Genomic DNA, 144,179 nt, shown 5'->3' on the forward strand with positions numbered 1-144,179 from the left:
CTCCCTACTCTGTGATCCAAGCTTTGCATCCTTGCTTTCTCAAACAAGACAGTCCATTTCCTTTGACAATGGACATTTTCACTGGCTAGCTCCCAATACTTAAAAGACTTTCCTTCTTCATCTTTATCTTCTGGCTTTTCTGGATTCCTTCAAGTCTCAGCTAAATTTTTATTTTCACTGTATGTGCCAAAATGTTTGTGGCAACCCTTTTCATAGTGGCTAGAAGCTGGAAAATGAATGGATGTCCATCAATTGGAGAATGGTTGGGTAAATTGTGGTATATGGATGTTATGGAATATTATTGCTCTGTAAGAAATGACCAGCAGGATGAATACAGAGAGGCTTGGAGAGATGTACATCAACTGATGTTGAGTGAAACGAGCAGAACTAGGGGATCATTATACACTTCAACAATGATACTGTATGAGGATGTATTCTGATGGAAGTGGATATCTTCAACATAGAGAAGAGCTAATCCAATTCCAATTGATCAATGATGGACAGAATTAGCTATGCCTAGAAAAGGAACACTAGGAAATGAGTGTAAGCTGTGAGCATTGTTTTTTTTTTTTTGTTTTTTTGTTTTGTTTTGTTTTGTTTTGTTTTGTTTTGTTTCTCTTCCCAGATTATTTTTACCTTGTGAATACAATCCTTCCTTTGCAACAACAACAACAACAAAATTCGGTTCTGCACATATATATTGTACTTAAGATATACTATAAGATATTTAATATGTATGGGAATGCCCGCCATCCAGGGGAGGGGGTGGAAGGAAGGAGGGGAAAAACTCAGAACAGAAGGGAGTACAAGGGATAATGTTGTAAAATAAATTACCTATGCATATGTACTGCCAAAGAAAATGTTATAATTATAAAAATTAATAAAAAAAAGGAAAAATATTTTCAGACCTTTCCCAATCCTTCTTAATTCTAGTATCTTCCTTTTCTTGATGATGCCCAATTAGCCTTTTATACAGATTATTTGTATGAAGTTGTTTACTTGTCTTCCCTATCAAACTGAAAACTCCTGACAATAGGGACTATCTTGATTTTCTTCATATTCTTAGTACTTAATAGATGCTTAATAATTTTTTATGGACTGAGTATCCCAATATTTGTCATTGGAATAGTCATGGATGAATCATTTATTATTTTTGGATTTAGTTTCTTGATCTATAAAATAGAATATTTATACTACTTTATAAAATTATTGAGAGGGAAATGTTTCACTGTTAGAAATGTGAAGTGCTATCCTTCTGAAGAAAAAGGCTAAAAGGGAATAAGAATTAGCTAAGAAAGTCATTAAGAGTATAGAAATTCATCAAAAAAGTGATATAGCCTGGAAAAAATGAACAGGTTTGAGGAGGGTTAACCAAATTAAGGGTGGAAAGACAAATAAATAGGTGATTATTTCAGGAAAAGCCAGTTATTTGAAGAAGATCCCAAACCTTTTGAGTTTGCACTATAATGTTAATTTTTTGTTATTTTGAATTTGAAAAATATCCACAGACGTGAATATTTCCATGTATACAAAGAACAAAAAAATGATTGCACACAAATCACAAATCTCTTTAAGACAAATTTGCATTTCTTTTCAAAACCATGTAAGAAATTACAAATGTTTGTTTCAAAGCTTTCCAGCTTGTTTTAGTCTCTCCCTCCAAATCCTATTATTTTCTGTCCACTAAAAGTACTGAAATGGCTATCTTTTCTTACCTGTGTCTCTGTTTTTCTGTTGGTCTTTCTTTGTCTCTGGCTTTGTTTTTTTCTTCCTATCTCTGTTTCTCTCTCTTCTTCACTGTCGTCACTCTTGTGATTATTATTTTTTTTTTTTTCTTTCCTTATTCCCCGTCACTCACTTTTTCAAGCTCTCTCTGGAAAGGTGACAAGGTCTCCTATACAGTGTTCTTGCTGGACCTTTCAGAGACACAATAAAAAAGTAATTATTATGCCCTACAGGGACAGGTGACATGGTGGAAAAAGTCCCACACTTGGTATTAAACAATTTGGGTTTGAGTCTTGCCTCTGTCAGGTACCAGCTGTATGACCATGAGTTACTAGTTTTCCTTTCTAAGAACATTTTCTAAAAATTTAGATGTATAAGGGCTTCAGTATAGTGTTTGAGGTTGATAAAATACAACTTTCAAAAATGAATTCTGTTTCTAGAAGATCACTTCCAGTTTAATTCTGGGCTGCTTTTTTGTTATTTGGTAAATAGATTTTTAGAAAAATTATCATTGGTCCTTGATATGTGACTTGAAGCTAAAAATGTGATTGCTTCTCTAAAGTCAAAATGCTTTTATCAAATAGATCTTTTTTTTTTTTTTTTTTTTTTTGGCAATACCTCTCTTGAGACCAGGACAAAAAAAAAAAAAGACAAACAATAGCAAAACAAGCCAACAGATAAACTAACACACACATTTCTTCCTTGGTCACAAGTATCAATTGAAATAAACCAGATTGTAGTAATGAATTATACGCTTATCAAATGATCTGGTAGCTCATTCACATACCAATATCTAGGAATATAGAGAAGTCAGATTAGTGGAAATCAGAGAAATTTGTTGTATAATTCCAAAAGTGGTAGGAGATGATTTTTCTGCAATTCAGTTACCCTTCAGTCACTTGAGAGTATATTCATATGAAAGCAATCTCAGTCATTCTCCATCTCTCTCAGAATGTAGCTCATTCTGCTTTTCAAGGTGGGCAGGAAAGACTGAAGGGGCTGGAGTACAGTAGTAAAATGTTCATCTTAAATGTATCTTACTCCCTTAGGCTAAAGATAGTCACAGTCTCAGAATCTGGCTCCATTATTCCAAGCCTTCACATGCCTATTCTTAAAAGACAGAAACATGTCTGGTTATATAATTCTGTTGTAGTGGAAAGATGAGCTAAATTTAAATGTGCTTGCAAAGAAACCATTGTCAGATGCAGATACATATTTAATTAGCGTGACAAAAAATTCCAAAAATTCTGAATAGGGAATGAAGTTGAGATTATCCAAGTAGAGTTTTAATTCAGCCTCTATGCAGCTGAGAAATATTGTTCTAGTGAATGCCTATTAAAACAACCAATAAGCCTGTCTTATTTAAAAGACTGTTTCACAAGAGATGGAGAGGCATAAGTGAGGGGGGGTGTGAATTATTTAATTATAACCTATTTAAAATGCCCCAGCTTGCAGAGGTTTATTAGAGTCTTCAGTGCATGTTGGACATGATATTGCTTCTGAATTATCTTCTTTTTACCTGTCTAGAAACAAGGTCAATATTGACTGTAGCAAGTTCAATTATGTTCATGAAGTTTTTAATTTTTCTTCCTCCTTTTTTTCTTTTTCTTTTCTTTTTTTTTTTTTTTTTTAAGAATGAATGAATATAAGATTCTAGCACTAATGTTTAGTTTTAAGGTAATTTATAAAATGAAAATTTTATGTTCTCTGGTCTCTTCAAGTTTTGAGAATAATGTTTCTTATATTTAAACTTTTTTTATAACTCCAAAATCTTATATTCTAAGGTTTCTTCCAGTGCTAACCTTTTAACATTTTTTATCCTAATGTTTGTAGCAGATCTAACACTTTGTTTTCTGGAGTCTACCTTCCCTTCCTGCCATTCTTCAGTTCTAATGAATGGTAATGAACAATACTAGATAATGTTCTTTGAAAAAGGGGGCTACTTCTGGATCTTGCTTTCTTAGTAAATGTTGATGGTTACCATCTGAGTTCAAGCAAAAAATTCATGCTATATCCACATATTACTGAACTGTTTTCAAATACAGTCTGCAGGTTATTTATAGTAGGTCTAATTATGAATGTCCTTGTCCCTGAATGGAATTTCTTTGCCCGTCTTTGGAACTTGGCTATCTAACTCTTTATAGCTCAAGTAGAGAAATTGTTTTCAGTCTCGATGTCTTTGGTTACATTTCTTCAGTCCCAGACAGTCAGGTGACCATGATTTGCAAGAGTATTTCAGAGTCAGATGAAAGTAATAACTAAAAGAACCCTCTTTGTGATCAGTGCATTTGCTTTGTCTACCTAGAATCATAGAAATATTGAAACTATAATGAAGCTTGGAAGTCATCAATTTCCTCTTAATTTTTCATCTAAAGAAATTGAAGCTCAGAGAACAAAGGCATTGTGATTAGCTAGGATATCAAATTTATTAGCAAAAACAAGACAAAATTTCGGTATCTTGCCCCCACTGGTGCTCTTTTAACTATATTATGATTTCACGTCTGAAATAACATCACAATGTAGAAACAACATACATAATGGAATGATGGTTAGGGAAAGGTGTTTTAATCTGGAAGTAACAGAAATTGTGAGTGAGTTCAATCAAGTAGTTGATTTTAAAGTCTTTTCTAATAGCAATGGTAATACTGATGTTAGTTCTTTTCCTAATATAGGGAGAACATCAATATCAAATCAATCAATATCAATCAATAGAAAGAAGAGAATATCAAAGCTGGAAGGGTCTTAGGAGATTCTAGAATCCAACACTTTACAAAAATTTTAATGTATTTCATTTTTTTTCCCAAGCATATGCAAAGATAGTTTTCAACATTCACCTTTGCAAAACTTGTGTCCCAAATTTTTCTCCCTCCCTCCCCACTCCTCTAGGCAGCAAGCAACCCAATATAGATTAAACATGTGCAATTCTTCTAAATATATTTCTACATTCATCATGCTGTGTGAGAAAAATCATATAAAAAGGGAAAAAACACCAGAAACAAAACCAAGAAAATAAGCAAGCAAACAAACAACAACAACATGAAAGGTGAAAAAACTGTTTTGATCCATATTCAATCTCCATAGTTCTCTCTCTCCCTCTTTGGATGTAAATGGTTCTTTCCATCACAAATCTATTAGAATTGCTTCTAATCACCTCAGTGTTGAAAAGAGTGTCCATTACAGTTGATCATCACATAATCTTGTTCCAACACTTTATTTTAAAGAATCAGATTAGAATAATGAGAAGAGCAAGGGCCCTTGAATGAGAAGACCTGAATTTGGTTCTGGCTTTTAATTATTTGACATTTATTAACTATTATATGTCTCAGTGTGTTCAAGTAATACTGCATCTCAGGGCTCTAGGCTATAAGTGTCAAGAAAACATTATATAGATTCAGATTAAAATATAAGTGGGGAATATTTAACAAAATAAAAAAAAATAGAACATGATGTTAATATGTGGTTTTCTAAGTCAATATGTGGCCTTAAAAGGATATATACATATATACGTACATATGATTTACTGGCACCTGTTTCTATTTAGGTTTGATACCACTGTTCTAGACAATTTTCTAATAATGTAAATAACTAAGAAGGTGCTAAGTTTCATTAATAGAGGGAGTTCCCTCACATGCTATCAGCAAAATCACAGATTTTATTACCTAAAAGTGCTATGAATAGAAAGGAGATTGGGAACATAGCAGTGGTGAAGAATATATACAGGAGAGATGGCAAAATAGAATACATTCTAGTACTAAATTCTAGGTGTTTATGATCATGTTTCAGGACCTGATTTTTTTAAAAGATGGGGTAAAATTCATTGGGAAGGTTAGAGAAGATATTCTTTTAGCAGTATAGCCCAAACTCTAAGATCTTTGTGGTTCCTTCCACTTTGGAGATTCAGGAATTATTCACTATATGACCAAGGGCAAATCAATTTTTAAAAATCTCAGTTTCCTTATCTATAAAACAGAATGGATACATCACTTATCTCATATTTTTGTAAATAAATTTTTTAAAATTTTCTTTTAAATTCTTTTAATTATTATTATTTAATTGTTAATTAAATAAATTCTTTTAAAAGTGCTATATAAATATAAGTTATTTTATGTACAAAGCTAACCAAGGAAGGAGAAAGGGATAACAGTTTCAGATGCTCAAAAGAACAGATGATAGATTTAAATGTCCTTAGTGTTTATCTAGTGGGAAAGACTCTGGTGAGTTTTATCCTGTGGCTATATAAATGGGAACCATTTTTATCTCTCACTGCTATTCCCATAGTCCCTTAGAAGATTCAGTGTTGTTCAAGTGGGGAGGTTTATACCTTTTACCTGATAATACTGTGTAGCTATTCTTTAGAAAATGGATCCATGTAATAATGATGTTTTCTAATTGTGTGCTCAATTTGTTTGGAAGATCAGATCTACAACTTTCAAGCCAAATAAGGATAAACTAATTTCCTTTATTGTATAAATGTGCAATTGGGAGTGTGGAATATCTTTGTTGACATTCCAGTGTGTTGCTCATTTTACTTATATGTCCTTTCAATGACTGAAAGAACTAAAAGAATATCAAAACTGGAAGGGACCTGGGAGATTATCAAATCCACTGTTTTATTTTAATGTGCCAGGTCACTGTAGTGAAAAGAGCTTGAATGAGAAGAGCTGAAATTGGTTTGGATTTTGACATTTATTAATTATTACGTCTCAGTGCCTTCATCTATGAAATAATATTTGCATGAATTACTGCTCAGAGAAGAGTAGCTATGTGGTACAGTGGGTAGAGTGCTGGTCTGGGAATCATATAGACTCATCTTTCTGAGTTCAAATTCATTCTCAGACACTTACTAACTGAGTGACACTAGACAAGTCACTTACCTCATTTGCCTCAGTTTACTCATTTGTACAAATGAGTTGGAGAAGCAAATGATAGACTATTATAGTATCTTTGCTAAGAAAATCCCAAATTGGGGTCCTGAAGAGTCAGACATGACTGAAAGGATTGGACAAACAACAAACCTTTCAAGGAATGCTTTCAAAATGCTTTATATATATATATATATATATATATATATTACTTTACAGGAAACTGAGGGCTGGGGACAGTAAGTGGCATATCTAAGGTTTCATAAGGGGAGGTAGAGAATAGAAAGAGGAAATGCAAACTCATACCTGAGGGAGAGGAAAAGTGGAGGATGGGTCCATCTTGGAGTCCAGCATTTACTTATTTTCCTTTGTTCCTTCTACCCTGCAAATCTTATTTCAACAAATCTATTGACCATGAGAATTATAGGGAAAACTGACCTTCAGGGAAATCACGCTTAATTCACCAAGTGTAAATTCAATTTAAGTTAACAAGAATGATCTAGGGTTCTGTCTTTTACTTAAAGAAAAATAGGAAGTTGGGCTTGTGGTAGATTACAGTGGTAGATGTGAATCTGACCTTATTTTCACTATTTCATCTATCTTTGTCTTGTCTTTGGACATTGTGGTGCTCATATTATGAGATCAACACAATTAATATTAATAGCCCTATATTTCCCTGCAAGAACTGCAAGACAGAATAATTGTGGAGCTCTTAGACAAGTAGAGGCTCATAAAATTCAAAATACATTGGTCTTTCATCTCAAGTAACAATTATTTAAAGGAAAAAATCACAGTTTACAATAAGAGCATAGTGTAGCATATAGAATATTTAATAGTGTAGCAAAAAAAAGTATAGCATCAAATCACATAGTATAATACAGTATGGCAGAATATAGAGTTAGCATAACAGCATAGCATAATAATAGAGCTTTTAACTTAAATCTAAGTTCTTTGATATCAAATCTAGTTTTCTTCACACTACTATATATAGTTTTAATGAAAATAAATACACGTATACATTGGATATACCTTTATACACCATACTATATTATATTATACTACACTAAATTAACTATACTCATGTAAATGACCTTCTTGTAAATTCATAAAAATAAGATTGTTAAACTAGATCAGAGGTTTTTAATATAGGAATTTCAAGTCTGTAAATTTGGAGGTGAGATACATCTTTATTTAACTAACCCTTAACTCAATTAGTGGTTCTTTCAATTATTTAAAAACATTATCCTGAAAAGAATTTCATAGGCCTCACCTGATTGACAAAGGGGTTTATGACTCACAAAAATATTAAGAATCTGGATGCTTTCTTATGGTCCCTTCCAGCTTCAAATCCTAGCATCCATTCCTCCTATTTTTCTAAGATTAAAATTATTCTCTCCTTTGGAGGAGATTCTTATTCAGATAGAAAAAGGACTAGATGACTTCAGAACTGCTTTCCAAATCAGTGCTTTACTAATCAATCAATAAATTAGCATTTATTTGGCACCTACTATGTTCCAGGCACTGAGCTAAGTGCTGATGATGCAAAAAGCATCAAAAGACAGTTGCTCCTCTTAAGAAATTCACAGTCATATGAGGGAGAAAATATGTAAAGAAACATATCTATATTTTTCTAGTAAGCTAAATGCAGGATTAATAGGACATAATTAAAAGAAGAAACACATTGGAATTGAAGGGATGGGGAAAGCTTCCTATAGAAGGTAGGGACTTAAAGGAAGTCAAAGAAGTCAGTAGGGAACAGAAGAAAAAAAGCATTTCAAGCATGGGCAATAACCAGAGACAATGCCTGGAGCTGAGAGATATAATCTCAAGTTTCTGAAACAGCTAAAAGCTGTTTCAGATAGAAGAGTAAGCATTAAGGAGTAAGGTATGAGAAGACTGAAAAGGTAAAAGGGAGCTAGGTTATGAAAGGCTTTAATGGCAAATAGAGCATTTTTATTTGCTACAAAAAACACTGGAGTTTATTGAATAGTATTGGGTGATATGATCAGACCCATGTTTTTGGAAAATCATTTTAGTTGATAAATGGAAAATGAATTAGAGTGAAGAGAGATTTTAGGCAGGCAGATCCACCAACTAGTTAGTGCAATAACTCAGGTATAAGCTTAGGAGAACCTGTAGTCTTAGAGGAGAGAAGAAGGCATATTTGGGAAATATTGCAAAATGTCAGGCTTTCTGTAGTGCTTGGATATGGGAGATGAGAGAGTGAGGAGTCTAGGATGACTTCTAGGTTGTACATCTCAAGGACTGGGAGAATAATGTGTTCCTCTATAGAATTAGGAAAGATAGGAGTTGGGGAACGATTTAGGGAAAAGAATGAGTTCTGTTTTAGACACACTATATTAAGTTTTAAAAGTCTACTGGAAATCCAGTTAGAGATGACAGATTGGAGGTCAGCAGAAAGATTAGCATTCTAAATTGGATTCAGGAGTGTGTCTCCATTTCTATTATTTGTGTCTTTTAAAAACTCTTGTCAATAACTAGCTCCTAGAGCTGCTTTCTTACTGCACTTTCTTCAGTGGATGACTCCTTAGAAGATAGCCAGTCAGTCTGTTTAAAGGAAACTTCAGAGGAAGGTTAGCTTTTGATTGTATAGTTAAGACTTGGTCCCTAAAGCTTGAGAAACAGACTGAGTGGTGCCATAATTAATTTGGAGTACCAACTTTTGAATATTCAGGGAACTAATGCATTTATCACTTTGATCTGAAGCTAGTGGTGGATGCTTAGCCTGGCAAATAAAATGAAACTTTAGGTCTGACAGAGAAGTTAGAAATAATGAGTGACACCTCAGAATAGCCACTTTTTGGAAGCTTGCCTATTGGTGTGGTTCAAAAAAAGGGAAAACAAGGCTTTTGAATAATTAGAACACAGAAAATCTCGAACAGTTCCATGTTTTCTAGACCAGGGCTTCTAGAACGTTTTCCATTTGTGACCTCTTCACCTGAGAAATTCTTATATAATCTTGTATATATATATATATATATATATATATATATATATATATATATATATGTATATATATATATATATACATATATATATATATATATATAATAGTTGTACAATTCAAACATTTACAAGAATAAATCATAATTTCAAAAATTCAATTCAATTATGAGACCTTATAAAGGGTTAAGAACCACAGTTTAAGAAGCTAGGTTCTAGGCCATATAATTTAGATTAAAACCTGACGTCTTCAGCATACTGGGCTTCCTCCTTCCCTACCCTTACCACAAACTCATTTGAAACCCTCACCTTCTCCCTTTCCCAAACAAAAAGATAGAATGATGAAAATATAGGAAAAATCTCATTTTATGAATGTTTTGGGAATATTCTCACAAGCAAAACATTTCATCTGGTTACATGAATTGAAGAAGAGATATATCTAGCATATTGTTCTGCACAGACTAGGAATTTCACAAATAGTTGTTAAGCTGAACAAAATTACCCCATGGTTTTGGTAAGATACTAAAAATAATTGTCTTTTTCTCTGAGCAGAGGAAGTTATAATGTAATGGGGAATCAGTCTCAGAACCAGTAAAACTTGGCTTCAGGTACCTCCTCTGACACATAATGGCTGGATGACTGGGAAAGTCACTTCACCTTTCACTGACCCCCAAAAACAGTATAAAAATTTAAAATTGTAAAACTGTATAAATGTTCTAAAACTGTATAAGTGTAGAATAGTGATCATAATAATTGTCAATTCATGTTTTTCTCATCAGACATTCCCCTAGAGGCATCAAAGTGGTTCAGAGGGCTGGGCCTGATAGCAGGAAGATTTGAATTCAAATCTCACTTCAGATACTTCCTATCTGTGTAATTTTGTACAAGTCATGGAACCAATGTTTGCCTCAGTTTCATCAAAAAGTGAAATAAAGATAATATTAACTTCTTCATAACAATCCTGGTAGATAATTAGCTTCTATCTCCCAGGATTGTTATGAGATCAAATGAAAAAGAATTTTTAAATCAATTTAATGCAACACATGGGACAGATTGGGTACTTAAATGCTTGTAATTTTCTTCCTTCTTAGACCCAAGGGAATTACTTGTCCAAAAATAGTTTTCAAATCATCTCTAATAAATGATTTGGAATGATTTTGGAATTTCCTGAAGTTCCTATGTATTTTCAGCCCACTTGCTGGGTTGCTACTCCCTTATTGCTTCCAAGAAACAATCCTCTCTTTACCTACTTCTTCCCTTCCATATGTTATGATGGCACCTGTGTCTGAATTTGAATACAGGACAGAGTAATAGGGCTCTGGTGTGCTGGATGGTGTATGTGTCAGTAAACTTAATTCCAGAAGAACATGGTATTGGAACATTATAGGGGGATGCTTAGCTCATTCATTGGGCTTTCTGCTGTTTTGACAAATGAAGGCAGGTAACAAAGTGAAACTGACCAAAGGTCCACAGAGACAGATAACCAAGTGGAAATTGCATTTTTGAAAAACAAGAGGACACATCTCTGTTTCAACAGCAGCCACAGTAACAAGATCAATTCATTTTTTTATTATAACTTTTTATTTACAGATATATGCATGGGTAATTTTTCAGCATTGACAGTTGCAAAACCTTTTCTTCCAACTTTTCTTCTCCTTCCCCTCACCCTTTCCCCCAGATGGCAGGTTGACCAATACATGTTAAATATGTTAAAGTATAAATTAAATACAATATATGTATACATGCCTAAGCAGTTACTTTGATGTACAAAAAGAATCAGACTTTGAAACAGTGAACAATTAGCCTGTGAAGGAAATCTAAAATGCAGGTGGACAAAAATAGAGGGATTGGGAATTCTATGTAGTGGTTCATAGTCATCTCCCAGAGTTCTTTCACTGGGTGTAGCTAGTTCAGTTCATTATTGGAACTGATTTGGTTCATCTCAGATCAATTCATTTCCATAGTATATTTTCAAGTTTAAAATTCTTTCCTCTTGATAGACCTAGAAGGGAAGCAGTATTGACTAACAGAAGGAACAGCTTTTCTCTAGGATTTGGAATTGGAAGATGTATATTTATATTCTATCACTAAGTTCCTGTCTAGTTTGATCCAGCTCTACCATGTTTCTCTTTCCAGACCACCCTCACATAATGCTCCTAAACCCCAGCTAGCTTCCACTTCCAACTTTAAGATCTATCAATCACTCTGAGTTAGTGGGTTTCTGATTTGGTGGAACTTGAGAGTTTTGGAACTGATTCTTCCCTAACATTCTAGAGTTCCCTGATCACATTTAAACAATGTCTTTTCCTCACCCTTTACTTTTCAATTCCAACTTTGTGAACAATATTCCAATGATTATTTTCATTCCTTATGTGTACTTAATCAAGTGCTCCATGAGCAATTCATTATTCTTGTAACTTCCTTGATCAATATAGCCCCCCATAGTCCCCTACATATTTTCACTTTCCCTGTTGATATGTAAGCTTCTGAAAGACTACAAAAATTTAACTTTTTGTGTTTTTATCCCTAGGGTTTGGCACAGTGGCTGGTATAAAATAAACAATAAATAATTTTCATTCATTTGTTCATTCATTCATTCATATCTTTACAAATAATGACTCATTGAATCCTTACAATTATTCCCAGAGAGAAGTGATTTTATTATCTCCATTTTATAGATGAAAAAACCGAGGTTATTCACCTAGATCACATAGCTGGCAAATGTCTGAGACCATATTTGAACTGTTTTCCCTTATTACAAGTGCAGAACTCTATATATACTTAGCTGCCTCATCTATCACAACTCTAACTATTCATAAGGTCTTCAGTTACCTCATCTCTCTTAAGTTCTATTTCCCCATATGTTTTCCTCATAAGACTAGCTAACTTCTACATCTTATTTTTAAATAGGCAATACAAGTATTATTATTCTTGTTATAGAGATAAAGGAACTGAGGCTCAGAAGTTATCCAGGATTACCTAAGGTTCAAAACTGGAACTCACTCCCTTTTTTGACTTCAAGTATAGTGTTTCTTTTATTAGATCAAACTTCAAGCATTCTTAGCTATGACAATCTGATGGGAAGATATTTTACAAACTGCTAGTTTTGTACTTGTTCTGGTGGCTCCAGTAGTGGATTTCTCTTTCCATCTTTGAACTAATTCATGGTCAATATTCCCAATGTGGGCACTGAAAAACTGTTACATTCTGATCAGTTGCTGAAGAGTCAGAGGGAAAACACATAAGCTGTAAAGAGAAAGTTGATCATCCATAGTTAAACACATATTCAAACTAAGTCTATTCACATTCACAGTTAAAATTACTAACTCTATATTTTCAGCCATTTTATTTTCCCCAAGTTATATTTTTCTTTCTTTTTCCCCTTATCCTTCTCCCCAATATGTTACTTAAGACTATCACCTCTCTCATACAGCCCTCCCCTTTTACAGTTTTTCCTCCTTTCTTATACCTTTCCCTTCCTACTTCTGTCTTCCCTTCTAGTAGTCTCCCCTTTTCCTTTCCCTTTTCTTCTCCTACTTCCTATAGGGTTAGACAAGTTTCTCTATGAAGCTAAATTAATCCGATATTCAGATTTGCTCACTACCCCCTTCTTTTCCTCAATATTAATTCATCTTTTTTTGCCTTTTCATGAGATGTAATTTATCCCCTTTTAACTCCATTTTCCTCTTCTTCAATAAAATTCCCTTTCTACCTCTAGTTTTTATATTATCATAATAAAATCAAATTATACCTGTACTCTCTAAGTATACTCATAACAGAGATACAGATCTCATGAGTTAAATATATCATCTTCCTATATAGGGATGTAAATTTTTTAACTTTTAAAAGAAAGTTATTTTTCTTTCTTTCCTTTTTACCTTTTTATGCTTCTCTTGAATTCTGTATTTGAAGATCAAATTTTCTTTTCAACTCTGGTCTTTTCATCAGAAATAAATAAAATTCACCTGTTTCATTGAATGTCCATTTTTTTTCTTGAAAGATAATGCTTAATTTTGTTACATAGTTGATACTTGACTGCAATCTCAATTCCTTTGCCTTTTAAAATATCAGATTCCCTTCAGTCCTTTAAAGTGAAAACTGTTAAATCCTGGGTAATTCTGATTGTAAAATATGTTTTTTTCCATTTCACTAATTCAATTTTAAAGGAGTTTTTTTTCAGATAATTTCTGTATTTCTTTTCCAAACTCTCTTGAAAAGTTCTCATTTCCTTTCCCTATTTTTTCTCCTAACTCTCTTTTAATATCTTTTTTTGAATTCTTCTAAGAGAGCCTTGTGAGACTGGGACCAATTCATTTCACCCCTTGGGGCTTCAGCTTGAAACAATTTGCCTTTAGGATTCTCAGGGTTTGAGATCTGTTCTCTGTCTCCATAAAAGCTATCTAAGGTCAGAGTTATTTTCTGCATTTTTGCTTATTTTTTTAAGGTTGAGGTCTGTTCTTAGGGCATAGGGGAGATTGTCCCAACCTTCCTCTATGGTGACTATGTACATTGCCCTGGGCTGGTACTACTGACCTCCTTCTGTTGCTGGGTGAGTGAGGCCACGTCCTGTGTTATTCTGGGATTCAGAGACTTACTATTTGTCTTATGTTTTGCGTTGAATGTCTCATAGCTAACTTGCTGATGCACTTACTTCTGAACTAATACAGAGTAGCTGGTGCTGCTATATTTTGGCTAAGAACTTCCTAGCAGATTCCCAGTGTGAGGATGTCACATATGCTCTGGGACCTGCCCTATACTTGCACTCAGCCACCTCCCCCATACCTGATTGATAGACATTTTCTTATGTTCTTCCAAAATATTTTCTGCTGGAAATTTGCTACACTCCAAATATTTGTGGGTTCTGTCACTCCAAAACTAGTTTAGAGACTTGATCTGGTGATGATCTGAGGGATGCCAGGAGGAGCTCAGATAAAGACCTGGCTACTCTCCACCATCTTGACCCCACCCTCAATATTATCACTGTTAATAAGCATTTATATAGTATCTGACATATGCCAAAAACTTTACAAATAGTGATGTGTTTACTAAGTTCAAGAATCTGTGGGAGAAAGAAGGATAAATAAGATGAAGACTTAGCACAGACTTTGTATCATATTATGCACTAGTGAGAATAAGGCACACATACATATGTTGAAGAGTGGAACATAAATGCATGAGAGAAGTGCAAACTTCTGTGAGAGTTTCCACATCTATAACTTGGAGAATTATGATACATGATGAAGGGTATAGCTTTTGAGTTGGATCTTGAGGAATCAATACAGTTTCAAAAGGTGAATATGAGGGTTCTCTACATAGTATAAAATTCATTTAGGAAAATATTTTAATTTATTATAAATCAGATTAGGAATAATATTATCAGATATGTAAGAGAAATAGAAACTTGGTCTCAGAGGGCCAAACCAAAGGAATACAATTGATGATTTTAAAAAGATTTCCAGGGGAGCAGAGTCAAATAAAATTGTTTTGTGAAATTTTGTGACTTTTCATATTGGTTTTCCTAGGATGAAGAGATCACATTTTTAAATGATTAGTGAATTAGCCTTTTCTGATTCTTTCTGCCAATTTCTTATTTGTTGTAGCAAAATAATTGGACTTGAACTTGAACTTGGTGGGATGGGGTTGGAGACTTCTAAAGGACAACTGTCACCTCAAAATCTAGGTTAACTATGGAGGACTTCACTGCTAACACTATAGCTCTTGAGCTTTCACTGGTATGCATCTGTCAACACTCAACAGACCTAAATAAATTTTGCCAGAGTTATTGACTAAGATGACACAATTATAATAGTAGTTAGAAAATGTTTCTTCCTCGTTCCTCTGCCCCCATCTCCCACCCCAACTTGAGGTGGGATTTAGTATACATATACAAAGTATCTGTGAGAAAAACACAGATGAAGGAAACTTATGTGTCAAGGTTACAAATGTGACAAATTTGGTCTTGCAGAACCTGGAAGTCTTTTATTTTCTGGAAAGGTTATATTCGTAGCTCAACTTTTGATAGGGCTAGCTGTTTTATGAGGAAAAAACTGGCTTCTCAGCTGTTTGAATGTTCTTTCAGGCTGTCTTTTCATATCCCTATGTGTTTGGAATATGTGAGACATTCAGCTCCCATAACTTTACCTTCCACTCTCTTCTCCCTTCTACTTCTGGATGAAAGGGGAATCTTTTAGAGTAAAATAGATCCACTGCTAGGTTAGATATTGTGGTAGATTTGTGGATGGGAGAAGAGAGTTATCCTTATCAGTGGGTCTCCTTTTCATAGAAATATTCCTCCAAATTCCCCAATTTTCTCTCGATTTTGTTATTTAAAATCCCAATGGGCATTACCCATTTTTAGTCAAGCCAATATATTGCCCCTTCTGATTTATTCAGAGAAAGGCACTCACATTTATTAAAGGAATCATCATGTGAAAACATTTTGTTAAGACATTGACATCTCATTAGTTTTGTTGTCTACTCTGCTTTATATATGTTCTACAACTGTAGTAGGGGGATCAAATCTCTGCTCTCTTGCATGTAAAATGGAGATAAAGGCGTTTGCATTATTAATACCACAACTTCTTTACAAGGAAAGCTATATACTAATACAAGCTACTGTTACTGTGTAGAGTCATCCCTTGCTAAATACACCATAGAGGGGATTCATTCATATGTTCAGTAAACATTTATTTACCTATGTATTAGAAACTGTGCTGAGTGCTGGAGGTTAAGGCAAATCATCTAATGTCTCTTTCTGCTTTTTTTCTCCTTCCTCATATATTAGTATTAGTGAAATTTGGTATGTCTTGTGTCTGATATGATCAGTCAGGACTGTTATAAATGTACATGTGAAAAGCTGGCTAAAATGAGCACTAGAGAGGAAAACTGGAAAGGATCCAACTGCTTGAATCAGATGGGAATGTAAGAGATAGCTAGAAGGTTTTTCTCTGGATTATATGTGTATAAGCCCTTCAGGTGTTTCCATCTTAACTGGCATAGCCCCATTTGAAAGGAATTCTCTGATTCCCTTTCCCCACAAATACTCAACAATTAGCCTTACCTTGTATTAAAGAGACAGTGCTGAATAAAGCCAACTGACACAGCAAACTTTTCTGACAGCACATATTGCATATTTGTAATTTCTCACTTCTCCAACAAAGAACGTGGCATATTTCCTCATTTATTATCTGGAGCTAACATTTGTCACCAGAAATATCTTTTTATTTTATTGTACTTTTCATTTATACCATCTTAGTCATTGTATATATTATTTTTCTGGTGCTGGGTTACTTCACTCTATATTGGTTCATACAAATATTGCTACATTCCTTATAATTCTTCATATTTATTCTTTCTTACACTACAATAATATTTCATTCCATGCCCATTCCACAGTTTTCTTAGCATTTCCCCATTCAATGTATGATCACTTTGTTTCCAGTTCTTTACTACCACAAAAAAGTATTGTTTTAAATGATACACAAAGAATCTTTGTGTTTTATAATACAGGTCCAGTGACAGATAAAGGATATAGATAGGTTAGTGATCTTTGTCACAAAGTTCCACATTGTTTTCCAGAAATTTTAGACCAAGATAGTACTACCAACACTGATTCATATAATGGCATAAGCCTTGAATGTTTGATAATTTCATTATACAAAGGCCAAGATCTCCCATTTCATCCAGGATAATCTCCAGTTTTTTTTTAATCTTTATCTTTTCACTGGACCCAGATAGCTCTGAAGGAGAAAGTGAGACTGGTGACCTTATGCAGTCCTTTCTCACTTCAATCCAATTCACTTGAATGTCACAGCATTACCTCCCTGATGTCATGGGTCTCTTTATGAAGGAGAAACAACAATAATGATACATGGAACATCAGTATTTATCTTGTGATGGTAAGTATATTATGATATAATGATGGTTCAATGTGGTATAGTGATGGTTCAATGTCTCTAGTGGATAGCAACACCTATACAACACAATTTAAAAACGCTACTCAAGGTACTATACTGATCTGTCATTGTACACCTTCTAATAACCATTCACTGCCATCTGACTACAATCATTTTTTGTTGCTTTTTGAAAATATCATCCTTGCTCAACATCCATATCTCTGTGTGGTAAAATATATATTATTTGTGTCTAAGAATGTCAAAATATCTTGCTATTTTATACAAAGATGTCAATCAGCATCATTCTTATCATTTTATCATTTCCCTACACTTAAATGTTTATATAGCATTTTCACATTTATTTTGTCAGTAAATAGCTCATTAGCTATTTGGGTTAAGTTAGTTAGAAGGGAGCTTTTATTATACTCTATTCCAAATAAAGAAATTGAAATACAGATGGGAAATTATTTGATAAAAGACATACTGTTTCAAAATAGAAAACAAAATAAAACAAAACTCAAACATAGGTCTTCTTATTTCTTGCATAGTATTCTTTTTATTACACAAGAATACAAAAATTCTTGCTAATGTTATATACTAGGGTAGGGAAAAGACGTCTGGATTTGTAATCAGAGGGACTGAGTTTAAATTCCAGCATTTTTCACTTGTGAGGTCTATGACATTGTATAAATCATCTCTCATCTTGAATATGAGAAAATTAGGTTAATTGGCTTCTAAATTCCACAGGGCTCTAAATCTATGGTTTTTAATTCTATGGCTATCAGTGATTTAAATAAACATTCCTGAATTTTTGTTGTACATCATAAAACTCCCATTTAAAGTCTGGGAAAATTAAAATTGATTTAATAATAAGGCAATATTTTGATTTATAATAACTTTTTTATATAAATGGCAGTCAAAAATTATTTAAGCTTTTTCTTTCTTTAACATTTTCTGTGAAAACCCACCTATGGAATTGCATATAGAAAGTATCTTAAAGATCATCTAGTCCAACCATATATTTTATAAATAAACAAATAGTCTTCCAGTGGGCAAATAACATATTCAAAGACACACAAATGGCATGTAGTAGAACTGGCATTTGAACCAATGTTTCTGATTTGTTTCTGACTTCTGATGAGATTTTTTTGTACCTTATATGTCCTCACATTTCTGGTTATATGAAATGAATCAGGTGTGCTCAATCATCCTCTAAAATATTAGCAACACTTTTCCTTTGCCAGATATCTGGGATCCATAGCCTACAGAGAATTAAGGTGGGTTTCCCAATTTCTAGGACTCTTTCTTGCTACTTATTTTCCTTTCTTTGCTATTCCACTTCTTTTCTGATATCTCTGGGGAAAAGAAATAGGGACATTTAGTGACTGAATCATGCTTTATTCTAGTGCCCTTTGGCAGCCCTCTCCAAGTCCCATTTAGTTTCTTCCTTGTTTGTTGTGATGGAGTTTCTGGTTCCTCATGGGATCATGTAGATCTCAGTAGTAGTTTCTGCCAGGAGACTTACACCATTGGCTGTGGGAATAGGGAAAAATCAACTAGACTTTTTTTTTCCCTTTTATTTATTTGCTCTGCTTTCCATAGTACAATCATGAGTAGGTGGTCTGGAGACTGATTGACATGGACAAGGAAAGCAAGAAAGATAAAACTTTAAAATTTCAAACTATTGCATATTTTGTTAATAGCCCTCAAAATTTCATCACTGACCCTTCATGGAAATCTGTGGAATAGAAGAGCAGGATTAAGTTGGAAAGATGTCTTTTAAACCCACATAATGATTGAAAAAGGTTGAATTGTATTTTTATGGTAAGAAAATATGTTTTGACTTAAAAGGAGTCTTTTGAAAAGTATAATTATTAATAAAGTTTAGATGCTAATTTAAAAAATAAGTTAACTTTTATTTTCTTTAATTGATTCTTCAGTGTATTCTCTCTAGTACAAATATCTTGCTATTTGATTTTATCTGGCTCCTTTTTTTTTTTTTTTTTCAAAGTCATTTCTATTTCATCTGCAAAAACCTCAGAAGCTTTGTCACTGGGTCCAATTGTGATGGATTTAGTATGCTTGATAGAGAAATTGTTGTTGTAACAGGGTTTCTTTTTTGCAAATATTTTCTTCTAGTTGTCTTCTGTTTCTTATAACTTTCAAAGCTTTCTTTAAACTGGTTTTATCCTCAGTTGCTTTTGTCTGTTTTATGAGATGATACTACTTTTACTTATCTTTTCATAAGATTGTATGGATGAAAATTTGTCTAACCTATTATTAGCTATGGCAGCCACCTTTGGCTGTTTGACCAGTTAAATCAAATGATTACTCACTTAGCTATTTTCTGGTTTCTTTTGATTTATTTATTGAAGCAATTAATTTATATGAATTTAACTCCTAGATGCTATTATTGTAATTGGTATTAGTGTCATTTCTATTATATTACTCATCTAAATTTTTTTTCAGTAGCTTATTTAAATAATTAGGACTTAAGTCTTCTTAACTGTCTCTCAGATTATTAGTATTTCTTCTAATTGATTAAAAATATAAATTTTATATCTTATGAGGCAGTGATCAGACAGTTGACTCAGGGATAAATCCTTTGTCCACAAAAAAGCATTTTCCTACTTGATTTCACAGTTTTGTTATGTTGTTATTCACTATTTACAGAGCCTATCTTTATTTTTTAATGAATATCACACAGAGGTGAGAAGTTTCTGTACAGTCTACATGTTTTGGGCCTATATCTTTTCTTGGTGCATAAGCTGAAATTATTTGTCATTAATATCACAATGTGTGATGACCACACAACTTATGAAATCATATTTTTGTAGATTTTGTTTGTGTGAGTAAACCTACTTTATCAACCTTTTTGACTCTCAGGACTACTTATGTGACATTCTTCAATTTAGCTGCAAATTCTTTCTTAGTTTTGGTTACAGACAAAATTTGTCTAACTGATTGTTAGCTATGGCAGCCACCTTTGGCTGTTTGACCAGTATATCAAATGATTACTCACTTAGTCTATTTCCAATGACACAATGAATATACTGACAGATGACTTAATCTCATTAATTTTGCCATTTGTGCTATAAATGTAACCAAACTAAGGGCTGCAAGGAATAGAGAGGAGTTAAGAGATGGCTCTTGAATAATTGAATTATGGTGACTGGATAAAAGAATGCTTTGGAGCAGTAAGTCACTACTACTTGAAGTTATCCTCACAATGTTTATAGGATCAGAAATGGGTATGGACTATAGGAAAGAGGAAGTGATCCATTGGTTTAATTAAAATAGACCTTCATAAGGAATTACAACAACAAATGTGGATATACTATCCTTTTAAATATGGATACTAGGACCTAATTATCAAACTAGAGAGCATTGCATAACTTAAGAAATCAATACTTCTTTAAACACAGATAATAACCTAAGTACTCTCATGTATTGACCATTGTATCTTTAAGACTAATTTCTCCTGGATATGAAATGTGGCACATTAAAAAAGAAATAGCATATAGTAGTAATAAACTTCCTCTGGGTATTTCTAAAGCATTGAAAAAGCTACTTTTTATGTATTTAGCCTTATGGATAATTATCAAATTTTCTCTCTACTATATTGTTTTCTCATTTCTGTGAATGGAGAAAGTAATTCCTTATCCATTGTGCAATCTTTCCATAATTAATCATGAAATAGCTTCACCTTCCCCTCCCAATAAAAACTTGATTAAAATATGGCTATTCTCTGAGTGCATGGTGAATCTGAGAAACATGCTTTGTTTCTTCAGCAGAAAGTTTTATTTTAAGAAAGAAAGTGGATTTTTAAGAGGTGTAAGAGGCAGCTATATAGTATGATTTCTAGAATTCTAAGAAGGCCTTTGATCACTAAATTATCTTTCCTACGCGTTCATTAGTTGCTGACATTTCATTAGAGAGTAATTACTTTGTTTCCAGTTCTTTCTCCCCACCCCCCATATCTCTTCAATAAAATTCACATTACCCTGTTGAAATAAAGCACATTAAATCTTGTCAGTCATTTGTTTCTCAGTAAAATTAATTCATCATATGTTTCCCAGGGATCATATTTCTTCTGCATTGCAGTCACAATAAAAGGGCATTTCTTCCTTCCCTTCCCAATTTCTCATTTCTTTTTTTACCCTTCCTTCCTTTCTCTTCTTCTCTTTAAAAACTGTTTTTCCCAAAGTTCTGTTTTTGTTTTCTCGAACTTTGGTAGCTCTTTACTAAGCCTTCAAAAGTGTAATTTCTAATTCTGTTGTAGAAATCATTTGTTGACTTGCTGCTAAAGTGAGAAAATTCCAAGTAAATAAATTCTTGATAGGTTCAGCTGTTACTTGGCACTAGAAAAATTTGTAAACCTTCCAGATGATTCTTTTTCAAGGAAAGCAGCCAAAAGGCAGGATTTTGATGTCAAGTAAAGCAGTTCTTAAAGGTTATAAAATATATTTTTAATGGAGAATAGAATGATTTTTGGTAGGTTGATGAACTGGATCAGAGGATGTAGTATACCTAGAAATCAAAACTGAAGTATATCTTAAAATCATTGATAATCTAGTGTCAAGCCATCAAAATTTTTATTCCTAGGTGTTGTTTTAGTCTTTGCTGTGTTAAAAGTAAGAGAGAGGGGGTAGTTGGAAATCATATGATATAAAACATATATTTGCTTTTCTTTTCTTTTTAGGGTTAGATTTGAATGCTACTTTTGTTAATTGACTGATGAAACTAAGATTTATAGGTGAATAAATTGATATTTCAACTTGATTTTTTTTGTGTTACTGCCTACAGTTGGTGGTACTGAATTTGGTCATTGAAGATTGGTTACCCTTTCATCTAATCCTCTAACTAGGCTTTGAAAGTATTTATGAAATCTTAGGACTCCAGACATTTTAAATGCTCCATTTCCATTCAATTTTCTTACACGAGACTAAATAATAAAGTCAGTTCAGGATCTCACAAACTGCTAGTTTAGAACCTCAGAATTTGGATGTAAAAGGCACTTAATTCAGAGATTGTTACATTATTTGTAAAATGGAAGGGAGGAAATCGACTAAACAATCTCAGAAATTGGAAGAGACTTGCCCATTAGTATCACAGAACCCAGATTCATTTCCATGTGTTCTGTCTTTGCAGGATGTTAGATTTAGGATTGAAAAAGATTTTAAAGATCTTAGAACTTAACTCCATTATTTTATCAATTAGGAAAAACAAAATAAAACTTAAAGCCATGAATTGTTAAACAGGTCTACTGATTTTAAAATGTCCTTTTTTGGTTTTCATATTCAATTATTTTGCCATTAACTTTGAATCTAGTGCTTATTTTTAATAGAATCATGTTTGTTCATATCCAGTATGCTGTCTACTACACTATGCTACTTCTACTTATTCCAAAACATTCATTGTACAGGTTGAGCTCTTGCCTGTGCTACATTGTCACTTGTATGGTATGACTTCTTTTGCCTTATCATTGATTTGAATATAAGGAAAATACTAATGTAAGCAGATTAAGATCCTTCTTAATATGCAGAAGTTTGCCAGGGAATTTTCAGTTAAAAATTAGCTTTAAAATGACTTTTTAATTCAATCCAGATTCTAGTCTCAGATCTAATACTTACTAATTGTCTTTTCTCAGGCAAATCTCTAGCTTTATGAGTCTCATTCAGAAATTTGTAAAATGAAAGTTGGTAGATAAAAATATTTATAATTTTATGTCCAATTCTAAATCTTATAATCTTTAAGGTTTTCTTCAATGACTAAAACATATCTTACTTTGGTAGCTTTTTTTTTTCCTTTTTTGCTTGCCCTTTCTTTGATGTGTTTATGCTACAATTGCCTAGCTTCATCAATGTTGCAGTATAACTCAGTTTTGATTGACTTTATCAAAACTGGAATAGTGTTATTGGTACTTAAATTTATTATCCATGATAAAAGATGTGAGGCACCATTCATTCTAAATGTGTTCTTTCCTGAGCAAATACCATAATGTAATGGAGAGAACACTCAATTTGAATCCAAAAGACCTGGGTTACAATTTCCATCCTGTTATTTCCTCCTAAAATTTGGTCAAGTCATTTCTTCTTTCTGAACCTCAGTATGCCTCCTTTTTAAAATAAGGGGTTATTTTTTCTACTTCTAGTCTTTTATTTTAAAGAGGAGACATAATGAAGTCTCTTGCAGATCTAAACTAAATTAATTACTTATTTTATTTTAATCATTGTAACTTGTGGGGTGATTCCTTAAAATGAAACTTAGAAACTTTAATAATTTATGAATCTCCTCATGACTTTTTTCTTCTAGTTTTCTTGTAATGAAAAGAAAATGATTTGTTAGCACATGGCACTGGAAAGATTACCCTAAGTAAGCAGCAAGAATTAAATTACTGACTTAATTTGTGCTGGCAAATTCTCAGAATAGTATTTCACACAATGCTATTCTAAAATGATCTCTGGACAGTCTGGTGTTGTTTGTTGGGCAGAATGCTATAAGTATTCCCAGATGGACAGTATGTCATGATCACAGAATTAATTTGTGCCTTTCTTAAATATGAAACAGAATTAAGGGGAAACTTTTATTAGTTGGAGATTTGGAGGGTAGAAATGATCCTACCACACCCTCCTGTTGATTATGAATAACACAACTGAAAAATAGAAATTCTGGTTTTAGTTTTTAATTTAAAACAATTGAAACATTATATTTTATGTATTTTGGATATATTGAAACAATTGTAATTTACATGCTAAGCTTCTGATATTGAAAAGGATTTGAACTCTGCTTCACTGGTTCCTTTTGATTTATTCCCTCTCCTGCTCTGGGAATATTCTAGGATTATGGAAGGGGATGATTATCATGCAGTAGATATGAATCTACAGGATTAGATAGGGAAAGGACCTTAGAGATGTTCTGTCTATTCAAATAGGTTCATTTTACAAATGATCAAACTAAATCTCAAAGAGAGGAAGGAACTCACCCATGGTAACAGAGCTAGTAAGTCAGAATCAATATTTAAACTTATTTCTTCTGACTTCAAATTCTTCTTCCTCATGCCATATGTCTATTAAGTAGCAAGCATGAGATTATCATTGAGTAAACCTCCATATGCATTACTTTCTTTTTGTCTTTTATTTCCATTCCCATTATAACATGGAGTGGAGAGTATCATTACATTCTTTTTCTTCATCATCATCATCTTTGCCACCACAACCACCATCATGGATAGTGTGACAGAATTTAAATCAGGGAAAACTGGGTTCAAATCTTTTCTTTGAAATGTATTAACTATGTGTCCCTAGGCACATAACTTCTCATGTCTCATGCAACTCTCTGAGACTTCTCTGTTAAATCATAGACAGGTTACTTTATGATACTCCTTGGCAAAGGTTATCTCAAACTTGTTTCCCATAATTTAAAAATTGCAGACTTTTCATGAATTCATATAATAAAAACATAAAATAGACACCCATATGCATATGAAACATTGTTGTTTAGTTGTTTCAATTATGTCCAACTATTTCTGAATCCACTTGGGATATTCTTGGCAAAGATTTCTTCTCCAGATCATTTTATAGATGAGAAAATAGAAATCAACAGGGTTAAGTGACTTATCTATAGTCCATACAGCCAGTGTCTAAGGTCTAATTTGAACTCAGGTCCTTCTAACCACAAGGCCAGCACTTTATCCACTGCATCACTTAGCTTCCCATCCATATTCCAATACTTTCATGCATTAAAATGGGTTGACACTGCTTTCAAGAAAGAAGAATTCGGTCTATCCATGCCTTTAAACACATTTCTCAAAATAACCCTGTGAGGTATTATACTTCAATAAGACTGAATCCAATTAGACTAAGATTTCTGTATATTTTAAGTAGATAAATAAAATAATCGTTGTTAATCACATCTAAAATGGGAATAAGGATTCTTCCATTGAAGTTATTATAAGGAAGGTCATTAACAATTATAACCTTTTACATAACATTATTATTATTATTTGAAACTTTCCATGATTTACAGTAAAGAAGAATTGGATTTATGTCCTACTTTTGACACATATTAGCTATGTCATCCCGAGCAGATCATCTCTTTTAGCATTCTAGGCAATTTTCTAGGAATATAAATTGCAGATGAGTTGCTGATGCATTGGTATAAAAAGTTTCTATACCAAAGAAATCTTTCCCCCATGTATAAGTGCATGTGTGTGCAGGGTGAATGTGTAGACATACATATATTGATAGTATCCTTTAAAATATAAGATTATTTAATATTATCTTGTATTTGTGACATTTGAGTTGTTTATAATAAAGGGACTTATGATGACTCATTCTAAATTATTACTAATAATTTCCCTTTTTTTGTTTTCACATAAGTTTCTTTTCAACTTATTGAAAGTTTTTCTTTCCTAGCAATGTGAAGAAATTGGACAATTCTGCCTCTAAAACATTTTTTTAGTGTGCAGGCTACTGAATTTTATTTATGTCTATGTGAATAGAGATAAATTTAACACAGAAAATAATTTAATGCAAATGCCATTAATGGTGATATTAGTTGAAGTGCCTAACTCTTGTCTTTATTTCCAGATTTATCAAAGATGCTGGCTAGTGTTCAAGAAAGCTTCAAGCAAAGGTCCAAAAAGATTGGAGAAATTTTCAGATGAGCGGGCAGCATATTTTAGGTGTTACCACAAGGTAAAGTTTGATTTGCTTCAATAAACTTAGAGTTTAGAACTTCAAACTAACCTCCTGGCTAATGTCAAAAAACAACAGAAGCAATGATTTTAATAGATGTTTGGGTTAATGAGACTGAAGACAACAAATCAATAAGCATTTATTTGGCACTCATCATCATATTCTAGGGACTGTACTTCTGAGAATACAAAAAAAATAAAGCTGTCTGTGCCCTCAGTGAGTTTACATTCATTTGAAAGGAAGCAACACGTACAAAGAAAATTAAATATAACATATTCTGTATATTTGTATATTAATTCCTGGGAAATCCTGGTAACTACTTTTTAAGGTGGCTAGTGGCTTAGTGGGTTGAACACTGGGCCTGAAGTAAGAAAGGTATGTTAGAATTTAATCTCAGATACTAATTGTGTAACTCTAGACAAGTAACTTCACCTTTGTCTAAAAATGGGGATAATACTAATACCTACTTCACAGAGTTCCTATAAGGATCAAATACGTTAATAATCTTTAAGTTTGATATTGTTACCCATCATTGTCATTATTATCATCATCATATTATTATTATATAGCATTATAGTAACATAAGGTCATTCTGCTAGCAACAGATATCCATTCTATTCAGAGAGATATAGTAGAAAGGTAGGGTAGAGAGATCACAATACCAGGAAGATGGGCTTGAGATAAATGGAGGAAAGCTGGGCACAAAACAAAACCAGCAAGCAGTTCAGAATCACAGGAATTCTGAGTGGAATTATGGCAAAATAGCAATGATAAAATTGATATGTTAGATATCTGTATGTTGGGGATGGGGTGAGAAGGAGAACCAAGATGAGGATACATTCAACAACAGGACACATGAATCTTCAAAGCTAGACTCAGTAGAATCTTAGACTATATTTGAAGTAGCTCTCAGGTCAATTTTGCCCTATGTCTTATTTTGATATTAAATAGATTACATGGAAGGAACAAGGGGGAAAAAGGAACCAGGAGAGTCTTTAATCCACATCTCATAGCTGTAGTACAAGTGGAAGGGAATTGTGGAGTCCCTGATTAAGCCAAATGGTCTAGGAATGTGTTGGTGAATATCTGGGGTCTCGTGTTAGAATTATGTTTTTCAAGTGAATGTGGCTATTAAGGATAACCTGTAAGCTTTAAGAATAACTTGAGATTGAAATCATCTTCCCAAACTCATTTCTACAGATTGATACATGAAGATAGATTTTCTGACTCAAAATTAGAGCTTGAGTTTTCCTAATAATATGAATAAAAATTTTAGATAGGCTTATATGCATAAGATTGTTCTATTTTCTTTAACTATGGAACCATGGTGTACAATTAAACACATGGAATCACCATGGGATCAACTTACCATTTAGAACCATCAAATGGTAATTAGATTATACTGTGCACTCTATGAGTGAATCATAGAATCCAAGATTTGCCTCCAAGAGAATGTGCAAATTCCTTAGTGTGACAATTAAAAGCCTTTGCAATCTGGCTCCAACCAACCTTTCCAGATTTAGTTCCTTTTTATACTCCCTGTTGTCTCCAAACTGATTGACTGGCTATTCCTGGAACTCAAAATTCCATTCTGTGTCTCCATGCTTTGCATAATTTGTTTCTCATGCTTGGAATGCAAACACACCCATGTCTCACCCATCAGAAAAAAGCCAACAATATATTTCTATTAGATATCAATTTATATTTCTTCTCTCCTTCTTAGCACAACTCCTTGAGAAAAATGGCTGTGCTAGTAGTTATCTCTGACTTCTCTCCTCTTATTCTTGCCTAATTCCTCTGACTTTAATATCGTCATTCAACTGAAACTGCTTTCTCCTTGATTACCAATGATGTCTTAATTAACCAATCTAATAGTCTTTTCTCAATCTTCCCAATCTCTCTGCAGCAGTTGGCAATGGTGATTGCATTCTTCTTCTGGGTATTCTCTCTGACACTGCTGTTTCCTTGTTCTTCCCTTTCCTGTCTCATAGCTTCTTCTCAGTCTCTTCCATGGATTCTTTATCTGTGCCCTCATAATTTGGCATAGGTCCTCTTCCTAGTTCCATCTCTACTATTTCACAAATATCTATATCTCACAAATTTCTATAGATTAAGTTAAAATCTTTATGCAGATGATTCTCAGATACAAAAATCCCACTCTCCACTCTCTCTTCTGAGCTGCTGTTTGAAATCAGCAACTGCCTTTTGTCCATCTTAAATTGGCTATCTAGCAGAAATTCAAAATTGAACATATCCAAAACATAACTCAATATCTTTCCCCTAAAATCATCCCCTCTCCTCTTTTTTTTCCTTTTATTGTTGATTGCACCATCATTCTCCCAGCCAAATAGGCTTACAACCATGATGTTATCCTTATATGTTCATTCTCATATGACTTTTCTAATCTAGTGACAAATCTTATTTCTACCTTCACAACATCTTTTATATATACCCTTGTCTCTCTGTATACAGCCACTGTTCATGCTTTCATCACTTTTCACCTAAATTGCTGTAAAAGTTGTGTTGCTTCAGTTCTCTCCACAATTGTCTCCCCTCCACTCTGTGCCAAAGTGATTGTTCTAAAATGAATATCTATAATAACATTTCCCTACTATATAAATTCTAGTGGTCTTCTATTCCATGTGGGATGAAATAAAAATTCCTTTGAATGGCTATTAAGATCTTTTTAACTTAAACTGTTCCATCTTTGCAAGAATCTTATTTCTTGGTACTCTCCACATATTTAATGATCTAGCTGCACTGTCTTACTTGCTGTTCCTCACGCATGATGTATGTATCATTCCCAACCTCAGGCCCTTTGCACTGGCTGGTTTCCCACACCTGGAATCTTCTTCTCTTCTTCATCTCTTTATTTGCCTGGCTTCCTTTGTTATTTAGTTCAAATCCCATCTTCTTCCAGGATACTTTCCAAGCCCTCATGTTGTTGCTTCTAAGATCACTCTTTATCAATTTGTATATATGTTGTATGTGCATAATTATCCACAATTATCCAGATAATAATCCATATAATTATTGCCTCCTCCATTAGAATAAGAACTCCTGGAATATTGGAACTTTTTTGTCTATCTAATTTCAATGCTGAACATAGTAACTGGCACATAGTAAATACTTGATAAATTTTTGTTGATGGATTCCTTCTTTGTTGATACATCTTTGAAACATCCCATGGGGAATCTTTTTAACTTTGAAAAGTTTGTTGAAGAACTACTAGCCAGAATGTTGGGGAGGTTTGATTTCTGAGAGCCCTTTCTATTTTTGAAACATTTGGCTTTTATAATTGTTTGTGTACTTTTTTCATATCTTATATTTGATTAAATGTGTACATCTTATTTTCTCAAGCTCTTTGCATAACAGATATTTTTAAAATTGCATTTGAAACTCTAGTTTCTGAGGTAGCCAGATGGCTCAGTGCAATGGACAGAGCTAGATCTAAAGTCAGGAAGCCCTCTATTTAAATATGACCTCAGATACATAAATGCTATATAAATTTTGTGCAATTTACTTATTTTCTATTTGTGTTAGTTTTGCTTTGAAATTTTTAAAGTTCATTATTATTAATAATTATTATTGTTCTTATTTTAGTGTACTTATATTGTGTACTTAATGAATATTTGTTTAGATGAAAAGATAACATTGGTGGATATCTTGTCTAAATCTTACTCAGAATCTTATGTTGCAGTCCCTATAAATAGTAACTTGGCTCTGCTCGAGGTAATTGAGTTACATAATGTATACAGCCCTTTACAGCTATAAATGTATGATCCTAAATAACTCCAGTGATGGGAGTTACTCATGAGGCATCCCTTACCCAAGATGCCTCCCATTTCCTTGTGAAATTGCACTAATTATAAGTCAGAGTATGCCTCATTATTTTTATTCAGTGATTTGAATTCTGCTCTCTGGAGCTATAGAGAATGAATATAATTCCTTTTGCACATGACAATTCATCAGATATTTGAAGACTGTGGGCATGATTTCCCATTAGCTTAATTATCTTTTCTCCAAATGTCCAATCCCTAGTTTTTATATTATGCCTAAGTCTATCTTAAGTTAGCTGCATCTATTTTCTTTCATTTTAGGAAAATGTATAAAATTAATAAGATAAAGCACTTTTCTTCAAGTCTCTGGTTTTATCAAGGAGAAAAAACTGGGCTCATATTGTGTTTTTAGGTCTTTGATAAGTAATATTGGGTAGTTAATCTTTAGTATTTAGAAAGACCAGCATAAATCCTATCTCTGACATTACTGAACTGGAGGGTTATGATCAAGTCACTTTTAGTGACTCTGGTGACTCTTCATAGACCAAAATTTACAGATTATGTTCACTTTTGCATTAGTAGAGGGCATTTCTTTGATAGAAATTCCATTATTCCTGCTATGGAAATCAAGATAGAAGATCACTATTTCCTCCACTCTTTCTTCACTTTAAGATAACATGCTTGTCTTGTTCTCTTAGTAATCACTGTGAATCTCCATTTTGTTCATAACAGACAGGATAAAACCTTTAAACTATGTGATTTTTGAATGAACAATTTGAGAGTACAATAAAATGCTGAGCCTGGAGTCAATAAAACAAGTTCAAATATACTCTCAGATACTAATATGCTATATAACCCTAAGCAGACCATTCAATCCTACTTGCCTCAGTTTTCTCATCTGTTAAATGAATTGGAGAAGAATATGGCAAATCTCTCCAGGATCTTGGGCAAGAAAGCCCCAAATCGAGTTACAAAGAGTCAGAGACATTTTGAAGGAGTACTGAGAGAATCACCAACCCAGGACATTCTTTTACTTCCCTGCTCTTCACCCTAGGTCCCTCCAGGAATTTGCCATAAGGTTGGATTTTTCTGGCACTTAGCATTCACGCATTTTGTCTAGAATATGTCCCTATCTTTAAATTTATGCATGTAAATCTTTGGGGAATGTAGACAGGCACATTTTCTTTCATGTGTAATCTCCATTAACGAAAGTTCAAAGGCATTAGGAAGCAGAAATTATCTACATTAAACCTCAAAGCCCTTCATGAACCTCAACAGCAGATTCATCCTATTTAGTTTTGCCAGTGTGATGCATTTAGTATTAATCTCTTGAGGGCATAGCAGGAATTTGAAGACCTTCTAGAAATACATTTTTTAACCATAGTCTAATAATTTATAAAGCTTGTTCATAAAATACAGAGGTTATTTGTAGCACACCAGAGCAAGATGTCAGAATTTATTCTAATTTGTATTTTTATCTAGTTTATATAATTCTCATTTTCCAAAAAAATAAAATGAGAAATCAGTACTAGATAGATAGATAGAGGGAAAATTTTGTCCATCAAAGATACAGCATTCACCTTTTATAAATCACTAAGACCAAATGCCTATGAATCCATTATATTTTTAAAGCATTAAAATATAAAAGATAAACCAAAAAGTTACAAAATTTGTGAACTCTCTAAGAAATATCTTTTAAGATGCTTCATAGTATTGTATTAATTAATTTTACTTTTCTTAAGCTGTCTTGCCAATTTTCATGGCCTTCTCATAGAAATGACTCATAGAGTTATGGCATATGCTGTGAAAAGATTACTAGACTGTTTTTTAATCCTTTTTCTAATATTTACTCAAGGCCAGTTGCAGAATATTACTTTTCTCTTCTGTAAAATAGCTATAATTATTTACTCCTATTACATTGTTATGAGTATCTTATGAGCTAAAGTTTGAAAATCTGAAACTAGTATGAAAATATGTCAATTATTTTTTAGGATTATGGGATTTAGAACAGGAAACCAAGCCTAGGAAAACGAAGTGACTTGCTCAAAATCACATACCTAGTCATTGAAGTGGATAAAATATGTAGTAACAGTGATTTTAATCACTTTTAAGATACTAATGCTTAGACAGATACCTACTACTTATCAAGAGCTTAACAAAAGCTATTTTCTTCTCTCTCTCCTCTCTCCTTTCCTTTGTTCCTCTTTTCCTCCCTCCTTTCTTCTTTCCCTTCCTTCTTCTCTTCCTTTGTTCATTCCTTCCTTCCTTTCTTCCTTTGTTCATTCCTTCCTTCTTACCTCTTTTCCTTTCTATCTTCCTTCCTCCCTCCTTTCTTTCTTCCCTCCCTTGCTCCATTTCTTCTTCTTCCCTTCCTTCTTTTCTTCCTTTTTCCTTTCCTTTCCTTCTTTTTTTCCTTCTTCTCTCCCTCCTTCCTTCCCTTCAGGGAACTTTAAGAGGTTATCAAGTCCAATTTGTCCACTGTATAAATGAAGTATTTTGTGTGGGATCATCTGGGTTGCTTTAGATTTTGTAATTTTTATTATTTAAGCTTACATTTTTTATTCTCAAAATGGCTGATGACTGAAAATCAAATCATACTGATTAGCTATGATGGACTTGGCACTTTTCAACAATGTAGTGATTCAAGGCAATTCCAATAGACTTGGAATGGAAAATGCCATCCTCATGCAGAGGGAGAGAACTATGGAGACTGAATATTGATTGAAGCATAGTATTTTCACCTTTGATTGTTGTTTTGCTTGGTTGTTTTTTTTTCTCATTTTTTCCCCTTTTGATCTTATTTTTCTTGTACAATATAATGTAATTATGTTTAAAAGATTGAATATATTTAACGTATATTAGATTGCTTGCTGTCTTGGGAAGGAGGAAGAGAGAAGGGAGGAAGAAATATTTGGACCACAAAATTTTACAAAAATGAATGTTGAAAACTATCTTTACATGTATTTGGAAAAATAAAATACTATTTAAAAAACCCAGATAATGAAATCACATTAAAATCAAAGCCAACTATTTAAATTAAAGTAAAACCAAACTGATGAGAGAGTTACTGGGATTTCTTTTCTGCTTAAATATAGAAGAGATATAATGATGGGTCTTCTTATACACATCCTCATTTCTCAAATGGGAATTGGGATAACCAATTCATCATTTAATGGGAATAATCATCCTTCTCTTCTTCCTACCTTCAAGGTTTGTTGCAAAATTCTAATGAATTAATAAATATGAAAATTTCTTGAAAAAGTGAAAAGGGAGAAATAAGCATTTATTAAGTGCCTGTCATATGTCAGGAACTATGGAAAGAGCTATACAAATATGATTTCATTTGTTCCTCACAATAACCCTGGGTGGTAAATATTATTAATACTCCTATTTTACAGTTAAGAAAATTGAGGCAGACAGAGATTAAGTGTATTGCCCAGGATCACACATAGTAAGAGTATGAAGTTGGTTTTGAACTTAGGGCTTACAGAGTCCAGGCTCAGAACTTTATCCACTGCTACACATAACTGCCATTTAAAGAAAAAAAATTGCTGTGTAGATTTATGGTATTGTTGCTATTTTTGAAATTATTATTAATGGCAGTAATAACAAGCATAAGTTACAATATAAATTGGAAGAGAAATAACAATTGCTTCATGCTTGCTTTCTGGGTTCTTGGCTATTTTTATTTTGTTTTTAGGGACAAAGAAAATTGAAAATATTACCAAATCCTTATAGATTAATTGTATATTATTAAGGTGCTGGTATGAATATGGATCACTGGTTCACTGAACATTAAAAATTAAATTTTAATTAAATTTAAGCTTGTTTTAATTTAAATTTTAATTTAAACTTAAAAAAAATTTAGTGATACTTTAACATATCTTGGGTGCCCCCACTGTACGACAGAATTTCTGAAAACTAGGCATTGAGGTAATTCAGTTCTTTGCTTGGCTTTACTTAATGACTTATTCGGAATCATCACCAGTGCACTACCTGGGAAGGACAAAGTGATCATTTAGGAAAGCACAAGTATCTATTTAATTTCATCATCTCATTCTTTTGATATTAGTCATCACAACTTTTAATTGTCAACTTTTCCCTAAAAGAAAGGTATAAAGCCTAGGATATGAAGGGAAGGTAGTACAGAGAATACTGAATTTTTGAGCCAGAACACCTGTATCTACATTCTGACTTTGTTCTTACTGTTACTATTATCTATGTTTCCTATTTTTAAGGTGATTTTTCAGCTCCCATATAGCACCTGATCTGTGATTCTTTAATGATATTTGATGATATATGTCATAGTCTAGAGACTCTCTCTTCCTGCCTATCCCTTTCCTTTCTTCCATGCCTCAATTGCATCTTTCCCTGTAGTCTAGAATCTTTTCCTAAAAGCACAGCAGGATGTTGGCTTGATAGAAGACTTTTTGATCAGCACACAGCAGGTGTTACAGAGTACTTTGGCCCATCTGATGAACAGTCTGTGTCAAGTCTAATCTGTTGCCATGCTAACTTCAATATCCCTGTTAAGCAACTGAAAAATCATGTTAGAAGGAAACAACTTGCACGAAGAGCATGCTGGATCAGAATCTGTCACATCTGAATTACTAATGTATGGTATGCTTCCAAATTCTTTCTAGATATAGTCAAGACTTAAGATAGAAATACTATATTATGTATTCATTTTATGAGAATACTACATTATAGTGTGTCTGCAAGCATTGTTATTTTTGTTAGATATACTATTTATTGAATAATATTCCTAGTTTCTAATTTTTTTTCTGTTCATTTCATACATTATAGTAGATAGATGTATTTTGAGGTTAACTTAAAGAAATCCAGGGATTATAAGAGCTGGAAGGAATAGAGCAAGCATTCCACTCATGGAATCAAAGAGATGGGAAATGGAGCTTTTGTGAGGAAAAACAAGATCATTAAGGATGGATTATGGAATGTGTGGAGGGCAGTGATTTTTTCCCCCTTTTCTGCCAGCTGTTTCATCTTGAACCATTTTGATTCAATCTTGTGTTGTTTTTAAAAATATTTATTTATTTATTCTTTCTGCACTTTAAGAAATAAAACAAACATTTCCATAACATGGTAGAATAGAAAAAAGAGATGGTTACACATGAAACTGTAAATCTGTTATGTACAACTTATTATTGCTTTTAAATATATAATAAAACTATCATAAAACTTTTTTTCCCTTTTTTTTTACTTCTCCCTCCCATCCCAGAGATGGCTACTATTAGACACAAATGTGTGTGTATATGCAAATCTACTTACCTACACACATACTTATATATATGTGTGTGTGGTGTGTGTGTGTGTGTGTGTGTGTGTGTGTGTGTGTGTGTGTGTGTAAAATCATTCTCTCTATTTCTATTTATCAGTTATTTCTCTAAATGTAGATAACATTTTCCTTCATAGGTCCTTTTTAGTCAACTTAGGTGTTTATAGTAGTCAACATTACTTCTTTGTTCTTAAAACAATATTGCTGTCAGTGTATAACATTTTCTTGGTTCTCATTTCACTCTATTATATTTTTTTCAGGTCTATCCATGCTTTTTAAGATCATCGAGCTCATCATTTCTTATAGCACAGTAGTATTCTGTCATGATCATATCCCACAACTTATTCAGTCATTCCAAAATTGATAGACATGACCTCAGTTTAGGTGTTTTCTACCACAAAGAGAGAGCTGCTATAAATATTTTGGAACATATCGGTTCTTTTCCTTTCCCCCTAATTATCTTGGAAAACAGACTTTGTAATGTGTTGAAAAGAAAGAAAGCTGGAAAAGGCAAAGTTGTGAAGAGCTTTAAATACCAAATAGTGGAATTAGTTGGGCAGGACCAGAGAGAATATCTAATTCAACATGTACTTGAAAGAGAATCCTCTCTAAGACAGTTGACAAAATGGCAATACAGCTTTCCTTGAAGGCCTCTACAAAGAGGAAATCTACTACCTCTCAGTTTCCTAAGCTGTGTTTTTTGACCCCATGTGGTATCACATAATGTGAATATATATGAATGTGAATCAATGTATGGTCACAAAATTATGATTTATTATCAATGAATGTTTGATTTGTATACCTATTTTATATAATTATATACCTTAGATCATGTAAAAATTTCTTAAGTGAAAAGGGGTCATAAATGGAAAAGGTTTAAGAAATCCTGCTCTACCTCATCAAGCACCATTTTGATTACTTCTAATTATTAAGCATTTCTTCATACTTTGGTTCTTTGAAACTTCCACAAATTGTTCCTAGTTCTGCCCTTTGCAGCCAAGCAGAAAAGTCCAATTACCCTTTTCTTCATAAAAATGTTATGAGGTTCCTTGTTAAAATATCCACTGCTGCATAATACACCTAGCTTGAAATTTATATCAATTCAATCTCAGCTTGGAAGATTATTTCAAAGCAAAGCCCATTGTAGTTGATGTTTTGGTTTTTGTTTTTAACCTAGAGCAGGGATATTTGAAGAATTCCAAGAGACATGGTTGATATAATTAAAAGCATATTGGAACTGGGCTACAAAAATCTATAGAAATGTAAATTAAAGGCTTATCATTATTCTTGTTATACTTCAATTTATAAACATTTAGAATTGAGACATTTTGCCACACAAATTGAAACCATATAAGGCTAATTGATTGATCATTTTGACCATAATGACCAGTCAATTTATTCAAACAAAAATCAATATATGTAAATAGGATAAGTGATTTTCACCTACAATGCTCACCTCCAAAACTCAAGCCCATTAAAGGACTTGAATGAGGCAATTATATTTGTGTCATTGATACATCAGTTTGCATGATATTTACTTAATGTGAAGTTATGGAAATTAGTTATCACTGTTAGTCTTGGTTTGAGTAATCACAATCTTCTGTGGATTTGTATTATTATCTAGATGAGAAATATTTTAGTCCCTTGAAATCTTCTCTTCTCGTTTGATTCTTGTCTATTTTTTCCTGTAAAGCTTCTGTAGAAAAACTACCCAACTAGCTGGGATGACTTCCTTAAGTTGCTTTACTATTTCAGCCGTACCAGTAGTGTTTGCATTCTTACTACCTGACTGGCTCACTTCCTTTTTCTGTCTTTTACGTCTTTATTTTATTTTATTTTATTTTATTTTTTTATGGATTGAATGATAGTACTGGAGCCAGAAAACATGAGTTCAAATTCATCCTCAGATTCTAATGATCATTGTGACCATAATAAAATCACTTATCTCACTCTACTTCAGTTTTTCTACCATCAATACCAGGATAACAATAGTCCTATCTCCTAGGGTTGTTTTAAGGATAAAATGAAATGTTTGTGAATCATTTTACAAAATTTAAAGCATTATATAAATGTAACTTCTTATTCTTATATTGTCTCACATATCATCCTAAATATAATATGCTTCCATGAATTTACCCTCATCATGAATATCTTCATTTCTTTTTAGTGATCTGTAATTTTGATTTTCTTTTGAAATAATTTCATTTTTTGCATTTGTTTAAAAATGAGTTCAAAGTTCTCTCCCTCCATTCTGCTTTTCCCTATTGGGAAGGAAAGAAATTTGATAATTATAAATATTTGTGAAATCATGCAAACTATGTTTCTATGTTATTCTCTTACTATGTGTAATATTCTTCTGGTCCTTCTCACTTCACTGTGTGTGAATTTTTATAAGTTTTTCAGGGTTTTCTGAAACTATTATAACACAGTAGCATTCCATTGCTAATCATATACCATAACTTGTTCAACTATTTCCCAATTGATGAAGTTCCTCTCGATTTCCAATTCTTTGCCAATACAAAAAGAGCTACTATAACTATTTTTGTACATTTAGATCCTCTTTTTTTCCTTGTTTTTAAAAATCTCTTTGAGATCCATACCTAGTAGAGGTATTACTAGATCAAAGAGTATGCACAATATTTATTTATTTATTTTTGGTTGCTTTTGTGAGGCAGTCAGGTTATGTGACTTGCCCAGGGTCACAAAGTAGTAAATGTGAAGTATTTGAGGTTGAAAAAATTTTTTTTAAACACAGGTTATTCTGTCACCAGGGCAAGTGCTCTATCTACTGTGCCACCTAGATGCCCCTCTGCAGTTTTATAGTCCATTGGGCATAATTTTAAATTGCCCTCTAGAAAGGTTGAATCACATTAGAACTACACCAACAATCCATTGTCCCAATTTTTCCACGTTCTCTCTAACATTTATCATTCTCCTTTTCTGTTTTATTCACCAATCTCACAAATGTGAGTTGCAACCTCAGAGCTGTTTCAATCTGCATTTTTCTAATCAATAGTGATTTAGGGCATTTTTTCATATAAACATAGATCTGATTTCTTTTTTGAATAATTCCTGCCTGTTCATGTACTTTGACCATTTATCAATTGAGGAATATCTTGTTGTTTTATAAATTTGACTCAGTTTTCTATATCTTTGAGAAATGAAGCCTTTATTAGAAAAACTAGCTGTAAATTTCCCCCTCCCCAACTTTCCTGCTTTCCTTCTAATATGGCTGCATTGAATTTTCATTTTTCTAAGACTGGTTTCCTCAAATCTATAATTGTTTAATATCACAGAGAGAATTTTATGGCAAAACTTGTTTTTCTGTTTTCAAACAAAATTTTTCATGATGTTTTTCTTTTCAAACATATATATTTTTCAAAAAAATCTCTTCTTTCTCTCTTCAAAAACAAATAAACCAACCAACCAACAAACAAACAAAAAAACCCAAGCAGAACTCCCCTATAAAGTATTTTCTCCTGACACAGAGAAAACTACCCCACGGTGTATTTATTATTATTATTATGTCACATTTCAACACCTAATTTTGTAGTTTACTGATTGTTAATAGAAAGCAAGTACTTTACCTTGATAAAATGGTACCAGTTTCTTCTATTGTGATTGAGCAAACATTTTGTTGCCTCTGAGTTTTGTCCTTATTTATACTGCTATAATTATTTTTATAATCTTTTGTTATGCCACATGACAAGATAGAACCTAATTTACATTTATATCCCAGCTAGGTAGCAAAGTAGAAAGAATCTTAGTCTTGGAGTCAGAAAAACCTGAGTCTTTCAGACCAGCTTCAAATAATAATTAGCTGTAAAAATCTGGACAAATCAATAAACTTTCTTAGCTTCATCTTCCCCATTTATATATAGCCTAGACTTCCAAGCAAGCTGTTTTGTCAGAGTTAATTGTGACTATAGATTGGCAGAAAAAGTGCTCAGCTCACTGTAATTTTTTGAACCGAATGTAATTCACTAAGGAATGGATTCCAGAGCTTCTTGGGTGAATGATATGTATGGTTCTAGAAATATACTTTGGAAGGGACCCATGGAAAGCAAAGCACTAAACATACAAAGAGGTGAAGAATTTAATTTGTGCTTTGTTCTGGCTTTTCTTTCTAGAATACACCTAGAAAAGACTATGTTAAATATTATCTGCCTACTTTGCATGGTTTAATCTGCCATATTATTTCACTTTCAGTTAAGAAACTAATCCACTTATGTATATTTTCTGGCATATTCTAATCTGTTTCACTTTTTTACTTTTTTTTTTTTCTGAATAAGTGAATTTACTTGCTATTTGTAGTAACCTTTTATATTTCCAGCACATGGTCAAAAGAAGTTTAATTGCTAAGGTTAAACTAAGGGGAACCCACTTGTTAAAAGTGACCCTCAATTGTAGCTGCCATGTAGTCAAGATCTTTGGATTTTCTCCTTTTAGAAGAGATAAGAAATTATATATTTTTTCCTTAGATTTATAGTTTGTGAAAAGTGTTTTGTAACTCTGTTCATATAGTTACTGAGTTTGTCTTGGCAAGTAAATTTTTTTAACAACCATTTAAAAATTTTTTTAAGTTCTACTTTTTTTTTTTTCATACCCACCTGTTCCACTTTCCTGAGAGAGCAAATGAATTAATTTCATTTATGCATATGAGGTTATGCAAAACATTTCTTTACTAGTCATGTTGTAAAATAAAGCACAAACAAAATAAAACAAACAAAAATATATAATGTTCATCTGTTTTTTTCTCGGAGAGAAGGTTAACATTTTTCATTATAGGTCCTATGAAATTGTCTTGAATCATTGTCTTGATTAGAGTAGCCGAGTCTATCTATCATATTTGATTGTCCATTGCAATATTGCTGTTACTGAACATAGTTATTTCTGTTTTTGGTTCCACTTACTTTAGTTTATATCAGTTCATATAAATCGATCCAGTGGTTTCTGAAATTATCTTTCATATGATTTATTATGATTATTGTAGCCTGATAGTATTTCATCACAATCATATATCCCAACTTGTTTAACCATTTCCCAATTGATGGGTATCTCTTTAATTTTCAGTTCTTCCCCACTGTCAAGAGAACTATTAGAAATATTTTTGTGCAAATAGATAATTCTCCATTTTTTGTCTCTTTGGAATGCAAACCTAGGAGAGATATTGCTGGGTCAAAGAGTATGTACACTTTTTTCTGACCATTTTTTGACTGGGGAATTGCTTATTTTTGGAAAAAAATAAATTTGCCTCAGTTCCCCATATATCTGACAAATGAGATCTTTAGAAAAACTCACTGCAAAATTCTCAGTGCATTGTACACATACTTTATTTCATTGATCCACCATTTATTCGATTTCTTAACCAGCACCTGATTTTAATAATTATCACTGTGTAATATAATTTAAGATCTGCAACTGCTAGGCTGTCTTCCTTAACATTTTTCATTTGACACTAAGAATAAACACCTGAAAGTTTATTTGAAATCACTAATAACCTAAGAAATTCACATTTAAACAACCCTGAAATATCATCAACCACCAACTATGTTAACAAGGATGAGAACATATTTAAAAAAAAAAACACACAAAAAAACTTCCTTGCTGGAAGGGATTCAGAAAAAGAAAGATTAATTCACTTCTGAGGGGGGACAGGGAAAAAAAAGGAAAGGGGAGAATAAAAAGAAAAAATAGGATAATAAAAATACATAGTTAGTAACCATAATTGTGAATGTGAGTAGGATGAGCTCACCCATAAAATAAAAGTGTATAGCAGAAAGGATTAGAAACCAGACTGCAATAATATGTTGTTTACAAGAAACAAATTCACTTTGTTTTCCCCTCATAAAACCACTTTCTAGTTTTATTTATTAGTTCAGTGGGTTTTTTAACTTTCAATTTTATTAATCTCTCCTTTGATATTGGATACCTTTCACAAATTCTGGAATGTTGTCTCATTATTATTATTCTTTTTGATGAAATTATTCATTGTTTCTGTGATGTGGTTTGTTTTTTTTTATCCTGTTCATTCTTTAATATTAAATTATTTAGTTTCCAATTAGCTTTTAATTTATGCTTCCATGAACCTTTCTAAAGTGTAATTTTTTTATTACATTATTTTCTGAAAAGGATGAATTTAATACTTCAGCATTTGGTTGTGAGATTGACCACAACCATGGTCAATTTTGTGCCCAGTGTAGTTGAGAAAAGGCATATTCTTTTCTATTCTGATTCAGTTTTATTCAAAGATCTGTCAAATCTGACCTTTCTAAAATTCTATTTATCTCCTTGAGTTATTTATTTTATGGTTAGATTTGTCTAGCTCTGAGAATAGAAATGTGAGTTCTTTTTTCCTTTTGTAATTAACTTTTCCTTTAAAAATGTGGATGCTTATATGTAATGAGGATAAATTAGAACCATTCCCAATAAGATCGTGGGTGAAACAAGGTTGCCTACTATAACCATTACTAGTCAATATTTTATTAGAAATGTTAGCTTTGGTGATAAGAAAAGAAAAATATATTAAAGGAATTAGAGTAGGTATTGAGGAAACCAAATTATCACTCTTTGCAGATTACATAGTGGTATACTTACAGAATCCCAGAGAATCAACTAAAAAGCTATTAGAAATAATCCATAACTTTAGCAAAGTTGCAGGATACAAAATAAATTCACATAAAACATCAGCATTCTTGTACATCACTAACAAAATTCAATAACAAGAGATACAAAAAAGAAATTCCATTAAAATACCTGTTGATAGTTTAAAATATTTGGGAATTTATCTGCCAAGGAAAAGTCAGGAACTATATAAGCAAAACTACAAAACACTTTCCACACAAATAAAGTCAGATCTAAGCAACTGGATAGGTCAAGTGAATATAATAAAGATGACAATATTCACTAAATTAATCTATTTATTTAGTGCTATACCAATGAAACTCTCAAGAAACTATTTTACTGACCTAGAAAAAAATAACAACAAAATTCATTTGGAAGAACAAAAGGTCAAGAATTTCAAAGGAATTAACAAAGAGAAAAGCAAATGAAGGTGGCCTAGCTGTACTAGATCTAAAACTATATTATAAAGCAGTGGTCATCAAAAACATTTGGTACTGACTAAGAAATAGAGAAGTTGATCAGTGGAAAGGGTTAGGTTTACAGAACAAAATAGTCAATGACTTTAACAATTTAGCATTTGACAAATCCAAAGGCCCCAACTTTGGGGATAAGAATTCACTATTTGCCAAAAAACTACTGGGAAAATTGGAAACTAGTATGGCAGAAAGTAGGCATAGATCCAGACCTACCACCATATAGCAAGATAAGGTCAAAATGTATTAATGATCTAGACATAAAGAATGATATTATAAACAAATTAGAAGAACATAGGATAGTTTACCTCTCAGATTTGTAGAGGAGGAAGAAATTTATGACCAAAGAAGTACTAGAGATCATTATTGATCACAAAATAGATAATTTTGATTATATTAAGTTAAAAAGGTTTTGTATAAACAAAACTAATGCAGACAAGATTAGAAGGGAGGCAATAAAATAGGAAAAATAATTTTACATTCAAGGGCTCTGATAACGACCTCATTTCTAAAATATATAGAGAATTGACTCAAATTTATAATAATTCAAGCCATTCTCCAATTGATAAATGGTCAAAGGATATGAACAGATAATTTTCAGATGAAGAAATTGAAACTATTTGTAGCCACATGAAAAAGTGCTCCAAATCACTATTAATCAGAATAATACAAATTAAGACTACTCTGAGATACCACTCCATACCTGTTAGATTGGCTAAGATGACAGGAAAAGATAATGAGAAATCTTGGAGGGGATGTGGGAAAACTGGGACACTGATATAATGTTGGTGGAATTGTGAATGAATCCAACCATTCTGAAGTGCAATTTTGAGCTATGCTCAAAAAACTTATCAAACTTTGCATACCCTTTGATCCAGCAATGTTTCAACTGGGATTATATACCAAAGAGATCTTAATGAAGGGAAAGGGACACACATGTGCAAAAATGTGTGTGGCAGCCTTCTTTGTAGTGTCAAGAAACTGGAACTGAGTGGATGCCCATCAATTAGAGAATGACTGAATAAATTGTGATATACGAATTCTATGGAGTACTATTGTTATGTAAGAAATGACCAGCAGGATGATTTCAAAGTTAAGCTTGGAGAGACCTACATATACTGATACTAAGTGAAATGAGCAGAACCAGGAGATTATACATGACAACAACAAAACTATATAATGACCAATTTTGATTGATGTGACTCTCTTCAACAATGAGATGATTCAAACCAATTCCACTTGTCCAATGATGAAGAGTGCCAGTTACACCCAGAGAAAGAACCATGGGAACAGAATGTAGAACACAACATACCATTCTCACTCCCTCTGTTGTTATTTACTTACATTTTCTTTTCTTTCTTAGTTTTTCTTTTTCTTCCTCCTTTATCTGATATTTCTTGTGCAACAAGATAAATATGTATACATATATTGGATTTAACATGTATTTCAACATATTTAACATGTATTGGACTACCTGCCAGCTTGGGGAAAGGGTGGTGGGAAAGAGCAGAACATTTGGAACAAAAGGTTTTGTAAGGGTCAATGTTGGAAAAATTACCCATGCATATGCTTTGTAAATGAAAAGCTTTAATAAAAAATACTGAACAAAAATAAAAATAATAAAAATAAATTTGTGGATGCTATGCCATTTGTTGCGCACACACACATATCTATCTATCTATCTATATCTATATACATCTATCTATCTATCTATCTATCTATATATTTTTAGTATTGATATTACTTCATTATCTATGGTTCCTTTTAGAAAGATGTAAATTCCTGATTATTCCTTTTAATTACTTCTATTTTTATTTTTATTTGTCTATAATCATGATTATTACCCCTGACATTTTAAATTCAGCTGAAATATGATAAATTCTGCTTTAGTCCTTTATCTTAATTTTGTATGTATCTCTTCATTTCAAGTAGGTTTCTTGTAAACAACATATTACTGGAGTCTGGTTCTAATCCATTCTGCTATCCACTTCTATTTTATGGGTGAGTTCATCCTACTAACATTCACAATTATGATTACTAACTATTTATTTTTTATTATCCTATTTTCTTCTTTTTCTTCTCCCTTTTCTCTTTTTACTGTCCCCCCTCAGAAGTGAATATCTTTCTCTTTCTAAATCCCTTTCAACAATGAAGTTTTTCATCTTTTCTCACCCTCATTAAAATAGTGCTTTGTTGATGATATTTCAGGGTTGTTTAGATTTGAATTTCTTAGATTATTAGTGATTTCAGACAATTTTCAGGTGTTTGTTCCTAATTTTTATTTGTCCATTTGCAGATTGCTTATGTCTTTAATCATTTTTCTATTGCATAATGACTCTTTATCTAATAGATTTATATCAACTCTTTCTAGATATGAATGTCAGACTTTTTATTAAACATTTAATGCACATTCTCCATTCCATCTATACCTGTTTTTCTTATTCTTCTTGCTAAAATTATTTTTCAAAAAGCCTTTTAATTTTAGGTAATTGATATTGTCTATTTTGCTTTTTTTAATCTCTCTTCACTCTTGTCTGGCTATGAATTTACCCTTCTAAATTTGTGAATGCAATGTAATTTTCCATTCTCCTATTAACACTTAACATCTTATATTTAGATAGTTTATTCTTTTAGAATTTATTCTGGGTGGATGGTTTAAGATGTTAGTCTAAATATTTTTTAAAATTTATTTTCCACTTGGCTAATGGATTCCTTAAATTTTTATTTAGCTTGAATTTTGTGATACAGAGACATTTGTGGTCTGGGTGCAAATTTAGATACTGTTTTAAATTCTAGAATAGCATACTGGTCCCACCCTCATCCCCAATTTAGTGTCAAGAGGCAGGTGGTGTAATTCAACAAAAATTTAGCCTCAAATTAGAATCTTGGATCTGTTAGCTGTGTGATATATGATCATCTAACATCTCTCAGGTCCTCAGTTTTCTTGTCTATAAAATAAAAAATAAAATCTGTAAAAAACATTCCAATTGGATTTGACATGATACAATTTAATGATTCATTTGTTTGACTGACTAGCATCTCTTTTCCATCTATCTATTGCATTTTTATTATAGAGGCCCCTTTGAAAAGGGCTTTGATTTATTTGCTTTTGTGAATTTCTGTTGCAATTTTTATAGTCTGAGTGCAGATTTGTAACTACTAATGGGCCATGTTTGATCAAGTTTTTTTAAATTCTCTTTTTCATAACCCCTATTTCATTGAATTTAACACCATCTGCTTCAATTATATATAAAAAGAGAAAATGAAAATTTTAAAAAAGAAATTGAAAAGAGGCATGATGTAGTTAGGGGAGATATGGTTTTGGACTATGGAAGAAGTTGGTTTCAAGTGCTGTATCTCATGCCTACTTGTTGTGTGACCATATCTAAGTTATTTAATTCAGTGCCACAGACAAATCTCTAAAACTTTATGTTACAGATAGGTTGTTTGAGTGCTAGCAATTTCCATACTGGCTATTTTATGTTGATGAAATTATGGATCCTGTCCCTCCAAATTTTTGATTAATATTTTGCTAAAGTGTCTTTGGAAACATTTAGCACAGCCTTATTGACTATGCTTATATGACTTTACATTTCATTACAAAACAATACTAATTAGAATAAATGATTGTCATTTATATTGTGTTTAAAGTTTTTTATTACATTTTTTTATTTACAAGACATATGCATGCATAATTTTTCAGCATTGATCCTTGCAAAACTTTCTGTTCCAATTATTCCCCTCCTTCCCTCCTAGATGGAAAGTAGACCAATACATGTTAAATATGTTAAAGTATATGTTAAATGCAATATATGTATATATGTCCATACAGTTATTTTGTTGCACAAGAAAAATAAGGTAAAAATAACCTGAGAAGGAAAATGAAAATTCAAGCAGACAAAAATGCTATATTGTGGTCCACACTCATTTCCCATAGTTCTTTTGCTGGGTGTAGCTGGTTCGGTTCATTACCGCTCTATTGGAACTGATTTGGTTCATCTCATTGTTGGAGAGGTCCACATCCATCAGAATTGATCATCATATAGTATTGTTGTTGAAGTATACAATGATCTCCTGGTTCTGCTCATTTCTCTCAGCATCAGTTCATGTAAGTCTCCCCAGGCCCCTCTGAAATCTTTCTGCTGATCATTTCTTACAGAACAATAATGTTCCATAATATTCATATACTATAATTTATTCAGCCATTCCAATTGATGGGCATCCGTTTAATTTCCAGTTTCTGGCCACTACAAAAAGGGCTTATGCTTAAAGTTTTGTAAAACACCTTTAAATATATTATCTCTTTCAATCCTCACAATAATCCTGTCAATTAAAGTGCTATTATTCTATATCATACAGATGAGGAAACTGAGGTTGAGAAAGATGAAGTGTATCAACAGAGCTAAGAAATGTCTAAAGTGGGATTCAAACTTGGACTTTCTTGATGCCATGTCAAACATTATCCACTTCATCATCTAGCTCTATGTCAATTTCTAAAAAATTTTTCAGTAGATGAAATTAATATCAATTAGTAACTTTATTAATAGTTATGAAATGAGTAATTGTTGGCCAAATGGGTCTCTTCAATAATTTGTTACCTTGCTTTATTTCCCCCCTTAAATATATTTCAGAATTTGAAGCAGTTTATGGTCTGCATTTTGAAGATGATGGCTATTTTTTTTTTTTTTAGAATGAAGTAATTTGGAGCTTCTACAGAACATTGTAATTTGCATACGCAAAATGAATTGCTCACTTAATTCATTCAGTCCCATAAGGGGAAAAAATAATTAGGCTACAGACTACAAAAGCAAGGCAGAAAATTGCCTTTTAGGTAGCAGTCTTGTTTTCATTTGGTAAACATAAATAAATCATCATCTATAAATTATCATAAGCAAAAAGAGAGAGAAAATTGGGAATCAAATTCTTGTTTCTTTAAATGGCTTTTGACTTTGTAGTATATGGGAAGCAAAATTAATATTCCAGCACAATATCAACTAATTGCATAAATATGACAGGAATATACCAAGTCCTCAAGGGAATCTGCATTTTAATCCGATTGAATTAATCTTCCCTTGAAACACCAAGAGTAATTTAAACAGTCTCTCTGTCTAGTTACAAAATAATCCATTTGGAAAATTGAATTGTGTAATTTGTAATTGTTTTCCAAGTTGTTAATGTAAAATTATATTGGTAGCAAATTAAACTTTTTAAGTATGGCCACTTTGTTAATTATTGGCTGTTAAACATTTATTTTAATGAACACTATCATTTATTATGAATAAAGCCATCTCATGGTTGACTTTAAACAGTTAAAATAATTTAATAGATATTTTTGGGAATTCCTAATTAGATATCACATAGAAAGATTTATTAAACATATTAAGAATGTCTCATTTTAAAGAATTGTAATCTTAAGAAGTTTTGTCTGAAATTGAGAATCAGAGAAAAAGGACTAACCATAATGATGAAAAGATATATTTGGAGGAAGATGATGTGTATACCACTGAGATTATTTCTTAAATTCAAAGGAAATGCAAACTAGATCTGAATATACCATGGCCTATTCATATTGACAGAATGATTCATAGCATTCATTCGTGGGAATCCAAGTATATACCCCGGCAACTAGTAAATAAACATTAAGTCCCATCACTAGATATTTATATGGGAGTCTTCATGAGCAAAGGCAAATAGACAGGAAATTAGGAAATATGAGATGCTAGTTCTGACTGCCACTAACTCACTTTATGTGAGCTACTTTCCCAGTATGAGTTCCAGTTCTCCCAGTTTTAAAATGAGTTAGAGTTATATGATTTCTAAGGCACTTCTAATTTTTTCTTGTTTTGGGGAGGAGTTTGGATGGTTATTGTGGGGTAGAGTGGTAGAGGAAAGCTTTATTGTAGAAATGAATGATATGTTGGGTCATAAATGTAAGTAAAACAATTGTTTTCATCCTATTTCCTCCAAATTGTAGTACAATCTCTTTTGTATGGAGTTATTATTATACAGTGGCTCTGCTTTCATATTTTATATTACTTGGCAAAGTTTCCTTGTAGTTGTAGATTCACATATAGGATTTATTTGAAATTCTAGTGGAATTTTATCATTAAACAAGATTAAAGTGCAGCAAGAGGTAAATCTCAATCAGAGACAACATTTCTTTCAACTAGGAAGACAATCAAGTGTCTAATGAAATAAAGATTTTAAGAAATAGAGCATATCATAGCAAAATTGAACAAAATTTTTGTTTAGAATGGTCTACAGAATGATCTATAGATTTTCTCTTCTTGTCTGTGCATGGTTTTAAAAAGCAGAGAATGTTCACTTTCTGTCAGTTTCCTTCATTATTTTAACAAATGCAAACTAGCACTCTTTTTGTACGAACAAAGGACTGCAAACTAATAAGCTACCTATTATTTGAGGAATGGCTGAACAAATTAAAGTATATCAATATAATGGAATACTATTGTATAACAAGAAATGACGAAAATGACAATTTCTGTGAAGTCTGAGAAGACATGTGAAATGACAGAGAAGTCACCAGAACAAAAATAGCATTATAAGAACAAAGAACTTTGAAATCCTAAGAAGTCTGATTAGTACAATGACTAACCAAGAATTTCAGAAGACCAATAATAAAGCATGCTATACTTTCTGATAGAGAGATGATAAGTTCAGGGCATAGAATGAAATATATATTTTTTAACTTGACCAATGTGGGAATCACTAATGCTTGACTATGAATTTGTTTTTCCTAGTTGATCATTACACTTTCCTAGGCCTTTCAAGAGGAAGAATACATAAACTCATAGGTTTTAAATTTTAAAGAGCTTTAAAGATCACTTAAGTTAATTCCTTCCTTTCGCAAATGATTAGTACTTTAATGCTCTAATGATCTAGATTTCTTCAATGACATCCTTCACTAATTAAGACTGTCTAGGATTTAATATATAATAATCAAGATTTTTTGCAGGTAAAAATGTCATTGAGTATCAAAATCACTAATAAAATATAAGCTCCTTGAAGGCATTAAGGCAAGGATATCTCTTTTTTAGCTATATCTATATATCTATATGTGTGTTAGGGGATATGTCTTTATATCTATTATGATTATTGGCACATTGCTGGTACCCAAAAATAATTGATAATTAGTTTGCTAATTATTGATTGAACTTATATAGCATCTGTATATACTTTTGTGTGATGAACATAGAGTCTCTTGGAAACACATTTCCAAAGTGCTTTTAGTTCAATAGGACCCACTGGATCAAATGAGGAAATGATAGGTTAATACCTCCATTTTGTAGATGAGTAATGATCTTATGCCCAGAAAAGTTGAGTGATTCAGATGGCATCATACTTAAAGAGTGGTAAAGCTAAAACTGGAACACCTAGGGAATTTGAATAAGAGTTGTAAGCTGAAACAGAGTTAAAAGAGATCCTGTAGTCCAACATCTTTATTTTGTATAAGAGGTAACAGAGGCTGAGAAATATAATACATAACTCAAGATCACACAACTAGTGAGGGAATTAAACTTAGATCCTCTATTATTATTATACAGGGCGAGTTGATTACTTGGAAGAAGTTCAATGGAACAACAAATAGCAACTATATAAGATAAGAACCAATTAATGGAGCTCATTTTTTAGGATCAGTAAATTTCTAAGTGGATTTATTGCCTGATATTACCAGTGAAGACATTTTTTAAAAATCACACAAAAACTTCTGAGTTATAATTGAATGAAAAAAGTAAATTCTCAGGTATATTTATGCTTATAATCATGCAAACTCCAATTCCAGAGAGTCATCTGCCAGCAGAATGCAGGAAAAATTTGAAATCTTTTGAAACTTATTTGGATTTATAGCAGAGATTAAAGGAAGAACACTAGGGATCCTCTAGGAATTTGGCTCTTCTCACTGCCTCATTCACTCCAGGCCTCCAGATGAAAGTGATCTCTCTCTTCTTCCTCAGAATTTTCATGTACTTTACTTACCCAAGTATCTCCTTTACCTTTATTTAACTGTTTTTTTTTCCTCTTTGTTATTTTTGTCCAGGTTTTCTCATTCCTCCCTCTTTCCACACACAAATTTGATTTATAAATTTCATGACTGTTTTAGTTACCTTTGTTTCCCTAAGGCTGAACATAGTCCTTGGCAAACTTTAAAATCTTGATGTGTGTATTGTGTTAAGGAATCAATAATTCTATCTGCTGAAGATTATTACACAGTCCAGTTATCTTCCTCTTTTGACATTTATCCTCTCCTACTTATAATAGTTTCCTAATTGTTTTTTCTACCTCCAGTTTCTCCCCTCTCCAGCTTATTCAGGTAGAATTAAAATTGATATTCATAAATCATTAGGAATGTTATTTCCCTACTCAAAACTCTAATGGTTCCCTGTTATTTCTAGCATAAAATATACATTTTTATGTTTGACATTTAAAACTATTCACAATCTGGGTTTGGCTACTTTTCCAATCACTTTTCTTTACAAACCTTATGGCTCACCTAATCTGGCTTGCTTGTTCCTCATATAAAACATTTCTTCTCCCATATCCATATCATTGAATAGCCTCTCCATGCCTGTGATATCCTTTTATATAATTTTTAATTCTGATGATTCCCAGTTTGCTTCAAAGTTCATCTCAAAATACATTTCATGAGGTTTTTGCTGATCCCACCAGATTGCTGTTACAATTCTTTGGTCACTTATTTTATCTTCAGTAAAATGTGTACATGGTTCTTCCATCAGTAGGATATGAGTTCTTTGGGGATGTTGCATTTTTACTTTTATATCCCCACAGTCTGGCACGAAGTAGGAACTTAATAAATTATTATTAATTGATGATCCTTTTGCCAAATGAAGTTGCTTTGGACTAAGTAGAATGGAGGTGACTGGCTCATATTTTTGTGTTTCAGGTAATAAAGATGCTAAGTGGGTTAAATCAAATATTCATCAAATGTTCTATTTGTATCCATACAGAAGAGCAATGTAGTCTATAGGAAAGATCAATGGAATTGGTATCACTGAATTTATCGACTAATAAAAAGATTATCTCATTTATTTTATACTTAAACAAGCATTCTTTCTTTAGCATTAGTATTTCCATCAAATGATTATCCAATTTCTATTTGAAGACTACCACTGAAGGGAAATCCATTACTCATTCCACTCCTGAATAGCCTCACTTGTTTCAAAATTTTTTCTCATATCAAGTCTAAATCTGTCTTCTGTAGCTCCTATTGATTACTTTCTGAATTAAGTAGAATGAGTCTATCCTTTCATGTGACAAACCTTCGAATAATAGAAGATGGCTATCCCATTTTCTCTAAAGTTTTCTGTTCTCCAAGCTAGATATCCAAAAATCTTTCAACCAATCCTTGGATGACAAATTCTCTAATCCTATTACCATCCTAGTCACTTGCTTTTGATTGTTCTGGACTGGACTGAACATAATATTCTGGATGTGACCTGATCAGGGTAGAATAATATACAACTGTTTCTGCTCATCCTGATCACAGTGCCTCTTCCAAAACAGTATAGAAGAGCATTAAATGTGTTTGGCTATAGAGCTATACTATTATGCATTTTAAGATTTTGTTCAGCTAAAATTCTTACATCTTTTAAAATTGAAATTGTTACCTAAGTATTCTTTGTCAGTCTTGTATTTGTGAAGTTGATTTTAGAATACAAGTAGAGACCTTTAGTTTTATCCCTATTAAATTTCAACTTATTTGAATTTTCCATTGTTCTAGCCTTTTGTTTTCTATTTGAAGCTAACCTAGTTATCCACTATATTAAAAAAAAATCTGTCTATTGTACTATCTGCATATTTGAGAAGCATGGCTTCTATATGTTTACCCAACTCATTGTTAAATAGGTTGAACAGAGAAGAATTAAGAACAGATCTCTAATGTGTTATATTAGAGACCTCCCTAAAAATTGTCCTTAATCTATTAATCATTACTTCTATTATTCCACAGTCTCCTTGAGCTGTTCTACCTCAGTTTCTCTGCACTAGTTTTCCCTTATTGTCCTGACTGAGTTTCCCTGAATTGTTCTATCTCAGTTTCCTTAACTGTTCTCCCTCGATCTCCTTAAGTTGTAAAACCCCTCTGGTTCATTAAGACTGAGGAACATTTGCTCTAATGTTATAAATTGTCAATGGGAGATGAGGAGCAGATCAGACATCCTGGCTCCTAGCTTCCTCTGCCTTCAAAGAATTTGTGACACTGTCCCTCTAAGACCATCCTGGATACTTCCATTGACATCCTTACTTCTGTTTATTCAAACATCCTGACTCTGGTTTTCAATAAGATCTTATTGTTCTCCCCATCCTGACAGAACCAAAAGGTTCTGTAGGAACTTTTCCCACTCTTCTGTTCTTTTCTTTGGTTTGAAAGCTATAAAAGGGTTTGGCATTCTCCCATTCGTCACTGGATACTTTGAGACAAGAGTCCTGTCCAGTCAATTAAACTCTCCAATTAATAAAATATTTAAAACTCTCTAATCTCTATCTTGCCTCAGTTTCTCCGGTATTACACTTCTTGGTCTAATTACCAAATCAGTTTTAAAGTCACTTTAGAGTACTATCATAAGAAACTTTGTGAAATGTTTCTTTGATATTAAAAAATACTCTGTAACATCCTCTGATCAGTTTAGTTAAAATGTGAAAAAAAAAGCTGTGTCAGATTTATTTTTCTTGGAATCATGTTGGCTTTTTATCATTGCTTCCCTTTCTAAGTACTTACAAACCATCCCCTTGAAAATGATTCTATATTTTTGCCTGAAATAAAATTTAAGCTCATTGCTTTATAGTTGATAGATTTCATATTGAGAATAATAATAGTTTCACAACTCCCTTAGAGAGTTGTGAGTCACTAGATCTCAATTAAAGCTGCTTTCTGGGACAATATGATAATATGATTGAGAACTTAATTGAACCTTAGAAAATAACAAGTTTACTTATGCTCCTCATTCCCTTTTATATGAGAAAATCGAGCAGAAGACTAGATAGAGAATAAGATTTGTTCATTATCACTTAGGGCAAAGTCTAGTCTGATAGCAAATCTAGTGAAATTTTTATTATACCCTGTTAAGAAAGGGTTATTTTATTTTAAAAATCATAATACAAAAGCAAAGTTAAGATCCTGCTTAAAAAATAGCTATCATTGGTGTTTTCCCTTCAGGCAAAATGCATTTGCCAAAGGAGAAAAATGGGAAGAAATCCAACTATTCAAATGAGTAATCTTTAGAATTTCAAGTGTGAAATAAAGTTTTACCTAATTTCTATTGAAATCTATTGCTGTACCTCTGGGCAAGTAGGAGAGAATTTTTCCTAATAAGTGCTTAACCTTTGGAATGAATTAATAGCACTGATAAAGCATTCTTGGTTGTATTTCTTCAGATTTTATTCCTTTGTGCTATAAAATCCTAATCAGAACAAAGCCATACCCAAACCTATATTTTCTGCTCATGTTTTTTCTGTATAGACATTCTTCTCCTTCAGTAAAGATGTCAACGAAATTGAGTCCAGTCTTAATATAGTAGAAGACATTTCAATTCAAGAAAAGAAAGTTTGTAGGAAAGATATGGTATTAACTTTGTTTTCAAGAAACTTGAGGCAAATCTCAGCCTTCATATCATAGTAATGATGTCATTTGGGGACAAGTCTTGATTTCCTCTTCAGTAAAATGAAACAATGGGGTTACCTCTAAGTTTCATATTAGTGATAAATTTACTCAAATCCCTTTGGGAGCTACATTGATTAAAGTAACTATTTTTCTGACTAGCCAGTAATGGATCTATTTTTCTGGTCTATATCTTTTTTTTCTAATATTTCTTAATTAAAGTTTATAAAGTATTTACATAAACACTTTAAAGTTTGCAAAGTGCTTCACAAATGCTACCTCATTTTTATTTTCACAGCTCTGAAAGGTAGGTGCTATTATTTTTATTTTCTTCATTTTACATTTGAGGAAATGGAAACAAAAATCAAATGCTTTGCTAATGATTTCATAGGTAGTTAATGTCAAAAGTTAGATTTGAAGTCAGGGACTTTCTGACTCCAGATCCATGTCCTGTGTTACTTAGCTGCTTCTAGTCATTTATGTCCTCAAGCATGTTTTATATCTCTCATCAGCAACCATTGATAGCACTATTGTGTAGACTCTTCAAGTAAGTAGGCTATGGAAGATTACTTGACATTATGATCACTGTGTTAGCTTAATTTAGAGAGGAAATTTTGCTGTTCTAAAGAATTCATCTGTAGTTTAGAACTCTAGAAAGGAGAATAGGTAGTCAAAAGACAAGATTGCTCTATCCAGATTGGAATCTCTTCATCAAGTAAGTTATCTTGGGGGAAGAGTTTTCTTGGAGAGATTTAGCTTTACTAGCCTATCTTTCATTAATAATTCATTCCCAGGGGAAGCTAGATAGCAAAGTGGGTAGAACACTGGCCCTGAAGTCAGGAGGACCTGAGTTCAAATCCATCCTTAGACACTTAATACTTCCTAGCTTTGTGACCCTGTGCAAGCCACCCAATTGCCTCAGCAAAAAAAAACAACCAAATAAATAATTCATTAACTGACTGCTGAATAATGGCAATATCATCTTGAAGAAATTGCCCTATAAGGGCAAGACAAATAACTTCTCTCAGTCTTGATTTCCTCTTTGGTAAAATGAAAAGGTTGGCCTAGTTTATTTCTAAGTTCTATGTTATTGATAAATTTAGTGAAGTCCCTTTAGGAATTGACATTTTGGAAATTAAAGGTAGAATCTTGTGGTAGGACAAATTCTTGGCTGGTTGTAGGAAATGTGGTTCTATAAGTACTTTGTTTTAATGACTGTGTTTTAATGACTTTATTCCATAGTACAGTGGGGAAAAAAAGAATTTATTGGATTCAGAGGACCAAGATTCTAAGATACTTTTGATGCTTAACTTTTTATGTAATCCTGAGCAAGTCACTTAGCTTCTCTGGGCCTCAGTTTGCACATAGATAAAATGACAGCATTTAATATTTTTTTATTTTAGATATATGATCATCTCATTCTTACTATGTATACTGAAATTTAGGTATGACCCATGCAAGGTGAACACAGGTTAGACCTAGTAGTCTTTTTAAAAATTAGCTAGGTGGTATAATGGATAGATCACAGGAACAGAAGTAAGGAAAACTCATTAAAATCTGACTTTTATTAATTGGGTGATCCTAGGCAAGCCACCTAATCATGTTTGCCTCAGCTTCCTCACCTGTAAAATGAAATGAAGAAGAAAATGGCAAACTACCCTACTATCTTTGCCAAGAAAAGCCCAAATGAGGTCATGAAGAGAAGGATTAGACTTAGCTTTTATGTTGACTGGAAGAAGGGGGAAAAAAGAGAGAACCTCATGGTGGAGTTCAATTGCTTTTTTGTTTTTTGTAACTAATGAATCCCTTTCTTCAGATATGGAAAACCACATGACTCTTAGTTGCAGGTTTTTTCTCTAGCTGTCCCCTATACCTAGAATGCTTTATCTACTCTGCTTCCAGACCTCCCTGGTTTCACTTAAGTCCCAATTAAAATCAGAAGTCTTCACCCACCCCTCTTAATACCAGTTTTTTTTTTTAGTTGTGCATAATAAAGTTGCAATTTCATGTGTAATACTATTTTTTCTTTTCTACTATATTATGGAAATGCTTTGTTATGTTCAGAATAAATTTTTTAAAAATCATGTGCTATTTGTTCTGTATATATATTTGTTTGTCTTCCCCATTAGATTGTGAACTCCTTGAGTGCAGGGACTCTCTTGCCTCTTTTTGTGTCCCTAGCACTTAGCATAAGGCCTATCATATGGTAGCATAAATAAATATTTATTGAATGATTGATATGAAAGATTTAGGGTTAAGTTGGGATATGAAGATGTCATGAATAGAAACTAAAGAGAAACTTAAAATGTTCCTTGTTTTCTACCAAAAAAATAGAGCTATTAAGATGTATAAACTTTTTGGAGCACAAGCTCACAACATGCCATCAGGGTTACAAGATAATCATGTACTTTATGATTCCATGATTAGAATTATTTTAGAAAGGAACAAAAATCTTATGTCTACAACCTTGTTCATGATGGCATTATTTCTAATTAAAAAGCAGAAATAGCCCTTTTGTGCAGTTATGTACATTTATAATTAAATTGATGACAATAAATTGTGCCCTACTTCTCAAAATATTCAATTACTTCTCTTTTGACATGATCTGTTCCTTTAATGCAATGTAAATTTCTTGTGGGCAAATTGTTTTCACCTTGTTTATATCATTGGGTTCTAACACTGATCCTTCCACATCATAGGTATTTAATGGATGTTTGTTATATTGGATGGATTGAGTTAGAATAATATAATACTGTTCTGTAAGAAATGTGACAAAATGTAAGGATCCTACGGAAATATTTATATAAAGTGATTTATTTGCTAGATAACATGACAAAATTAAATAATGTAAATTTTTTAAAGTTGGTGTTATTATTATGCTAAATTTAACATATTTTCCTATGAAATTATTTCTATAATAAAATGATTAATATCACTTTAAAATTGATTTATCATTCCCCCACCCCAGTATGTCATGTCAGATGGAAATATTATCAATAAAGTATGTAAAATCAAAATTTCTTGATCTACTGAAAATGTTATAATTATTATAATTGTTTTAAAACTGTTTAAAAATTATTTTGAAAAGTTATCCTTGAAGGTGTGAAGCATTTTCCACTGTAAAATGGATATAAAAAATATTTTTTGGCTGACTGAAATAAAAGTGTTGTGTAAAATGAGATGAAGATCTACAGCAACTCATTAGTCCTGCCTGTTGTACTTGTGGAAAACTGTTGTGTGGGTCCAGGACAGATTTTTACTGTCCTGCTTAGTGTTCCATTGGGTTATATTCTTCTATGTGCTTTTACTTCTAGGATTGCAATGGCATGGTAGCATAGCTTATGTTAACAGCTCTTTGTTTCTTTGTCCATTGTTGTGTGCTCTTCACAGATTTCCACTGCTATAATCAGTGCCTGACACTATAACACTGTCTTCAAAAGATAGCATACATTATTCCTTTCCCCATTATGTTACCAAAAGTCACTATTATTGGGTTGTTCTCTTTATTTGTCATCTTAATCACATCATTAATAGATTATAATATGAAGAAACTTATAACTATTATATTCTCAAGGTGGGAAGACAAGATCAGTTATATTGCTGAACATGTTCAGTTACTTGAAGAAAATTAGATCGGAAACAACTGATTGTATTACAGGGTTATGGACTAATTGTCAGATTCTACTGACAAAATATGAACTACAAAAAAATTGGAAACTTGTATCCTAATGTAATTGGTCTTCTTTGTAATCCTACTTATTTTATTTATTTAAAAACTTTTTTTTCTGAGAAGGAATCTGTAGTCTTTACCAGATTGCCAAAGAGAATCATGACTAAAACACATGCACACATATACACAAATACACACACATACATAATTAGGAATCTTGGATTAGAACTTGGAGAGGGGATCTTCTAAGGCAAGTCTTTAAAGTACAGGATAATATCGGCAAACAATAAGGGTTGTTTGTTTTTTAGTTATTTTGAGATTGGGAATGGAGGGCATCAACTGGAACCTCTCAGGCATTTAATAAATGTGTATTGAATAGAACTGAGTTTAATAAATCAAAGCTCTCAGAATCATAAAAATTCAAAACTTTGTAGATTATTTTAGTTTCAAAGTTGTTTATGTAAATGTGTGGTGCTGTATGATGAATGTAATTGGTTGGCATTGGGATTAATTTACAAAGCACATAATTGGATTCTGACTCATTCAGCTCTCCCTGTATTTTAGGCAATGATATATGACTTTCTTTCTCCCTTTTTACCCTAAATGGGAGAGATCATATGTTGCAAAATCATTTTATTTCAGCCTTATATGGACTATTGTATAATAATAATATTTAAAATATTTGAAGGAGAACTTTGATAAAGCATAATGGTGAAAGTCAACCTATTGTATCAAGGATAACATAAGCAGAGGAAAAAAAAAACTTTAAAAAACTGGAGCAAGTAAAAGTTCATGCTTTGGAAACTGGGCTATGCAAGTTTCTATAAAAATAAGCTAGGAAAACTATGAAATCCTTTCAGGTTTTTCTTCTGTAGCAAAAAAAAGTTTTTGGTACAGAGTAAGTGTTTAATAAATACTTTTTCCTTAATTTGAAATAGTCCCATAAACAATTAACATTGGAAGGAAATTTATCTATTTGAGAAAAGGAACCTGTGACCAAGGAATGGGAAGGGATTATCTCTAAATCGCATAATAAGGTACTGATAAAATGGGTATTAAATTCAAGTCCACTCAATTCCTGCCCAATTCTTTTGCTATTATAGTATGATTGTGAGAAATCTTGAATGTCTTTATAATTAAAAGTAAGGAATTGCCCAAATCTTTCCTACCACCTCTAATGCTAGCCTTTAATCAGAACCAAACAAGTTAGAGATTTAAAAGTAATAGCTCCTGTTGAGTTGCTTTCATTTGGAGACTCATTGTTGTATAGAAGAAAGAATGTCGGACCAGGGTATCACAAGAAATCTGGGTTTGAAACCTACCTCTGACAGTCACTCAATAAGTGATTTCAGGAAATTAATGATAATAATAATAACAATAACAATAATAAATACTCATGCCTACCATTCATGTGAATGTGGTAAGGAAAACATTTGGTAAACCTCAAAGCACTCTACAAATAGCAGGCATTTTTGTTACATACAATAAAAAAGATTGAGTTCCTTCTTTGCTCTCTGCTTTTGTATAGTTTAATTCAGGAAGTGTAACTAAAATTTCTATTTTTTTTTTCAGGTCACAGAACTTAATAATGTTAAGAATGTGTTACGATTGCCCAAAAGCACAAAGAAACATGCTATTGGGATTTATTTCAACGATGATACCTCCAAGACCTTTGCTTGTGACTCAGGTGTGTCTAATGTAACAGTTTCCATAAACTGTGGGGTTATTGATTTTTGCCATGTAAGTGTGCCATGTACCTACATGCAGATTTTCTGGGCATTTATACAGAGCTTGAGGCAGATGAGTGGTGTAAAGTGCTGCAGATGGAATGCTTGGGAACTCGTATTAATGACATCAGCCTTGGAGAACCTGACTTGTTGGCCACTGGTGTAGAAAGAGAGCAGAATGGTATGTAAAAGAAATATAAATTTATGAATATTTTGAAAGTTTCCAACTAATATCCCCAGAAACCCAAAAATTCATTATAGAAGTACCTCAGCTAAATTTTGGTAACATTCTAGAAATAATAAAATGCTTATTTTATTTTTAAATAAAATAAATATATAGTTGATGACAAGGAAGCGCAAAAATATGTGAGATAAATTACCCAGGGACAAATAATTGGTGGTATAGCTCAGACTAGAATCCAAATGTCTTTCGTGCAAATCCAGTTCTCTTTAAAATAATACTATTTTTCTCCTGATTCGTTACATTGCTAATAATTGTTGGAACTGGGATACTGCTTGCTATATGATTTTGAACAGTTCACTTTTTTTGAACCTCCACTTTTAACAGAGGTAGCTTGGTAGCTCTCTGACATAATTACTATGAAGTTCAGATGAAGTAATATATTTACTTTATCTTTCAAACTGCAAAGTCTTATGTAATTGTGAGTCTTCATTGTGATTGCCATATCAAAATCAATTAACCTTTTATTAATATCAGATAGCTTTAAATTATCATTTTGGATTGGATGTATTCAATGCTGAACAAGCCAGATGAAAACCTGTTATGGCTATATTTTTTTGTGTTTACTTGTATCAACTATATAATGGTGAGAATAATGGAGATTTCTTTGTAATTTAGTAGAAACTATAATTATATTGGATGGGGAAGATAATTTAACTGTAGGAAATGAGTGTTAGGATAATTTATCATGAAGTTAAATGATTCAAAATAATTTTGATAATTTAATATTTTTTTTATAAATCAAATAAAGAAAAGTCTCTTCTCAGAAAATTGTCAAAGGAAACCTATCAGTAAATGTGGTGCCATTAATTAATTTGGAAGCTTTTCAGACACCCTGGAGCTCTATTGTGTGCATGGCATTTGGTCGAACTATTTTAAAAATAATTTTGGTTGCTGTTTTATTCATGGAGTTATGATAATTATAAGTTGATCAATACAGCATTGATATAATTAAGACATACGAGCAATTACTGTGCACCTGCATCTATTGTGAACACAAAGCTGAAGGTATAATTGACTTCCATTTGCCAGTACAAATTCACAATTGTAATTTTTAATGGTTTTTAATGATTTTATCTTTTACTGACATATATCTTTTTTTTTGTTAAGTTTGCAAATGTATACTTTTTTCTTTACAAAAAGTTGAATTTTAGTTATGTAAATAGTGTAACTTATATTTTAACAGGCAGGCTCTATTCATGCATCATTCATGTATTAATCAAAAAGGAAGATTGCATTAAAAAATTTCTATGTAGGATGGATTTGCCTTCTTTTAGTAATCTTCTATGACATAGGGAGAAATGTATTATAATTGTTTTGAATGCCTCAAAATTCCTACAGTATCATCAATATTTAATTCCTAGGGACTTTAGACTAACATTTTGTTTTTCTCCCAGAGAGATTCAATGTGTATTTGATGCCATCTCCTAACTTAGATGTACATGGGGAATGTACCTTGCAGATAACATATGAGCATATCTGTCTTTGGGACATCCAGAATCCCAGAGTCAAGCTCATCTCTTGGCCATTAAGTGCCCTCCGACGATATGGACGAGATCCAACTTGGTTCACATTTGAAGCAGGAAGGTGAGTTTAAGAATTTTTGATGGGCTCTATTTTGGCTTCAGACTCACTTCATTTGTCCATAGATCTTTATCCAGCTCCAAAGATAATTCATGAATTGCAAAAGGATATCTGTGAACTTGGAAAGGAGAAATTCTTATTTCTTTAGCAATTTATTTTTCATTGAATTCTTCTCATTATATCCTTAAATGCTATATGAGAAATGTCTTATTCATTTTAAATATAACAAAACTGAGGCTCCAAGATTTATGTCCTGCTAAGAGTTATATAATCAGTGAGCATTTTATTATAATTTTGTTTTCAGCTGTATAAAGTTGAAATCATCAATGTGTAAATAATTTTTAAGAATATAAAAGTCACTGAATTAGAATAATATAAAACATCAATATTCAGTAAATAGTTTTCATTGTGATTCAATACTCATCTATTATATTTGTGGGTGAATATATTGTATATAAATAAGAATCTGGATATTGTACTTGCTATAACTTTGTCTTCAGATTCTGAAATGCCTTATCAATTAATGATAAACAACATATGCAGGCATTGAACACATTTTTCAGTAAAAATGAGCATTCTTATTAACCTTAGGGAATTTGTTATTTATTAATTATTTTATTTGTTTGGTTTGATTTTTGTCTGGATTTATTGGAGAATCATGGAATCATAGACCAGCATATTTGGAAGAGGTCCAAGAATATAGAAATTAGAATGTTAGAACTTTTATAGAGTTTAGAACATAGGTCACAGAATGTCAAAGAATTTTAGAATATCAGTCAGTCATTTAACATTAAGTACATTTCATGTCACAGGCACCACACTAAGTGCTGGGATTATAAAAAAGGAAAAGACAATTCCTGTCCTTAAGGAGCTTACAATCTAAGGGGGAAATAACATGCAAGCAATATATCCAACATTAGCCACATAAAAGAAAAATATGAAATAATTAACAGAGGGAAGATCTTAGAATTAAGAGTGTTTAGGGAAGGCATCCAATAAAAGATGTGATTTTATTTGAGACTTAATAGAAGTCAGGGAGAGACAACCAGAGAAAATGGTTGGAACTAAGAGGTAGAATGTTACTTGATATATAAAATTTTATGTCTTTTATGCAAAAATGTAAGTTTTGTGATAAACATAATATCTATTAAGGTGAATATTCCCTTTAAATTAATGAACATTATTTAATATCACTTAAAATTAACTCACTATTTCATTAAATTATTTGTTGAAATAAGATTCATATATATTGATCATATTAAATACACATTATTTATTAATTTGTGTAATAAAATATGAAATGTCAAATGTCAAAGTAGAAAGAGAACTTTGGACAAAGATACCTTGATTCTGCTATTTATTGCTTATGTAACCTCGGGCAAGCTTTTTATAGATCTCATTTTCCTCATCATAATATGAGAAGGTTAAGTTAGATAAACTCCACCCTATACCCTGGCCCAGATATTGTGATCCCATTAAGGAAGAATGTTAGATTAGAGCAGGTATCTATCTAGTTCAGCCCAAAATGATTATCCAGGTATCTACTGCTCTTTACTTCCTCTCTTGACATTGTCTCCCCTTAATGTCTATCATGTTTAAAGTCAGAGTTATTATTTCCAGAGGTTTATTTAGACTCTGCTGTTTGTCAGCTCTTGTAAATATTAGTATTTTTCATATTCTTTTAAATTTATTTTAATTAATAGGAAAGGATACTGGATCTTAGAATAATATTAAACAAATAGAATTTTGGCAAATAATTTTTCTACTCTTCACCTAAAAATGAGGAAGTTAGATTGTTTTGTCTAATATATTTAAAGCTTTGAAATGTAATTACTGTATTGATGCTACAAATATACAGTATATACAGGATATATATATATATATATATATATATATATATATATATACACATATTTTTATTTTATAGATACAGGATATAATATACAGGATGTATGAAGAGTGGCCCATGTTAAATTATAAAGTATAGAATTATACTGCATTACACATGGTAAAGTTTTTTTTTTTTTTTTAATGTCTGGTGATAGATTACTTTTTTTTTCTTGCCTAGACCTTTGACTTTACCAAGATTTGTGTGGAAAATTCCCTTACCAATACCTACTAGTAAATCACTTATAATTTACATTTTTAAAGAATTACTTATAGTAATGAAATATCAAATGTCTTGTCCATTGTCACATAGCTGGTGTTAGTTAGAAGAAGAATTTTACTCTAGATTATGATTCCAAAGCCAGCTCTCTACTGTGTCATCTTATCTTTATTTATATTTAATTTGAATAATTTTTATATTATTATTCAAGAAATCAGCTTAGTCTGTTCCAATGTAAATTTAAGGCTGGAAATTGAGTGAGAGGAATAGATCGATTATTTGAATCTCATTCATTTATTCATTTAGTAAGCATTGAATGAGCACTGAATTGAGTACCCACTACCAAATCTCCCAGAAAGAGTTGCTTATTCTCTAGGTAACAGTATCATTATTTTACACTTTGCCTGAACATCAAACAATGATGTATTTTATAGTTATCATCAAGAAGCTTAGGATAATAAGATCATTCAAGCTCTTCCAAGCATGAAGGTTTCATTTCTCCTTTGCTTTATTAATGTAGGCATTTGCTTCCTTGGCTGTTCCCAGGAAAGTGATCAAAATAAGGAAGTTCCATTTCAACTATGTAATTTTCTTCTCATCTATACAGATGATTGTAGGCAGTTAAAACTCTCTAGGAAGTTTATTATTATATTTTAATGCAAGGATATATTTTATTTTGACATAATAGGCTCATCTCAATCTCTTCCCAACAACACACAACACACACACAACTACACACACACACACACACCACACCACAAACAAACAAAACAAAACAAAACAGTGCTAATAATGTGTGTTTCTCCCAAAGTAGTTAGTTTATTGATTAAGAAAAAAGAAAGGATGTGTCCTGAAATGTTAATGGCATAATATAATAATGAACATAAATAATGTGTTTTAGCCAGTGTTTTGTTGCATCTTCAAGTTGACTATCTTTACCTTGTTGTAATATTGTGTGTATTCTTTTGCCTTTGCTTTGTTCACTCTAATTTAGAGGTGTTAAGTATGGATCTGCAATAATCCTGAAAGCAGCCAGATATACCACATTAAAGTGTAATTGGGAAACATTTAACAAAACAAATAAAAATGCAATAGAACAAAGATAATATTGGCATATGGTTTTCTAAGTCAATGTGTATCCCCTACGGATCTTTAAATATAGCTTTTTGGCCCCTATTTCTATATGAGTTTGATACTATTTCTTTAATTCACTATGTTGTCTACCTGTGTTTTTATGAGTTATTGTATTCATCATTCCTTATAACACAGTAATAGTTTGTTGAATTCATATACTATTGTTTGTTCAGCCAATCCCTAGTTGTCACATATATTTCTATCTTTTGATATCATGAGTAATGCTGACATGAATATTTTGATATGTGGATTTTTTCCTTGTACCACCTTGAAGTAGTGTAATTGAAGTAGTGTAACCCAGAGTAAAAACTCTGGGTTAAAGGTTATAAAAAATTAGTAACCTTTCTTCTATGATTAAAAATTGTTTTCCAGAAAGGTTAATCCACAGTTCACAAAGCCATAAGCAATGTTCCAGCATGTCTGCCATCCAATGATGAGTTTCAGAAATATTTAAAACAGATTTTTGCTTGATTCTATGAATTCCTTTCAAAGTATGGATAATTCTTAAGTACTATTAGTGGGTTCTTTAGACACATTTCTAACACAATTTAACAATCCTTGGAGTTGGAGTTTGATATGAATGGTTAATCCCATTCCATCAAAATCATATATTTGTGTCAATAGATGAGACAATATAGAAATGGTAATCAAAAAAAAAAAAAAAAGCAAAAAATAAAATCTCTTAACTTGTAGTCAGAAGACTATCCTTCTCACTTAAAGTTGTTTGAATGTGAATGATTCCCCTGTCATCACAGGATCAATAAATTTAGGAAATGCAGACATAAAGACATTAACTGACTTGCCCAGTATTATGCTAATAACTTTCTGAACCCTGATTTTGTCATCTGTTAAATGGGAATACTATTTTTATTCCATATCTTAATGGGAATTTTACCATTATTATTACTATTATTATACTGTCTTGTTACTATTATTATAATCATCTCACTCTCAATTAATTTTTAAATTAATACATTAATAAATTAAAACTAATTCCCTCTAGAAATATCCTCAGGAAAAATCACTATCCTGCTATTTTTTAAATATATTTAATGCTCTCCAGGCTATTATACAAGCTAATAAATTCGCTATTTATGGTAATTGAGTAAAAGTACTAGAGTAAGCTTTTCTTTGATAGGCTCATTAAAAACATATTTAGGACAACTCTAGTAGCAGATAGGATGATAGATATGTCTTAGTTTGCTCATAAATGACTTTGCTTTCTCCTTCTAGGTCTCTATATTTTGAAAGTTTTGTACTCTTATGTAGTTTATTCATTATAAGTATTCAATATACAGATATCCTTATATATTTTTTAAAACATTCTTAATTTTTTATGGATTGATTTTCTTTCCAGAAGCTTTTGGGTGACAGTTCTGCTTGCAATGGTATTCTGATTTTAATGTACTTTATTTCCTAAATTCTCAAGAAGTTGTTGTGTGGGAATTTATCATTTCAATTAATGAAGGCAAATTTATGGTGTATAGTTTCTAATCACCTGATCGTGTATTTCTAGTTATTTTGTTGAATTTAACAACCTGGAGTGTTATGTTGCCCACTTTCTACTATTTTCCATCAAAATGTGGATTGGTCAATATGTCCTGGATAAAAAGCATAGCTTTCCTGTAACTTATGGGTTTATGATTAAATGTGAGCTATTATTATCCTTCTATTTCTATACATAACTCCACATAACTTTATTTTGTTGAATGCTTCTTTGTTGCCATATTGTTGGCTGAATTCATGGAGATGCACATGGGGAGTGTGGTGATTTGGATATTAGCCATATGATTTATACAATGATGAATAATTTTGTTGTTTTTGTGTCAGTGGTTTTGTATGCGAAACTTATTGCCATCTAGATTTATTGCTTATTAATTTCTAATGTTCCAACACAGAGAAAACAAAGCAACCTTATATGGGTTAATAGAAGGAATACTGTGCTTAGTTTCAGGAACATTGAGTTTGAGCCCCAGCTCTGTCATCTGCTAATTATGTGACCCTGAGCAAGCCATACCAACTCTCTGGGTCTAAAATAATGTATTATAAAATAAAATGTTTGGATTTAAAGATTCCAAAAATCATTTCAGCCTGAACATTCTATATAGAAAGGATTTTGAATGACAAGAGTGAAAATTAACATGAAAGTTGAAATATAATGTAGGAGTAAACTTCTATTTAAGCCAAGATGATTGAGATAGTCATTCTGTATGGATTAGGACACACATGAAGGATTTCAAACTACCCCTCTAGGTTTTCATATTAATTTTGAACTTTCCTCCAGTTCTTCCCTTAAAATAGATCTTTCTTCATATAAAATTGCACTTACCCAATTAATTTCTGCCCATTGCTTCTGAAGTTGAAAAGTGTAATTAATTTTCCAAAAACTATCTAGCCTGTAGAGGCAGGAAAGAGTGGGGGGTATCTCTAATTTTTTTATTATTTATTTTAAAATAATTTTTGTTTGCTTTCTTTTGTTGTTAATTCCTAAAAAGCCAGAGAAGCAAAATTGTCTTGCCTGAATATCTATAACAGAAAATAGACTGTGACCCAGGACATTTTTATCATTTTATATGGAAAGATCTTCCCCAAAATATAACTAGAATAGCAACAGCAGCCCGTGTGAAATGGTTATCATTATACAAGATTGTATAATAGAGAAAATGATTGTTTCACAAGGGATGTCCAGTTCAAATCTTTTTTATAAATTTGATAACTGATTACTGGATTAGCTAGCATGTCTTCTTGTCAAGATATCTCTTACTTGCTAGTGGAATTAAATTTCTATCTCTGTAGTGGGAGGAGAAGGGAAAAAGGAGGAATTGCTACCTCCTAAGCTAGAGAGAGCAGACTCCGGGTGGCATTTGGCACACTCTGTAGAATAATTAATTTACATGAATGCACCTTATTTCTTTGCTAGAGAGACACACATCCAACACCTCAGACATACATAGTTGTTCTTAGTGTTGTCTTTTAAATGAAATGATCAGATAGGTCAAGAATCTGAGGAAAAGAATAAAATACACATATTTAAGAAGCAGCAGTCATTAAATGGGATGCAAGAAAGCTGCATGAAAAGGTATTTTGGGGAACATATAAATTGAAACATTCTTTAAAAAGAAATCATCAGTGCTGAGAGCACTTCATTTAATAAACTTAATTGCTGTTGAAGCTTTCATTTGAAAAGAAAGGTAATTTTGTTTTTGGTGAATTTGGAACAAAGTGTTATCCTACAATCAACAAAAAAGCAAATGCTCTATATACACTAAGTATTGTTTGGTGCTAGAAGAGAGTCAGAATGTAATACCACATGTACAATTATCCTCCAATCTTATTATCCACCAATGTCCCTGACTTTTCTATCACTAACATAATCTTCAGTGCTCTAAAACAAAAACAAAAACAAAACAATACAAAACTTAACTTGTGTTATCATCTAAGTCTTTTCTTGGTCTGAGTTCATGGTGGCAAAGTAAATTTTTTGGGGGGAAGGTAGAAAAACTTTCTCAAGGACCATTCAAGTTTGCATTGAGAGAAACAAAGAAAATACTAGAAATCAGATGTATCTAATATAGGAGGTTATAAATCAATTAATAATGTGATCTTAAACTACATTAATATAGGAATAAGGACTAAGGAAGGAATAGTTTTCTAAATTGTTTTTCTATTTCTTTAATTAAAGCTTTTTATTTACAAAACATATGCATGGGTAATTTTACAACATTGACCTTTACAAAACCTCTTCGAATTCTTCTTAGTCTTACTATATATACTTAGATAGTATTATTTTTTAGTTCTGGGTAGTACAGTTTAATATAATGTTAATTAAATATTAATGAATATATCAATAAAATACTAAATATTACTAAATATGTTAATTAAATATAGTATTAATAATCTGGACAGCATTCATATAAAGGCATTCATGCACATACAAAATGTAAAAATAAACATACTGGCACAAAGTCCCTGTTTCTTAGAAATATCAGGATGGATTGGTGTCATGTAAATTAAACCATGAGAAGATTGTCTCAGAACCCTTGTTTTGTTTTCTCTGGTTGTCTTTTTTACATGTTTGTATTAAGGAGGAGTCTACAAGAACACAATTTTGGGGACTAGGGGTATTCCATTTCAATCTTGAAAAAATTCCAAGATGAAAGCCCTATGTAAAGGGAAAGAAAGGACAAAAAAAAAACAAACAAAAAAACCAAAACCAAACAAACAAATAAACAAACAAACAAAAAACAAAAAACAAAACAAACAACAACAACAACAAAAACCCCACACACTGTAAAAGGGAATATATGTGGATTTTCCCTTAAGAGCATATCTTTATAAGTGTGACTTAGAGATATGTTAGGAACACCATACTTTTGATTTATAATCTCTCTGAACATGAGAAATGGACATTACTGGGTAGGGGATGAAAAAGCAATAGACCATTTGTAGGATTTAGGGTAGTAAGAACATGGGATTTGATGAGTAGAAATGCATTTGAGGAATCACATAGCCCATCTAGTTCTTCATCTTTTATAATTGTTCTTGTTTGTCCTTCATTCTCAAGCATCATCATGACATCAAGGAGATGATGTCATAAGATGCAAGTGAATTGGATTCCAGTCAGGGAAGACTGTACAAGATCACCAGCATCACTTTCTCTTCCAGAGCTATCTAGGTCCAGTGGCCAGACATGAATCAGAAGAACTCCAAATGGTCCTGGATTCAATGGGAGACCTCAGTCTTTTTAAGCTAAGATCTTTAACTAGTCCAGTTCCTTCTTGATTGGAAGAAACTGCTTGTTAGTAACTCAAGTGGAAAGAAGAGGATAGATGCATGATATTTGGTGAAGAGAGATTACAAGAATTAATAATTGATTGGAAATAGGAGTGAAGAAAAGGGCTGACACAGTTCAGTCTTGGATCCATTGAAATATTGTAAAAACACGATTGTTCCCTAGAAAAGTGAAAACTTTCTATCCACTCTAATATCCTCTTTTCTGAGCCTTTTTAAAAAAATAGATGAAGAAATGAAGTCTCAAGGAAGAACAAATAACTTGCCTAGAGATTGATCCATGTTTCACTCTCATCCTACCTTTGCCAATTGAATTAAATAAAAATTTGATTAAATTCTGTTGTATTTATTAATGCATTTAAAAAAACTTATTTCAAAACATGTCATATCAAAAAACATTTAAGTCAAAATTGCTCATATCAGCCACTGTACTAAGTGCTAGTGATGCAAAGAAAAGAAAGACATCTTCTGCCATGGGGGTTTTGCAATCTAATGGGTAAGATAGCATAATTATATTGCAAATAATTATGCAGAAGTAAGATCTATGTAAAATAAACTGGAAATAATGTTATAAGAAAGGTGCTAGAATTAAGGAAGACCAGAAAAACCTTTTTGAAGAAGGTGGAATTTTAACTCAAATTTGAAGGAAGCCTGCAGGTGGAAGTGATGAGGAAGGAAATTTCAGGCAGGGAGGAGAGTCAATAAAAATGAATTTAGTAGGACTATGGAATGTCTTGTCTGAAAAATAGCAAGGAGGCCAATCTCACTAGATTGTAGAATACATATTTGGGACTGAGGAATAAAAAGAACACAAATGTAGGAAGACGGCAGAATAATCTTTAAGAAAAAGCATTAGAAAGAATTTCAAGAAAATTAATGAAAAAATGCAAATGAAGGTGGCTTAGCTATACCAAACATAAAACTACATTATTAAGCAGCGGTCACAAAACCATTTGGTACTGGCTAAGAAGTAGAGTACTCTATCAGTGGAATATGACAAAATAGTCAATGACTATAGTAATCTAGTGTTTGACAAACCCAAAGACCCTAGATTTTGGGATAAGAACTCACTATTTGACAAAAACTACTGGGGAAATTGAAAATTGATATGGCAGAAACTAGGTATTGACCCACACTTAATACCATATACCAAGATAAGGTCAAATGGGTTCATGATTTGGACATTAAGAGTGATATTTTAAGCAAATTTGAAAAAACAAAGGATGTTTTTACCTCTTAGATCTATGGAGAAAGAAGGAATTTGTGGCCAAAGAAGAACTGGAATACATTATTGAATATAAAATGGATAATTTTGGTTATATTAAGTAAATAAGTTTTTGCACAAACAAAACCAATGCAGATTAGAAGAAAAGCAATAAACTGGGAAAATTATACTCAAAGGTTCTGATAAAGGCCTCATTTCTAAAATATTTAGAGAATTGACCCAAATTTATAAGAATTCAAGTCATTCTCCAATTGATAAATGACCAAAGGATATGAACAGACAATTTTCAGATGAAGAAATTGAAATCATTTCTAGTCATATAAAAAGGTGCTCTAACTCAGTATTGATCAAAGAAATGCAAATTAAGACAATCTGAGATACCACTACACACCTCACAGATTGGCTAAGATGACAGGAAGACATAATGATGAATGTTGCAAGGAATGTGGGAAAATTGGGACACTGATACATTGTTGGTGGGATTGTGAATGGATCCAACCATTCTGGAAAGCAATTTGGAACTATGCTCAAAAAGTTACCAGACTGCACATACCCTTTGATCCAGCAGTGTTTCTACTGGACTTATATCCCAAAGAGATCTTAAAGGAAGGAAAGGGACCCACATGTGCAAAAATGTTTGTGGCAGCCCTTTTTGTAGTGGCAAAAAACTGGAAACTTAGTGGATGCCCATCAATTGGAGAGTGGCTGAATAACTTATGGCATATGAATGTTATGAAATATTATTGTTCTATAAGAAATGATCATCAGCAAGATGATTTCAGAAAGGCCAGGAAAGACTTACATGAACTGATGCTAAGTGAAACGAGCAAAACCAGGAGATCATAGTACATGAAAATAGCAAGATTATATGATGAGCAATTTTGAAGAATATGGCTCTTTTCAACAATGAGATGATTCAGGACATTCAGGTTATGATGAAGAAAGCCATCTGGCTTTTCCAGAGTGAAGACTGTGGAAACTAAGTGTGGATCAAACATATTCTTTTTACTCTTTTTATTGTTGTTTACATGCATTTTGTTTTTTCTCATTATTTCCTTTTTGCTTGGCTTTTCTTGTACAGCAAGATAATAATGGAAATATGTATAAAGGAGTTACACATATTTAGCGTATATTGGATTGCTTGCTCTGTAGGGAAGGGAGTGAGAAGAATGGAGAGAGAAAATTTGCAACACAAGGTTTTATAGGGATGAATGCTAAAAATTATCCATGCACCCATTTTAAAACTAAAAAGAAAAAAAAAAGCTTTAATAAAAAATAATAACAGAGAAAAAAGAAAAGAAAAAGGACTAGAGAAAACTAGCAGATGTCAGCCTTTTATGTTTTTCAATGAAGAGTTCTTTTGTTATTCTAGAGATAACCAGTGGGTAGACTTAACAAACAAATAAATAAAACAATGATCCTAAAGTAGAGGGATCTTATAAATGAGAATAGGGTAGACAACTGTTTTCTAGAATTAAATCATTAAGAATATCTTATGCTCTATGTGTCCTAAGTTAACAAGTTGTCTCTTCATTTATGTACAAATTATTATGATACTAGGCAATTGAGGTTATCTGAGGAAAGATGTATCCCTAGAGTCTGGAGATCTCTAGATAAAGAGTTTGGAATTTAACTTCACCCATCTTCTCTGTGTGTCAATTTTCTTTTTGGTGAAATGGAGATACAATCTTTTGTATTTTGAGGATCAGATCAAATAAATTGTATGAAAAGCTTTTTAAAGGAAAATGCTAAATAAATATAAGCTATTGAGCTAGCAAGCAAATTGAATAATCAATCATCTATGTCTTTTTTGATTATATAAAATATGATTGAAATGGACCTAATTGACTTCCTCTTAATTATGCATCATTCTCTCCATGAAAATTTGCATTTTTCTTTTAATGGTTCTGTATGGAAGTGATATTTCTATTCATGCTTAACATTGGATTCCAAAGGAGCATGCTTCCTTGAAGAAATTTTGTATTGGAATCCACAGAATTGGAAAGGGAAAAAAAGGTCTTTACACATTGGCACTTTGTGGAAAATCTGTTGCCTAGGAAAACATGGACACCAATCAGTTAAGGTGATGATGTGTGGCTAGGTTGAAATCTGCATTGATGGAGCAAATATTCCCATTTTGTATTCTGAATACAAGGTACTGACATAGTTAGCAAACTAATTCAACAAAATTTGTCTATTTCTTCAATTAATTACTTCTTTAGCTGTCTATAGAGGCAAAGTCAGGGTCTTCATATCATGAGAGTGTACTTAATACTGGAAATAATTTGATATTTGCCTAAATGGAATAACAGAACCACAAAACCTTCATTTTTATGGGATCTTGGACATCCTATAAAACTGCATATTTACTAAATCTCTCCTGTGAATTCCTCCCATATAAATATGTTTTTACTTTCCTGTTTGCTGGACTCTAACAAAGAAACCAAAGAACATGAGCCTCACTGTTTATTTTCATGACAAATAACTAACTGCCCACATAATTTTTGGCTCTATCTGAATTAAATTTGAACTCAAGTCTTCCTCACTTCAAATCTAATGCTTGACACATTGCTCCACTAGCAATCTCCATTAAAATATAAGTTCCATAAGAGTTCATTTTTACTTAAATTTCTACTCCCACCCAGTGATTAACAAATACTTTACATGTGATAAGCAATTAATAAATTTATGGTGCTTTACTTTGAATTGTATTAAAGACCTTCTTGATTAATTGTTCTAGTAACTTGAATCTCAGGCAATTTCTGTGTTTTGTTTTGACAGGATGTGTGATACTGGGGAAGGACTTTTTATCTTTCAAACAAGAGATGGAGAAGCAATCTATCAGAAAGTACACTCTGCTGCCCTGGCTATAGCGGAGCAGCATGAGCGTCTGCTTCAGAGTGTGAAAAATTCAATGGTATGTTTGACAGTTCTTTTTGTTATCTAACACACTGCACCAGTGTCAACTATGGGGTTTCTTGTTGAACATTCAATCAGCATCTATTTAGGGCAATGATTTGCTTCTATACCTAACCCCTTTTTATTTGCTTCTAACATAATACACTAGAATGGAAATATAATAAAAATAGGGACTATGTCATATTTTATCTCCTTGTTTCTAGTGCCTAATACAGAGTAACTTCTTTTGTGTACATGTACCACCATAGCTCAAAATAAAATCCTTCCTTGGCTCTCTTTTACCTACCAAATATATTTCAAACACATTATCCTGACATTTAAAGTCTTCCACATGTGGATCTAATTTAAGGCTTTCTAGGCTTATCCCACACTCAGTCTGAGTTTTCTTCCTTCAAGACCCTCACTTGCAACCTTCTTTACATATCTCCTGTTAAAAACAATGTCTTTTTTGTATGATTTAGTTATGTTCAATTCTTTATAATCTTGTTTGGGGTTTTCTTAGCAAAGATACTGGAGCGATTTGCCATTTCCTTTTCTAGCTCATTTTATAGATAAAGAAACTGTGGCAAACAGGGTTAAGTGATTAGCCCAGAGTAACACAATTAATAAGTATCTGAGACCAGAATTGAACTCAGGAAAATGAGCACTTTTTGGTCTAGCACTCTATCCACTGTCCCACCTAGCTTCCCTTTTTATATTTTTCACATGAATAAGTTTAAAATTCTTATATATACTTATCACATTACAGTTTGTGTCATATTTATTTGCATTATACAATACACTTCTTATATCAGAGAGGGCATGATACTGGGGATTTTCTGGACAACTCTCTAAGGCTCTACATTAAAGCAAAGAAAAACCTACCAGGGCAGAGGGAATTTTACTCAATTGGGAATTTTCTATGTTGATGACATTACAGTTTTCCTTTTGTAATACTTGCATTATCTAATACACAATCTTTTTTATATGATTTAGTTATGTTCAATTCTTTATAACCCTGTTTGGGGTTTTCTTAGCAAAGATACTGGAGCGATTTGCCATTTCCTTTTCTAGCTCATTTTATAGATAAAGAAACTGTGGCAAACAGGATTAAGTGATTAGCCCAGAGTAACACAATTAATAAGTATCTGAGACCAGAATTACTTCAGTTTCCTTGTATATAATCTCTAGACTGACTTCACTAGCTTTGTGAGGAATTGCCCCAGTTTGTGGGCACATGTTTTTCATTTTAAATTTCCTTATTATTTTATCTTATGATTAATGAAGAGTATGGAAAACCTTCAGATTTTCTTTTTAGAAATAATAATTGCACATTAATATAGATTAGTCTGATTTTGCTTGTTCCTTGACAGTATAGTTAAGTTCTGGTCCTTTTCAAGTTCATGAAACATGAGCAATTTTTCAATTTCTTATCCAGCTTCAATCAAAGTGACAAAGTTTCAAAAATACATGTGAATTTTGAAGAAGTATAAAGCAGAGGGAGAAGTCAGAAAGTCGTGTTGGAAATTCTATGTGGGAGCAGAAAAACTAGTATTCTTTTTATTCTTTTGTATATAGAGACTATACTACCAACTCACTGTCTCTAGGTCACCTTCTTTCAGAATTTCTTTTCTGTAATGGGAATGGATTTATACTTATCCACCTGAATTTTCTCACCCAGCTGCTGTAGTGGTCAAGCAGTCTGCACTTTTGAGAAGGCTGGGGTTGTAGGTTGGGAAATAGAATGAAATTACCTACCTCATTTTGTACTGGAGCCTCTAACCTTAACCTCATTATTAAGGCTTCCACCAACTGAGCTAGTCAGAAACATTTCAGCAATATGGTAAAGTTCCTACAAATATTCTGAAGGCCAATGGAGAAAGAACAGGTCCCACTGTGATATGTAGGCAGCTGATCCCTTGTCCAAATCACAAAATAAACTTTTTATTATGTTTACTTCCCCTTTATATGTGCTTATACTCTATGGTTTCTGATATATTTGGGGGATTGAATTCTTTCTAGTGCTTTCAAATATTTGTTTCAAAATGTTTTCCAGCAATTTTAAGCAAACCTAACTTTAGCCGAGTATTATTAGAAATACGTTTCTAAAAGTAGTTTTTGTTACCATGCCCTCAATCTTTATTTTCTTCTGGAGGGGTAACGTAGTATAGTGGAAAGAATATCAAAGAATCACTCAGGAGTTCTGGGTTCTAGTTCCAAAGGGTAATTTTTAGTCATGTAATCTTGGGTCAATCATTTCAATCATTCTTTGAGCCTCCTTTTCCTCTGATAAGATTGCATTAGATGATTAAAAATTCCTTTAAGTACTAACATTATTTGTTCTACCGACATCCCTCACCATCCCTACTTTTATATAATTTTATTACTCTTCCTTGGAAGAGTTGACTGAAGAGTTTGGGGGTAGTGTGGATTTGAGGACAGATGAAATGCAAGATTGAAAAGTTTTAGTTGTCTCATTTTATTTGATAAATACTTTCCAGCTGAAGGAGACACTGTGGTAGAGTGAAACAAAAGCCCAAATTTGGAGTCAGGGGACTGAGTTCACAATCCAGCTCTCTTAGTAACTCCGTGGTAGTAGGCCAGTTATTTTACTTCCCCAGGTCTTAATTTTGTCCACTGTGTGATGAGAAGATTGTCCTGGAGGGCTTTCCCAACCTAGATCTATCTAGAGGGCACAGTGACATTGCTGTGTACATTGCTAGGGTTATTCCCTCAGCAGCAGCAGGGCTATTTTTGCCACCTTTGAGGCATCCCCTGTATCAATGACTGATGTCTAATTTTGGAATGAGGAGTGGCCATGTCCAAGGAGCCAATCATTCCCGGAATTCAAACGTCACTTCAGTCTTTCCCTCAAGGGGTAACCTAGAGATACAGCACTTGGAGTTGGCTGTGGGCCATAGAAGCCTGGAACACAGTATTATGTCAGAGCACTTTCTCCAAAAACAAATTGTATCGTATCTTTAAAAAACAGTCTTTAAAGCTGAGGCAGCCCAAAGTGAACCCTTCTTTAAAATGTATTTAATACTAGATTTGGACCACTTAGTTTTTAGAACAAACTTCATTTATCATTGAGATTTCTCTGATATTGGATTTCATTTGTTGAGATTAAAAAAATACTGAAATTTGTTACTGATTCATAATCCTGTGTTCACTATGTGGCTCAGTCATTCACTGTATGCTTATGGAATATTTACTGTATTCTAAACACTGTATAAGAAGCTGGGGAAAAATGTGAACATAAATAAAAAATTGATCCCTGCCCTCACCAAGTATGTACAATGTGGTCTCTGACTGGGATGAGGGAATTCAAGGAGTATTGTAAAGTTTTTATCAAATGCTTAAAAAAAATTCACCCTTACTTTTAAAAATAATGTTGTGTAGCATTTTGGAGGAAGGACAAGGGAATCATGAAACCAAATCTAGAGAATATTTAGGGATAAAAATGTAGTTTTTTTTTTTTTGTTTTTAGGTTTCCAATTCATTAGGTCAATTTTAAGGTTAAATAGTTATAATTGTAATTATATTAATAGGTAGCAGCAGTGGTAGTGGTATTAGTAATAGTTCATATCATAGTAGCAACCTGTTAGTATGCTAGAGTTTTAGTCCCTAAAACTGAAGGTTTCTCAATTTTTAGTGCTCCCCTGCTGCTCTTCTAAAGAGTATCATCTCAATATAGCAGAAATTATTTTCTGGCTCTCATTAAGAAGATTACTACTTAAATGATATGTCTACATTTCTTTTTAAGCAATTATAGGCTATTGTCTAAATGAAACCCATCTCATTTGTTGGTACATCAATTAATTAACATTTACTGAGACGTGTTGTGTTCATGACACTATGCCAAGTGCAAAGGTTTATAAGAAAAAGTCCCTTATTTCAAGTAGAATCTAGTGGAGAAGATCTGACATGTAAACAAATAAACATAATGCATTTATTATAAAATAATTTCCTTTGTTTAATACACTTAGTGATAAATTTTAAAAAGCCGAGGGAGAATTCATTTCTGACTGAATCATAAAGAAAGTTTGAACAGTCTTGAAAGAATAATAGCATATTTACAGGGAGACACTGAAATAAAGCCATCATAGAATGGGAAAAGGGCATGTGAAAAATGAATATTCTTTTTGACAGGTTAAATCTAAGATTAATCATATATGGCAAAATGCATGTGTGTGTGTGTGTGTGTGTGTGTGTGTGTGTGTGTGTGTGTGTGTGTGTGTTTGTGATGTCAAATTAACTAAGATGAAAATTAGAGTTACAGGATTGAAAACTGAGAGAGTGCTGCACAGCATGTAGTCTGAGACTCTCATTTGACAGAGGGAATTGAGTCCAAGAAAGGTTAAATGTCTTGCCTGGGTTAAATGACCTTGCCTTAGCACAGCTGCTAAATATCAGAGCCAGGTCCTCTGACTCGAAAACCAGTATTTTCTCCTTCAAATCATGCTCCCTCTCAAAGCATGACTTAGATATGGATGGAAAACGTCTCAGGAATGAAGCCACAGTAAGCCAAACAGATTTATCTGGACTTTTACTGTATACTTTGAAGTTTCACTGGATTGTGATGTCATGTGATGTGATAGGGCCAAATAAAAATGCTGTGGATTCTCCCTGGAATTTTGGACTGTGTGTCCTAGCAGAGATAAGTGAATGGCATTTTTGGAATACTTCATCTTCAGTATTTTATAGCAACATAATTAACAGTCTTAATGTGCAGTGTTATGTTTTAATAGTCACTTTATGCAATTATTAAAAACAAGCCGTACCCTATAAAGCCTTCCCTAGCAGCTGTGGGCACATTTACTAGACAATTAACTGCTGTTTTTCTCAGGGTTACAGGGTGACAATAACAATAATAGCAGACAGTTATAAAGCACTTGGAAATGTGAAAAGTGCTCTGTTTCATTTAAGACTTATAACCTTGTGAGGAAGATACTAGTTCCTATGCCAACCCCATTTTAGAGCTAAAGAAACTGAGGCTCATAACTTTTTTTTCCTATAGTCAAAACAATAATTATGAGAGGCAAAATTTGAATCCAGGTCATTTTAATTTCAAATATAACATTTTGCCTTCTATGACATTCTATTGCAGAATAAACATAAAAATTGTTTTGCTATTAAGATATTTTGGTTATGAATGGAGTGAAACACAAAATTCTCTGATAGTGTCAAATTGTGTCATGGACATGAGCCTTGATTCTTGACTCTTGAAGATTATGAGAAACCATGAGATCTGGCAGTTTCTGTCATTGTGGATAGACTTTCACTGTATCTCTGGAGACAGGTTAAATATGTTGTACCGACTAACTAACTATAGCCATAAATTATTTCCTATAATGATATTCAGTGAATTAGGTGCCACAAAAGTGGGTGGTGAGCAGTATATTCCAAAATCTAGCTCAGGTATGAGAATCAATCAAGCTAAAGTCCTGTGGTATACACAGTGCCTTACATCTTTGTATCATAAATACTTTTTTTTTTTCCAGGAGAAGAGGCTCTAGAAATGGTAAGGAAGAAGGAAAGGGAAATAAACATTTATTAAGTGCCTATTATGTGCTAGATATCAAGTACTTTACAAATATCTCACTCAATTCTCACAGAAACTCAGGACTGTCTAAAGCCAGATTTCAACTCAGATGTCCTGATGCTAAACAGGGCTATATTCCTAGCCACATTTAGTGGTGAATATTAATGAATATAAGCCCTTCTCTTATTTTTCCTCCTAAAACTCTAAAATAAGAAGGAAAGTGAGAGGAATGAAAGAAAAAAGAAAAAATCTGATATATACATTTAAATATTTATTTAATATTTTTATTTTCCCCAGTTACATGTAAAATAATTTTTACATTTGTTTTTAAAACTTTGAGTTCTGGGTTTTTTTCCTCTCCACCCACACCTATTAAGAAGGCATATGTAAGTTGTACAAAACATTTTCATAAAAGTCATGTTGTGAAAGAAAACAGATCTCCTTCTTAGTCCCTCCAAAAACACTCAAGAAAAATAAAGTAAAAAATATGCTTTTATCTTAATTCAGATACAATCAGTTCTTTCTCTGGGTATAAATAGCATTTTTCATCATAAGTCCTTCAGAATTGTCATGGATCAATAAATTTCGTGAATAGCAAAGTTATTCATAACTCATCATGCCACAATATCATTATTACTTTGTACATGTACACTTCACTTGAGTTCACAAAGAACTTTCCAGGTTTTTCTGAGAGCATTCTGTTTATTATTTCCCATAGAACAATAATATTCCATCATAATCATATGCTATGATTAATGGGCATCCTCTCAGTTTCCAATTTTTTGCTATGAATAGCAAGCTGCTAAAATATTTTTGTATATATATCCTTTTCCAAGAAATTTGCTATATTTTAAAAAAATAGTAAATAAGTGATTGTTGATATAGTATTTACATGGGAATTTGCTATCTACAAAGACAGATCATTAAATAGAGCAACGAATGGAATCATGATCAAAGGTCAAATCTATAGTAAATTAGAACACAGGTTAAAGATGAGAAAATACACTGAGAACAACCACAACAGCTTTAACTGTTTTATTCAAAGCGTATTCAATGACCAGTACCAATTTAAAATCTAAGCTTGTGTACCTAATAAAGAAGGATAGAAAATTACAAGTTATATTACCTCTTAAAACAATGGAAAACACATATCACCTCCAAAACCAATGAAAAGCAAATGCAAACCTGTGGGAGTTTTGACATGAAACTCAACTCAGCCACATCATTTCAAGAGCATTCAAAGATGAAATTATCAGAAAGACAGTGAATAGATGGGCATAAAGAATAAAATTTCCAGTGTAATTGTTCATTTTTTTGCACATAAATTAAAGGCATAAGTGCACATAGTTGTCAGCTTTACTATTTTTCCAGAGTCACTGAAATCTTATGGCAAGACAAAAGTCAGGATGATTAGTGGCCATCCAGGATGCAGTGAATGACTTTGGTTCTAAGCTCTACAGCACCTGCTTCAATTGCCTTCATAGATGTTGGAGCAAAATGTACTCACACACCCATTTTACAAGGGAAAGTCTCCATGTGCTTATAGTAAATACCCCTCTTATTCATATGTTTCCTTATCAAAGAGGGAGAACCCCCACATTTAAACCCTAACACTTTGGTCCTATTAGCACAAGGAAGTTGACATGACTGTTAAGAAGATGAAGTTAGGGAAAATAACAGAAGCAAACCAGATAAACAGAAAAGAAATCTATACTTAGGGTGATGCAATCTTGAAATCAACAAGTGTTATCTAATAGATATGTTTATGTATGCATGTATATATATATATAAATATATAAGTATATATATGCACATATACATACATACATACATAAAGAGTGTGTACATGTATATACACACAAAGTATTGCAAATATTAGTGAAATTTTAAGCTTTAATTAAATATAAGGGAAGGTAATATAACATATAGTAAAATATGATAAATGATATAAGATAGTCAACTAAGTTACTCACTAAAGATACAATACAAAGATTGTGTTGGATCTGGAATCAGGAAGACCTAAATTCACTGAGGAAGTATCATTTATGGTTTCATTTTCCAGTGTTTAGTGTGTGATTTTAATTTTTGCATGAAACAACTCCTTGGGGGTAGACCTTTCAAGCTACATTTGGTTCTATTGAATCAAATGCTTTTTGTTAATCCAAGCAATAAATGTAATACGATTTGTTTTTCTCCATGTCTCTTAGTGTGAAAATCTTTTATAAAAGGATACCCATTCATTTTGCATATTTTATCAGGAATGACAAGAATATTATATATGCATACATTATTTACAATAACAAAATATTAATAACATTTATACAATAGTATAAAGAAATAAGCATAGTTGAATTTTATATACCTCTTCAAAATTTGCAGAATAATTTATTATTTACTATCTTATTTGAACCCTATAGCAATAATTAATACATGCTTATCATTTTAATTTATAGATATGAAGACTAAGTTCAGAAACTGAATTGTCTGGATCATTAATAGCTATTTTATTTATAATATGTAAATTTTTACAAAGTGTCTTGTAAATATTATCTCATTTTACTCTTGGGATAATCTTGGGAGGTTAGTGCTATTATTTTTCACATTTGTAAATGAGGAAACTGAGGCAACTAGAAGTTAGGTAACTTGCCCAGGATTACAGTTAGTAAGTGCCTGATTTGAACTTGGGTCTTCCTAACTCCAGCTCCAGCATCCTAGCCACAATATCACTCTGATGTTTATTAATAATAGCAGTAGCAGCAGCAGCAACAACAACAATAACAACAATAACAACAACAACAACAACAACATTGACATATAAGTAATAAGCATTAGATACAGGATTTGAATGTAGGTCTTCTGATTTCAGAATGGACCTTTCCATTTAATTACATTATTTTCCTCTCCCCCAAGTAACATTCTCCCAACTTTTGCATGCTCTATATCCAGAGAATGTACATATATATATATATATATATATATATATATATATATATATATAATATAGTTTACATGAATTTTAATCTGCACCAGTGAAGGGAAAACCCATGTTGATGAGATCAGATTCATTGACATGCTGATATATGAATGTGAGCTTTGTTCACAATCTCCTAAAGTAATAGTACAGATCTTAAAGTGTGCATGCGAAGTCATGCTCCTCCTTAAAGAGGAAGCAGAAGATTTAAAGCCCAGAGAATTCTCAGAGATCCTGTCTCTAATGTCTTTAATAACTTCATTTCACAAAGGAGGAAACTAAGTCCCAGGAAGGGAAATGTGACTAAGCTGATAAGAACATAAGTGCCAATTCCATTGTTTCTTTTTTGCTCCTACTCCAAGTTTTTAAAGCTGTATATAATAAAAACAAAAGCAAAATTCTAGATACTTCTGCTTGACAAGGGCATTGAACTTCTAATTTTAAAAGCCACAGACATTTATTAAACATCTGCTTTATGCAAAGCATCATGCTTGATGCCTGGAATGTGAACACAAAATGATAAATAATCCCTGAATTCAAAGAATTTATATTATACTGGTGGGATATATCCCATAGGATAGAGATGGCTAAAACATTATTAAATAGTGAATATTATTACCTAATGGGGAGAAGACTATAGATAAAATGGGGGAGTAGTTTTGTAGGGACAGATGAATGAATGTGTAGGTAGGATGGACAAAAAGAAAGGTATATGGCAGTTCCTGGCAAGGACTCATCAGTAATCTAGTTGACCTCAGGGTATATAGCCAGTCTCAGAGAGTCAAAAAAGCTGGTATATAGGTAGGGAAGAGGAAAGAATGAATCTGTATATAAGGAAATAAATGTGTATGTGGTGTGCATGCATGTGTGTGCACTGTGACTGGTTGTTGTCCATTTTTCAAGAGGACCAAAATAGCATCACTATGTTAGAGTCAAGTGACAGTATGTCCAATGGTGGCGGATCAGACCAATAAAGGTATATGTGTATATGTGTGTGAATGAATGGGTATATGCATATCATTGAGGAGAGATAAAATACAGATTAGGGCTTTCAGAAAAATCTTCCTATAGGAAGTAGCATATTAATTGATCCTTGAAGGAAATAGGAATCTTTAGGAAAGAGACTGATGCTCTTAGGAGCCACCTAAGTTTCTGCAACAAGAATAAAATAGTTAGACTTGTGCTTTAGGGACATTACTTTGCGAGCCATAGGGAAGATGGATGAGAAAGTCTTAAAGTTGGAGGTCCATTCAGGAGATTATGGCAGCAGTCTAGGCAAAAGGCAGTGAGCATTTGAACTATTATAGTGGTCCTTTAACAGAGATAAGGGGAAAATGAAAAAAAGGTGATATAAGAGAAGTAGCTAGACAGCAAGTGATCGAATACATGGATGAAAGAGAACAAAGAATAAAAGGCGATTCCAAAATTGTTTTTAACAACCTAATTTCCCCATAAATAGAAAGGACTACTTTAAAGCATAATAGGGGCTCTACTGCATCATTACTAATTGTTGCCATTAGTGTTGTGTGAGAAATAGTCAATGATTTACAGTTTAAAATTAGGATAAATAAAATATTCATTTGTTCAGCTATCCAACATATATTTAAGTTTATTTTCTGTACAGAGTATGATTCTGTTTACTTTGTAGTAATTTATTTATTTATTTTTTTAATGAAATTTCCTCTCCCTTGAATGTGGGTCAAAGCATGATATTTTCACTTTTTTTGGTGGTAGTGTATTTTTGCTTGTTTTTTATGTTTAGAATCAAGTTACAGTGTGTCCAACCGTGGCAGATCAGACCAATAAAGGCTTGGAATGTTGGGCACAATATATTGCATATGAACATTTGGGGAGGATTCCCCATATTTGTGCATTTCACATTTCTTTTTAGCTGCTGCAATTCTTCTTTGTTCATAGAGCTCAGCATCTTCTTTAAGCCAAGGACTGTGCTAAGGTCTAGGGAAACAGACAAAAAATGAAATAGTTTCTGCCATTTCATACCCATATATAAGTTTATACAATAAATACCAACTATACTAGGTAGTTAAACCCAGTGAATTAGCAATTGGAGGGTGAATCAGAAAAGGCATCGGGTAGAAGGCAATGCTTGAGTTATGTCTTGAAGGAAAGAAGAAATTTTATTGGGTAAAGGTAAAGAGGAAATATATTTCAGGGATGAGAGACAGCCAAATGCATAGAGAGTATGTGAAGATCAAAGAGAAAGCCTATTTGGCTAGAATGTAGAAATATAGAAAATGAGGCTTAAGAAGATAGGTGGTCAGTTTTTTAAAAACTTTAAAAGTCAAACAGAAGAATTGGGTCTTATTATTTGATATTAGAGGTAATGGACAACCACTGGAGATTACTAAGCAATAAAGTTATATAATCAGATGTATGTTTAAGGAAAGGCTTGGGGTAGACAGATTGGAATGGAGAGATATCTAAAACAGGGAGATCATTTGGGACTCTTTTGAAATATTTCAACTTAGAGGTGAACAGTATTTGGTGGCTTGGTAGGCAGAGAAAATGAGTCAGATTATGAAAAATGTTGTGGAATAAGAAATAGCAACATTTGGCAATGGTTTGAAATGTGGGAGAGTGAGAAATTGATGAAGACATTGTGTTTACAAACCTAGGAAGAATCATGGTGCCATTGGTGGAAATAAGGACGTTTGAAAGAGCCATAGGTTTGGCCTGGAAATTCTGTTTTAGAAATGTTGAATTTGTGGAATTTTCTCTGGGATATCTAGTCATCTAATTTAAAATGTTCAATAAACATTTATTGATGAGAGCTTGAAATTCACTGATAATATTGACAGTCTGTGTGTGTATGTATGTGTATGTGTGTGTATATTTCTGAATTATCTGTAATGCTAACATTACTTGACTAGAATTTTTTGAAAAACATTCTTTGCTTTTGGTTGAGGTAGGATATTTGGTTTGATGGTTCACTTAGGTCCCTTGTAACTTTAATAATTTTATAAACTCTTAGAAAGTGTACATTTAGAAGGAAAACATATCATTGGTAGCTACCAAATATATACCCATACTAATAAATATCCCATACTAAACAACCCACGAATATCAAATTGAGACTCTTGAGGCAGCATTTTCTTTCAAGTCTTTGGAGGAATAGCTGCTTCAGTGTATAGGTGTTAGGACATTTGTACATTGCACAAGGTCAATTTAAGAAATACAGAGCGTGTTAAGCATGCAAGGAACTCTGGGTGAGTTTTGAGTTTGTTCCCAAAAACTTTAGATAGTTATTAGTAAATCAATATGAACTGTCCTTGTTCCCTATGGAAAGAACCACCAGAGCACAACTGATTCTTCAACAAATTGCTGAGATTGAAATTCTGGCTTCCAAATGGTCGGCTTCATTAACAGTATAACTTGTCAAATATATAGCCACAACGGAGTCATTGTCTTAGCTGTACTTTTGCTCCCGAGTAGTTTAATGTTTCCTTCATTTTGTCCTGTAGCTCACACATACTCTTTTCTCCCATTCCTTTTTATTTTTCTTGGCAGTAGAAAAAAATAGCACCTTCCCTTCTATGTTTCCTTGACAGTTCAATAATGTTCCATGCTATCGGTTATCATGGTGATAATTTGAATGCACATCACTTTCTGTGTGGTGTCAAAACAAGAGAGCGGAGCAGTAGAAAACAAAGGAATCTAGTTGGGTGGCAAGAGAGTAAAGGCCTATGCCAGTCATCTGTCAGGTCTGGGAATCCAGAGTGTTCAGATTGTAAAAGTTTGATCCATTATAAAAACAGAAGAGAGTACATGTTTTGAAAGGGAGCTAATTTCCACTTTGGAGGATAGTCAGCACTGAGGGCTGGGTGTCCAAGGAGACTGGTATTGAAGTGATTTTATATTCCTCAAGGTAGCAATTGCATTTTGAATCTCCTTGGGGCCTAGATTTTCTGCCAGATGATGTCTCTCAAATGATGCAGATATAGCCCTGTCCTTAGATAATAAAGTCATTTTGCCTTTGTATAGAAACAGCTTGTGCATGAACACATTACTGAGGCCTCATTGATGATGACTTCATATGCTCAATATTTACTCAAAAATAAGCTATTTTCTATTGATTCATGGACTTCAGAGTGTTAGTGCTAAAAGGGACTTTTGATAAGGGACTTATATACCCCTTTTCGTTTTACCAATTAGGAAACCAAAATGAAGGGGGAAAATGTCTTGCCCAAGGTCAGACAATGAGTTCTGGTCCTAGCTCTACTATAGATCCCTATTTTAATACTTTATTCCACTGTAGTATTTAATAGAGTATTATAGATATCACCATTTCTTTCTCTTTTTTTTTTTTTAGCAGTTCTCAGCCAGTTTTTTTTTTTTGATTATTGATCATTGACAAAAATTCTCGTTACATTCACCCTAAGTTTTAACTCTCCATTCTTCTAACTTCTATATCCTTGTCAAGGGTGTCCACAGTGTTCTGATATGATAAGGTGAATTGGAGGAATTAGGGATAGGGACTAGATTTGTGATTTTGTTGGTACAAGGAGTTATTTGAGGAATCTCCTTTGCTGAGGAATTAGGAAATCCCCTCTACTGATGCAGGTCAATATCTTATATACAATCTAGAGTCTTAGAGCCTTGCCAAGGACACTGAGTTTAAGGGACTTGGCTAGTGTCAAAGCAAGTACGTACAAGAGGAGGAATTTGAACAAAATTTTGTCCAAATTTCTGAAAAGATTTTCCATGGCTGGTACATGTGGATGTATATTGTAGGTGTTCATAGGTGGGCTACTATCTCACCTTGATCTGATGAAACTTCTTTATTCAGGTTCACTTAGTTAATTAACAGTAATTTTGCTTCTAAAGGACTGTTCATATAGACAAATGGTAGCCTGACAAAGTGATAACTTACTCTCTTGTTGATTCTTCCTTTCCTAAGCACACTTATCAGAGCTCTTATTTCAATTGAACAACTATTTGTTGAGTGCTTACCACTTGCTCTGGGGGAATATAAAGTCAAAAATGAAAAATTTTCTATTCAAGAACTAGGGAGGAGTTGTGGTAGTGTAAGGGAGTACTTAGTAGGGGGACTAGTACAGAAACATTTTTTTATCTCTTGGCTAAATATGAATATCAGTCCTTTGACAAAGTAAAGTGCATCCAGGAGAGTTTAAAAAAAAAAGAATTATATTAGTGGATGACTTAACCATTAAGGGATCACTGAAAAGTATTGGGGATTCAGGAACTGAAAAAGTAAATACTTAGGGAGACTTGTTAATGTTCTATAAGTTTTTAAAGGATTGTCACAGAGAAGGTTTCAGCTCATTATGCTTGTCGCCAAGTATAGAAAGAGGAACAAGAGTTGGAATTTCAATGGAGATAGATTTTGACTGTATGGAAAGAGAACAAAGCAACATTTCCTATGAATTTGAACTTTGTGAAAATCTAATGACTTGCCTTGAAGAGTAGTGAGCTTTTCCCAATTTGAAGGTCCTTTGTACTTTTAATTCTACCTTATTATCAATCAAGCAAAAATTTTTCTTCCTTGAAACTTTAACCTACTGTTTCTAATTCTGCCAAGTTTTCTGACATTAAAATCCTCTTCAAATACTTGAATATTATCATACCCCTTTATCTACCCAATTTCCAACTTCAGTTCTCCAGATCTTTAAGTCCTATTTAGCTTTTTAAGTAGGTTATTCTAATATGGAAGAACAACATATGCCTCTATATTTAGACAGTAGAATGAGTACCTTCAAAGATGCTTTTCATTTAAAAATTAGTTATTTTTTAACTTTCTTTTTTAAAAAATTGAGTTCTGAAATCTCTTTTTTCCCCTCCTGCTGCTCTTCCACCCACCAAAGAGGCAAACAAATGATGCCCCATTGTACATATAAAATCATGTAAATCATATTTATATATTAGTCATTGCAAAAAAGAAAAGAAAAGAAAGTGGGAAAATCACACTTCAATTTGCACTCAGAGTTCATTGGTTTTTTCCTCAGGAGATATAAAAAGCATGTTTTTGTTTTCATCATGAGTCCTTTGGAATTGTCTTGGATGATTGAGCTTGGCCCAAGTTTTTCAAAGTTGATCATGATTAAAATAGTTTACTTTGCACAATGGTCTCTTGGTTCTTCTCATTTCATTTAGCATCAGTTCATATAGTCTTTTTTGAAAACACCCTCCCCTGTCATTTCTTATAGCATAGTAGTACTCTATTAAAAGCATATGCCACAACTTGTTCAGCCATTTGCCAATTGATGTGTATCTCTTTAATTTTCATTTATTCGCCTCTAAAAAAAGAGCTGCCTTTAATATTTTTGTACATTTAGGTTATTTTTCTTTTTATTTGATATCTTTGTTATACAGACCTAGTTGTGGTTTTGCTGAGTCAAAGGGTATGCACCATCTTATAGCTCTTTGGCATATTTGCAAATTGTTGTTCAGAATATTTAGACCAATATACAACTCCACTAACAATTTTTTAGTGTTCTCTCATCCCTTATTTTTCCTCCTCCCACCAGCATTTGTTATTTCTGAGAGGTGTGAAGTAGTTCCTCAGAACTTTTTTATTTGTACTTTTCTAGTTAGTAGTGAATTAGAGCATTATTTTCCATAGGATTACTATCAGCTCATATCATTTGATTGTTTATCAGTTGGGGAATTACTCATTTTTAGAAATGTAATTTAGTTCCCTACATATTTGAGAAATGAGGTTTTATCAATGAAATTTTTGATATATTACATTTTCTATGGTGCTTTTTAGGAAAATGTCATTTCCATGATTATCTCTTTTAATTATCTCTTTTTGCATTTAATTTGTCTGAGATGAAGATTGTCACTCCTACATTTTTTGAACTTCTATTTAAGTATAATAGGTTCTGTTTTAGCCCTTTATATTTATTCATTTGTGTGTTTCTGTTTCAAGTATTTCTTTTGAAGCATTTGTTCTGGATGAAGAGAAAAAAATACATTGTAAAATTCCAAACTAAATGTAATTATAATGTATGAGGTACTTTTTAAAGGACAGTATCTGTTTCTTGCTGATAAAGAGAATGGAAAATATGTTTAGTTTTCTTCAAGTCTTCTTGCCTTTATTCTAATCATCTCTCCTTGCAGTCATTGTCTATCACAGTATATTTTAGATTAAAAACAAAACCCTTAATGTTACTATAGTATATAAAGTAGTTATTATATTATCTTAGCAAGTTATGGTCTTGATCCTAGAATAAATATACAACATATGATTCTAGTTTTTAATCTATTCTGTTGTCCAATTCCATTTTATGTGCAAGCTCATCCCATTCATATTCACAAATATAATTACTGTATATTTCTCTGCCTCCTATTTTCTTTTCTTCTCTTTTTTTATCCTGTCCTTCCTCAAAAGTCTGTTTTGATTCTGAGCACTATCTATTTAATTTGTTCTTTTTTTCCTTTTTATCATTCTATCACTCTCTCCTCTCCTCCCCCCATCTCTTATTTCCTTCCCATTCTATTTAACACACACACATACATACATTCTTTACTCATTGAGCTAATTCTGTTGAAAGAAGTTCAGGCACTACTCTCCATTTCCACCTTCATTATAAAAGCTCTTCCTTGTGTACCTCTTTTATTTTTATTTATTTTTTTAAAAAGCTTTTTATTTTCAGAACATATGAACGGATAATAACATTTACCCTTGCAAAATCTTGTGTTCCAAATTTTTCCCTCTCTTCTCCCCACTCCTTCCCCTAAATGGCCAATATATGTTGAACATATGCAATTCATTTATACATATTTCCATAATAATCATACTGCACAAGAAAAATAAGATCAAAAAGGAAAAAAAATGAGAAAAAACAAAATTCAAGCAAACAACAACAAAAACGAGTGAAAATTCTATATTGTGATCCATACTCAGTTCCTACATTCCTCTCTCTGGGTGCAGATGGCTTTCTTCATCATAAGACCCTGTGTACCTCTTTTATGTGAGAACATTTTCCCCATACTCCTTCTCTCATTTCTCTTTTCCCAGTGAATCCCTCTTTCCCATCCTTTCATTTTTTTTGAGATCATTCAGAAATAGTTAATTTACATTCCTGCCTTTTGTTTTTCTAGCTGTCCTGATAATGATAAAGTCCTCATAACTAGAAAGAAGAGAAACAAAAGTGGATATAAATAAAGACAGGATAAAACTAGAAATACTCATCTTATTATTTTTAGAGCAAGAATGACAGCATGGCCCACATGAAGTTACAGTCACCAAATGATAATAACATCCAATTCCCCAGCATTTGTATTTCTGTCCCAGGAGAGTGGGTAACTGCCACTTAGTTTTGCAATTATCATTTTAAGCAGTTTTGTATTGATTAAATGAATCTGCTTCATCAAGCAGAAAGAGCCCCAAAGAATACAACAAATGAAATGATCTCAATATAATAATCCCAACCTTGAGTCTTAAATGATGCATGTGCATGTGCTTTCCCATCCGTGGGTATGATCAGCCTTTGAAATAGAGCATTGCCAGTCATAAGAGATAATAGATTTGCTCTATAAATAAATGTTTTCTTTTAAGTGCCTTTGCCTTCTAAATTCCAATATTATCTATTTTCTTTTAGAGGAAACATTTGTTATGGATGAAGGAGAAAAAAATGCATTGTAAGACTCCAAACTAAATGTGATTATAATGTATGAGATACTTTTTTTAATGGACAATACCTTTTTCTTACTGATAAAGAAGATGGAAGATAGATTTAGTTTTTCTTCAGGTTTTCTTGCCTTTATTCCAATCATCTTTCCTTGAGGTCATTATCAATTACAGTACTTTTTAGATTAAAAACAAAACACTTAACATAATTATAGTATATAAAGTTTGTATTATATTATTTTAGCGAGTTATGATCTTGATCCTAGAATAAACATACATTATGTGGGGCCTCAAAAATAAAACCAAGCTCAAAGCAAGGAGGAATTCAAATCTTAACAACTTCTGAAATATATTCTCCTTTCTTTGATCTTATTGTACAATCTGTCTTCACCATGTTCTCCTTTTTAGTCATGCCCACACATACACACACACACACACACACACACACACACACACACACACACACTAATTAGTTGTGACTTCTTCTACAGTATGGAACTGTATGCTGTAAGATTAAAGTTGAACTTGACTTTTGAGTTTTGCCAGGATTACAGAGTTAAACAGTATTTCTACAAAAAAAAGCTAGTGCTTTAGTAGATGGTTTAATGAAATGCTGTGGCTCAAACTTTAATCACTTTGTGTCTAACCCACTGGCTATTATCCTTTTCAAATTTAGATAGACTGGTTTCCAGATGGAACACAAATTGTCCATTTCCTGGCCCTTCAAAGATTTTTTGGAGCTGCCAAAATTTGTGCTTTTCTCTTCTTTCTCCTTTTTTCCCTCCCTCTTTTCTGTCTTTCCTTCCTTTTTACTTCTACCTTGTCCCTTCCCCTTTCCCTCCTCTCTTTAATTGAATTTCCTTCTTCTTTTCTCTTGCTCTTTCCTTTTCCCTTCCCTTGTTTCTCTTTTCACTACTTTTCTTCTCTTGCTCTTTCACTATTTCAGAAAGTCGTGGCTTTGGACCCAGAAGACATATAAATAGTATGTATCGTCCTTGAGGTTAAAACCAAATGCAGAGTGAAAAAGAATGCCTGCCTTGACAAACTCTGACATATATTTTCCTTCCCTTGACCATATTACAAAAAAAAAATGTTGTTTAAACATTTACTAAACTTTGTTGCAAAGTCACTTCCACACCCTGATAAGATATATGAATAAAACCTTAATCAAGGAGCTAAATATAATTTAACTATAAAATGGCTTGTTAAAAAAAAATCATGCTCCTCAGCTACTTAAATAATTTGAAATGTTAAATTTTTTTTTTGCTATTTCCCCCTATCTTTACATTAGCATACTGTGAAATATATATTTAGGGGAAAACAAGGTTTCCTATGCACATAATATAGTCCTTTCTTCCTTGATTAAAGAAGCTTTCTTAACCAGTAGATGAGCTTTCTCATGAGGAAAACTATGTGGTTTCTGTTTATTATGAGATGTATTCTTTTATTAGTATTATTAATTTTAAAAACAATAATTATTTCCATTGTAGAAAAGGAAAACTCTGGGGCTAATGTCCCTTAAAAGTAATTTTTTTTCTTTTTTGTTTATGTATTTTGGGTTTTTTTAACATTCTTTTTGTAGTGGAGCAGCTATTTTTAAAATAATATTTTATTTTTCCTCAATTACATGTAAAAATTGAATCACTTTTTAGAGTTTTTCAAATTTTATCTTTTTCTCCTCACCTTCACCCTCTCTGAGATGATAATCAATCTTATATAGATTATACATATGCAGTCATCTAAAACATTTCTTTATTAGTCATTTTGTGAACAAAAACTAGAAAGAAAGAAAGGTAAAGAAAGCAAGCTAGCAAGGAAGAAAGGAAGGAAAGAAAGGAGGAAAGAATGAAGGAAGAAGGGAAATAAGAAAAAATAGTCTGTATTCAGGGAAGGAGAGAAAGGGACAGAGAGACAGAAAGAGACAAACAGAGACAGAGAGACAGACATATTTTCTTCCTAAAATTTCTCCAAAGTCTTTTATAATTTATCCTTTTATAGTGCATAGAACACGATCTTCTCTATAGTGGTAGGGGTTGTGTTTATTTACTAAAATGAATACATAAATAAATGATTATAGTGGGGTTTTCATTTAATCAGTCAGCAAGTCATAGACTAAGTGGATTTTTTGTGTAAGGGTATAGGAAAGAAATAAACTTTCCCATCCATCAGAGGGTTAAATTTTATTAAAGTGGGAATGAAGGGACATTATATAAATGTAAAAATATGTACTACATATATATATATATATATATATATATAAAAGATAACTTTGGAGAAGCTTATAACATCTGGAAAAATCAAAGCAGGATTCATGTAGGATATGTTATTTAACCTGAATTTTAAAGATAATTTGGGATCCTAAGGTGGATGGAGTCCATCCTTTGCATGTGGGGAAATGTGTGCAGAAGCATAGAGATAGAAGATAAGGAAATCATAATAAGAAAGATAATTTGGGCCATAGAGTATATGTGAAGGGCAGTAATCTATAATAGGGTTGGATAGGTAAATTGGAGCCAGGTTATGAAGGACTTTGAATGCTTATTCGAAGAATTATTTAATCCTAATAGTAATAGGAAAATACTGGAGTTTACTGAACGAAGGGTGACATATTCAAATTTGTGCTACTGGAAAATCACTATGGCAACTGTGTGCAAGATGAATTGGAAAAGGAGGAACTTAAGGCAAAAAACTAGATTGACAGCCATATGAATGGAGAGAACTGGCTATATGTGAGAGATGTGGAAGGTAGATTGAAAAGCCTGGATCCTTCCCTTTAATGATTTCACTGTGCTGCATGCATCCCTGTTGATAAACTTATAAAAATAGCATGGGATCACATTGTAAGAAGCTTGGGAAGCTAACCTAGACTGACTTTAGGCTTCCTACAAAGTGATCCCATGCTATTTTTATAAGTTTATCAACCACTAATTTCAGATATATAACCATATGAAAATTTAAAACTGGAAGGAAACTCAGATCATTGAGTTGAACCTTTTCAAATACAGATGAGGAAAATGGGTTCTAGGGAATGAAAGTAACTTGACATCAGCCACAAATATTGTACAAAAAAAGAACCAGAACTTGAACCCCAATCTTTTGGGACACTAATATTCAATTCCATCTATGCTAGACTTTTAGGATCACACATAGTTTTAGAACTAGAAGAGACCTTAAAGGTTAATATCCTCATTTTATAAATGAGCAATTTTTGTTCTTTGTGATTGCCTAGCAGCAATGCCTTTCTAGCAGGCAACTGCCTATTCACATGTTCAGTTTTCTAAGTCCAATATGACTCTTCATAATGACCCCATTTGGGGTTTTCTTGGCAAAAATCACTGAGTAGTTTGCCATTCCCTTCTCTAGCTCATTTTACAAATGAGACAACTGAGGAAAACAAGGTTAAGTGACTTGTCTAGGGTCACACCACTAGTTAAAGTATCTGAGGCCAAATTTAAACTTGGGTCTCCAGCTCTGGCCCTTTATCCCCTGGGCCACCTAGCTGTCCTAGTCACATCTTAGCCTTCCCTTCATGCTCAGATAACTCTATGGCCACCTCCTCCCTGAGGTTTCTTCAATTTAATGTCTCATTCAACAATTTTTTAAAAAACTGACACTAGTACAGAAGGTGGTTAATTCTGTGAGAAAAGACTGAAATTCAAACTTCTGATTATTAACATGGTCAAAACTGTTCTCTGTGAAATTATATCAAAACTGAGGTTGAAGGAATAGAAAGTGACTCTCTCTTTCTCTGTATGTATGAGCACACACACACACACACACACACACACACACACACACACATATATATATATTTGCCTGTGCAAATAAGTGTCCCCTTGGAAGCCCCCTTTGGAGGAGTGTTAAGGCTGTGATGAGTGCTGAATGAGGTCTTGCAGGTCTGACCAGTCCGTCATTGCAATAATTTGTGCCTATTTCTGAATGAACGCAGACGGTGGTCGCAAACACAGGCATATGGTCTTTATGATTGACTGTGGCACCGAACAGGCCCATTCTGTCATGCTGTTCTATTTCAGCAAACACAGTGCTCTGCGGTTCAAACTGTTGGGTCCTGGGGAATGGCAATATGGTACAGTATTGCTGGGCAATTATGCAGTGCTCTGGAACAGCTTTCCCCATCCCAGATGGGTATAAGAATTGCCTTAGATTCAGCTGAACTAAATGAGGAACTTGGAACAAAGCAAAACCAAAAAAATAAAAAAAAAACCCAAAATATGAAAAAAAGCCAACAAAACAAAACTTGGTTGGAGGTTAAATAGAACAGATTTTTCTTCTTGACTTGATACAAAGAATAGGCAGATTTCTCTTCTTTCCCTCCAACAACAAAACAAAACAAAACCAAAAACCAAACAAACAAAATGCATCTCCTGCTAGTCAACCCATATTTTTCCCCTCCTGCAAAGCCTGCAGTCACTTTGTCTAGGGAACATTTCTTGATGAACCTGCCAGAATCAAATCATAATGTTCAAATCATGGAGATTATTCATTCATTCAACACTCATGGACTCATATTTATTTACTTAATGTTATTTGCTAAGTGTTTATAAATACCATTTTGTTTGTGTTCATTTCATTCTCCATCTCAAACTAGAAGTATCGGCTGTAGAAAAGTCACTTGATTGAAAGTCACATAATTAAAAAACTAAAGAATATTAGAGTTAGAAGTAAATTTTAAAAGTGTCCAGTTGAACCACCTATTATAGTATTATGGGTGAGGAATAAAAAAAAATAACTTGACCGTGTCATGTGGAGAATATTAGAGTTGAGAAAAGAAGCACAGTATTCTCTCTCACAGGGACTAATCTTTCTCTGAGATATTTCTCAGAAAAATTTCTAAATATAAGATAATATTTGTAAAAAGTGCTTAGCCCAATACCTGGTGCATAGCAAGCACAATACACTCAACACATACATATGTATGTATATGTATATATAATATTTATATGTTCACTATTATATGTATATATGTACATATACATATACAAAGATAAAATATATACTATATATGTAAATTATATATATTTGTATATATATGTGTGTATATATGTACATACATATCTATATATCTCCATATCTATCTGTCTATATGTATGATGCCTGCAATGTGCCAAGTATTGTGCTAAGTATTTTTATAAATATTATCTCTCTGTGTACATATATACATATATATCATATATATATAATGTCATTATTTATGCAAATACAAATATTATATAGAAAATACAAATAATATATATAGTATATATGTATATATATGCATACATATACATATATAGGTATATATATATATAAATAGTTTATATAGTTTATATGCTGTCTTGTACTAGCTATTCAGTGGGTAGAATATTGGAATCAGGAAGACTCATCTTCTTGAGTTCAAATCTGGTCTCAGATATTTACTCATTGTGTGACCTGAGGAAGTCACTTCATTCAGTTTACCTTAGCTTCTCATCCACAAAATTATTTAGTAAAAGAAATAGGAAACAACTCCAGTAATTTGCTATAAACAAAATAAACCAAAGAGAAACAAGCAAATGGGGAAATGAGAGTCAGTTTAATGCACAATTAAAATGTCTCAAACACAACAACTAACTATGACAACAACATGTACATGCTTATTCTCATTATCTTCTTTTCTCTCCTGTTATACTGTCAGGAGATGGCTGCACAACTTTGGAAAGTCACTTAATCTCTCTGCACTTCTGTTTCCTTATCTACAAAATGAGGAATTCTTGTATTTCCATGGCAGGAATTATTATGAGGATTAATTTAGGTTTTCTATTATCAAGTTGCAACCAGGAAGTTCTATGTAATTCTGAACTGTGGTTATTTCTTTTTCTTAGTTACTACAGATGCTACAACAGAGAAACTATGTTTTTACCTCTTAGTAGAAATAACTTTCAGTTCATCCAAGATTGAGCACTGGGCTCAGTGGGGGATGTAGTTTAGGCAAAATTAGATTTTTAAAAAATTCTACCTGTATCTGTGATTTAATGCTGTATAGAACTTTTGATGAGGAAATTTCCTCTATCAGTGTATATCTCAACAGCTATTCTTCAACTTATACTTTAGAGAGTTTATTGAGGAATATACAAATTAAGTGACTTTTTCATAGTTTCCCCAGCTATCATGTTTCATGAGTCAGGAATTAAATCCAGAGGATCTGAATCTAAAATTGGCACTGTCTTCTTCACTGTTACTTCAATACCTCCTCAAATGTCTATCTAAAATTCATTAAAAACTTTAAGATTATTATGGCTTTCAATTCACTCCATCTGAAGCCAAAAAATCAGCTCCTATTTCTCATCAGGATGTGAATGATTGGTTGGTTGCCTGGCACAGGATTTTCTAAATGATTTCCAGGACACAACCTAAACAACATTTTTTTTGGATAATACCCAAATATATTTATTGATATTTTTTTTTTTACTAAATAGTATTTTATTTTTTCTGATTACATACAAAGATAATTTTCAACATTCATTTTGTAATATTTTGAATTCCAAATTTGTCTCTCTCCTTCCTTTTCCTTTCCCCTCCCCAAGACAGCAAACAATTTAATACAAGTTATTACTGTACAGTCATGTTAAGCATATTTCCTTATTAATCATGTTTTGAAAGAAGAATCAGGACAAAAAGAAAAAAAACACAAGAAAAAAAGAACAAAATTGAAAAAGCAAAAATAGTAAAAACAATGAAAAATATGCATTCAGATTTCATAGTTCTTTCTCTATATGTGGATATCATTTTCCATCATATGTCTATGAGAACTGTTTAGTTCACTGTATTGCTGAGAAGAGCTAAATATATCATAATTGATCATTACACAGTGGTGCTGTTATTCTGTACAAAGTTATCCTGGTTCTGCTCACTTCACTCAGCATTAGTCTTTCCAGGTTTTCTGAAAGTACATACTCCTCATTTCTTATAATACAATGGTATTCCATTACATTCATATACTACAACTGGTTCAGCCATTCCCCAGTAGATGAGCATTCCCTCCATTTCCAATTTTTGCCACCACAAAAAATAAATATTTTTGCACATCTTTCTCTCTTTTTGTCATCTCTTTGGGATACAGATCTAGAATTAATTTTGCTGGATCCAAGAATAGAAACAGTTTTATAGCCTTTTAGGCATTGAAGAATACAAATTTATGTAGCATTTTAAAGTTTATAAAACATTTTACTCATGACTCTGTGAGGTAAGGAGTGCAATATCATTATTGTCATTTACATAAGAGGATACTAAGTCTTAGAGAACTAAAGGAACTTGCCAGTGGTCTTACTTAAATGAAGAGGAAACATGTCAGAAAATTAAAGTGAAATGATAAAGCTATGATCTTTAATAATAGTAGAATTGCTATTTGTATTCAACATGTCAGTACTAATTATTAAGTTGGTACTCTAGAAAATGGAGTCAGGAAGAGAAACTGGATCAAACACATTTATTTAAGAGAACCCTGTGTTTTAAAAGTTAATAACTTTAAGAACACTCAGAAATTCATTTTTAAGGTATTTGTAAGCTGAAGGTTCCAAAAGAACAGAAAAAATCACATATGATCAAAAAAAGGGATGAAGTAAATTATTGGAATATATTAATCCATATGCCATTGATTTATCTATAAAATCTTTTTGAAAATGGTTTCTGCACTTTAAAAAAGGTCGATTAAAATGTAAGAAAAGAATAGGCAAGCTATTGCCTTCTGTTGTCTACAGTAAACTATATCTTCACAGTCAAACAATAGACATCCATATTATAGAATGCAAAACATTTCTTATCATTTTAATATATTATTGTATATATAATTATTGATTTGCTTATGTTTGGTGAAAAACAAAATTTAGGAGAGCAATATTACTCTTCCTGTCTCACATGTACATGGTAAGCTCATACAGGATATCTTTATAATTTCAGCCATAAAAATAAATTTGTTCAATGATTTCACTATGAATATTAAACTAGGTATAAAACCAGGAATGTAGTCACCAAGTTACTCACTATTGTTACAGATGAGATTGTAAAGTCCAAATGAAAGAGATATTTTATATGTGTTCTTCAGAAACTGTTTACAGATGGTTTTAAGACATTTGCTTGGAGATCTTGAACACTATTAGATTCCTTCAGTATGATCTATAGCTACTGTGAAGAAATCAGACAATCTATAGATAAAAAAGCTAAATGCAGAAAATTGCATATTTTCTAAATTCTTCCATACAGTTGGAAGAATTGAACTGGAAATTCAATGAGTCAGTCCATCAATATATGTATCTTAGGGGGGGCATTGTAGGGTAGAAAAACATACAGATAGAGAGATGTTCTGTAGGTTTTGGACCATCATTATTTACTGATGTACTTCCCTTATTCCTCTCAGTAAGTCTTCCTTTTAACAGAGAAAAACAGTAATTCAAAACCAACAGATAAGACAGCTAAAAATGATAATGGATTTAACATTTTTATCTACAATCTTCAGTACCTCTGTACTGAAAAGGGAAAACTGTGTTTCATCACCTCTCTTCTGGGATCAAGCTGGTTAATGGCATTTAATGTGGATTTATCTATTTTTAATTTGTTTTCATTTACATTATTGTAGTCATTGTGTATTTTGTTCTACTGATTATTTCCTTCACTCAGTTTATATATGTTTGTTCATTTTATATTTGGAGTTCCACGAACTCATCATGTTTATGGTACAATACAGTGGTCTAGTTCATATATCACAATTTGTTTAACTATCCTCCATCAATAAATTCCATGTTTTCTTCTATTAATATTCTCCTGGTATTTCTAGCCACTACAAATCATGGGATACTAAATATAATATCTGAGGAATCTAAATTGCACTTAGCCCAAAAGGCAACATAGAGATTTATGATGACGGTCAGTAGGCTATGATGTATTACTAATGATCACTTGTACAGAAGTGGTACAAAAGGCATCATCCATAATACATATGACTGTAAATGGAGGTGGGATGACCCGACCATGTAGTGAGAGTAATGGGTAATAGATACATTGCCTATAAGTTGAACTGGCACCTAGGAAGTATTAAAAAAAAATTCCAAGGAAGAAATTCAGTGTTATGGCTAGACCTTTGTAGAAAAAGGACATGATAATGGATGACAACGAATGAGAAAGCATGGAAGAGTTGTCATCTATATCAATTTCAGGAATTAATCACACTAGCAAAGACCAATTCATTGAAGTTCATTGTGTAAAACTACAAATTTAAATCAAATAATCAATTATTAAATAATTTTAAAAGAACGATTAACAAAATAATGTGTTCCCCCAACAGATATAAAACAATGATTAATTATTATGTGAATAATAGTTTTCTTTATCAACTAAAATATAACCTGTTCTATCAGTGTCAGGTAGGTGACAAACTAGGGAGAGCACTGGACCTGGACTCCCAACAATTATAGGGCCTGACAGATAATAGGCACTTAAATACTTATTCTCTTACCTCTCTTCTCTCCATTGTATAGCATAGATTAGAACAGAGAATTTGAAGGCAGAGCTGAGAGCAATGGATGGAAGTTTCAGGGAGGCTAGTTTTGTCTTGATGTAAGAGGGAAAAAAAGAAAACACGTCCTTAAAATGGAACTTTCTCAAAGTAGAAAATGCCTCAGAATGTAGTAGGTTATCACTTCTTATGGTCTTCCTGCAAAGGCTGGGTAGGAATAATTGGGGATATTTTTGTAGGAGTTATTTTAGCAGTTTGTTTTGGATTAAATAGTCCCTAAGACCTTTTCAAATCTAAAATTCTATGATTGAGAGGCATTCAAGGCAACAAGAGACATGTTGGCATCATGGTGGCTAGAGATACTGGAACATTTTCTTTATGTAAAATAAAATATATATACATGTCATCACCTGAAGCCCAGGGACTCTAAAGTTTCTGTGAGCAGAAGCTAATCTGACTTCTATTTCTTAAGCATTTCAATTATAGTATCCTTGGGGACTCCTTGTCATATGCCTGTTATACCTGTTGGATAGTTCAGTACTGAACTTTCAGTTTTCCTTAAAAACTCTTTCTAGAATAAATGGGTCAGAATCATGAACTTATGATGAACTTCAGATTTGCTCTTAGAAATATTAAAATATTTAGAATATTGACAGTTAATCAGAACATTTATTTAATTAGAACATTCCATTTCATAATTATGCTCAATTTACTATGTGCTATCATAAGACTAATTGAGAATATCACAGATGACTAGACTGGATTATCTCTTGAATTTCTTTGCAGCTTTGAGCTAAATCTCACCTTCTTGCCTTATGACATAACTTTTTTGCATGCAATCTCCTCTCTTCCCTTTGTCATTCATCCAAATCCATGTTTCTCATTTAAGATTAGACTTAGTGTCCTCCAAAAACCTTTCCTCAAATGCTCAAACAACCTCTCACCCTCAATTTTCTTCTTCTCCTTGCCCTTCTTCTTCTTCTTTTTTTTTAATCTGAGGGCCTAAAACACTTAACACTTGATTCTATACCATCACTGATAGCTCTGATTATTTCCTATGCTTTGTGCCTCTAATGAGACTGTCACATTAGGAGCTGCAATAATGAGTGATCTCATCGTACTTTATCTCATGCATTTTTCATATTTTAATTTGCATTAGATTTCTCTATAAAAATCCTTACTGCATGCCCTTATCTTATAGGACCTAGAGTAATAAAAAGCATGTTTTTACCTTAGGCAAGTGAACTGAAGTGGTCCATGAATGATTTACCAGGAATATGGCCTTACAGGGAATAAACACACCCTGAACACCCTGAGATTTCTATCTTGAAGTTTATCTATCTCTGAAGGCAAATATGACTGGAAAAAGAAAGGGAAAATGTTGGCCATAGGGTGGACAAGATAATAAGTTGATAACTTGAATAGAGATGTGCAGGAGAGAAAGGATAGAATCTTAGGATAATAGATCCAGAGTTGAAGAGACTTCAAAGACCATCCAGTCCAACTTCATTCTAAAGATGAGGCTCTGGTGAGTTTATGTAACTGGTTCAAGGTTCTAAAGTTAAAAAGGTAGTAAGTCTTAAAGGTGGGACTTGAGCATGACTCCTCTGGATTCAAAATTGTAAACCAGGATTCTTTGCACTAAACCAGACTGTCAGTGAGATAGATGGATGAGGAGTCACAGTAGTGGAGATGAGCAGGTGAGGGAGGGTAAGGACTAATGGTATCAGTGGATTGAGTCCGCCCCAAATGTACTGGTTCCCTTACCTGTAGAACAGGAGGTCTTTGAAAAAAATCTAAACATTACTTTATTTAATTTTACTCTTGTAGGGAGAGTGTCTCTGTATCTTCCTTCATGTCCTGCTTTTCTCCCCACAGCTCCAAATGAAGATGAGTGAGCGAGCTGTCTCGCTCAGCACCATGGTGCCCCTTCCCCGCAGTGCCTACTGGCAGCACATTACTCGGCAGCACAGCACTGGCCAACTGTACAGCTTACAAGGTGAGCAGACCAGGCCCTCTCAGTGGGTGTGGGTCAATATTAACCTTTTTGTGTGCCATGAGTTTTCTGCTGATTCTACATGTAGAGTTTGCTGAAACCTACTTAAATCTTCTGTTCATTCTAAAAGTTTTTCTATCCAAATAGCAAATATGGTAAGTCCAGTATGACCTATTCTTGGTGAAGCTTGGATTTTGAATGAACAATGATTCTTTTCTCAAATACTTACAAATCATTGTTTTGATGATTGTAATTTTGGCAGGGCTAGAATACAAATGGAATATCTAGAGCTTGCATATTCATAATCATTTGTTTTTTTAAATAAGGTCAACACTACATTGGGTCATAAAACCACAGATTTAGAGCTAAAAATCTATTTAGTCAAGTCCCCTCCTTTGACCGAAAAAGGGAGATGGGCCCTAGAAGGATGAAATGGCCAGCCCAAGATCAAGCAATTAGTAGTCACAGTCAGGATTAGAACTCAGCTCCTTTAACTACTGGTTCTTTAATTCCATCTCCCCAATTTATGTTCATGATCTGAGACTTAGTAATATTTATTTTGGACTCAAGACCTGGATTTGAACTCCTGTGCTATCATTTACACCTCACTTATCTTACAACCTTGCTGAGTCTTCACCATTAGATTAGATAACATCTAAGATCCTTTGCATCTCTAAATGTATGATTCAGTGATCTTAATAATGTATGCCAGTTCTTTTAGTACTTTAGAATATATTATATATTAAGATCTGGTCATTTTAATTTGTTGAGGGGACACTGGGTGCTTGTGTCACCATCTTATTTGCCCCCTTTACCTCATATTTCAACTCCAAGTTATCCATTTTGATTTTATTCCTCCTATTTGGAAGATAATCCTTAGAAGAGAAAATAGAAACAAATTGAGTTGAACAATGCCATAGTCTTGTTATCATGTTATCTTTACCTTCTTCAGCCTCCAAAGACCACTCCTATCCATGTTTTTTTCCTTCACATTCTCTTAAAGTGTTTATTCTCACCAAAACCTAACCACCCTTTTTTGTTACTCATAACCATTATTGTTCCTTGCTAATCTGAGCTCTCTAGGAATGATTCTTATAAGACTATGTTATTCTTTCTTGGCTGTCTTTCATTGCTTTCCTTTGCTTCTATGTTGTATAAAAACCATCTTAAATCTGATATGGTCAGGAATGTCTTCATGCAGTCATATCACTATCCTTAGAAAGCTCTCACTTTCCCTCTTCATATGTCTTTTTTTTTCCCCCCCCCGAGGCAATTAGGGTTAAGCAACTTGTCCAGGTTCACACAGCCAGGAAGTGTTAAGTGTCTGAGGTCATATTTGAACTCAGGTCCCCCTGCCTTTCGGGCTGGTGTTCTATCCACAGTGCCAACAAGCTGCCCCATATATGCGATTTTTATAGGACACTGAGGTGCCAGGCTTAGAGACAGTAAGACTTATCTTTCTGAGTTCAAGTTTAGACTTAAATATTTAATAGCTGTTTGACTCTGGCAAGTCACTTAGTCCTGTCTTATCTTAACCCCAAGTGCCTGAGATTGCCCCAGTTTTCTGATCTGTAAAATGAGCTGGAGAAGGAAATGGTAAACCTCTCTAAGTATCTTTGCCAAGAAACCCCCAAAATGAGTGACACAATTTAATAATAAAGCCATTATTTTTTTAGCTTCAGAATTTCATTTCTGAGACTTTGGGCTGTTTTTCCTGTAGAATTTTTATCTGCTATTTATCATTTACGTGAAGTCTTTGAAATCTGTGTTCCCAATATATAGTATTCCACATGACATTTGACATTCCTCTTCTGTCATGAACTATGAACTCTAAGATGAAGCAGTTGATTGTAGGCAAGATTCCCATTATCTCAACTTCAGCAACCACTTCTATTTTGTCGATCGGAACCAGGTCCAGAATTACAAAGCAATTCTCTTGTCAGTTCCTTCGTCTTTTGCAGAATGAGATCATAATTGAAACAAGTCAAAAATATCTCAACTGCTGTGCTTTTAGTAGTGAGAGAGATAAAAATATGCCTTAAAACTCTCAGTTAAAGCTCTCAGTCATTATTCATTCATTGCTCCAAGTGAAGTTTGTAATCTGAACTAATCTGATTTAATCCTTCTATCCATGTGGTCTGTAGTAGCTACAACATAATTTCTATTTTATCCTTTATGAACTTTTACTCATATGCTCTCTGTATTTTATTTTCCCCCATCAATACCTGAATTTTCTCACAGAAGTACAGATTAATATACAATGTGGCTTCATTATTCTTTTAAAGTCTCCCTTATTTAGCACCTCACAACTTTTTAAAAATAGGTATATATATATATATATATATATATATATATATATATATATGTACATATATATGTGTATATACATACCACACATATGTAAAATATGTGTAAAATTTTGGTATTGTGCCTTCATTTCTGAAGACATATTCACTCCCCCTTTATTTAGTGGGCCATCCTCTATAACAAAGAATAAAAGAAAAAATAACAATTCAGCAAAAGTAACCAACACATTAGGAAAGTGTGACAGTACAGGCAGTATTCCACAATCATAGTCCCTCATCTTTATAAAACATGGAAGCAAATTCATCTTCTCATCTCTTTTCCTAGTCATTATATTATATCACAATTCAGCTTAATTTTATTGTCCTTTCTATTTAAATTGTTATAATCATTATTTATATATTTGCTTTCTGTGTCAAACATGATTAATTGTTTGTTTGTTTTTTTGTCTTTAAATAATTTGTACTTTTCCAGATTCACATTTTAGTCATGGGATCAGTCCCATCCCATTAAGTCTCAGAACTACCTCAGGACTACAAGTTCCTCTTTTTATTTCTATCTCACCTTTGTTATCCACATCTGATGTAATTGTAAATGGACATCCTCGGGTTTTATTATTGTTTCTTCTTTGATATCACTGCCTATAAATATAAATTCTGATTCTTCTGCTCTCCTATGTTATCTCTCTCTCTCTCTGTGTCTAAATATATATATATATATGTATATATATGTCTATATATATGAATTGTATGAATTGGCAGATACTCTGGGGCAGTTCCTCCTCATTTTTTAGTTTAAAGTCCTCTTAATCAGATTCTCAAGACATTTCTCAAATATATTTTTACCATCAACCCCACTCCCACCTCCATTAGGTAGGTTCAGGTTATTCCTAGGCAAGACACCATCATTCTTATATTTTAAACCATGGTCCAAAACTACAAATCTCATTCTTAGTTATAATCTCCTTAACTTGATATTAACTTTTGAATTCTGCTTTCCTCTCTCAAAGTCCTACTATTAATGGGCAATGCTGATGAAAATACCACCTGTGACCTTATGTCTTCTGTCATTTGCCTCCCATTTTATAATTTTAGCAATGTTATCATGGTTCTTATTGGTGGTATAATTTGTCCCCTCATCAATCACCAGGAGGCAGTAGTGGCTGTCAGGTTTGACAGGTTTGAGTACATCGTCTGTGAAGACAGCACAAATTCTTTTTAATTTGTCAAGTCGACAAAGAGCTGCCTTGGTACCCCTCAGCAGGTAAGCACCAATTACCACTATTCCTCTATTCTTCTTGTGACCATTACTGGATGACCTCTCACATGATGGGATATGTGGATCATATTATTATTCCACAGAGTACAAAAAGTTGCCTTCTAAGATGGTTTACTTTTCCCATCTTACCTATTATTTAGTTCCAGATCATCAGTGGTTCTTATTCTTTCTGTCTCACTTCTGTCACATTCTTCAGTTGTCCAGCTTCCCAACTCAGGGTTACTCTCTCTCTCTCCCACTATCCTTTTTTCTCTTTTGTTTACTTTCTAAAGCTTTTCTTCTATCCTTTCAAGGAATCATTAATTTTTGTAACCTTGAGAATAGAAATATTTTCTAGCTCTTTCACCTTCCATAGGATAAAGACTGACATACACTTTTTACATACATAGGTTTACCTGATATTGTAGAAACCTAGGTATTGTACTCTCTCTCTGAAGGTTGGGGTCTCTTAATTGTGATTGGTTATTTGTGGCTAACAGGGAGCATTGCTTATTTGGAAAACATTTTGCTTATTTAGTGGGTCTCAAGGAAACTTCAAAATTTAGTCATGGGGAGGTTTCACAATTTTTTTTTGTAACATAGCATGCAACTGCCTTGATTGCCAGAGTATTTTTGTGCTGAGACTTAATGGAAACAGCAACAGTCACAGTTCTTAAATGAGAATTGAATGGCCAGCCAGGTGCTAGCAGCTAAATTTAATTACCACCCTCATTCCTCCTTTTCTGCTTAAGCTTAGATCCTTGTCTAACAATTGAGTATTTCAGAAGCTAGGTGATTTCTTCATAGGAGTTTGGATCATAGATACAGAGCCAGAAGGGATATCATAAGCTTTCTATTGCAATGTTTTCCTTGTACAGATGAGGAAACTGAAGTCCATGAAGGCTAAGTGACCTACATACATAGAGCATTGCCCAACCCTAGCATAGGTTATAAGCTTTCAAAAACTAGGTTCAAAGATCCATCATTTCTCTAAGATCAATATTCTATCTCATCTAGCTTTTATTATCGACTAGCTTGGTGGTCATGGAAAAAGTTGAACTAGCATGCCTTCATTTAACATACATTGACAATGACGAACACATCATGCAGTGCTAGGTACATACTATGTAGAGTCATATAATTGTAGGGCTTGAAGAAATAATCTACTCCAACCTTTCCATTTTATAGATTAGGAAGTTGAGTTATTGAATAAATCAATGAATAAAATCACAATCTCTTGGCCCATCATTTTTCTGGTCTATAAAACAAGGAGTTGACCTAGATGTTTTGAGGCTCTTTCCAAATTTTAGATTCTAAAGTCTATAATTTAATCATTGTGAGAAAAAAAGAAAAGATGCCAAACCAAAACAAAATAAAACAACAACAAAAAACAGAAAACCTATCTATTCTTCTTTCCCATGGTCATTGAAAGTTCTGACTGAATGATAACAATAACAAATAATTGCTAGCATTAATATAGCATTTTCTGATTGACAAAGTGCTTTACTGACCTTATCTCATTTAATTCTTTGAACAGCTCTGTGAGATAAATGCTGTTATTATCTCTACTTTACAAATGAAGAAACTGGTTCATATAGGTTAAATGGCTTACTCAAGATTACACAGCTATTAATGATTTCAAACAGGATTTGAATCCACATTTTCCTAGTTCAATAGTATCATAGCTATTATCTTCGCATATATCTCTGTCTCAACTCATGCCACATTTCTCCATTTAGAATATTACTTCCACATAGACACATGCACACACATTGGGTATCTCTAACAAATTTAAATTATTAATGCTTAAACAATCACACTAGAGACTGGATTACACTAAAAAGAACACATCCCCTGAATGAGACATATTTACTCTATCCTCTGTCTTTCCAACCTTATATGCAAAATTGCCCTTCTACTGCATAAGAAAAAAAAGCAAAGCAAGAAAAAAAAAAAAAAAAAGACATGTTGAATAGCAAATTTAGAGTAATGTCCAGGACAATGTCAATTGATAAGTCTGGAAAGACACTGCTTCTGACATTTGGGGCATTTATCTTGGTTATCTGATATTTGTTGATATATTTCTAATTGTCTGAGGGATAGCACAGGATGTTCCTTATCCAGGCATTTTTTAGCAAAATTGCAATCTTTAATAAAAACTAATAGTCCCCAGAATTCCTCCCCCACAATTCTAGTCATAGGGAGCCATCTGCTGGTTAAGTTGAGGATTTGTGTTTTATTTTATTTTTTTTTCATGGAAGACAGGATGACAGATGCTATCTAACCTACTTCTTACCTACATCATGCCTGATGGATTAGCTGTCTGTCTTTTGACAATGTATAGCCATAGTCAATGAATAAATGAAATGGAATCCATATGGAGATCATCATATGTAACTTATAAGATTTTAGAGGAAACATGAAACAATAGAATCATAAGATTTAGAGCTAGAATGGAAAGCTACTTCAAATGACTCATTTTATGAGCGGTGAAACTGAAAAGAAAAAAAAAAAGTAATTTTAGCACAATTAGTGTGTTAGCAGAAGCAGGATTTAAAACAAGCCCTCTGACTCCTGATCCAGTGATCTTGCTGTGATACCCCTTCTGAAGAAAGATTATGTTATGGTAATTGGATAGAATACTAGGAAAGGTAAAAGTGGAGTTTGTATATTTAACCCCTAGTCTTGCCTTGATCACTAACTAGCTGTGTGACTCTGAGAACATTTCCTTCTTTGGGATTCAATATTCTCACTGTATGATGAAGTCCTCATCCTATAAGAGTGTTAGACTAATTATTTTGAAAAGTGCTTCCAGTTCTAGAGACAGCTAAGTGATGCAATGATAAGAATGCTGGACCTTATGTCAGACAAACTTGACTTGCCTGAAACACTGACTAGCTAAGTGACCATGGTCAAATATTTAAAAAAAAAGAGTTAGATTCTTCATCTATAAAATAGGGATAATAATATCACCTACCTCTCAGTGTTATGAAAATAAAACAATATTTGTAAAGCACTTGGCACAGTGGCTGACACACAGTAGGTGTTTAATAAGTGTTTGTTATCTATTTCCAATAATCTAAAGTTATCTGATTTCATAACTTGATTTTTAACTTTAATTATCATTTTTTAATTCTTTTTGGACAAGATGGTTCAAGTCCTCTGAAGCTTCACCGAACAGAGACATTTCCTGCCTACCGATCAGAACACTGATAGAGACTGCAGTGGTTCTTGGAAGTACTTGTGATTTGTCAGCCAATGGACCAACATGGAGGAAAAACAAAGCACGACAACAATAGAGCAGGGACAAAAATAAAAATGAAGTACTGGCTAATTTACTGTGACTCAGAAGTTCTGCAATATAAACATATATATATTTTTTACCTTTGCCAAAATGAAAAAAAATGCTGTGTAGATATTGAATTCTTGTTTCAGAGTTTACAGCTGGACAAAAAAATGAGTTATATCATTGGTTGGTTTGTATGCTAAATAGTGTGTCCTTTGCAAATATTTGAATTTGTCTTTGTGGATTGTTGTGACGTTGCTTTTGTCAGTTTTAACTATATATTGGTCCATGCCAACAATTATCTGGCTCTTACTTCATGTATGTTGTGCTCTACAGTTCCTAAAACTGTTGTTCAGGTTAGTTATTGGAAACCACATTTTATTAAATGACTGGCAAATCAATTATCTGACCTGCTCTTCATAGATCAAGCTATGTTCAGAAGTGACATTTTCCAAGGACTCTGTCAAGTGGCATTTATGGGATTGCATTTTTTTTAAAGCTTTTATTTGGTTTAGAACATCTTCATAAAAGATTTTAAAATAAAAATCATTATTCACCCACATGGCCTTTTGCATTCAGTAATGGAACATCCCTATTGTGTGTATTCACCAAATAAAATGGGATAGGCTTTATTTATTTTTAATTACTCTGTTTTAGTAGCACTAAAGAGAACTCTGGATTAAGCTAAAGTTTAACAAGGGAGAGACACAGGTATTTTACCCAGGGTTTTCTAAAAAAAGGGAATGATTTAGTGTGGGGCTACATTCCAGCAGCCAGAACCAGACCTGAACCAAAATTTTGGAAGCTGACATATCCCTGGAAGTTCAATAAGGAGGTGAGTAACTCCTTGTGATACTATATAGTCTCATTCATATCCCAGAACTTTTATTGGATAAACTTAAAGAAGTGAGGTGGCTCAATTTTTCTTTCTCATGGATCTTATAAAAAGTTTCATTTTTCATAGTTTTCCAAAAAGCATGTAATACTGATTAAATTCCAAAAACCTTACTTATATTCAATAATACATCACTTTCTATTTATATAGTACCTTATTGTTTACATAAAATTTTGCTTAAAATGCTCCAGTGAGATTTTTAATGTAAGTATTCATATACTCACTTTATACATAAGGAAATTGAAGCCTTTAGATATTAAGTGGCTTGTAAATGGTTAGCTTTTAAGTGTTAGAGCCTAGGTCAGAACCAATACCACGTGGATCATAGTCCAGTGTTCTTTCCTCCATTGAAATATGTTCACTCTCTACCAAGCTTAGAAGATTTTATGAAGTGATCACCTCGAATCCAAATTACTTGGTACTGGCAAGGATTTTTTGAGTTAGCAATGTGTTTATTTTTTGGCAATATATTAATCCATTATTTGGTATTTCTTCTCTGTCTCCTACAAAATCTGCTTGATCATTTTGACTCAATACATTGCTCACTTGCCATCCTCTTCCCAACTTCTACTCCAGCCTTCTGCACTTCCAGCCTATGTCATGTAGTTAAAATTCTTATCTAAAATATTTAATTCAACACATGTTTTTTCATTCTAGTCATTTCCATGTTTCCATTCCATTCCTTTTCTTCCTAGAGAATACCTAAAGAGCAAGTCACTGGTTTTCATTACTATGTAGCAGAAGGAATTAAATTGAGGGATTAAATAATAGGAATAAAATTAAACACATAATTGCAAAGTAAATAAAGTAAAAATGTTGAAGTAGTTTTAATTAAAGTTAATAAACTACAATGAAGATTGGGCTTGAGTTCTAAAAGAAAAACAAAATCTCTACAGAAGTTCATTATGCAATTTGAATGTTTTACATTATTTTTGTTAGCATGGACATATCACTTATGATAAAATGGTTCAAGTGCCAAGATAATAAAAGCTTGTTGAATGAATGAATGAATAAATGAATGATTGCATTTATCATTATGATTACTACTACTTTGCAAATTCTAGCACTCTCTTACCTTAGATATACTTAGAACTAAAGAATTTCTAACCTGGTGGCCAGCCCTCTTCAACAGAGACTCTTTGAACTTAGTAGATTGATCTTTGGAGTTTTAGCAATATACCAAGAATTTCTGTCTTGGCAGGATCCACGGGAGCATACATTCAACTGGTAGGAGGTAAAAAGGTCCCAGATCAGCTTCTCCATTTCACAATAAGACATAAGAGGTTACACTAGAAGCCTTGAGAAATTTGAGAAATATACAATTTGACCTTATGGAGAATAAGTTCAAGGTTTATGAGTTCATTTTAAGTCAACCAAATTTGAAATCTCTTACAGAATAATACATGTGGGAAAGCAGGCATTTTCCAAAGCTATTTTACAAATATATATAATTCAAAGAAAATCCTGAAACACACATGCAGAAATTGCAGATCAATCGAAAAACTCTTGAGCAGAAACAACATATTGCTTTAGTTCTTAACAGTTGATATTTCAGTTTTAATTATAGATTTCAAAGATCTGTTTGGAAAGGCTTCTTCTGCATCTCTCAGAGTCTCATTTCAAACTAAGTCTTTTGTGTTGCTTTAAAAAACAAAATAAAATCTGACGTTGTTTATTCTGTTAATTACAAAATAGAGAATGAGCATGTTGTATGAGCATTTTTATTTTATTTTTAATAGCTTTTTATTTTTCAAAATGTATGCAAAGATGATTTTCAACATTCATTCTTGCAAAATCTTGTGTTCCAAATAATAATCCAATATAGACGAAACCTGAGCAATTGTTTTAAACTTATTTTCACATTTATCATGTTGCCCCAAAAAAATCAGATCAAAAAAGAAAAAATGAGAAAGAAAAAAAAAACAGGTAAACAAACAACAACAACAAAAGTGAAAATACTATGGTATGATCCACTTTCAGTCTCTATATAGTCTTCTTTTTGGATATAGATGGCTCTCTCCATCACAAGTCTATCAGAATTAGTCTGAATCACCTCAATGATGAAAAGGGCCAAGTCCATCATAGTTGATCACCATACAATCTTGTTGCTGTGTACAATTTCTCTTGGTTCTAGTCATTTCACTTAGCATCAGTTCATGTAATTCTTTCCAGGTCTCTCTAAAATCATCCTGCTAATAGTTACTTATGGAATAGTAATAGTCCATTATATTCATATACTATAACTTATTTCAGTCATTCTCCAATTGATGGACATCCACTTATTTGCCAATTCCTTGCCACAAAAAAGAGCTGCTACAAACATTTTTTGTACTTGTGGGCTCTTTTTACTCTTTTATGATCTCTTTGAGTTACAGACCTAATAGAGGCACTGCTGGATCAAAGAGTATACACAGTTTGATAGCCTTTTGTGATTCCAAATTGCATATGACTATTTTTTAAAAGATGAAGCTAAACATCATTTCTCTTTCTGATATAATCTTGGGTACTATGATGGGGGCAATGGGTCACGAAGATTAAACAGGATCCAATAGTCAGTCAAATTCAGCTCTTTCCATCAGGCTTAGTTTTTTGTTTCATTCTTTTAAATAAGAGAGGTGCTGATTTTGAGGGTCCTAAAAGATCTTGTATGGCAACCTAATTCTCTAGAAGCAGCTGTCATGCAGATGGAGGAACACTGTGTATAGACCTAAATCAGCTTGTGGCTCTGCCACTTACTATCATATGACCTTAGGCAACTAATAACCCTTGCCAATGTTTCCATCTCCCCCCACCTCTGAAAAATGAAAGGGCTAGTTTAGATCAAAATTCTTGCACTGTTTTGTTTGTATTATATTCCCTTGATAATCCAATGAAGATTGAATCGCTTCTCATAATAATAATTAAATAATTAAAAGTATAAAATAAAATATATAATGTTACAAGGGAAATCAAATATACTGAAATGCAGTTTTTAAAAAATTTTTAGTTTATTGACTTCAGGTTAGTATCCCTGGACTAAATAATCCCTTCCTCTTTTATCAATCTAAGAATTAAAATAAAGGACCTAAAGGCTGGAGCAAAGTGAAGAACACATTAATTGTCACTAGACAAATACTGTGATCTCTTTGTGATACAATTTGAGAAGATGATGGTATAGTGATACAACTGAATGAAGATAGCCATAACTGTTGGAAAACAATAAAATATTCCCATTTTTCCTTTTGCCTAATAAAAGCCATTTCTAAATGATTTTAAGTTAAAAAAAACAGAATGATTTCTACAAATGAGATGCTATTATTTACTTGTTTAGATAGTTTATCTCTTAAGTCTTTGGTGACCTCCAACTTCAGTTGTCCACCTCCAACCACCTGCTGGACATCTCTAAATGCATAACCCAAACTCATCTCCAACTTAACATGTCTAAAATTAAACCCTTTAATCTGTCCCTCAGAACCTCCATTATCTCTTAACTTTTCTGTTTCTTCTAGGCCATCATTATCCTTTGAACTAAGAAGACAAACTCAACTGTTCATTATCATTCACCCATTTTATCTAATTATTTGCCAGTCCATTTTATCATTCAGATAAACATTAATTAAAAACAAAAGCATTTGATAAAATAGTGCATTAAGAAAAAGAGCATTCCTGCCCCCTTTCCCATAAACCTGGGGCATATTCTTCCACAAATACATACATCATCTTTGGGAAGAACACATAAACATCACAGATAAAAGACATATATATATATACTGGAGTATATATATGGAGGGGACCAAATGGAGGCCCCAGTGCTATAGGGCCACTTGTGTTTTCAATCATGTAATGTTAATTCTACTTTTTCTACCTCTGTCACTTTCTCTCTACTCATATTAAAATCTTTCTTTACCTTTACATCTAGCTTCCTTCTTCCTACTTTAAGACTGCCAGGTAAAATCTTGCCAGTCGTGTCTCACACACACCATCACTAACATAGTTATAATGTTCAGATCCTAGATTTAATTACCCATGTTTCTAATAGAACACAGGGCCCTTGAGGGCAGGAAGTGTTTATATGACTATCACCTAGTAGGTCCTTAATAAATGAAGATCGATTGTTTAATCAAAATGACATCTGAATGGTTGATATGTATCAGTAACAGTTATACACATTGCGCTCTCCTCAATGGGTAATTAAGATGGGGTTTAAGAAGATCGGACTTTTTAAGAATAAGAGATTTAAATCACCTGAATTGCATCTTTGATGAAGTGTCTGAGCCATTCTTGTCTGAAAGACAGTACTAAGGGGTTTGGGGAATTAGAAGAGGGTGATTCAGTGAAATTCAACAGCTGGAGATAGCCATCCTAAAGGGAAAACTGGAAGGTCATAAGCTACGCAGGAAGCCACAGAGAAGGTAGGAGATTTTTGTCTTCATGCGGAGTGTGGGAACCATCAACCTGCTGAGAGATCCCAGGGCTTGTACACACAAGTACTAAAAGGGTAATGTTTGAACACTAATTAAACACTGGTAGAGGTGATCTTGCATGATTACAGATTTGGGAATAGACCTACAAAATGCCATTTATGGGGTATCTGCAATGTTTTGTTTGTTGCTATGACAACTAATAACACCACTCCTGTTTGGCCTTCTGTGTTTCACAGGGATGCCAGGAGTAAAGAGGCTCTTAGAAATGCCATTTTTAATAAAAAAAGCCATAAGTAACGCATTTGCTTCAGAACTCAAAGCAAAAACTCCCTAAGTTGTGACATGAGTTTAGGGAGGATATCTCCCTCCAGTAACTTTCATTCAATCTGAATGGACTGCGGGCCTCTAGCTCAAAGGGTTACTTTAGCCTTATGTTCATTTTAAACTAAATATCTTCAGTAATAATAGTTCAATCAATTATTTTTGCTTCCCTACCTCATGAAAATAGAGATGCTACTTGAATACTTTTAATTCAGGGCCTACAACTATAAGAGCCTATTACCCTAACTGTATGTGTTCTTGGTTACACTGGAAACCCTAAGAAAATGGGGTCTTGGCATTCACCTGGAAAATATTTATGGATCCAAATTATCTATTTAAGCTTGAGCTAAGTTCTACGAATGATACTAAAATATAAGAGACTTAAATTCTTAGTTTCAATTGTCTTACAATTTATTTGAGAAAAAAATGAGATCTATACATAGGAAAAGAATGCCCAAATGTGTGCCCGAATCCGTGAATGACTTGAATTCAAGATTAAAAAAATGACAGGGTATTTGATGAACTTGGGGAATGTGAGTCTCCTTACTCTACTACTTATCACTAGTAACCATGGAAAAGTAAGCTATAATTTCTGGATCTAAGGTTTTTATTTAATTTTTTTTTCTAAAATGAGAGATCTGGCTTAAATGATCTTTGAAGTTGCTTTAAGTTTCAACTTATGATTGAAACACCCCAAAAGGTTATAATGTTTTGGATTCTCCATGGAAAAAAGGGCATACTAGTCTAAAGCTACACCACACTGATGATAAATGACTACATGTACCCAAGAGACAGAATTCATAATTTTCATAGACTTTTCAATTGCCCCCCATAAAGATAATCTGATTTTAAAAGGATGTATGTGTGTGTGCTGTGTAAAATATCTACATAAGAAGTTCAAAGCCAAGTCTTTATTGATCCAAATGTCACATATGATATTCCCCTAAATCTGACATATGAAGTTTAAGTGTTTCCTAAAACTGACTCTCATTAGGAGAATTACAATTAAAGTACTAAAATTAAGAGAGCAAATAGAGTAAGAATGCATGAAACCATCTGAAGGAAAAAACAAACTTCTCCAAAATGATTTCTAATACATTTAATAATTGTTTTTTTTTAAATACACAACTGTGTTCTATTCTGTTACTAGAATATAGAAAGAACATTGAAAAAGAATTAGATGACTTTTTTTTTTCATAAGGCAATTGGGGGTAAGTGATTTGCCCAGTGTCGCACAACTAGGAAATATTAAGTGTCTAAGACTAGACTTCAGGTCCTCCTGACTTCAGGGCTGGTGCTCTATCCACTGTGCCACATAGCTGCCCCAGATTGATTTTTAAGACAAAAAAAATGTATCTTTCATACTGATGCGTCTTGTCACCAAAGATGGCTTATAGCTTAACTTGAGATACCCACAGGTTTAAGGAGCAGAGAAAAGAAAGAAAAATGGCATACATTTGGATTAGAGAGTTAGAATAAGTCAAATCTTCAGAGAGGATAGGATATTTACAATCCAGGCCTTTGCTGCAATGATAATCATACTGTAGTGTAAAGGAAGTTGATCAATTTTCCAGCAGCCCTTGTTTTCCAGACTTGACACACAGATTATATACCTGTTTCCAATCACTCAAACTCAGCTGCAACTCAGGAACACATTTGGGTTCTATCCCATGCAATAAGGTTGGTCCATGATGTAGAAGATATCAAGGTGCATATAGAGAGAGCTAAGAGTGGGTGGAGATGTGTGATAGGTAGAGGGGGGTGTCTCCTTTTGTTCCTGTTCCAATATATTTTAATATTTTTAGTTTTTCAGTTATATGTAAACAATTTTTATGTTTTATTAAACTTTAAGTTCAAGATTCTCTCCCTTTCTCCCTACCCTGACCTCATTGAGAAGGCACATTGAGAAGTTATATAAAACATGTCTACAAAAATCATGTTGCAAAACAAACAAAACAAACAAACAAACAAACAAACAAAAACAACCAGATTCCTGCCTCCAACAAACAAGAAAAAGAGTTTTTAAAAGTTTTCTTCAGTTTGTATTCAGACACAATCAATTCTTTCTCTGGGTATAGATAGCGTTTTTCATCTTAAGTTCTTCAGAGTAATCTTGATCACTTTATTGCTAAGAATAGCAAAATCATTCACAATTGATTGTGTATATAGCACAACTTTGCTGTGTACACTTCCCTTTGCTTAAGTTCATGGAAGACTTTCCAGGTTTTTCTTATAACATCCTGCTCATCATTTGTTATAGAACAATAGCATTCCATCATAATCACATATCACAGTTGAATCAGCCATTCCCCAATTGATGGTCATTCCTTCAATATTCATTTCTTTGATCTAAGAAATGAGCTACTGTAAATATATTTTGTACATATAGTTTTTTTTTTCTTTTTAAAATCACTTTTGGATTTATGCCTCATACTGGTATTGTTAGGTCAAAAGTTATTTAGCATAGTTCATATCTTCTGATAATCTATCAATAGGGGAATGGCTCTTATTTTTAAAAATAACAAATTTGACTCTGTTCCCTATATATATATATATATATATATATATATATATATATATATATATATATATATATATATATATATATATATATGAGAAATGAGACCTTTATCAGAAAAACTTGCTTCAAAATTCTTTCCCCCTATTTATTCCATTCTCTCTTTCCTTTCACCCTGTCCCTCCTCAAATGTATTTGTCTCTGACCATTGCATGTCTCAATACGTTCTCTCTTTTATCACCCTCTTGTATTCTTGTATCTCCTGGATATTTCTTGGTTGTAATTCTAGTACCATTGCTCTCCAGAATATCATATTTTAAGCCCTTCAATACCTTAACATAGAAGCTGCTAAATCGTGTGCTATCCTTACTGCGGCTCTATTATGCTTCAATTGCTTCTGTCTGGAAAACTTGCAATATTTTCTCCTTCACTTGGGAGTTCTGGAATTTGGCTATACTATTTCTGGGAGTTTTGATCTTGGCATCTCTTTCAGGAGGTGATTGATGGAATCTTTCAATGTCTATTTACCCATTAGTTCTAAAATATCAGGACTTTTTTCCTTGATAATTTCTTGAAAAATGATATCCAGGTTCTTTTTATTTAATTATAGCTTTCAGGTAGACCAATAACTTTTCAACTCTCTTTCCTGGATCTATTTTCCAGGTCAAATGTCTTTCCAATGAAATATTTCACTTTTTTCCTATGTTTTATTTTTTTGGTTTTGTTTCATTGTGACTTGATTTTTCATAAGTCCATTAGCTCAATTCTAATTTTTAAGTAATTATTTTCCTCATTGAGCTTTTGTACCTCCCTTTCCATTTGGCCAATTTTACTTTTAAAGGCATTTTTGTATTTCCTTTTATATCTCTCTCAATTCTTTTCCTAATTTTTCCTCTCTATCTCAGACTTGATTTTCAAAATCCTTTTGAGCTCTTCCATGGCCTGAGACCAATTCTTATTTTTCATGGAAGCTTTGAATGTAGGAGCTTTGACTTTATTATCATTTTCTGAGTCTGTATTTTGATCTTCCTTATTACCATAGTGCCTTTTTATGGTCAGAATCTTTTTTTTTGTTGTTGTTGTTGCTTAGTAATTTGCCCAGTCTATTCTTTTCTTTTAACTTTTTGGTAAATTAGGGCTCTATTTCTAGGCTGGAGGCTGTTTTCAGAGCTCCTTCTAGGAACCTGTACTGTGAGGCGGCACTGTTACCCAGATCTGAATATGGGCAAAGCAACAGCATCCTTCTTCAGTGCTAACAAAAGGCCCATGCAATCTTCCTTTAACTGTATGATCTGGCCCATTCTACTTGTGAGCTGGGATCTCTGGAAGCTGTAATGGAAGGTGTGATAGTAAGAGTAAAAGTAAAATTATATCCATATAACCACTGTATAAGCATTATTAGCTTTATTTCATAGGAAACTCAGGCTAAGAGATTTGGATGATTTACCTAAATTCAACCTAAAATCAGTCCAGATCAGTGGACATATATAGAATTCACTCATTACCTTTCTTTCCCTCGTATCAAATTGACTTAAAATGAAATGTTTATAAGGAACTTAGAGAAAAAAGTTTATTAAAAGTGAAGACTTAGTCAAATGGAATGGTGAATAAGCAAATTTCTGAACTTAGAAAATTTCTTTATGCTAGGATAAAATATGAGTCAAAAACACTTAAAAGTCAAAAAATGGAATAAGGGAAGCAATTACATAGTGATGAGGTAAAATAACTGAAGTTAGACTTGATCTTTATGGCTCTGTTAGAAGTTGAAGTTGTATGAGCCACTATACTAACCTAAAGTCACTGAGCAAATACCAGGCAAAATGACACTCTAGGCTAAGATTGCCTATTTTTTTTTACCTGGCTTCCTCCATCTAGGAGGACCCCCCTTGTCTCTCTGTCTCTCTCTCTGTCTCTCTCTGTCTCTGTCTCTCTGTCTATCTGTCTCTCTGTCTATCTCTCTGTCTCTCTGTATATCTCTCTGTCTCTCTCTCTGTCTTTCTTTGTCTCTTTCTGTCTCTCTCTGCCTCTGTCTCTGTCTATTTCTGTCTCTATCTCTCTTTATCCCCATCTCTCTCTCTCTGTGTGTCTCTCTTTATCCCCATCACTTTCTCTGTCTCTCTGTATCCCTCTTTCTTTTTTTTCTCTGTTTCTCTGTCTCTTTGTCTCTCTGTCTGTCTGTCTCTGTCTGTCTGTCTCTTCCTCTCTCTCTCTCTCTCTCTCTCTTTCTCTCTCTCTCTCTCTCTCTCTCTCTCTCTCTCTCTCTCTCTCTCTCTCTCTCTCTCTCTCCTTCTCTCCCCTATCTCTCTGTCCCCTTCTCCATCCCTCTCTGTCCCACTCTCCATCCCTCTCTGTCCCAGTCTCCATCCTCTCTGTCCCACTATTCATCCCTCTCCCTCTCTGTCCCAGTCTCCATCCTCTCTGTCCCACTCTTCATCCCTCTCCCTCTCTGTCCCACTCTCCATCCCTCTCTGTCCCACTCTCCATCCCTCTCTGTCCCACTCTCCATCCCTCTCTGTCCCAGTCTCCATCCTCTCTGTCCCACTCTTCATCCCTCTCCCTCTCTGTCCCACTCTCCATCCCTCTCTGTCCCACTCTCCATCCCTCTCTGTCACACTCTCCATCCCTCTCTGTCCCAGTGTCCATCCTCTCTGTCCCACTCTTCATCCCTCTCCCTCTTTGTCCCTCTCTCTCTCTCTCTCTCTCTCCATCCCTTTCTGCCTCTGTGTGTGTGTGTGTATCTTCTTGGCCTGTCTGTCTGTCTCAGTGTAGGGATTAAAATTGTCCAAACTACAATTTAAAAAAAAAAAAGGAAGCAGATATCTGGGCTTATGGATCCATGGTTTGCTCTAATAACCTTAGATCACGTTTGTGATCTGATATAGCTCCTTCCTCAGAACTTGCTTTTTATAGTTTCCAAATATGCAAAAAAAGCTTAGTGAAATACAATATCATTGGTTGATAGGAACAAATGATTGGTTACTATAGGAACAAAAAATGACATATCAATTGGGAGAGGTGGAGAGTGGGGCTATCACAGGTGGAGTGAAGCATGTGATATCTTTATTGACTGGTCACAAATTGGTAACTTGCTCATATTAAACTAGAGACAAAGTAGGTACAAAAATAAATTGAGGGATTTTCCAAAATATAAAGCATCCCACCCATGTTGGATTTGGAAATGGAATTTGAGCAAAACAGGATAGGGATATTTTTGTTAGAATTCTTGTCATTGCTCAAGTGAGTCTCATAACTTGTAAACAAGTTGTGAATATTGCATTAAAGTTTGAGGCCCACCATAAGCTTCTATCTGACTTTATGTGTAGATTTATGTAGAATATAAAGCTGATTAATACTGATTGGAATAGAGTAGGGGTGCAAATGAATTATTTATCATATGAATCCATATATGAAACCTGTATCTGATTTTGTCAGAGGCTTTTTAGAAAACAGAATCATGGATATATTCAATATTTTTGCTCAACATTTGTGGATTCAGCATGAGATAAAAGAAATAGATGCAAAGAAAGCACTGGCTTTTATACATACAATAACATTGTATAAGCATTATTAGCCTTCTTTCATAGATAAGGAGACTGAGGCTAAGAGAATTGAAATGATTTGCCTATGATCAGACCAGGTTAGTATAGACATAGGTAGACTCAACTGCTAGTTTGAAATCTGCTTCCAAATAAATTATTTTGGAATTCAAAAGACCTCAATTCAAACCTCAGGCCTACTATCTTCTTCTGTGAAAAGTTATTGTGCCTCTTTAGGTCCTATTTCTTTAACCTTAAAAATGAAGAATTGGATAATATGAGTCATAGATTCACTTTCCAGGTTCAATTCCTGGATAATTGTGTTCTCTCACAAGTCATTTTCCATTTATTGGCCCCAGTTTCCTCATCAGTTACATTTCCTTCTTTATTAAAAACAGTTTTGCATGTGATTCTTGGAGCTAGATGTCAACTTTCTATTTTTAATATTTAGTGATTTTTTGATGCATTAATCTTGTGGTATAGGTTAAAAAAAAAAGCACTATAGTGAGAGTCAAAAAACTCTTTTGTTTTTTTCCCCCCAAAATAGTCATATCTTGTTCTGTAACCTTGGGCAAATCCTCCACATTTAGGTTGCAATTTCTTCATCTGTCAAATGAAGACATTGAACTAAGTAAACTCTTTTGATAAAAAAGGTAATTACCTTGAAGTTGGGGTTCATTTCACTTTTGTCTTTGTATTTATAGTTCTTATCAGAACAACTGACATAATTAACATTTAATTGTTTTTCTATTTGATTAAATAAAGTTTTGCATTATATTTATCAACATCTATCCTACATATATAGATATCGTTCAAGTCTATCAAGACCAGAGCAGGAAAAATTGGATTGAGTTGGTCTTATTCTCTGCTTATCCTCTTCAAATATAAATCTGTATATGGATCCCAAATAGCATTCACATTTGTCTTTTCAATACTTTTATTTCATTTATTTAATATCAAATTAAATAAACTCCACTTTTATGTAAATCTCTGTACTAGGTAGGTAGGTGCTGCTCCCAGATATCTTGGAACTGTAAATAGAAAGAAACCCTATGGTTTAGATTTTATTTTATTTTTTTGAGCAAATAGAAGTCCAAGGTCAGCTTTAGTAATTGCAAGAGACTGAATAGGATAGAATGGTTTTCCTTTTCATGAAAGTTGTATCATTTGAATAAACACTGAAAAGAAATATTTGCTTATCAAAAGAAGCCCCTCTCACCCCTCATTTGTTGTTCTATAGCTCTCTGGAAATTCTAAGCAGGAAGTCTAACTAGAGAGCTTTGAAGATAAAAACTGCAGTGAATGGCAGAAAGATTGTCTAAAGTTTTGCCTGTGCTTATATTTCACTGGAGGCAGTGAAAGAAATGAACCTAGAAAAATGGAAGAGATACTACTTCGGAGCTTGTGGAGACACTCTTCCTTCTAGATATGTCACTGCTAGCTGAGCATTTTGCAAGTTCCTAAAAGGTCATAGAGTCTAAAGAAGTAATAAAGATAACTTTTTGGCTAGGGTAGCATAGCAAGGACTGCACAATCCTTTTCTTACTTCAGCCCTATTAGCATATAGCACAGATATTGTTACTTCAACAGGTTTGGGATTTCTTCAATCTAGACAAACTGGATTGTTCAATGATATATATTATGATCCATGTATACCTACCTTCCTCTTTCCATTCTCCATGACTTTTTTCTATGCTTCCTCATCAATCAACCACAGGTCATCTGCCCAATAGCCTTGCTCATGTTATTTCTCGCTCCTAACCCCTCCCTCCTCCTCTTTTCTTCTCTTCCCCCTCTCTCCCACAACTCTACCTTCATTATCCTTTCTCTTCCCACTTTCCCCTTTCCTCTCTCAAATTTTATTGATTTTTTAAAATAATATTTATATTCCCCTTCAAGAAAAGCATCTATTTATAACAAAGATATTCTATAAATTCAAAGTAACAAAAAAATTACCTTTGTTTTGTTTCAGTTTATTTTGTTAGAAATAGGACTCTCATTTTTTTAAACAGGCATCCCAAGAGGCCTAATAATATGTTCAAACCTATTTACAGGAACAGATATTGACATTTATCCTGACCCATTCTTGTAGGATCTTCCCTGCAGCACAAGAGAAGGTGGCCAACCAGAGAATAAGCCCGTGACTTTTTCCTAACTTTATCCTTCCAAGCACTCCATTTAATTAAATGCAGTATTCAGTATTCCACAGGTTTCTGAAGAGGACAGTCTGGGTCATGGTAATATTTAAAATGTGCTGTCCAAGGCGAACACTTAATTTTCTTGTCCTAGGATGTATAACTCTTAAGCTGAACAGGGGGAAAAAATGATTGTTGCCCTTCCATTTTACAGATGAGAAAACTGACGTCAGAAGAAGGGTAATAGCTTGCCTAAAGCACATGGTGTCTTACTGGCAGACCTGAGACAGCATGTAGGTCTTCTGACCCCGACTTCAGGCTTTATTTATCCCAGAGCATCTAATCATTATGGATTGTTTTGCTTTTCTCTTATACACACAGACACACACACAACAAGCATAAATAAGTGAATTGGATGACTTGTTATGACAGATAAGCTTCTATCTATAAGGTTTTGACCCCCTAATGCATTCTCCTTACATCTGACAGGCTGGCTGGGCTGTTTTATCATAGACATGACAGTTCAGTAAATACCTTTATTCAGCCTTCATTCATAGAGTGATTGATATGGTGAAACTTTACCTGGAGTTGAACATGGCAATTATCCAGAAGAGTGAAAACACGGTGACCTTGGTCTTTGGATGAAGGCTCCCTAAATCAGTTTCATTTGATATTCATCTCCCTTCTCCCAGAAAGTCAAACAGATAGGAAATTGCCTTAGTGTTGTTGCAGGACATGACATGAAAGGGCCAACATATGTCTCAATGTGCCATCTTCTCTGTGACGGCTGCAAAGTGAAGTGCACTCAGACACAGGGACAGAGTCTCACGCTTGCCCAAATGTGCACATAAGTTTATATAAAAAAAGGGGCCAAACTAAATGCAAAGTTGATTAGGAAACGGTTCCTTTAGGAAAACAAAAGGCCTGTCTATTTCAGAGCAGGCCACTTAAGGGTTTTGAACAGGCAAATTCCCATCACTACAAGATTGGATGAAGATCTGACAGGAATAAATAGTAGGTTTGGTGTCAGAAAATTTGGGCCTGAATCCTGTCTCTGCTACTTATTAATTATGCGCCTATTGCTGAGGATCTTTCCTTCTTGTAGCCTCAGTTTCTTCATTTATTAAATGAAGGTATTTGTTTTGATGATCTTTGGGATTCCATCTACTTTTAAATTCCATGATTTTGTGATACATAGTGAGAAGCAAGAAAATAATTTTAGTTAATAATAGCTAGCATTTACATAACACTTTAAGGTTTGCCAAACACTTTTCAAATCCTTTCTTCCTCACAACCACCCTGTGATCCAAGTGCTCACATAGATGGAGCTGTACAGATGGGATTTCCCAGAAGAAATGGAAGCACAGAGATTGAGTGTTTTGTTCAGTCACACAGCATTTGAAAATGAGTCTTCTTGAATTCAAGTCCCAAATTCTAACTACTGAACCACTATGTTCTATAGCTAAGTTATTTACGCCTATATCTACTATTTGTGTTCTTGTCTGCACATAAACGTTCTTCACTTTTTTTATTGTTTATATATCTCTTCTTTTGTTAGCTTATCAATATCTATGTACCCTTTCTCAGGGTTTTTAAGTTCAAAGAATAAAATAGCATTTTAATGGAAATTAATTATAATGAAATATAGTTTACAGAAAAAATAAAACAAATTTAAATATCGAGATTAATAACTCCTGTTTCAAGAATCCTTAATGGCATTTGGTCAGAGATATAAATCTAAGTGTTTCAAGATGGGGAAGGAAACAAATAACTGAAGGTATTTTGGGTCATTATTTTCCAGGCAATCCATCAGTGTTTCAATGTTTGTGATGCTCTCTTGGCTTGTGGAAAAGTTTTAGATTTTCTTATTCCTTTTGGGCAATTTTTTGACAAGATAACTGAAGGTGGAAGTAACTACTATTTACTTCAGTGAAAATGTTTTATTTTTGACAAAACTAAAGTTCTTACAGACAAATCTTATTCTTTGTGTATGTTATTTATTAATGAACCCATAATCATTTTTTAAAATTAATTTTATAATTATAATTTTTGACAGTATATATGCATGAGTAATTTTTTATAATATTATCCCTTGTATTCATTTTTCCAGATTTTCCCCTCCCTCCCTCTACTCCCTCCCCTAGATGACAGGCAATCTCATACATTTTACATGTGTTACAGTATAACCTAGATACAATATATGTGTGTAAACACCATTTTCTTGTTGCAAGTTAAGTGTTGGATTCTGAAGGTATAAGTAACCTGGGTAGGTAGACAGTAGTGCTAATATTTTACATTCAGTTCCCAGTGTTCCTTCTCTGGGTGTAGTTGTTTCAGTCCATTATTGATCAACTGGAAGTGAGTTGGATCTTCTTTATGTTGAAGATATCCACTTCCATCAGAATGCATCTTCATACAGTATTGTTGTTGAAGTGTATAGTGATCTTCCATAATCATAATGGAATTTTTATATTTGAAGGTCCTTCAGAAGCCATCTAGTCAAACTCTTTTATTTGAAGGAGAAATCCTGCTAATGATGTCCTGAGAAAGTAATCTGGTGTCCAATTGATGAAACTCAATGATGGGATCTCCTAGGGCAGTACATTTCATTTTTTGTGAAATTTCTAATATTTAAGAAGTTACTCTTTATTTTTTTTTTTTTGTATTTCTATCACATAGCACATTGCCTAGCTTAGTCTGTCAACAAGCATTTATTAATTGTTTACTGACTGTCCGTCATCCATGGGTAGACTGTTCTTTACCTACCTGATCCTAAGTTCTGCCTTTTAGAGCCAAGCAAAACAAGTACAATCCCTGTTTTTCAGGTTTACCCTTAAAATTATTTCACAAAATTTCCTATGATTCAGACCTATTTACCTGTTATACCTCCAGTAAAATCCAAGAACCTTCATAGTAAGAGCTATTTTCATTTTCCTTTTGACTTTGTGTATGTATCTCCAGTTCCCTACCTCAGGGTCTTACACATATCATTCAAATTGACTTAGCAACCACATTTCCTCAAATCTTTTTCACTCCCACTCAAAATCCTTAGATCCTCCTGTGATGAGATCTCTAATTCCTCTCGCCATTCTGGTTACATTCTTTTGGACACTTCATACAGTTAATGATTTTGCTAAAATGTGATGTCCTTTTAAAGGATATCATAGATTTCATATTTTCAGATACAAACCAGAGAAAAATGGTATCAGAATTTTAAGTTGTGTAGACTAAGTCCATTTCATGAAGGTTCCACATTCTTGACTGATCAACTAGTGAGCAGAATTAAGAGAATTTCAAGTATAGCTATGAAAAAACAATTAGATGTCTCTGTTATTTTTATTGTTTATTTTCGTATTGTACAGCATCTGTCAAACACTGAAAAATATCACAAAAATAAAATCATTACCTTTTAACAGGAAGGAAATTACTTGTCACCAAAATGGGAATGATTCTGATTTATCTATATGTATACAGTCATATCACTGACTTTTACAGCAAAGATTAAAATTAAAAGAGGAAAAAATACAAAGGAGAATAAAATTTGAAATGCAATTAAATCAATTTTGATCCATTTAAACAAGCTATTAATGACAAATAGGATATGAGTGGAAGGAAGGCATAGAAAAAGAATAATTTAATATAGTAGTTGAACTCTTATAATTCAGTTGTATTAACAAGGAAAAAACACCCTCCCCCCAAAAAAACACCCCAAAACAAACTCTTAACAATGTTTTGGACAAGAAACACACACTTGATTTATTTGCTAAGCAGCTGGATATAGAAGTTAAGGATAATGCCAATTTAAGATATTGATTCTTCTATAATATATTAAGGAAAGGGATAATGGTAAACTATAAACAATAACTTTTCACAAAGTAGATGGTAAAACTAATTCAAAGAAAGGTAGATGAAAATGATGCTAATCAAATTTATCATCAAAATATTTAAAGATTAAAAATGTAAGGCCAGAAAATAGAATAAAATTGAAAAAAATCTGAAAATATTTATAAAACATTATTTTTATTTATTTCATTAAATATTTCCCAATTTCATGTAAAGAAAAATTTTAACAATCTTATTTTAAAATTTTGATTTCTAATTTAATTTTGATGATACATTAACATGTCAATATGTTTCTGTATTAGCCATATTGCAAAATAAAACACAAATAAAATAAAATAATAAAATAAAGTTTTTCTTTAAATGTGCTTTGGATGTATCCAAAGGTCATTTATTGTCTCTCTGGCAATTAATATAATTTTTCATCATGAGTTCTTTGGAATTGCCTTGGGTCATTGATCAGGGCAGCTAAGTCTTTCTCAGTTGATTATCCTCACAATACTGTTTTAATGTGTACAATATTCTCTGGTTCTACTGCATGAATGCATATGAGTCCAGTTTTTCTGAAACTATCTAGTTCATTGTTTCTTGTGATATGATGATATTACATCATAATAATACACCATAACTTGTTCAGTCATTCCCCAATTGATGAACATCTCTTAAATTTCCAATTCTTTGCAAACACAAAAACTGTTACATACTTATAGAAATACTTTTCCCATTTTCTTTTAGTTGTTTGGGATATAGACCTAGTAGTGAAATTATTTTATTAATGGTATTATATAATTTTTTAACCCTTTGTGATTGACTCAAGTTGTTTTCTAGAGTAATCAGACTAGTTCACAACTCTACCAACAATGTATTGGTTTCCCAGTTTTTCCATATCTCTTTTAGCTTTTGTGATTTTTTTTTGACATGTTAACCTATCTGATAGGTATAATTTGGTGTCCCAGAATTGTTTTAGTTTGCATTTTTCTAATTAGGAATGATTTATTAAGAGTACTTTTTCATATTAGTATAAAATAGTTTTGATTTCCTCTTTGGAAAATTTCCTGTTGAAGTCCATTGACTATCAATTGGGGAATGGTTCTCATTTTTATAAAGTTGGCAGACGTTACACACACACACACACACACACACACACACACACACACACACTTGAGAAATGGAGCTTTTATTAGAAAAAATTTACTTCAAATATTTTTTCAGGTGCTTGTTATTCTTATATTGGCTGCATTGATTTCATTTTACAAAACCTTTTTAATCAAAATTATCTATTTTACTTCCAAATATAAATATACTTTATATTTGATTTGGCCATAAACTTCTCCCTTATCCACATGTTTGACAGCTATATATTTCCCATGTTCGCCTGATTTAATTATAATATAATCTTTTATGACAAATTTGTTCATTTTTATTGCTTCATTTTTTTTGGTTATACAGGTACCTTCATTTTTAATACATATTTTTTTTAAAAACCATGTAGGAAGAGAAAAATCAGAACAAAAAGGAAAAACCATGAGAGGGAAAAAAAGAAGAAAAAAAGTGAATGTAACTTGTATTGATCAATATTCAGTCTCCATCATCTCTCTGGATGCAGATGGTGTTTTCTATCCAGAGCTTATTGGGGTTGTCTTGGATCACTGACCTGCTTAGAAAAACCAAGTCTTTCATAGATGGTCTTAGCATAATCTTGTTATTACTGTGTACAATGAATTTCTGGTTCTACTTGTTTTGCTCAGCATCAGTTAGTATAAATCTTTCCAAGCCTTTTTTAAAATCAGCTTGTTTATTGATTTTTGTAGAACAATAATATTCCATTGCTTTCATATAAAATAATTTATTCAGTCATTCCCTAACTGATATACATTTTCTAATTGTTTGCCACTACAAAAAGAGTTACTACAAATATTTTGCACATGTTAGTCCTTTTATTTCCTTTTTGATTTCCTTGGGAAATAGACCCACTAATAAATAGCACGGCTGGGTCAAGGGGTATGCACAATTTTATAGCCCTTTGAACATCCAAATTACTCTCCAGAATGGCTGAATCATTTAATGCAACAATGCATTAGTGTCCCCGTTTTCTAATATTCCCTTCAACATTTATCATTATCTTTTTCTGTCATCTTAGTTGATCTGAGATTTATATATTTTTACTTAATCTTAGATACGGTATGAAATGTTGGTTTAAACCTATTTTTTTTTTATCAAACTTCTTTGCAGTTTTCTCAGCATTTTGTCAATATATTGAGTTTTTATCCTGAAAGTCTAAATCTTTGAGTTTATTTTGAACCAATTTCAATGTGAGAAATATTCAAACATTGATCATTCCCCACCCCCTCCCATACCAATTTCTCCCCTCACTGTAAAAAAACTCTTTCTTGTTTGTTTCTTTTATGAGATGATTGCCCTATTCTTCCTCTTCCTTTTTCTATTCATTTTAAAAACATAATCAACTCACTCCTTTCTATGAAGAATGCTTCTAACTGCTATAATGGCAAAACTTCTAGAGGACACATGAACCATCTAGATGACACATCCCATATGAAAAACAACATGATGAATGCCTTATGACTTCTCTTTTATGTTTACCTTTTTATTCTTATCTTTAGTTTTGTATTTGAATGTCAGATTTTTCTATTCAGTTTTGGTCTTTTCAATAGGAATTCTCAAAAGTCTTCTATTTCATTAAATATCTATCTTTTTCCCTTTGAAAGATTATAATCAATTTTTCCTGCTTAGGTTATTCTTCATTGTAATCCCAGCTCTTTTGCCTTCTGGAATATTCTTAGTAATAGCTGCTAAATCTTGAGTAATCCTGATTGTAGTTCCATTCTATTTGAATGATATCTTTCTCACTGCTTGAAGTATTTCTCTTTAAATTAAGAACTCCATAAAATATTCCTGGAAATTTTCATTCTGAGACTTTTTTCATTGGTGGATTCTTTCAATTTCTATTTTACCCTCTGTCTCTGGGATTTGAGACAATTTTTCTTTATAATTTATTGAAATATGATATTCAAGGTCTTTCTTTGATTACTGATTTCAGGTGAGCTAATAATTCTTAAATTAGCTCTCCTTGATTTATTTTCCAAATCAGTAAGTTTTCCAAGAAATCCTATCCTTTTGGCTGTGTTTTATTGCTTTTTGGTGTCTCATGAATTCATTCACTTCTATTTGTGGAGCTAATTTTTAGGGCATTATTTTCTTCAATTAGGTTTCCTACCTCTATTTCATTTGCCCAATTCTGTTTTTAAGGTGTTATTTTCATCAGTAATTTTTTTGTTTTTCATTAGGCTAATTTATTGTTATTTTTTTATAGCTTTTTATATACAAGATATATATATATATATATATGGGTAATTTTTCAGCATTGACAATTGCAAAACCTTTTGTTCCAACCTTTCCCCTCCTTCCCCCCATCCCTTCCCCCAGATGGCAGGTTGACCAATACATGTTAAATATGTTAAAGTATAAGTTAAATACAATATATATATTCATGTCCAGTTATTTTGCTGTACAAAAAGAATTGGACTTTGAAATAGTGCACAATTAGCCTGTGAAGGAGATCAAAAATGCAGGCAGACAAAAATAGAGGGATTGGGAATTCTATGTAGTGGTTCATAGTCATCTCCCAGAGTTCTTTCGCTGGGTGTAGCTGGTTCAGTTCATTACTGCTCTATTGGAACTGATTTGGTTCATCTCATTGTTGAAGAGTGCCTCGTCTATCAGAATTGATCATCATACAGTATTGTTGTTGAAGTATATAATGATCTCCTGGTTCTGCTCATTTCAGTAAGCATCAATTCGTGTAAGTCTCTCCAGGCCTTTCTGAAATCATCCTGCTGGTAGGCTAATTCTTTTAAAAAAAGGTTTTTTTTTTTCAATTTTTGTGCAAATGCACTTGGATAATGGAGCACGTGAGACTAATTGCCAATTGGACAGTTCCCTATTAACTTGTTTGAAAGTTGACCCTCCCCAGCTGTTCTGTGCTGACTTGATTGGTGGGACAAAGAGGGGGAAGTGACTTGTGTGGAAGGAGTAAGAGGAGGAAATTGGGACATTCTCTCTTGGCAGTGGAGAGAGGAAGGTGGAAGGTGGTATGGAGATTACTAAATCTAATCCCTTGATGGTGACCTCAAGAGACCAAGAATAAAGATTTTTGGTGATCCTGACTCCAGCTGATTTCTGGGAAGACAGAGTTCCAGCAGTATCTGATTTTTTTTGTGATTCAATTTTATTTTATTTTATTTTATTTTATTTATTTATATATTTATCTATCTATCTATCTATCTATTTATCTATTTATTTATTTGTTTATTTATTTATTTATTTTGCAAAGATACTGGAGCGGCTTGCCATTTCCTTCTCCATCTCATTTTACAAATGAAAAAAACTGAAGCAAACAGGGTTAAGCAAATCATCCTGGGTCACACAGTTAATAAGTGTTTGATTTTGGATTCATACTCACAAAGAATCTTTCTGATTTCAAGTCCACTGCTCTCTATCCACTATGACTCTTTAACCATGTTTTTAATTGTCTTTTCATAATTTCCTCCATTTACTATTATTTCTCTACCTAAATTATATTCTAATTTGATTTTGAAAAACATATTTAAAACATTTCTTTCTAGAGTTCTTGTTGGGGTTTTGTTCATTTCACTTTTTTTTCCCCTCTAGCTTTTTATTGTCTTTTGAGTTTGTCTTGAATTTCCCTGTCACCATAGTAGCTTATTGTGGTCAGGTTCTCCTATTTTCTTCTTCCTTCTTTCTCTTCTCTCTTCTCTCTCCATCTTTTCCTTTCCCTCTCCCCTCTCCCTCTTCCCTCTCCTTCCTTGGGGATGGAGGTATTATTGCCCTTCAGTATTTTTACATCATATTGATCAATAATATTCCTCTTCATTTTTGAATCATGACTTGGCAGTGGGTATATGCAATAGAGTTGCCAAACAGTTGCCCCTCAGAGGTACCATTCTCTCTTTACTGAAAGTACTCCTCTCTCCTTGAACTATGACTCACAAGGGGGTATAAACAATATGGGGTGGACAAACAGCATTTGAACCTATATCCCGTGTTAGCACAAGAATACCCTATAATTTCTTTTGGATAAATTGCCAGGTCCTCTACTATCTCTGTCTTAGAAGTTGCTAAAGCTGCTGCTGCTTCTGTCACTATTACCTAATCTCACCATGGATATTTCTTCCACACAGCACTGAACAGCCTCTTCTCCTATGTCACAGACTTCTCCTTCTGACTTGCTATGTCATCATAGACTAGAAAGATGAGGCATTTGAAAGATACAGGAAAATTAAAGGTATAAAAAAGTCTTACACTTCATTAAAACAATAACAACAACAAAAACCGAGAGAATATATTGAAAACAATTGACCTAATTTCCATTTACATAAAACTGAGAATGATTTAACCACACATAAAAGAATTCCTTGGTGGGGGTTTAGTAGGAAAAAAAAAAACATGAGCAATGTTTTGCAGTAACAAAGAACATCAGAAAAAAAAATGGAGCAAAGGAAATAAAAAAATGAAGAACCAAAAAATAATATGGGCTGGTCATTTAATAAGAGTAAGGGATTGCTACTATGTGCTTTGTTTGTATTTTTGTGATGTCATTGGGAAACCATAAAAGGTCTCTAGCACATTAGGTAGACTTCTCTGGTAAACTTATGGGAAGAAATGGGTAATTACCTGAAGGGCTGTGATCTGAATTTTTTTTTTTATTAAATTTCATTCAGTAGAAAAATTAACTGAGCCTAACTGAGGAATGGAAATTTCCTAAGAGCTGAAAGACCCAAAATACTAATCTCTTTTAGGTTTGGGGCATTTTCCATATCCTTTATGTATTGAGATATGATTTCACATAATGGGTCAAATATTGAACTTGAAGTTAGGAAGATACATTTAAGGATTTATATCTTAAAGCAGTTCTTAACACCTACATAAAAGAAAAACTTTTAAAGAGAAAGGAGAGATGAATATAAAAGCTAATTTAGGCCCAGGGTCACAAGGCATCAAAGACCTATGAACACAAGTTTTTCTGACTTTAAATCCAGTATTATATCCATTGTCAGACTGCTTTGGATTACAGAAGTTGGAATATTAAGGTCATAAGATTCTTTATCAATGTCAAATATTTTATTCAAGTAGCTACCATTAAAACTTAAATATTACTTGTTTAATTGTACACTAAACATATACTTGTTTATGTGGATAGGCAGTAACTAAATGGGAAGGGTAGGGCAACCAAGTATTTTCTCCCTAATATTTAATATAAAAGTCATTCTTCAAGCTTATACTGAAAACCTGGGTCTTGTAAAGGCATAAAAACAGTGGTTAAGACATGTTCTTTGCCCTTCAGAGGCTTAGTTTAAATGATGGAGAAAAGACATGTCTGTCTGAAGTAATAAGCCATGTGATAAGGTGCCAATTGCATATGAAAAGCAATGAAGGAAACAGGCAATGAGAGATATTATTTATACCACATCTATTGCCCCTGTAGAATTTTTCAGTTTTTAATATTGTCTAAAATTAATGGGGCATAGTTTGTATGTGACCTTTCACTATGATTCTACTCTTATCTTTCTTTACGCCGATAAATCAAACTGAAGGTTTGGGGAAAGTGGCTTCCTTCACTTCTAGGGATGTTTCTTTTTAGAAACAATAATAATAATGCAAAAAAGGCAATATATTGATATAGTGTGCTTTCTAGAGCCCCCATGCTGGGGTGCCAAAATGTATTGTCTGGACTAGCTCTCTGGAAGATCACAGGACAAGCCAGAGTCCTTGGTCTTAGAGGAGGAGTGAAGAAGCAGGGGACCCATGAGGCTAGTCAAAGATGGAGTCCCTTTATTTCAAGTCCCCCAGCCCCTAAATACCTTAGTACAATTACATCACTATAGCACACTGAGCATGTGCCAACTATAGAACCATTACCTCACCACAGCACACTCCCAAGTGTTAACTATAAGCACCCTGCTATTGATATGTAAATTTCTCTTAATGTAAGTAGTTCTTGCTTAAAGTAAAATACCAGTTTTCACCACCCCTTGACTTCTCAGGAAGGGTGAAAGCCCTTAGGGGAGATGGGGAGCTGAAACAGACATTTCAGCAGGTGCCCTCTGGTCTTATACCTCACCCAGAGTTTCCCCACTGACTGTGGTCTATATATTGAAGGAAATAGAGAGCCAGCCTTAGAACCAGTCAGGGTTGGAGTCAAAGCCTGTCCTGGACATATATTGGCTGTGTGATAATCAGTCTGTCATCTTACCACTCAGTGTCTCTGGCAGCTCTCTAAAAATATAAATCAAAAAATAGATACCTCTCTGTTTTAGAAGAGAGTATTTTCCCACAAGAATTTCCTATGATTTCCAATGAAACTGTAGTTCTGATTCTCCATCTCTTATGCCATGCTGTATTTATAGGTTGTTTCTGTGTTATCATGAAGAACATGCAATGTAGAATGTTGATAGAAACAGAACTAAAAGGAACTAACTCTTATTTTAACAAATAAGTAAACAGTAGCCCAGGAAGTTTAAAGAACTCATTCACGGTCCCCCAAGGGGTTAAGGATCAGAGATGGGATTGAACCAGAGACCACTGATTCCAGAGCCATATGTTCTTTTTATTGTACCATTTGGCCTCCCCATTTTCTATTTTATAATGATGATTTATTTCAGTGTAACTCTTTTTGCTCAATTCACTCTTATGTAAGTCTTACTTTCCTTTTGCATGCAAGAAAAGTTAGAAAGAGAATGAGTCAGTCCCCAAGACAGATCATGCTGTGATAGGAAGCTTTCCTTACTCATGCCTCCTGCAGGGAAACACTTCACTGTATTGACTTTTCACATTCTACATAAGAAAATGTTGGTCCCCCTTTCTCTAGGAACTGAATTCACATAAGGATAATTATTGCTCTAGCCAGTGTCCATATTTCCTACCTGTTAATGTTATGCTCACAGGATGTTTACCAAGAAGTAGAGATAATTTATTTAAAACATTTGGCCCTGAAGACAAAATAATATGGTTCACAAATTTAGGACTGGAAAGGACCTAGGAGTTAATCCAGTCAGACCACCTCATTTTATAGGTAATGTAGCTGAGGCCCAAAGAGTTTAAGTAACATGCAGAGGTCTCCAAAATAGTTTCAGAACAGGGTTCAAATTAAGTAGGTATTCCTGATTATGTTCTGCTTTGCAGACATAGCCTAAATATTCAGTACTCTTGTTTCTATCCACAATGATTTCAATTGTTGGTATGTTACCACACCCCCAGCACTACATTGGGGGTAGGTGGATTATCACTGGCATCTAGAAAATTCTCATGTAGAAAATTCCTCTACAGATAAAAATCAACAACAAACCACCTCCTAAATGAGCCATTCTCATTCCCCCAGGTGCTGGTGCTTCTCAACATTCTTCTATTTATATCACATATATTTCATATTTTTATGTGTATACATATATTTTCCTCAATAGAATAAAGGTCCATTGTTTAATTTTTTTTGGTTTTACTTTTCTTAATATCCAGCATTGTGACTAGCAGTGATAGCAATGATAAGTGCTTAATAAATGTTGATTGGTTGATTGACTGGATTCATCTATAATGTATTATCTAAGTTGTATGAGAACTGAGGGGGCTCAATGATTTTATCATAAGCTCTGTGAGTGTGTGAGTGTGTGTGTGTGTGTGTGTGTGTGTGTGTGTGTGTGTGTGTGTGAAAACCTGAGGCTATCTATGCTGGTCTCCTCTCCACTGTACAAAATTGACTGTCATCTATAATTTTTATATATATATTCCTTGTTTAAGTATTTGATATGACTATTGAATATGCTTACAAGTTTATAGACTGGTTTCTTTAAGAAAGTCTAACAGATAAAAACTCTGAAGTTATCAAATAAAGTGGAAGATGAATATTTAAATGATAAAAGTATAGCTCACTTTATATAAAAAGATTCATTGCAACATTGCTTCAAAATAGCTTTCTCTCTTCTCATTTAGGTGTCTACACATCACTCATACTTCCAGGAGGGGAGGGAGACTGTGTTGGGAGCCATTTCTACTTAATCAATCAGATCAATCAGAAATAAAGATGGCACATTTATAATACAATAATAAAAGTAAAGAGAGGGGAAGCATTCAATTTACAAACAGCTTTTTTGGAATGATTATATATTATTTTATAATGACCTTCCAATAGCCATTTCTCCTTTAACTTTACCTCATCATTATTCAGAGTAACTAGGATATTTTGACACAAATACTTGAGGTCATTCTACTTCATATTCTTTGCTACTAGTAAAACAAGCTCTGAACTGAGCTCATCATAAACAGTAACATATACAACTTGGGGATGCAATATACTATTTGAGGCTGCCTCCAGATATAGTAATCTCTCATCCTTTCTTTTATTTATAGCCTAGAAATATCTATTTTTTTCATTACATCCTAGGTCTGAGTAATTAGTTATTAACCAAAGTACCCATTTTTATCTTCATGGTAAGAGGAAAGTCAGTCTGATTTTCAAATACTCAAAGAATATGTGATCTCACTGATTATAGAGTTGCTCCAGTGATACAGATTAAAGACTACCCATGCCGCTCATCTATGAAATTCCCAAGTAAGAGTGAATCCTATGATAATGCTGAATGCTCAACATTCTGGAGATCTTCATCAATTTCTCCTGACATTGATATCATCGGAGCCCTCTGGCTATACACTTGTTGCCCCTCGCTCTTGCCATGTGACCGATTAATCCTCTCCTATCATAAATTTAAAGACATTTTTTTTCCTTCTTTTATTCATTCATTTTGTTCCTTATTGTTTGTGTGGTGTAGCCTTCTCACCCACCATGGGCCTCTCCATTGTAATACAATTTGTTGTACCTTGTGGGCAGGCCCTTAACATTTTTTTCCTTTGTATCTCTAGCATAGTACTCTCTACATTAATTGATGTTTTTAATTCAACTTATTGTTAAACAGCATTTCATTTTATGAATGAATAAATGCTTCATTATTTTAAGTTACTATTCCATCATTGGGAGAAAATTCTTTAATCCATTTCTCACCTAAGCTATTTCTGTGAATACAATGAGTAGGAAAATGGCGTTTCCAGCATGGATCTATGAACATAAAAGAAATATGCCCATTTTATGCTAATTTTTCTTCCACACTTTCATTCTATGTCCATTGTGCCCTAGACAAAAGTTGTTGTTATATAATAAGAGAGCTACCAAGCCAAATTAAAGGGACTGACTAAAAGAATAATAAGATATATGTCAGGGTGTACTCTCACACTTTTTAATAAAAAATACAGCCTTTTTGAAGGTTTGTTAATTGTAATGTTGAGGTGGGTGGGAAATTGAGCTTTTGATCTGAATAACAACCATAAGACTATAGAATTTAGAATTAACTTACCCCATCATTTTAAAAATAAATAAGGTGAAACCCAAAGAAGGAAAGCAAATTACTTTAGGTCACAGACAGCAAGTCACAAAACTGTGTTTTATACTCTTGCTTGCAGAATCCAATGCTTCACCATTATACTATCTGATAGTGTTGAAGTCAAAGCTAAAGAACAACCAGAATTTGTCAGGATACCTACTCCAACCCTATTAAACAAGGGAAGTGACCTGAACTAAGTCTAATTGACCTTTTCAAAAGAAATCTACTGAGTTATGTAGCTAAGATCCTACCTGTGGAGCCAACTAACTGATGAGAATTCAGCTTGCTGTGGATACTGATGGTCTTTTAATGAGTAGTCTGGTTAAGCTTCTATATGGAGAGCTTGTAGAACTTTGAAGTAGGGAACTGTTAAGGTTTTGTTTCTTATGACCTTCCCTCTCAAAAATCCAGAGGAATTTACTGAGTATCTTCAACTCCCCTGAAATACAATAATAGAAGTCAAAGGTTTTGAACAGGATTCAATTTGTACTTATATTTTCAAGAATAGATGCTAGTCTGATAGTTTCTTTGAACCCATGTCCTCCTTTACTTTTCATTGCATCTCTGTCCCTCCCTCCTTCAAGAATACATAAATAAAGGAATTGGGCTAAAAGGAATCTCCCAGGCCCTCATTGTCACCATTCCCACAACTGGCAGTTGGTTCTTGTCTCATACTAAATGACTCTAAAATCATGTACCTTGAACATTCCTCCCTTTTCTAGACATCAACAAGTACTTGCTTTCTAACTATAGGAAAGAGTTACAGAAGAAATCCCTACCTTCAGAACTTAGTATAATTGAGTAGACAAGACTAATATACATTGAGAACAAGATGAGGTAACATATAAAGATGTGCTCAACAGTGTGGTATAGTCTAGAAAATCTATAAGAATTCTAGGTACTTGATGATTTGTTTGGGAGACAGAACAGGCCAAGGGATATCTCATTGACAAAATCGCTTAGTTTCTTAGTAGGACTAATGAATGGGACAGAGCATAAGGGTTTAGAGAGGAAGAAGAACTCTTTGAACTCAGATCATGGAAAAGGTTTTAGACATTCACTTTTTTTTTTTTTTTGTTTGTTTGTTTCCATTCAATTGGTATGGGGTTTAGGGCTATAGAATGAAGTCAGAAAAAAGGACTTTGGTGATCTACAACCAAATGCAATATATCTAAGGGCCCCCATTTGAATTCATCCTTTCCTATTTACTAGATTATAGCCTGTCTGGTTTTCATTTTCCAACCAGGGGACTTTTAGGAAATTTAACCTAAGTGAATTTCTGCCTCCAAAATGATTTTATTCCCTTGAATTCTACTCCCTCTTCCCCACACTGGAGTTTAATGTGATCCAACTCATGAAGAAAGAAACTGGATAAGATTTGGGTAGAGGTAGATTCCTTTGTCTAGATTGCCAGAGGCAGATGAATCTCATGATCTAATCATATTCTCAGCAGGAGGAGCTAAAGACTTTTAGTCCACTTTGATTTTTACTTGTCAGAGGCATTCCATTTTTCTAAAGATACTTAAAATTATTCTGTATCTCCATAATTTTGTCTTTAGCTACTAAGAGAGCCCACTGACTTGATTAACTAGCATAATTAATAAATTGATTATTAATTACCCAGAAATTCTGTCTCTTGAGTTTTTTATTCATCTTGAATGAGACGGATTGGATGAAGTATATCTCAATATTGTCATATGATCCCTGTTCCCAGAGCTGGGACCCTGGGAGGGGGGCCATATGATCTCTGGAAGGATTAACTTTGAACCCTGAAATACAAGAAATTGCAAGAAGGGATGTGACTTGTGAGAGGCAGTCAAGATTGGTGACCATTGGTCAAGAAGGGTTATGTCCTTTTAGTCTATCCAATGAGAGGGCTCGGGTCTTTTTCTTTTAAATCCTGGACAAGCTGGAAGCTGGTCAGGTTCCAGGTTCACATGGTGGGAGTTGGGATGGTTCCCAGCTGTGTCTGGATCTCTCCCTGCAAGGATTAAATAAATACTTTTTCTTTGTACCTGAAGATGTCTCTGATTAGTTAATTGTCCCACACAGTATATGGGGGCTCATCCAGGATCTGTGGCTTCCCAGAGAGATGGCTGGGATCCCAATTCAAGATAGGTGCCAGGCATGGACCCACATTTAACACCACATACTAAGATAAGATCAAAATGGGTCCAAGATTTAGGCATAAAGAACGAAATCATAAATAAATTAGAGGAACATAGGAGAGTTTACCTCTCAGACTTGTGGAGGAGGAAGGAATTTGTGACCAAAGGAGAACTAGAGACCATTATTGATCACAAAATAGAAAATTTTGATTACATCAAATTAAAAAGGTTTTACACAAACAAAACTAATGCAAACAAGATTAGAAGGGAAGTAACAAATTGGGAAAACATTTTTACAGTGAAAGGTTCTGAAAAAGGCCTCATCTCCAAAATATACAGAGAATTGACTTTAATTTATAAGAAGTCAAGCCATTCTCCAATTGATAAATGATCAAAGGATATGAACAGACAATTTTCAGATGATGAAATTAAAACTATTTCCATTCATATGAAAGTGTTCCAAATCACTATTGATCAAAGAAATGCAAATTAAGACAACTCTGAGATACCACTATACACCTGTCAGTTTGGCTAAGATGACAGGAACAAATAACGAAGAATGTTGGAGGGGTTGTGGGAAAACTGGGACACTGATGCATTGTTGGTGGAGTTGTGAAAGAATCCAACCATTCTGGAGACAATCTGGAATTATGCCCAAAAAGTTATCAAAATGTGCATACCCTTGATCCAGCAGTGCTACTACGGGGCTTATATCCCAAGGAACTACTAAAGAAGGGAAAGGGACCTGTATGTGCCAAAATGTTTGTGGCAGCCCTTTTTGTAGTGGCTAGAAACTGGAATGTCCATCAATTGGAGAATGGTTGGGTAAACTATGGTATATGATTGTTATGGAATATTATTGTTCTGTAAGATATGACCAACAGGAGCAATACAGAGAGGTCTGGAGAGACTTACATCAACTGATGCTGAGTGAAACGAGCAGAACCAGGAGATCATTATACACTTCAACAATGATACTGTACGAGGATGTACTCTGATGGAAGTGGATATCTTCAACATAGAGAAGAGCTAATCCAATTCCAATTGATCAATGATGTACAAAATTAGCTACATCCAGAAAAGGAACACTGGGAAATGAGTGTAAACTGTGAGCATTTTATTTTGTTTTTCTTCCCAGATTATTTTTAACTTCTGAATACAATTCTTCCTTTGCAACAACAGCAACAAAATTCGGTTCTGCACATATATATTGTACCTAGGATATACTATAAGATATTTAATATGTATGGGAATGCCTGCCATCTAGGGGAGTGGTGGAGAAGGAGGGGAAAAATTCGGAACAAAAGGGAGTACAAGGGATAATGTTGTAAAAAAAATACCTGTGCATATGTACTGTCAAAAAATGTTATAATAATAAAATTAATAAAAAAAAAAGAAAGGTGCCAGGTTGGGTTCTCCAACTGACCTTGAAATCAGACTCTCAGCCTCCCGCTCTGTGAAGAATGGGCCTAGGGAAAAGAGACACTTTTCATTGAAGCACACAAATCATTGAAGATGAAGCCTGGGTAAGAGAGAGCCAGGCAACTTAAGCATGTTTTATCCATAAAAGACATTGTCTGTTAATGTCCCCTTAAACTATCCTTGTGGGTCCTGGGGATCATCAAGCCTTGGATGATTCAGATTAAGGGATGGGGGCGCTCACTATGGTTGGCTAGGAAGGTAGGCAACTTCTTCTGACCCTGGTCTGACAAGCCACTCTGGGAGGGTCGGCTGCATTTGCTGGAGACCAGGGGTGAGATTGGATGCTCTGAGAGGAGGCAGTGCAACTCAAATCTTCAGAGTAAAAAGAAAAAAAATACACTTGGGTATTTTTGTTGTATGTGGGAAAGTGGGGAAGGGATGGTTTCTTCCATGTGATTTTTGTCTGTATCTTTGTGCAGAATGTATTTGTCATGTGTGTTGTGTGAGCTAGAATTTGTTAGGGCAGGAAATAAAAAGAGAGAGAAAGATCTGATTTTCCTGTAAGCTCCAACTCTGGCTAAAGTTGTAGCTTTAGGAAAAGTCGATTGGGAATAGTGGTTGGGGAATATGGCAATTGGTCCTTTCAAAATTCCAAAGCAGTTAAATTAAATTGGGGAGAATCATGCAGAGAGTAAAGAGAGAGTGAAGATAGTTTCTTTCTTTTCCTTTCTCATTTCCTGACCTCAGCAGGCCATGTGGGGCCAGAGGGAGAGAAAGAAACTATGTTTAATCACTTTAGTGAAATTCATTATTTGAAATACCATAGCAAAAGCATTTTCACATTATTGGGAATTCAAAGCTGTATTTAATTGGATTTTAAGATAAAATATAGGTTATTAAAACAAAATGCTGGTAGTTTACCTTAGGGGAGGTTGTGTTTGTATCTGCCTATTTAGATGATATGTTGCTTTCTAGAAATATTGGGTAATTTGTAAACTATGAGTTATGCCTTAAAATTTTGTCAGCTCTGTTGGATATATGCATAAGTTTTATGAAATTTGGTTCAGTTATTTAATTGTGAATTTTCAAGTTTAAAGTTTTAAAAAAGAGTGATTTGAAGACAAGGGACAGCAAAGATTGATTTGCAAAGCAATTTATAGTTTAAAAGGAGCATCTACTTAGAAGGGTTAAATATGTCTAAGAAAGACAGGGAAAGAGATGGCATGAGAGAAGGAGGAAGAAAGAGAGAGGAAAATGACTTGCTAGAAATAGGGGATAAAAAGGGAGAAGCCCCTTAGTGAATTTGCCATGGGAAAGGAGAGACCCCATTAGGTGAGACCTGTCTTTAGCTGGTAGATTGGATCCTGGGGGACTTGGCACCTAAAAGATTTAGCTATGAAAAGTGGGGAGTTGGGAAGCATGGTGAAGTTGGGAGAAATGCCCTGTGGACTGGGGGGAAGGGCAGCCACATAGAAAGGGCTTTGTCAGGTAACAATCTAATCCCCTTCCCCCATTAATCATGGTGTGGCAGCTTTTTTTTTTTTTTTTTTTTTTTTTTAACAAATTGCAGCTCCTTGCTGGTTCAAACAATAATTGCTTATACTGTTTAAAGGAACAGCCTGCATTTACATGGTGTTAATAACTGAATGTTTTATTTTTTATTTTTCAAGGCTATAGCTGCTCTCTAACAAAAGAGATTTCTTAGAGACATAAGTTTTCTGAAAACAATTTATTTCTACTTAGGTAGCCTATCTGTCTTCAGCAAATTATTTAATGTTTATTTAAGTGCATAATGGTCTCCTTGTTTTTCATTTTTTTACAGCTTTTTTATTTACAAAACATATGCATGGGTAACATGGGTAACAGCATTGACCCTTGCAAAACTTTCTCTTCCAACATTTCCCCTCCTTCTCCTTCACCCCCTCTCCAACATGGCAGGTAGTCCAATACATGTTAAATATGTTATATCCAATATAGGTATACATATTTATACAGTAATCTTGCTACACAGGAAAAATCAGATCTAGAAAGAAAGAAAAAAAAATTGAGAAGGAAAACAAAAATGCAAGCAAACACCAGAGAGAGTGAGAATGCTCCTTTGTGTTCCACCTTCTGTTCCCATGGTTCTCTCTCTGGGTGTAGATGACTCTCATCATCACTAAAAAATTAGAAATGGTATGAATCATCTCTTTATTGAAAAGAGTCACATCAATCAAAATTGATTGTCATATGTTCTTGTTGTTGCCATGTATGATGATGTCCTGGTGCTCATTTCATTTAGCATCTGTTCATGTAAGTCTCTCCAAGCCTCTTTGTATTTATCCTGCTGGTCATTTCTTACAGAACAATAATATTCCATAACATTCATATACCATAATTTACCCAACCATTCTCCAATTGATGGGCATCTACTCAGTTTCCAATTTCTAGCCACTACAAAGAGGGCTGCCACAAACATTTTGCACATGTGGGTCCCTTTCCTTTCTTTAAGATCTCTTTGGGATATAAGCCCAATAGTAACACTGCTGGATCAAAGGGTATACGCAGTTTGATAACTTTTTGAGTGTAGTTTCAAATTGCTGTCCAGAATGGTTTAGATTCATTCAAAATTCCACCAACAATGTATCAGTGTTCCAGTTTTCCCAAATTCCCTCCAACATTCGTCATTATTATTTCCTGTCACTTTAGCCAATCTGAGAGGTGAGTAGTGGTATTTCAGAGTTGTCTTAATTTACATTTCTCTTATAAATAATTTTTGTCATATAACTAGAAATAGTTTCAATTTCCTCATCTGAAAATTGTCTGTTCATATCTTTTGACCATTTATTTCTTATTTGACCATTAATTTTTTTATTAACTTGAGTTAATTCTTTATATATTTTGGAAATGAGGCCTTTATCAGAAGCTTTGAATGAAAAAATGTTTTCCTAGTGTGCTATACTTTTAATCTTCTCTGCATTAGTTTTGTTTGCATAAAAACTTTTAAACATAACATAATCAACATTTTTTTAATTTTGTGATCAATAATCTCTAGTTCTTTTTTGGTCACAAACTCCTTCCTCCTCCATAGGTCTGAGAGGTAAAACTATTCTATGTTCTTCTAATTTAATTATAATCTCATTCTTTATTCTAGATCATGAATCCATTTTGATCTTATCTTGGTCTATGGTGTTAAGTGTGGGTCCAAGCCTAGTTTCTGCCATAATAATTTCCAGTTTTCCCAGTAGTTTTTGTCAAATAGTGAATTCTTATCCCAAAAGCTGGGGTTTGTGGTGTGTCAAACACTAGATTGCTATAGTTATTGACTATTTTGTCCTGTAAACCTGATCAACTAATCTATTTCTTAGCCAGTACCAAATGATTTTGATGACTGCTGCTTTATAATATAGTTTTAGATCTGGTACAGATAAGACACCTTCATTTGATTTTTTTTTTTTTTCTCATTAGGTCCCTTGAAAGTCTTGACCTTTTGTTTTTCCAGATGAATTTTGTTGTTATTTTTTCTAGGCCATTAAAATAGTTTCTTGGGAGTTTGATTTGTGTAGAACTAAATAAATTGATTAGTTGAGGCAGTATTGTTATCTTTATTATATTCACTTGACCTATTCAAGAGTACTTAATATTTTTCCAGTTGTTTAGATCTGACTTTATTTGTGTGGAAAGTGTTTTGTAGTTTTGCTCATATAGTTCCTGACTTTCCCTTGGCAGATAGATTCCCAAATATTTTATTCTATCGGCAGTAATTTTAAATG

The 144,179-nt window shown here is 33.2% G+C and overlaps 1 protein-coding gene across 1 annotated transcript; it reads left to right on the top strand.

Annotated features, from left to right (window-relative positions):
* The first annotated feature begins 26,042 nt into the window (after window positions 1–26,042).
* Window positions 26,043–109,346, top strand: DOK5 (docking protein 5). Its single transcript, XM_074288643.1, has 7 exons — window positions 26,043–26,145; window positions 59,192–59,306; window positions 59,408–59,527; window positions 60,985–61,174; window positions 73,210–73,345; window positions 101,822–101,942; window positions 108,649–109,346. Exons 3-7 carry the CDS (start codon window positions 59,443–59,445, stop codon window positions 108,711–108,713), a joined length of 597 nt encoding a protein of 198 aa, XP_074144744.1. The 5' UTR covers window positions 26,043–26,145; window positions 59,192–59,306; window positions 59,408–59,442; the 3' UTR covers window positions 108,714–109,346.
* Window positions 109,347–144,179: the final 34,833 nt, after the last annotated feature.

Source organism: Sminthopsis crassicaudata, chromosome 2 (genome assembly GCF_048593235.1).
Source record: "Sminthopsis crassicaudata isolate SCR6 chromosome 2, ASM4859323v1, whole genome shotgun sequence".
In the NCBI taxonomy this organism is placed as follows: domain Eukaryota; kingdom Metazoa; phylum Chordata; class Mammalia; order Dasyuromorphia; family Dasyuridae; genus Sminthopsis; species Sminthopsis crassicaudata.

Excerpts from the sequence above, each read along its gene's own strand:
- DOK5 (XM_074288643.1), top strand. The coding sequence starts at position 59,443 with ATGGAATGCTTGGGAACTCGTATTAATGACATCAGCCTTGGAGAACCT. Across the intron at positions 73,346-101,821 it reads AGAGTGTGAAAAATTCAATG|CTCCAAATGAAGATGAGTGA; the intron begins GTATGTTTGACA and ends TTCTCCCCACAG. Across the intron at positions 101,943-108,648 it reads CCAACTGTACAGCTTACAAG|ATGGTTCAAGTCCTCTGAAG; the intron begins GTGAGCAGACCA and ends TTTTTGGACAAG.